Genomic DNA, 144,179 nt, shown 5'->3' with positions numbered 1-144,179 from the left:
GTCTTCCATGCTAGGAGTGAAATCCGGATTGCCAAGAATCGGAGTAAGAGGAGATTTTAGAGGTAGGAGTCTTTCCCTAGTGCGTTTGGACTGACAGATTAAGAGCGTAGGGCCAATGGTGGGGTGACGCTTCAAAGACATAGTTACGGAGGGTTCCAACCAAGGTAAAACCTGGAGGGGTATTTGTGTGAAGGACTGCTCCAGATGGATCCAGGGCTTGGTGCTTTGATTGCAGCACCAATCTAAAACTCTTGCCAAATGTGCCGCATTGTAATAGTTCCGGAAATCAGGCAGTCCCAGTCCCCCAGACCTCTTGGGTCTAAACAGAGTATTGCGGCTGATTCTTGCCGGTTTGTCTGCCCACACAAATCTATGTTGTATGGTATTTAAAGAGCGAAAAAAGGCCGTTGGTAAATGGACTGGGACAGCCTGGAATAAGTATAGGAGCCGTGGAAGAATGTTCATTTTAAAAATGGCACATCTACCAAACCACGAAAAAAGACCCTTGGACCATCTGGAGCAGTCCCTCTGAACATTTTGAAGGACTGTTGTGAAATTCAGAGTATATAGTTTGGATAAATCTGCTGGAAGACGGATTCCGAGGTATTTTATACTTTGTTCAGCCCAGTTGAAACTAAAGGAAGCTTGCAACGTTTCTTTAAGAGAAGCATGCAGGGACACATTCAGGGCCTCAGACTTTGACCAGTTAATTTTAAAGTTGGAAAGCAGAGAGAACTGTCGTATTTCCCACATAAGGTTGGGCAGTGAGATCTGTGGGTTTGAGATGAAAAAGAGAAGATCATCTGCGTAGGCAGCTATTTTGTGAGTTGACCCTCTAACCGTGATGCCCGATATGTTTGGATTAGAGCGAATCTTACGGAGGAAAGGCTCTATAGACAGGACGAATAATAGAGGGGAGAGGGGGCAACCCTGTCTCGTGCCATTTTGAATGTGGAAACTGTCAGACAGTATGCCATTCACCCGTATCGAAGCCGATGGGGAGGAGTACAGGGACAACACGCAAGCAAGCATGCGACTTCGCAGGCCAAAGTAACGAAGGACTTCAGACATAAATGACCAATTGACTCTGTCGAATGCCTTCTCCGCGTCTGTGGATAGAAGCATTAGAGAGAGCTTATCCAAGCGGGCCTTGTGCATCACATTTATCGCCCTAGTAGTGTTGTCCCTGGCTTCTCTCCCCAGTATGAAACCGGCCTGATCCGGATGAACGGCATGTTTCAGTAAAGGGGCCAGTCTCATCGCCAATATCTTAGAGAAGATCTTAAGGTCTTGGTTCAGCAATGAAATTGGACGGTAGTTAGAGCATTGAGTCGAGTCTTTACCGGGCTTAGCTATGACGGTAATCGTAGCTTGGAGAGCTTCGTTTGGGAGTGGGGAGCCAGAGGCTATAGAATTAAAGGCACTTGTCCAGTGGGGTTCAAGCAATTTAGCAAACGTCTTGTAATATGGCAGTGAGAAACCGTCGGGGCCAGGGGCTTTACCGGTCTGTGCCGCCTGTAGGGCAGTTTGGAATTCAAGCCCTGTTATGGGGGCCTCAAGGGCCTCTGCCTCATCATCCGACATGGTCGGGAGTCCGGATTCAATTATGTAGGATCGCATTTTTTCTTTGAGTTCCTCCCTGGCACGGTGAGATGTTGGTTGAGGTAAATTGTAAAGAGACTGGTAAAAGTCCCTAAAAATGGCTGCTATGTCTCGACTGAGATGGAGGGTTGTTCCTGTCGGGGAAGTGATTTTAGGGACATAGGTGTGGGATCGTTGTTCCCTCAAGGCTCTGGCCAGTGTTCTACCACACTTGTTACTGTATTCATAAAAGTGTCTGCTACACTTAGCTAAGGTGCTTTTAGCCTTGTCAATAAGAAGGGACCGCAGAGATTCTCTAGCCGAAAGTAAGGCAGACCGGTTATCAGATGTGGGGGATCTCTTATGAGAGAGTTCTAGAGACTTAATGCGATTCAGTAAGTCGGTAACGGCTTGAGCCCTTTCCCTCTTACGTCGGCAGCCGTGAGTAATCAAGATGCTGCGTACGTTAAATTTGTGTCCTTCCCACGCTATAGAGGGATTAATGTCATCAGCTGTGGTCCTTTCGAAATGAGAGGCTATCGAATTTTTAATGTCATCTATCACTAGGGGATCCTCCAGAAGGGAGGCGTTCAGCTTCCACTGCCATTGAAAGTCAGCAGGGTTCGGGAGGGATATCGAGATAGAGATCAGTGCATGGTCCGAGAAGGTGATGTTATCTATGGTGGCTTCGCGCAACAGTCCCAAATCTCCGTGTCGTAGAAATAAATAGTCCAGTCTGGAATAATTATCGTGTGGTATGGAGTAGAACGTGTAGTCCTTGTCCGAGGGGTGCATTAGTCTCCATGTGTCTATCAACTGGTGGTCATGTAGTAAGCTTTTTATTCTGCGCAAACTAGCTCGCGTGAGGGCAGAGGATCCCACTGATGTGTCTACTGCAGGGTCAAGAGCTACATTAAGGTCTCCCCCAGTTACAACTGTGCCCTCTGCAAACTCATCCACCATTTCGAGGAATGAATTCATAGCCTGGGCTTGCCCTGTGTTCGGGAGATACATAGAGGCAAAAGTGTATACACTGTCTCCTATCTTGCCCTTCACCATAATTACGCGGCCATCACCATCGCTGCGGGAATCTATGAGCTCCCACTGAATCGTGTTTGATATAAGAATAGACGTGCCCCTGGATCTTACGTCATCCGAGTAGCTATGGTAGGTATGTGGAAACCATCTATTCTTGAAATTGTAAGGCCTCGTTTCAGTAAGGTGTGTCTCTTGAACGAAGGCCACTTGAATCTGTCTACGTTTAAGCAGGTTGTACATGATAGAGCGCTTTTCCGGGCTATGTAGCCCTTTTACATTGAGGGAGCCTATGGTTAAAACATCTCGAGATCTGCCCGGGAGAGGCATCTCTGCCAATCGCGGATGGGGTAGGTGGGGGGGAACAGAAAGAGGCAAGGGGACCTGCGTTAGGGGGGGAGGGTGGGGAGGGATAAGAGGTCAATAGAGCGGGGCACGAGGGGTGAAAAATAAGAAAATAAAAATACAAATAGAGAGTACAAATAGTAATAGATGGGAGGTACGTATGCAAGGGGGGTGAGCCCCTATATCCCAAGTGAGTACACGAGGGAACACCAAAAGTTGGTGTGTGTGGGAAGCGTAGAAAAACGTGAGCGGAGCTTACGAACTAACAGGCAGTGAATACCAACAACAAACAGATAATGTAGCCCGGCAGCATCATCCCCATCATGTCCCCGGGAGCGCCAACCACGTGAGGCCGCAACCGGGAGGAGGAGGGGGAGGCTTTGACTTAAAACACTTTCTCCATGTAGGAGGGAACCTTGATGGTAAATGGATACATATTACAGGCGTTTTCAATAAGAGGTAAGGCCGGGTTTAGAAACAACAAGTCAAATTGACCAGAATTATACATACGTATGTAATGGGCAGGGCTAGGACCTGTGCTGGCGTCACACCAAGAAACCACTAGGGGGAAACAATCACACCAGTCAACTGACCAGCAAGAAGACTGATGGAGAGGCCCACAGGATCGGTGCAACCCCAGTCCAGGCTCCCCCTTTGGCCCATACTGGAAAGAAAACAAGTTGGTTACAGTTTTGCAATTATAAAACATTAATAAGGAAATCGTAACGAGTAACCTGTGTCCATGGTCCTAACGCTGGGGAGGAAGAACAAATCAGAGCAGGACCGATCAGGAGCAGAACCATCTTTGTCCAATAGTTCCGTAGGCAAACTAAGCTGTTTCAAAACAGGCGAGATGTAGAAAGTAGGGTCGCCTCCTCATGCTTCCAGCGGTAGAGGCACAGAAAGATCCGGACCCGCCGGTGTATCGTTTTCCATCCATTCCGCGGTGGGAGGTGCGGGGGCAATGGCAGGAGGAGGAATTCTTCTTCTCAAGGAGTCCCTCCTTCTCCTAGCAGTTGAGGGGCCCATACGCATGTTGTCGAGACTGAGCCAATTAGGGACTTCCATAGGAGGCATGTTCAGGAACAGAAATAATTCAGGGAGATCTTCTGGCCTCCTCAAGAAGAAGTTTTGGTCGTCGTGTCTCACAATTAGATGAAAGGGGTGGCCCCAACGATAAGTAGCCCCTCGCTCTTTAATGCCATGCAGCAGCGGTTGTAGTAAACGTCTCATGTTCAGAGTGCGAGTGGAGACATCTGGGTAAATGTGTATCTCAGATCCCTCTATCTGGACAGTATCTTCAGACCATGCCGCTCGTATAATCTTTTCTTTATCGGAGAAATAATGCAAGCGACAGAGCACATCTCTGGGCATTGGAGAGGCCGCGGGCGACATCCTTGTCACTCTATGGATGCGGTCTATAAGTAACTCTGTATCTGAGGGGCGGTGAAGTAATTTGTTGAAAATGAACATTGCCCTTTCAGATAAGTTATCATTAGGCAGATTTTCAGGGAGACCTTTAATACGGACGTTATTTCTCCTGCCTCTATTTTCCTGATCGTCTAAGAGGAGGGCCAGATGTTGCATGTGCTGTCTTGAGTTACTGGCTTCCCGCTCCAGTGCAGAGACCCTCTCATTTAGGGAGACAGTAGCATTTTCAGTGTTCACAGTACGGGCTGTAAGTGTCTCAATATCTTCTCTAATGCCTCCTAGTGCCTGCTGGTGAGCGGCTTCCACCCTTTGGATCACAGAATCTAAGTCCTGCCTTGTGGGGAGAGCCTGTATCAGTTCCCTAAGGAGCTGGAACTCAGAATGAATTGTGCTCCCTTGTGCATCTGTGGGGGGAGGGGTGGGAGAAGCCTGGGCACTCTGGGGGCTTCCATACCTGCTCACCCAACCTGGGCTTGGTGACTGGGCTGGCTCTGGATTTGAAGAGGAGCTCGAGCCTTCACATGTGGTAGGCATCCTCCTGTCCTCTGCCCTGCTTCTGACAGGGGCGGGCGCCATGTTGGAAGCTGGCAGCGGGTCCGGGTCTACCTGCCAGCTATGCTGGCTGCATTCGGCTGCGTCCCACGGCTCCTTGGGGTGAGTGGAGCTGCCCGACACTTGTGTGTCTTCGGGGCAGGTGCCCCCTTCGCCTCCGTTAGGGGGATTCAGCGCAGCACGTGCGTGCGCCATGTTGGAGCCGACAGGCGGGACTGTCGTCTCCCGCGGCTGATGCCGAAACCTGTCCAGGCTCCGCTCTGGTGCCGGGTGACGGGGTTTTGAGCTCCCGGACCGGACCGTGCTCCTTCCCCTCCTTCCCGACATGTCAGCGATGCTGCCGGGCTCGCAAAGGCGCCTGCTGTTGCGGAGCTCCTAAAACGAGCGTCTTCACTCCGCCATGCTTAAGCCACGCCCCCATATGATATTCCTTGACCCTCCAAATATAAATATGTACAATGCCCCCTAAATTGTACAGTGCACACATTCCATACTTTATAAAAACATGTACATTATCTCTCCCAAAGAGAGATACTTAGATAATACTCAAACAAAATATTTCTTAACAGAATAGTCAAGTTTTCCCCGGGCTGCCAGTGAACCTCCTTCTTTTGACTGACAGCTCAGAGTCTCTTCATATGTTGGCCGAAGTAGACAGGAAGCCCTCTCCACTGCTTAAAGGAAATCTACCATTTGCTTTTATGCATTAAGAATGCTGTAGCTACACAGATATGCAGAAACATATTTTGTTTAATCCCTAAACGGAGCGGTTTTGCTGAAAAAACAATTATAGAATTATGATAATGAGGCTCTGTTACTCCTCTGGCCACCCCGGCGCTTCTGCTCTTACCCTAATTATACACTGCTCTAGCCTTGTGCTGTCCAGCATAAGCCAAGAATACATCATCATTGTGTTGTCCCTGACATGCAGAAGTACCGTATAAACTTGAGTATAAGCCAACCCTAGTATAAGCCGAGGCCCCTAATTTTAACACAAAAAACTGGGATAACCTATTGACTCAAGTATAAGCCTAGGGTGGGAAATGTATTGGTCACAGCCCCCCCCCCCCCAGTATATAACCAACCAGCCAACCAGCCCCCAGTGGTATAGAGCCAGCCCCCAGTAGTATATAGCCAGGCCATGCAGTATATAGCCTGCCAGCCCCTGTAGTATATAACCTGCCAGCCCCTGCAGTATATGGCCTGTCAGCCACCTCTAGTATATAGCCTGTCAGCCCCTGTAGTATATAATCTGCCAGCCCCTGTAGTTTATAGCCAGCCAGTCCCTGTAGTATATAGCCTGCCAGTCCCTATAGTATATAGCCTGCCAGCCCCCTGTAGTATATAGCCTGCCCGCCCCCTGTAGTATATAGCCTGCCCGTCCCCTGTATTATATAGCCTGACAGCTCCTCTAGTATACACTCTGCCAGCCCCTCTAGCATGTACGGCACCTGACTACTAAGGGCAGCGATCATGTGATTGATGTTCAAAATTTTTAGAGAACTCTTTAGGTAAACCTGTTGGCTAAACTACTTAATAAAGCACAATGTAACCTATGAAAATCTTATGAAGTCAAAATGTCTGTTACCATAACAGACAGTACAGTACTGAAGACTCTAATGTCAATTCTCTTTTTTAATTGCAGAAAACATGCTTATAGAGTATTACCCAGCATAGTTACTAGGAAAGGATAAATGTTATATGCAACACAGTTCCCAATCTGTAAGAAATGTATAGAATAGGTACAATTTGTACTCATGTAATTGTGTATTTGACTTGTATAAAAATTTTCTGTTTTATGCCTGAAAACTCCATCACTTCCACTAGGTGGCATCATAATCTGACATCCACTGCCCTTTTTAAGGGTCCATCACTACTATACACACACATACACTATTTAAGCATTACATGCATCATATATATTCTACATCAATTTAATGCTCCAATTACACACACACAGCAGAGTGAGTAAAAAAATACAATAATTTTTTTTTTCACATCTTTTAAAGGATGCTTCAGACCCAGGTATTCTCTCTGCGTTAAAAGAAACTTTGGGTAAATTTAGGTATAGGGGGGGCCCGATTCAAGGTTTGCATCAGGGCCCATTTATGTATTGTTACGCCACTGATCATATGTATAAATGTGTGTATATGTTGTGTGTGTGTAATGGGAGCATTTAACTGATGTAGAATATATAGGGCAGCACAGTGGCTCAGTGGTTAGCACTACAGCCTTGCAGCGCTGGGGTCCTGGGTTCAAGTCTCATCTAGGTCAACATCTGCAACAAGTTTGTATGTTCTCTCGGTGTTTGTGTGGGTTTCCTCCGGTTTCCACCCAAAGTCCAAAACATACTGGTAGGTTGATTAGATTGTGAGCCCCAGGGACTGATTTGGCAAACTCTGTGCAGCGCTGCGAAATCTGTGTGCGCTATATAAATAAAGGAATCATTATACAATGCATAAATAGTGTACGTGTGTCTATATGTCTGTGTTTCACATATGTATATTCTGAAGTATAATGTGTGGAATGGGGACAGCAGTGAGGTTCTAGGTATAGGAAGCCTTAATCCTTTCTTTGCACCACTGGAGTCTTGTTACATCATTGCCTAGAAGCAAGTACATAGTTATCTGTAGAAATCAGGATGCAAACAACTCGACTAGTGACAGCTCAAACAGAATCACCTAAGCAGGGAGTAGAAACATTTAATTAAAATCCTAAGCAGAAAGGAGCTGACCTGTGATTTTTATACAACGGCTGAACCCACTTTCTGCACTCCATCTAAATGTCCCAGCCTGTAGTGATGGACCCTTAAAAATGCAGTGGATGTCAGATTATGATGCCACCTAGTGGCAGTAATGGCGTTTTCAGGCATAAAACAGAACTATTTTAATACAAGTCAAATACACAATTACATGAGTACAAATTGTCTGAGCCTCCTATTCTATACATTTCTTACAGATTCAGAACTGATATAACAATATATAACAACAAGCATATAGCAATTATCCTTTGCTAGTAACCACGCCTGGTAATACTCTATAAGCTTTGCTGCTATTGACATTAGAGTCTGCAGAGTCTGTACTGACAGTTATGGTAACAGACATTTTAGTTTAGTTTATAGTTTATCCAACAGGATTACCTAAAGACTTCTCCCAAAATTTTGAACATCATTCATATGATCGCTGCCCTTAGTAGTCAGGTGCCGTACAAGTTATTGGATATATAGGGGCACATTTACTAAGGGTCCGTCGGACGCATTTCCGTCGGGTTTTGCAATTTTTCTCCGTTTTGCCCTGAATTGTCCTGTTTTTTTTGGTGCAAGCGATCCGATTGTGGTGCTCGGCGCCGGCTTGTATGCAACACAAATCGTGGGACGTGGACGTCGGACAACCTGACTGATTCGGATAGACAGCGGAATTTAAAAAGCAAATTGTGTCCCAAGATCAGCATTCACATGCATCAGGAAGAAGATGGTGAACTCCGGCAGACCTCAGCGGGGGAAGCGACACATGCAGGAAATTGGACGCACGATCTTAATGAATCACGGCAGACCCGAATCCTCGTCGGACATTCCGGATTGGCGGCGTCAACGGGACTGGTAAGTAAATGTGCCCCATAGTGTTTCATAAATGTACATCCTCTTAGACAGCAATCACCTATGGCTGATATATATATTTTTTTCTCAATATTGTGTTATTATCTCAAGAACTTTTCCTAGCCCATCGTGGGCATGGCAACTGACCTGTTATTCCCATTATTTTTCAGCCCCCTAGCCCTTATTAGCCCCATTTTACAGTCATTTTTGGGTGCTAAAATCCAGGTCCCCATTGATATCAATGGGTTTTGTGTTTGGGTCACAGTTCTGCCCGAAGTCCGGGGTCTGAACTCGAATTTCGACCAACCCGCTCCTCTCCCTACTCCCTAACATTAAAACCTTGGAAAGCCACTTTATGGGACCAGCCATATTTCAAATCAGCTTCTAAAGCTGCAAGGCTTCATTCGCACTTCATCTCTCGGAATGTCCTGATAAACACCAACACCAAAAATAATTAGGAATCTTGTTAAAAATCACAGTAGGCTGGGATACATCTGGATGGATTCAGAGGCATGTATATGAAACCAAAAACATTTTCAAAGCCAAATAGCAGACTCAATAAGAGGAATTATGGTGGAATGAAAATCTACTTGTTCCCTAAATTGGAATTCTTTCCTTTAACACATTTTTCCAGACCACTTAACCATGTGAAATTAGATTCAACAGCTGAATTCTTAGATTGCCAAGTAGCAATGTAAAAGGCAAGGCAAATGTCAATGAGCGATGAAAGCCTGTTACCCAGTGTTTGAAGTTTTAAATGGATTAGGCCCATATTTATAAAGTTGGCCTTTAGATCTTTTTGTTACCCAACGAAAACAAAGGATGTTGCACAATTCTCAAGTTCTCATTTTGGCCTTTCAATTAATTACTATCAACTTGTTTGGCTCCAAGAGCCACCTAAAGAAAGTTTCACAGCCCGCTCTGATCTTCCACTTAAGCATGTCCATGTTTACAGATATTACATGTCGTTGAGCAACAAAGATCATCAAATACTTGTATGGAATACATATTTATCCTTAAAAACTGCCATGTCAGCCATAGGAGCAAGTCATTGGGGCGAGAATCCCCTTACCTGCCAAATATTACTGAAGCCTCCATTGGAAAAAATGGAGAGACTTAAGGTTTTGAGACCAGGTTTGGATAGCCTAAACCTGTCAAACATGGTGGAGAGAGGTGGACTGCCCTTTCAGATTTATTAAGAATTCAGACCCTAGAAGTAAATCTGGCATGCACTGGGCTGGACAAGGGACAATTAAGACGTTAAGGCATTTAAAATATCAATCTTAATATCCCCGCCACAGTGTTTTATTTTCTGTACTATGCAAAACCGATTCATCTTATTTTTTCCCAATACAAATGGTTTCAGGAAATGCAGATATTAATGACATACTGATGGAATACTAATCTAATACTAATGCATCCGTTTTTAAAGCTTTCCCATAGACTAAAGTGGACTTATTGTGGAGAAAACAGCATCAAAACCAGGACCTACAGTTATCAACTACAGATGTGGAAAACACAAAGGTGATTATTATTTTTATTATTATTGGCACCATATTACGGACCCCAAAACATGCATTGTGAGAACCCTTGTCTGAAACAAACCGTACACTTTACAGGAGTTGTCTCAAGTTTTATTTTAATCCCATATCTCATATATCTCTAACTCTTATTGAGGAGAATCCATTTATTTGTGAAATCAAGCACTGGGACACCAATGATCAGACTGTTATCCCCTAAGCTGTCTAAGCTTTAGATACAATAAGTAAATCTATTTAAGTGTGCTCCTATATACAGTTTTGCATTGAGTACTCAAAGGAAATTTACCATTTGTTATTATGCATTGTGAACCAAACATACCTTGAGAATGCTATAAAATTCAGGACCTTGGGAAAAGCTGGGTGCTGCTGGCTGTTATACATAAACACATGATCTTCTTGAACTGTCCAGACAGGCATAATCAACCTGAGTAGGATGACTCCTACACAGCAGCTGGGGGATGGTGCAGCGATTGATTTCTTCTTCCTGCCAGGGACAACACAGTGATGACGTAGTCTTGGCTTATGCTGGGCAGGACAATACTGGAACAGTGCATAATTAGGGTGAGGAGAAGTGCTGAGCCAGCCACAGGAGTGACAGAGCCGCATTGGTATAATTATATAGTAAATTTTTACCAAAACCAGTTCAGGGATTAAACAAGATATGTTTCTGCATCAGTGTAGCTACAGCATGCTCATAATGCATAAAAACAAATGGCAGATTTTCTTTAAACTTGTGTCCACCACTAAGTGTTACTTTATTTCATTTTCAGTTTACATGCAGCTAAACATCTCTATAAGAAAGTTGTCTGCCAAATAGCGTCCAATAAATGTATGGCTTTGTATTGGATATTTTACCCATTTTCGAATTGCCTCTGGGATATCTTTACCCATTTTTCGCATTGCATAGGAGAGGAACTAAATACCTAGTAATACTTCACATTTAGGTAGCCAGTTCTACAAAAAGTATTACCTGACGTGTGCCAGGGACAGTATGAATAGTCATCTATTATTTTGTTTATATTTAGCATCACTTTTCTTTCTTTAAAATTTGTTTTACACCATCCCAAATGAGTAAATTGTTGGCACAAACACAATGGGGCACATTTACTTACCCTGTCTCAGGAGTTCACGGAAAGTGCACTGTCTGACGATAATGCCCTCTGCCACGATTCACTAAGATCGTGCGCACGATATCCTGCATGTGTCGCTTCCCTGCTCAGGTGCACCGGAGTTCACCTTCTTCTTCCCGGTGCATGTGAGTGCATGTTCTTGTAACACAATTTGAAAGTTAATTCCCGTGCTCAGTCGGAATCAGTCGGACGGCACCCCCTGCTCGCATGCGCCACAATTCTGAGTTAAATACCTGCCACAGCGGAGCAAATCCCCAAAAACGTCAGAAAACTGCGGCCACGGACCCTTAGTAAATAAGCCTCAATATTACTGAAAATACAGGGCACTTAGGGCAATCAAACACAACAGAAGAAGCCAAGTTATGTTACTGGGTAGTGGAGAATATTCAAGTAGCGAAAAATTGCTGGTTATTCTAGGAATGGAAAAAAACCCATAATTGATAAAATAATGACAAATTTTCTACAGAAAAACCGCTTGAATTACCAGTTAACAATGTGTAATGCTTGAAAGACCCATTGTAGTATTAACAGCCCTGGTCCACACTTGTAACAAGGCTCCTTCCATCTCACTTAAGTACATGAATTTCTGGATCAAAGCATTGGTGTTCACAGAAGTAGAAACATTTACTAAGGGCCCGATTCGCGTTTTCCCGACATGTTACCCGAATATTTCCGATTTGCGCCGACTTTCCCTGTATAGCCCCGGGATTTTGGCGCACGTGAGCGAAAACCCGATGGATTCGGAAAAACCGCCGCATTTAAAACAAAAAAAGTGTTGCTTGGGACGCGCTTACCTTCACTTGGTCCGGTCCGGTGAATTCCAGTGCGGAACAATGCTTTTCAGCGCAGCAGCGCCACCTGGTGGACGGCGGAGGAACTACCTTAGTGAATCCCGGCTGGACCCGAATCCACCGCAGAGAACGCGCTGCTGGATCGCGAAAGGACCGGGTAAGTAAATCTGCCCCATTGTGTACACATTAATTTGTGTGCTATAATGTCTACATAATAGTCTGCTAATATAAACCATTGCTAGTAAAGCTCCAATTCTGTAGCATCCTGCTGGAATGTTGGACCACAAAGTTCGGGAATGTTGATAAGTAGCCATAGTTACAACATAAACATGTGGTATTCCAGAGAATAATAATGCTGTAATGCTCAAACCATAGTATAGTAACATGTTGTATAAACACTTCCTATACCTGAGCTTAGATTAGTAGCCCAGAATAGATGCACCTGTGGGACAACGGTTAGAAGCAGATACTGAATAAGGGCCCTTTCCTAGACATATATCCATCTTGGGTAAATAATGTAGCACTGTCATCTTGCTCACATCCAACCTGGCCATGGTGTGAACAGAACTATAACTTGGGCTGTCAGCTTCATACTAGTTGCCTTTGACCAACAAAGGTGTTGCACTCTGAGGGCAAAATCACAAGGTGAGAGCCATCACTGGATCATGTATAGCTGTTCATTCAGATTTTTAATACTTTAAGGGGTTGGCCACTTTACCTCATGTATTTTGTAATGTGTTTAAGTGTTGGGGGACATGATATTAGGTAATTTACCAATATACATCTATTAATAGTTCTTCTCTGCTTTTTTGATATGTTAAGTGAATCCTCCTGTCTTTTACCTCATCAGCTAGACATTCCTGACCATAAAATGGCTGCAGATGGAGGGTCATGTGATCTCTAACTGTCCATGAACAATCACCAGTTACATGGTCACATGACCCTCCAGCCATTTAATGGACAGGAATGTCTGGTTGATGAGGTAAAAGACAGGAGGATTCACTTCACATATCAAAAAAGCAGAGAAGAACATTTAATATATGTATATTGGTAAATTACCTAATATCCTGCCCCCCACACTTACACACACATAAAAAACATGAGGTAAAGTGACCATCCCCTTTAACTATATTATTTGCACCTTCTGTATCTATTCTCCTCCACTCCTTATCACTGGTGGGCCATCATATATAATCACTCATTAGTTATACCTAAGCTTGCCACATTAATAAAAACCAGGAAGCTTTAAGTAGTCAGCTCTGCTTACATGTTGCTTAGTGACTACCCAGTCTGAGCATAGTAAACCGGAATTAAAGGTTCAAAGGACTGTAACATGCGGTCCAGCATCATGAGGAGTATGGATAACTGTAGATATATTCACTTCTGTATTCTGACACTTGTGTATAGATTTTGTCAGTTCCCATCTCATCGGGTTGTAAAGTATTTGCCCCTACTAGGACCAATTAATATTGTAATTCCACTCATGTGATGGAGTCTGGATTTAAAGGGATTGTCCACTTTCAGCAAATAATTCATATTGTATTGTAAGAAAAGTCTTCTGATATACTTTCTTTATCAATTTTCTAGATCTCTGCTTGCTGTCCTTCTACACAAAGCTTTTAAGCTTAATTCCAGTGAACAAAAACTGTCCATGGTCATGTGATGTTACATAGATGCACAAGCCGTTATATCACAGAGCTGTGTAATATAACAGCTTGTGCACCTGTGTGACATCACATGACCACAGTCAGGTTTCTGTCCACTGGAATTAAGCATAGAAGCTTTCTATAGAAAGACTGCAAGCAGAGATCTAAAACACACGAGGAATTGATAAAGAAAGTATCAAATATTGGAAATTTGTATAACTTTTAATTTGCTGAAAGTGGACAATCCCTCTAAGTTTCTGTATTGAAGAGATCAAGCCAACACATACAGAGATGCACATGCTCATTTTGGCAAATTGGGATGCGATAAACACATTGGGGGTCATTTACTAAGGGCCCGAATCGCGTTTTTCTGTGAGGTTACCCGAATTTTACCGTTTTGCACCGATTTTCACTGAATTGCACTGGGTTTTTGGCGCACGCAATCGGAGTGTGGCGCATTGATGCCAGCATGCACGCAACGGAAATTGCTTACCTGCACCCAGGGTAGGACGGTGAACTCCAGTGAATTCCGACGGACTTCAGCGCAGCAGCGACACCTAGTGGACATCGGGCGCACTACCTTAGTGAATAGCCGGAAGACCCGAATCCTCCACAGAGAACACGCCAATGGATCACGAATGGACCGGGTAAGTAAATCTGCCCCATTATCATGCCTTGTATGCCACATGTTAAAGATTAGTTTTGCACATTAGGGTTATTTAAAACAATTGCAACTTTTTGTTAATTTGTGCATTAAGCAAGGTCACCTCAGTATACCTCAGCCTGATAGACTCACTATGGCCATAAAATGTGTATAGGTTGCAGTTGAAATATATGTCTATTCCTGGTTAAATTTTAGGACCTCCTTGGGGACCTCCCAATATGCTAGTACTTCATGAAATTTCTGGCACATCTAAAGTCAGCAAGAGAACTGATTAATTTTGGAACATGAGAGCGACATTCATAATATATCATCCCTTTTTTCCCCCTAACCTCTAATACTATTACTATCTAATCCTAATTTTTATTTAGAATTGACAATTTATATAAGAGAATTTCTTGATATTAGTTCTAAGAAAAAGCCAAGAAAATGGTTACCTACAAAAGTTTATAAAAATAGCACAGAGCTCCGCTGCATCTGTACAAGGTCCCAGTCCAAGGTCAGCAGATGAAAACACACCACCACCCACCAGGCTAGGACACACTTTTTATATAAACATTTCCAGATGGCCATAAAAGTCCCAGAATAGTCAATGTATGATTTCCTCTGATTTACTTAAGGTTCAGAGCGTTTTTGGTGGTCCCTTAATGCTTTTGACACATCTCATAGGGAAAAAAATACATTTCCTAACATATACAATTCTGTGGAAGTTTCTATTTTTAACAAGACATTAATTATTAATGGAAGAAATACTCTGGATTAAATAAGTGTCCGGAGTCTATGCTCAGAGTGTAGGAAGGATGATTATCACCATGAAGTGTTAGGAGACGGCTGTTATCTCCATGGATGCAGAACATACAATATTAGTTTTTCCTGTTTCGGGAAAAAAAAGTCTATTTCATATGGAGACATAATTTTCCATTGTCTAATAGCCTTTAGATCTTTCTTTCCACAGTACAATGAAGGAAAATTAAGGCACGATTTTAGTACTAAAAAGGCAATAAACTTTTTGTGCAATCTAGCTAAAGTGAATTACACTACAATATACTTCTAGATTAACGCTGTCATTCTGGTTCAAAAAACAAAACAAAAAAAACCATGTTGTAAATTTTTAAATACCACCATACTGTAAAATAATATTACCTTCATACTGTAAGGGTATGTCCACACATACTAGGTGCCCCCTTTCCTGTTGAATGTATAGCACCCCTACTTTCATACATCATTAACATTTGTAAGCCCATTCCTCAATATTATACTTTGACCTGCATAACACCAATACTAAAGTTTTCGACACACTGACATTACACACCCCTCGCCCAGTGACAACATCCAAGCTCCCCCTCACTAACAACATACTCCCTTCCCCACAGACAACATCCAGACACCCCCTCTCCCAATAGCTCTCAGACTGTCCCCCACTGACAAAACATGGTCAGGTTTCTGTCCACTGGAATTCAGCATAGAAGCTTTCTATAGCAGGACAGCAAGCAGAGATCTAAAAACATGAGGAATTGATACAGAAAGTATATTGGAAATTTGTATAACTTTTAATTTGCTGAAAGTTTCTGTATTGAAGAGATGAAGCCAACACATATTGAGATGCACATGCTCATTTTGGCAAATTGGGATGCGATAGACACATAATCATGCCTTGTATGCCTGTTTCTGGTGTACAAGACATGTTAAAGATTAGTTTTGCACATTAGGATTATTTAAAACAATTGCAACTTTTTGTTAATTTGTGCATTAAGCAAGGTCATCTCCCAAAATGCTACTACTTCATGAACACACATTCTTCCTCCCCCCATTGACAATGCATACACTCCCTCCTCCCCTTTTGCAACACACACAACCCTACGACCCCACTGACAACACCCCCCCCCCACTGACAACACACACACTCCCTGACAACACATACTTCCCCCTCCCCCCACTGCAACAGACACAACCCCCCTACCCCCCTGACAACACAAACACACCCTGGTCATTGGTTAGGGCCAGCTTTGTATTTAGGGTATTATTAGGGTCCAGTGCCCCCCCCCTTCATGCCCTCCTGGGGTGAAGATGGCCGATTGGGTAAAATAATCACAGATGCTAGCTCTTATAGCTTCTACGCCCTGATAAATACCCCCCAATGTGTGCATTCCACTGTTCACCTACATAATTCCCATAAATATATTCTAAAAACTAGTAAACTATCTCCAGTAATTGATATGCACTGCAGTATTCAGACCTCCATTTTTTTCATGTGATGTCCATGTGCCCTATGGACAGTTCACAGATAAATTTTGTTGTATATTTTCAGGTCATTTTCCTCATATAAACCAAAATAGAAGAATTCACTTTTCAATAGTGTCTTATTTGGAGACAGAACCTTACAGATGAAATTGGGTCTAATAGGCTTCCGTTGTGGTATCGGAAATAAAGACCCCTAACACAGATGTGAACTAAGCCTATTCTCCAGAGATAATCTTTATGATACCAATAAATCATTGCTATATATAAGTAGGCATTCTGTGGCACATTTACATAGTACCCTGATTTACATCACCGACATAGACCTCTGCACGATAAATTGTATCTGGCACAGGGACAACTCTCATTAATATTGTCACTGGTTGTGTAAGCGGAAATACTGTACTATTTCTCATTTTCGTTTGCAGTGTTTCCAGATTTACAATGTGATTTTAAAACATAGTTCCCATTAGGGTTGGAATCTAATAAATTCAAGTGCTCAGCCAGAAGACGAAAAATGAAATTTCTTATAAATCTTTGTTGCTGTTGGGGACTGGGTTACAAACCTGCAGCTGAATAAATGTAAGGTTTTTATATTTTTCATAAAATTGTAAAATTTCTGTAGCAATGTAATGTACAAATATATATTACTACACAGGGACACCTGGCAGGACCCAAACGGCTGCAAATGAGGGAGGAATATATTACAGTTCCTTATGACCAAGTCTCTCATATCTGAAAATAATATGGATTTAGTAAATAGGACATGGAATTTATAATGTCTACAAAATACTTAAAAGGTTCTAATGTTATGAGAAACAAAATTCAAAACTATGTGGATAAATTCTAATTAAGTTTTAAATATCTCCTATGATGCTTATATGGAGCAGGTTTAGGTTGCTTTCATGTGGCTGTTTTACATTAATTATATACAGATTGTTTTTGACTGGCAGGACCTGGACTCATAGCGTCACTGTCATCTTTAATGGTGTGCATCATATGCTAAATGGAGAATTATAGTTCTGTACTGTAATCATGCTTAAAGGGGTTCTCCAATGACTAACATTGGGCCCCATTCTCTTAATAACGCTAAATATAGCAAATAGCTAATTTACACTAATTAGCTATATTTAGGGAGTTATAAAAAAAGCATTTTGGGTAACTTACCCTTGCTTGATCTTGCTTGGCATCTTGCTTGATCCCCTCAGAAACTTCAATGCACATACGCAGTGAATCTCTTTTTCGGGCGGGCGGCTGGTCACCTGTATTACTTCGACAATAGCAGAGCACTTATGCACAGTGTGCCAGAAGATCATGGGACGGCACAATGAATGATGGGACTTGAAGTCCTGAAGAGCGTGTAGCAACCATCTTCTCCCATACACCGTAATGAATGTATATATAAGGCACTGGGGGGCTAAAAATATGAAGAAATGGGGAGGATTAGCCACAAATATGTGGAGTATATCAAATAAAACATTAAAGGGAACCTGTCACCAGGAGACCCATTTTTAGCACTCCCCCAGTCCCCACAGAGCAAAGTACATACGCTGCCAAAGTGTTTTTGTATTAAAAATTGGTTATATTAAACCGAGGGGAGGCGGTGGATGTTGTGTATCTGGACTTTTCCAAGGCATTTGAGACATTGCCACATAAAAGAATGATACATAAAATTAGACTGCTGGGACTAGGGAAAAATATGTGTATTTGGGTAAGCAAACGGCTTAGTGATAGAAAACTGATGGTCCTCATTAATGGGAAGTTCTCAGATTGGGTTAAAGTTACCAATGGGGTGCCACAGGTCTCAGTAGTGGGGCCATTTCTTTTTAATATTTATATTAATTACCTTATAGATTGTTAACAATGTAGAGTTTCAATATTTGCAGATGATACTAAGCTCTGTAAAGTATTAATACAGAGAAGGATAGTATAACATTACTGAGGGATTTGTGGAAACTGGAGGTTTAATAATGGCAGATGACATTTAAGGTAGATAAATGTAAAATTATGCCTTACAAGGAAAATGAAGTAAATGAAAATGATAATGATGTGTTAAATGATAATTTCTTAGTAAAACTGATAATAAATCACGTCTCTTCCTAGTCATCTCTTTTTGGGATTAAAATATATCTAACTGAGACCCTCCATACATGTTGTACATAGAAACTTCTTTCAGTATTTTGCTTAGCCTGTGTGAGGTTGATTTTGGTAGTGTTTTGCCAAATGGGCAAATCAGAAGTAGAGCCTGGAAAATCATCAATCTTCATTCGTTGGAAACCCCTCTTTAACTGAAATAAATAACCGTATCTTTATTTTTTAACATGTTTGAAAACATTTGTTATAATTGCTCCTGTACAACCCTAAATTGGAGAGTGACATGAATTAAGTACAGGGCATGAGAACTGAAAGAGAAGAGAACACTTAATCTTCACCAGCTTCACAACAGATGTTAAAGAGGTCAACATTTGGCATCTCCAAACTATAATGTTAAACCCAGAGACTTATGGCTTATACGTACAAACTGCAAACTTAGCTGCAGGCATATAGCAATTAGCCAGCAGAATCCACCCTGCAATATCCATATACAGTAAAATACTGCTCTATCTTATTTCCTTGTAAAGGGATTTTATAAAGCAAACACTGCTGTTTCCCACAGCAAAAGAGCACATTATTTCCAGGTACCTGAGGGCACATGGGCGTTCTTATTACTAATGGACTTTGGGTGCAGTCATGTTTGATTTCATGCTGGAGATGTGTAATATGCTTCACTCATGTCTCACTAGAAACATGCCCAAACATTACAGTAAAAAAGCTTCATCTCCCTTGGCTTTCCCAATGGCAGTCATATTATCTGTGGTTAAAATGGTTGCTCTAGAACAAGAAAAGGCCATTTAAATTGTGTCTAGATATCATTTTATAAAAGATACAGTACTTATGTTTTTAAAGCTACATCAATGACATAATTTAAGCCTTAAAGGGGTTGGCCACTAAAACAAACCTTTATCAGGGTAAGTACTAGACCCCGTATCCGCGCCCTTCGTCTCAGCGCTTAGTGCTGCTAATTATAACTTTCTTTTCTAGGTGATTACGGCTTGTCAAGACTAGCGACGGACAGCGCTGGGATCAAGACAGCGCTGGTGAGTATTTCTAACTTTTTTTTTTTTTTTTAAGTGGTTGATTTCCTTTAAGTAGGAAGGTGGGCCCCTATTCAGCCTCTGTGGGTGCATAGTACTGCGTGACACTGTTACTAGTTTTGGGGAATGAATCGTGGGGACACTTTTAGAGTGGAAAACCTTTACATCAATAATTCTCAATAATTACTGTGACAGTGCTTAGTGTCATTATAATGTGCTTAATAAATAATCACTTTACATGCACAGACGATGCCACTATCCAGTATAAAGTTAATACAAGAATACAGTTTCAATCAATAATTTATTTAGCTAAAAGTAAAAGGAAAACTACAATCAAAATCAAGTATGATAAACTAGGGGCACTTACTCATAGATCCAGGCACTGTGATTGTGGTAATCTTCTTATATCTGTTATCCATGGCCTCCTTCCTTCTAAAATCAACCTTTAACAGGATACTAATGAGTCCCTACGTGCTGTAGCTTATCAGGCTGTTACACTGTCTCCCCCCTCCCCTTCTGCTCCGTCTGCTACTTGCAAAATGTAACTGCAAATCTGCAGCAAGAAGGAGCTTTGGTAACACCCCCAGGAGCCCTTAAAGTTCTTTAAAGTGGTCTTCCATGCTTGATTTTGAGGGTAGGTGGTGGATTTTAAGAGGGGTAATTTGTCGCTCCTGGGCTGTAAAGGGGCTCCAAATAACATGTGTCATTTATAATATTATTTTCTACATGTGTGATAGCGAAGAGCATGACTTTAGCACTTGCCGCCCAACAGCGACTGCTACCCTTGCCTCCATTTATATCCACATCTCTACCTAAAAAATAGAAAATGGCAGCACTCCAATTAGTGAAAATAAAGTGGTGTTTATTTCACCTCTTGCAACGTTTCAGCTGTATCCCAGCCTTTTTCAAGCAATGTGTGTCAGAAAACATGGAAGTACTTATAGTCACAATTTGATGACATCATATGTGAAGTACATAAATAACAATGATAAATATATACAAATCCAATACAAGATCGCATGTGATTACATCAATATATACATCGTGAATTGCAAACTGTGCTGTGGCAATCATAAATATGCATGATCGTGCTACCAAACATTAATGCATTAGTATACATAAAGAAATTAATAAATCACCTGTGGATACCTCCTCTTGATCAGGTTAGTGTAGATAGACGCTATGCACGTCTCTGTCTCGCTACTGCGCATGTCTGCGAAAGGCAATGGAGGGCAGATATTCTAGTGTGCATGTCGTGCATGCGCAAAGGTAACTTGTAATCCCCCGGCGCCATCTTGGTTAAGGGTAAGTGGCCACATATATAGAAGACGCTAATTACCGTATTTTTCGGACTATAAGGCGCACTAAAAATCCTTTGATTTTCTCAGAAATCAAAGGTGCGCCTCAGTCAAACGTCCACATTTTTTCTTGTATATACCTTATAGTCCAGTGCGCCTTATATATGAACCACACTTACAGACAACAGCTGCCTTGAACTGTGCACAGGTCTGCCACCTGCTGCCATCTGCCACCTGCTGGTCATTCATCGTTATAATCAGGTGCGCCTTATACTCCGGTGCGCCTTATATATGAACCTAGACGTTTTAGCAGGCATTTATTGATGGTGCGCCTTATACTCCAGTGCGCCTTATAGTCCAAAAAATACTGTACATATTACTGCTTACAAAAATAATGATCTGTTTGCGAAAAAGCATCATCGCTAAGCCACCATAGTCCTAACTGTGGTCTAACAGCTAATATAAAGAAAATAAAAAATATAAAGAAAATAAAAAATGCATCCATTTGTATCCACATCTCTACCTATCCATTTGACAGGAACAAAATCAGACTAGAACATATGCATCAGTATAAAAAAAAAATTCCATCATTTAGAGGTACTCTAGTACTCGCCACAAAAGACATTCATATGCCACAGTCAAGGACAGCGAAATGAATATACATCCATACCGTGCACACTGATACATACATAGACACAATAAAAAGATTTATTAACCCCTTAAGGACGCAGGGTTTTTCGGCTCATTTCTCGCTCTCCAACTTCAAAAATCCATAACTTTTTCATTTTTACGTGTACAGACCTGTGTGAGGGCTTATTTTGTGCGTAACAAATTTTACTTTCCCGTAATGTTATTTATTTTAACATGCCGTGAACTGCGAAGCTGAAAAAAAATTCCAAATGTGGAAAAATTGAAAATAAACCGCACGTGCGTCACGTTCTTGTGGGCTCAGTTTTTACGACTTTCACTCTTCGCTCCAAATAACACGCCTACTTAATTCTTTGGTTCGGTGCGATCGTGGTGATACCAAATTTATATAGGTTTTATTGTGTTTTAATACATTTTCAAAAATTAAACGAATGTGTACAAAAAAGAAAAACATTTTTTTGCCATCTTCTGACGCTAATAACTTTTTCATACTTTGGCGCACGGAGATGTGTGAGGGGTCATTTTTTGCGAAATGAGCCGATGTTTTCATTGCTACCATTTTGAGGTCTGTGCGACATTTTGATCATTTTTTATTTCATTTTTTATGTTATGTAAAAAGGTGTAAAAGTCGCATTTCGGACATTTGGGCGCCATTTCCCGCCTCGGAGGTCACCGCCGCCCGTAACCGTTTTTATATTTTGATAGATCGGGCATTTTGGGACGCGGCGATACCTAATATGTTTGTGATTTTTACTGTTTATTATGTTTTATATCCGTTCTAGGGAAAGGGGGGTGATTTGAACTTATAATATTTTATTAATTTTTTTATTTTTTAAACTTTTTTTTTTTTTTTCACTATTTTTTAGACCATCTAGGGTACATTAACCCTAGATAGTTAGATCGCTCCTACCATATACTGCAGCACATTCATTCATTACACTGGCTCATTGTAACGAATCTGCAGATGCCAGATAGTCTCGGGTCAAACGACGACCCGAGGCTACCATGGCAACTGATCTCCGCCCCCCGATGACGTTCAGGGGCGCGGTGATCGTAATAAAGATGGCGCCGGCGGCGCCGGCGGCGTTGAATGGGTTAATAGCCGCGATCGGTGCAAGCACCGACCGCGGTTATTAGCGGTGGGGGTTTGCTGCAATATGCAACAACCCCCACCTCTGTATGAAGAGGACTCAGCCCGTGAGCCCTCTTCATACATCCCTTATACCTCTGCGCCGTAGAGCTACGGCGCAGAGCGTTAAGGGGTTAAGCTCTGACTTCCAGTATGATGATTATGGTGCAGGGAGCCATTCTATTTGACACTTGCCAGCTTCCTACCCTCAGTATCAGAACATTGTAATAATAATTATGTAGGGCAGTGGTGGCAAACCTATGGCATGGGTGCCAGAGGTGGCACTCAGAGCCCTTTCTGTGGGCACCCAGACCTTCACCCCAACACAGAGTTTGCCAGATAGGCTTCCTCCTGTGGTCCAAGACAGCCAAGGACGTGCCCTATTTAAAGCGACATCCTTGGCTGCCAGGACTACAGGAGTTGCCAGAAGATGTGGATAGAGATGGATTGTCATTGGAGCTCCTGCTCTGGGTCTCCTGATTCTTCCTCTTCAGGGGATCCTGGAGACAAGCTACAATCCAAATTTCTCCATCATCTTTCTATTGTATTGGTGAACTCAGGATGCCAATACGATTAAAACCTGTGATACAGCAGAGATCAATAAGTTACTGCTTAAATTGTCATGTTGGCACTTTGCAACATATAATTAGGTTTTGGTTGTAGCTTGGGCACTCTGTCTCCAAAAGCTTCGCCATCACTGATGTAGGGTATCAGTGACATTACAGTGAGTGACAATTTCTTTAACTGATGCAGTCAACCCACCTTGAGTCCTGTGATTTCTAAATAAGGAATGTTTGTGAAAACAAGCCAGTTAACAACTCATTTTCCGGGCAGGACAGCTTCCCATCTCATATAACGCCATGAGTAACTATGTGCAGCTTGCTGGAGAATTTCATGGATTAAGTCTTCATCAAAAACCGTTTGTGAATAGTAGAATTGAGATGACAAGTCTGGCTGGCTGCCTACAGGCGTTCAGTGATGACACTATGGGGCAGATTTATCAAGCTGTCTAAAAGTCAGAATATTTCTAGTTTTCTAGTTTAATATTTCATTTTACCAGTGCTCATAAATATTTTAAAGGGGAGCTGTGATTGGATGACATGGGCAAATAGAAATATTCTGACTATCAGACAGCTTGATAAATCTGCCCCTATGTCTTCTTCTTTTATAGGAATCTCTCTGCTACATAGGCAAGTGAGGTGTTCACTTCTCTCTTATAGCATTAAAAATCCTCTTACATTCATGCAAAAAGGACATGTCTGCTAATTGATTTATATTTAGGTCACCTCTACAAAATGTGCATGTAAATACACATCATACTTCTATGATGGCCTTTGTGCCATTGTTATTTTGCATTTATAGCAATGCATCTAAATGTAAGGAAAACGTTAAAAATAAAAAAAGAAATATACCAATCCATTAGATTACAGCATTCACATTTCATAAGGTAAAGGTTAGGTTATAGGGAAGGTTTTTTAAACTTAGTAGTCCGAGTAGTTGTCCGAGTATACAATATGCGTATATTCTGCAGCATTAGCAGTCCTGAGTACCCCACACAATTTGGGTATACACATAGGGTTAACATCCAAATCTTTACATAGCCTAAATTATGAGCCATTTTAGGTAAGATCATTAGCAAGCTGGGGAGCTGGGAAAACTTCCCACTAAATCTAATTGGTCAAGCAAGTCTGATAAAGATGATACAGCTTTTGTACCCATTACAAACACAGGCCCTTACTGTAAAAGGGAAGAGACATCACAAAACTAAACATGGTATTTGTGAAAAGAGCCAGAATTTCCATTTTGCGACTCGCACATAAAGGGTTAATTCACTGTAATCAATTAACAAAAATACAGCATTTCACAGATATAATTCCCACCTGTCTCTATCAGTCCTGGTGTTTACAATTTTGATTGTCTCTGGATCCGACCATAAATCTTCTGACTATTGTCGGATTCTTCTCATGAATAGCTTCTTGTGTCTGCACACTGCAGTGCTCTCTGCCTCCTGACCCCAGAAAAGCAAAAGGATGTGTCCTTAAGGGGTTAAAGAGGACCTTTCCTTACCTCTACCAACTCTTTTCATACTGTAATAGGTGCCAGTCCACTGATTCTGGTGCGGGTGGAATTTTGCACCCGCCATTCTAGAGTGTACACTACTGTTAATTTTACCACCAACAGGGTAATTAGACTCTCTGCTGTCAGGGTCAGGTGGGTAGGACTGCACCTTATTGCTGACCAACACAAAATTTCAACACTTCCAAAGACTTGTGGTTGGACATTGACTTTTTAACCTTTTAACGTCCCATGTTCATCCTAATTAGGAGACATATCACGCCTCAGGATGAACATGTAGGTCCCGATGTTGCAGATCACACGGGTACACTAGCATGTACACATAGCCTGGCTTCTCCTGCATCTTCCCTGAATGAAGAAATTTCACTATAAGCACCTATATGCCGCAGTCAAAGGTGATGTTGGTTTCTAGGGTGTTAATCAGGGGGAACAAGTGCAACACCCCTGCCGCTGCATAGAATATGTAGGTGTTGCAAAAATGTCCCTCTCCTTGTCAGGAGCTGTCTATTGAGCCTGCACTGCTCATCCATGGGCTCTGACATGATAAACTTAGTAACTGCAAATTTAAACCTCTGCCTGGAAGGTTAAGAGTTAATTGTACTATGCAATTGTATGCCCTGTAATTACTGTGAAGGAAGGAGTGTGCTGGTTGGACAAGTGCCTGCCACCTCATAAGGGGGAGCTGATAAAAAACCCCTGTGGGTGGGAGCACATGGTCTGCTTAGAGGCTGTCACTCTGAGGAGTCAGTCCAAGGTGCAGTGTTCCAGACCAGGAAGCAGAGGTGTCACAGGCAAGCTGCCTGACACCCTAGGCCACTGATGGCGAACCTTTTAGCGGCCGAGTGCCCAAAAAGACACCCAAACCCCCACTTATTTATCGTGAGGTGCCAACCAAAAATTTAAGCAGTACCTTACTGCTCTCTGTTCTTCAACAATCATATTGGCCTCCTGAGGACAGCAACACAGTAGAAAGGTAGAAAATTTGCATCATTTTAGCTTCTTTCCAGTGTCCCTTTGTAAACCTGTAGGGGCCAGCAGGAGGTCCTCCAAAGATAATTCGGCCCTGTCTATTCATTCTCCCTCTTCCTACAGTCCCAAGTATCAAGATATCACTGACAGCAGCATCTTTTAAGTTGCTTGAAACTGTAGGAAGATTCTTTGAGTCTTGTCTGGTGTGCTGGTGGATGGCCACCAGTGCCATAGGTTCGCCACCACTGCCCTAGGCAGTCCTAGGAGACAAAAGCCCAGAGCAGAAGTCCACCATCTGGACTCCATCTGGCTCCATCTCTACTAGCACAGCCTGAAGCTACTAACCAGGTTGTGAGCGTGCCTTTCTGTGGCCCTGCACTCCAACCAGCTATTTCCTTCCAGCTGAAGTTCTGCTGCTGTTTAAGGCCATTGTCTGCTGTTGAAGTCCCAATAAAGAACTGTTAGTTGATTTTCACAGTGTGCCTCCGTGAGATCCATGGATCAAGCTGTTCACCATCATGAGCTCCCTATCAATACACTGGGATTGCCTATTCCATCAGCCTCTCCCTTTATTTTGTTGCACACACCACCTGCTGGAGACCTGCCAGGCTCTGGACAAGGCCCCCGTTCCCGTATACCAAGCACCCTGATTATAGCCTGACCAAGGCCGCAATATCAGCCACTCTTCAAGTGTGGGAAAAATGTGGCCGACACATGGAGCAAGATTGTTGAAGCAATTTATTTTTTGAGCCATTTCTTGTATTCTTATATCTCATATTTCCTGAGTGTTTGCTTTTGCAGATCATTTGAAGCTAAACACACACAAGACCATCAAGAAGCAACCAGATAAGGCCAAAACCCTGCCCAAAGACCATAAGATTTTGTGGGTAGAGCAGAATTGACGCATAACATCATGGGTTAATTGTTACAGGTTGCATAGGATTTTGGTCATCTGCAGTCTTGGACAGCAGCCAATACCTCCACCTGGTGCAAGTTTTTGAAACAGACGTGAAACATAAAAGGAGATGATTTACCCATTCCCATTTTTGACCTCATAAATTACATTTATAAATCTAAAATTGGAAACTTACGACATGCATTTGGGCTACTGAAATATAACAGTTGCTATCAGGAATGGCATAGTCAGCGGCTTCTCCATCTGTCTCTCACCTGCAGGAATTAGGAATATGGGTCTTATAAGGGGCAGTCATGTGCATGTCATACACAAATGTATAGTTATGAAGTGATTTATATTTGTGCGGCTGCTTATGTTGATGTTACCAGCTGAAACCCAACCAAGTAAATTCATTTACCAAACAAAATTAAGAAGTAGCTGTTTATCTTCCCAGAAGAAACAGAGAACAGCTGGATGCAACTTAACAAATTAACTATTGGGAAAATAAGAAAGCTAAAACATGAGGCTTTCACCGCAATTATTTATTTGTGAACAAGCAAAACTGCAATACACAGCCGTACAGAATATACAGGACAAATCCCTTCTTCCCACAAGGGGGCACCTGGGGTCCCTAAAAGAATAGGATAGGATATAAAATGTACAATGTATGTAATGTTTGCTGCTGGGCAGTTAAAATCTTAGAGCTGCTCTTCAAAAACATGGATTGGAAACGAAAATCACAGTTATGTACATATTATTTTGCAGTTTTTTAATGTTTGCTTTTTGTTTTCCTATTTAAATGGATGGGAACTTTGCTGCACAACATTATTATTAGGCCTTTTTCACATAGACATATGCTCACCTGGCCGTAGCTGTAGCCCTTACCCCTCCCCTCTCCATAGCGCGGCACAGCACCCAGCTGCGAACTGGGGGGGGGGGGGGCGTATATCCGGCAGCAAATTATACATCCCTAAAACAAGAGTGTGAAAGGGGCAATAAAGGGTCACCAAACATTACACCTCAAATTCTTAGATTGCTACACTCAGGGTATGAAATATTCTTTCTAACAATTCCTGAAGCTTCACTTTAGACACCCACATTTTGTGTTCTGAAGCATATAGAACAATGGTGCAGCTGTCACTTTCATCCTGCACATAAACCTATAAGTGGGATGTATGCTAGAAATTTTTCCTGCAGCTAGCACACTTCATTAACCCATTGGGGCACATTTACTAAGAATGGTTCAAACTGCACTAAGTGTGGCTAGCCTGTGTATAATGCAAGGGACGTCAGACTCATGATTTCTTGATGATTTCCGCAGTTTTTCATGGATCTTGCGCTCTATGAACTGGCCTGGCAGAGCGCACCACTTTTTTTCTGGTCTCTCTTTAACATGGGGCGTGGGACTTGTTGTTGCATGTTAAATCTGGTGCACGGCCTGACTGAGTACCGGAACGCCCCCTAATTTGCGTTGCATGATGCCTGGTGCAGCTGCGCCACAAAACGGTCACGTGCAAAGCATTTGTGGTGCAGACACTTCTTAAATACCTGTGCAAGCAGTTTGCACTGGAAAGAACATGCAAAGTCCACCAGAAAACTGGCGCAAAGCTCTTAGTAAATGTGCCCCATTAATTTCTATGGGCCTATGAACACAGCTATAGTTTCCGCAGCCCTGTGCTTGACACAACTGCTGGAGCCACAAATTATAGAGCAGGTTCTATTCCGACTTTGTGGCTTGGGTGGTTTCTTTTTCTGCCATCAGTGTAAGAGGAGCTAACACACTGATGAAACACAGGCTACACACAAATGACACAAAATAGGAGCTTCTGATATGACGCTTTTCAAGTTAAAAGTGACTCTTCTCAATTCATCTGAATATGACTGGTGATTCTCTTACAGGTATAGGGTATGTTATAACATAAAAGGGACAATAATAATTCTTTATTTATATAGCGCACACAGATTACGCAGCACTGCACAGAACTTTGCCAAATCTGTCCCTGTCCCTATGGGGCTCACAATCTAATCAACCTACCAGTATGTTTTGGAGTGTGGAAGGAAAATAGAGGACCCCCACGCAAACACAGAGAGAACATACAGATGCTTTACAGATGTTGACCTGGGTGGGACTTGAACCCATGACTCCAGATGACGCAGAAGTGATACCCACTCAGCCATCGTGCTGCCCCAATGCTAGAAAGGGCATTTCCTATCTTACTTGAAGGGGCTATTAGTTGTGTAAAAGCTGGCAACATAGTACTCTTAAGGCCAATGTTTTATATGTTGGTCTTAGGTCTCCTGCACATGAACAAACATGCCCAAGTTCCATTTTAGTTGTCTATAATAGCTGTTATCTATGTTTATCTATTATATAGTTATCTATAATAGCTGTTATCTATATTTATCTTATATATAGTTATCCATATTTAGCTGCTTCCTGTAAAAAATGCAGAAAAAGCAGCAGATACAAAAAGTTTGAAGTACATGACCTCCCTTCCCCATACAGAGGGGTTGCTTCCTTCAACCCACGCACATTGCTGCTCTGTCCTCACTGCCCAGCAACTGCATCTCTACTTCGGGCACAGTCTGCAGTAAGGAGGAGGAAGAGGACAGAGCTGAGAGGGCAATCACCTAATGCAACGCTAGCACACGGAGAGGGGAAGTGGGGGCGGCCTTGGGGATCGGTAACCTGCACCCCGTGTTTTGTATCGTTTAAAAGCTGATCGGATGCGCTTCACTCGATCTGGCCAAGGCCTGCCTACGCACTAACACGATGTGTCACCACACACTCAGCCTGTTTTTCTTGTGAAACTTTGCACTTCGTGCTAGATGAAAAACTTGGGTGATATGTTTTGCGTTTGCAACATCCCCCACTGGGACCTAGCCTTTTCTTGGGGCTGTGGGATGAACTGCCAGTAGTAATTCGCAAAGTCCAGAAACCGCTGTATAGTGCGTAGTCCTACAGGGCGGGGCCACTGAAGAACCGCAGACAGCTTGGCAGGATCCATTCGGAGGCCTCTGTTGGAGATGATATAGCCGAGAAATGGAATACTTCGCTGATGGAATTGACACTTCGCTGATGGAATTGACACTCAAGTTTGGCGTAAAAGCGATTGGCTCCTAACCAAGTAAGTACTTGCCGCACATGGACTTGGTGGGTCTCAAGATCCGGAGAGAATACTAGGATATCGTCCAAATAGACCACAACAAAAAACATAAAGCAAGTCTCTAAAGATATCGTTAATGAATTCCTGGAAGACGGCTGGTGCATTACAGAGTCCAAACGGCATCACCAGGTACTCAAAGTGTCCATCACGGGTATTAAAAGTAGTCTTCCATTCATCTCCCTGGTGGATACGAATGAGGTTGTAAGCCCCTCGAAGATCCAATTTGGAGAAGATCTTGGCTCTACGAAGACGGTCAAACAGCTCAGTGATCAATGGCAACGGATAGCGGTTCTTAACTTTGACCTTGTTAAGACCGTGGTAGTCTATGCATGGACGGAGTGACCCGTCCTTCTTGGTCACAAAGAAAAAAACGGCTTCAGCTATTGTCACGCACTAGGTTGCAGAAAGAGTCACTGGGGCTAAAGTCTGTGGACTCCCTGGACCAATGCAGGGGATAATGATGCTGGCTGGCAGGATCTCGGAAGGATGGCTGGCAGGACCTCAGAAGGATGGCCACAGGATTACAGGACCGCCACAGGAACACCACAGGAACACAGGAACGCAGCAGGAACACGGGAACACCACAGGAACAAAGGAACACGGAGGCGTCTGAAAAAGCTCAGGGAGGCTTTCTCTTCAGTAGAATGACCTGAAGATCCGGCAGAGGATACTGGGAGTCGCCAGGCTATATAGCAGAGCCGGGATGCCAGCACCAATAAGGAGGGCATTGGCCCTTTAAATTCCTGAAGAGTCGGGCTCGCGCGCCCTAGCATTGGAAGCGCGCGGCCTGGGCAACCAGCAGGAGCTCTGCCTCGGAGGAAGCCGGCGTGGGACCAGGACGAGATCGTAATGGAGTCCGGAGCCAGGTGAGATGAGTATGGACCTGGGGGAGCGGGTACAGTGGCAGCAGGCACGGGTGCACCCGTGATCCATACCGAGGATCGCGGGTATAACCGTGACACGTATGAATCGCCTCTGCAGGTTTTCTTGGATATATTCAGATATTCATATGGCTGCGGTTTCTGGTACAGAGAGTGGGTACACACGACCCCGTGGAGGAGATGTACCCAGCAACAGATCCAGAAGACAGTCGTAGGGACTTCTCGGCTTGCTTCTTCGAGGAGACGTCAGAAAAGTCCTTATAGCAAGCGGGGAGGCCCTCCAGGACCTTGGGAGCCACAGAAGAAAAGAGGACTGGCACTGGAAGAGGCATCTCCATGTAGCAAGACTAGCAATCAGGTCCCCACCGAAGGATCTCTCCCGTCTTCCAGTCAAGGACAGGTGCGTGGAGCTGCAACCATGGTAGACCCAACAGGATGGAAGACATGGACCATGGTAGCACATAAAAAGACAGTCTTTCCTTGTACAGCACATCGACTTGCAAGGACAGCGGCTTGGTGCAGTACTGGACCGGGTCAGAAAGGATTTGGCCACTGACCGAGGAGATGATCAAAGGGGGTCACGGACCGTGATGATCATCAAAGGGATATGATGCCGGGAAACCAGAGTCCAAGAAAGCAGAAACCTGGATCTGGGTGCCGGTGCCAATGCTGAGAAGCACCGGTGTCATCAAGCGTGGAGAAGCTTTGCTTTCACCTAGGGATTCCTCTCCCAAGAACCCTAGGTGCTGGTGTTTCCTGGATGTTGGGGACGGATAGGACAAGACCCCAGGAAGTGCTCAGGACTGGCACAATAGAAGCAGAGGTTTCCCTGACGTCTTCTGATACGCTCCTGGGAAGAGAGTCTGGCCCTGTCCACCTCCCTAGGCTCTGCTGCAGATGATGCAACTGGAGGCTGGAACGGTCTTTGGAAAGCAGGGGCCAGGCGAGGAAGACGTTGTGGAGTGGACTTGGGGTTGTTCCAGGCGTAACTCTTCGGCACGCTCCCTAAATCGTCATAGCACTGCGCCTCTTCTCTACATCTCCTATACCTATATACATCTCCTATACACATCTCCTAAATCTGCAGAAGCCAGTGCGCGCGCTGGAACTGTATTAGTATTCTCCATTTTCAGTGCTCTCGGAAGATGCTCATCTCTCCCCATATACAGAGCCCTCACTCAGGGTTGGACTGGGGTGCCTGAGGCATAGAAATATTCTGGTATAAGGGAATTTCTAAGCACTAGCGGCGGCAGTAAAGTATAAGATAATCTAACCCCTTTCTCCCTCCCTCTCTGCTAGTGCTCTCTTGGTTTGTGTACAGGGGCTGCAGGGGTGACGTCATCTCAGGGCATTAATGCTAGGAATAGTATAAGAGTTAGCCCTGGTTTTCCGGGCTTTCTGCCAGTGGCTGGGCTGTGGTTAGGGATGTAAGTGTTCGCACCTTACACCAACCTTCCAATAAGGAAATGCTGAAAACCTTTACAAGAACATTAACCCTACTCTGGCACCACACCAGTCACCCCTGTCTCTCTGACCCTATAGATATGACAGTACATATGTGTTATGGTTACAACCGTGATCCTCGGTACAGATCGCGGGAGCATCAGTGCCCTCATCTGTGGTCCCCGCTCCCCCGGGTCCGTATTCACCTCTCCCGGCTCCTGATGGCTCTGCCGTGGTCCCATCCAGGCCGTGGGCCTGTTTCCTGGCTAGGCCGCGCGCTCCAGCTGCTAGGGCGCACGTGCGCTGACTCTCCTGGAACTTAAAGGGCCAGCATCCTTCTCATTGGCGCTGGCTACTTCCAGGCTCCTATATAGTCCGGCGGCTCCCAGCATCCCCTGCCAGATCTTCAAGTCATTCTACTGAAGTGAAAACCTCCTGAGCGTTTCCAGATGCCTCCGTGTTTCCTGTGCGTTTCCAGACGCCTCCGTGTTTCCCTTGTTCCTGTGGTATTCCTGTGGCGTTCTTGTGTTCCTGTGGCGGTCCTGCCTTCCCTGTGTCCCTACCTTCGCTGTCACCGCGGGCCCAGTCGCACCCGTGGAACGACCTGGTGGCTTCCCACCGCAGCAATACCATCCCGCTTTGCGTCGGGCTCTGGCGAAGACCATGGACCACTTAGATTCCAGTCACCCACACCCCGAGTGTGACAATAAGCTGAGAGCCATCTCACACTAATAGGTAAGTCAGTCAATCATCGTAAAATCTGGTTGCAGAATTTTCTGGCAGATGACTTTCCATATACAGAGCCCAGGGTTGTCTCCCCTCACTCTCTATATATACAGAGCCCAGGGTTGTGTCTCCTCACTCTCTATATACAGAGCCCGGGGTTGTGTCTCCTAACTCTCCATACACAGAGCCCAGGGTTGTGTCTCCTCACTCTCTTTATACAGAGCCCGAGGTTGTGTCTCCTAACTCTCCATACACAGAGCCCAGGGTTCTGTCTCCTCACTGTCTATATACAGAGCCCTGAGATGTGTCACCTCACTCTCTATATACAGAGCCCAGGGTTGTGTCTCCTCACTCTCTGTATACAGAGCCCAGGGTTGTGTCTCCTCACTCTCTATATACAGAGCCCAGGGTTGTGTCTCCTCACTCTCTATATACAGAGGCCAGGGTTGTGTCTCCTCACTCTCTATATACAGAGCCCGAGGTTGTGTCTCCTCACTCTCTATATACAGAGCCCAGGGTTGTGTCTCCTCACTCTCTGTATACAGAGCCCAGGGTTGTGTCTCTTCACTCTCTGTATACAGAGCCCAGGGTTGTGTCTCCTCACTCTCTGTATACAGAGGCCAGGGTTGTGTCTCCTCACTCTCTATATACAGAGCCCGGGGTTGTGTCTCCTCACTCTCTATATACAGAGGCCAGGGTTGTGTCTCCTCACTCTCTATATACAGAGCCCAGGGTTGTGTCTCCTCACTCTCTGTATACAGAGCACAGGGTTGTGTCTCCTCACTCTCTGTATACAGAGCCCAGGGTTGTGTCTCCTCACTCTCTATATACAGAGCCCGGGGTTGTGTCTCCTCACTCTCTATATACAGAGCCCGGGGTTGTGTCTCCTCACTCTCTATATACAGAGCCCGGGGTTGTGTCTCCTCAATCTCTATATACAGAGCCCGGGGTTGTGTCTCCTCACTCTCTGTATACAGAGCCCAGGGTTGTGTCTCCTCACTCTCTATATACAGAGCCCCGGGTTGTGTCTCCTCACTCTCTATATACAGAGCCCAGGGTTGTGTCTCATCACTCTCTATATACAGAGCCCAGGGTTGTGTCTCCTCACTCTCTGTATACAGAGCCCAGGGTTGTGTCTCCTCACTCTCTATATACAGAGCCCCGGGTTGTGTCTCCTCACTCTCTATATACAGAGCCCAGGGTTGTGTCTCATCACTCTCTATATACAGAGCCCAGGGTTGTGTCTCTTCACTCTCTGTATACAGAGCCCAGGGTTGTGTCTCCTCACTCTCTGTATACAGAGTCCAGGGTTGTGTCTCCTCACTCTCTATATACAGAGCCCGGGGTTGTGTCTCCTCACTCTCTATATACAGAGCCCTGAGATGTGTCCCCTCACTCTCTATATACAGAGCCCGGGGTTGTGTCTCCTCACTCTCTATATACAGAGGCCAGGGTTGTGTCTCCTCACTCTCTATATACAGAGCCCAGGGTTGTGTCTCCTCACTCTCTGTATACAGAGGCCAGGGTTGTGTCTCCTCACTCTCTATATACAGAGCCCCGGGTTGTCTCCCCTCACTCTCTATATACAGAGGCCAGGGTTGTGTCTCCTCACTCTCTATATACAGAGCCCGGGGTTGTGTCTCCTCACTCTCTATATACAGAGCCCAGGGTTGTGTCTCCTCACTCTCTATATACAGAGCCCAGGGTTGTGTCCCCTCACTCTCTATATACAGAGCCCAGGGTTGTGTCTCCTCACTCTCTACATACAGAGGCAAGGGTTGTGTTTCCTCACTCTCCATATACAGAGCCCAGGGTTGTGTCTCCTCACTCTCTATATACAGAGCCCTGAGATGTGTCCCCTCACTCTCTATATACAGAGGCCAGGGTTGTGTCTCCTCACTCTCTATATACAGAGCCCCGGGTTGTGTCCCCTCACTCTCTATATACAGAGGCCAGGGTTGTGTCTCCTCACTCTCTATATACAGAGCCCAGGGTTGTGTCTCCTCACTCTCTGTATACAGAGGCCAGGGTTGTGTCTCCTCACTCTCTATATACAGAGCCCCGGGTTGTCTCCCCTCACTCTCTATATACAGAGGCCAGGGTTGTGTCTCCTCACTCTCTATATACAGAGCCCGGGGTTGTGTCTCCTCACTCTCTATATACAGAGCCCAGGGTTGTGTCTCCTCACTCTCTATATACAGAGCCCAGGGTTGTGTCCCCTCACTCTCTATATACAGAGCCCGAGGTTGTGTCTCCTCACTCTCTACATACAGAGGCAAGGGTTGTGTTTCCTCACTCTCCATATACAGAGCCCAGGGTTGTGTCTCCTCACTCTCTATATACAGAGCCCTGAGATGTGTCCCCTCACTCTCTATATACAGAGGCCAGGGTTGTGTCTCCTCACTCTCTATATACAGAGCTCCGGGTTGTGTCCCCTCACTCTCTATATACAGAGCCCAGGGTTGTGTCTCCTCACTCTCTATATACAGAGCCCCGGGTTGTGTCTTCTCCCTCTCTATAACTTGTGGCCGGTGACAGGGGATGGAGCCGGTCTGAGCCTCCTCCTCCCTCAGAGCTGAGCTGCTGTCACCTAGTAACGTCCCAGGTCAGCATGCGGCACCGGTTCCCGCCCACGTGAGCGGGTCTGGGGCAGGAGGCTGTGAGCGGCTCAGTGCTGAGTGTGAGAGGTGCCCGGGAGCAGCTGCTATGGCACACACCGTCACTCTCAATGGCCCCTCGCCCTGGGGGTTCAGGCTGGTGGGGGGCAAGGACTTCAGCACCCCGCTCACCATCTCCCGGGTAAGTGCAGTCTTACATCTCATAGACAGGAGTGACGCGGGGCAGTGCCCGGAGCTCACACGTACAGGCTGCGGGTGCCCAGCTGGCAGGACCCGGGCGCCTGGTCCGTGCAGAGCCGTGCCAGGCAGGTCTGCCCCTACATGCCAGCGCTATAGTGCGGAGCGCTGCTCTCTGTATACGATCCTATGGAGATATAGCAAGAGCCGCTACCCGGTACAGGGGGGCACATACTTCATGTATATAATGTGCAGACACACAGGGGCAAATACCTACTGTACAAGGGGGGGGGGGGAATATACTTACTGTATATACACTGCAGACACACAGGGGGCATATACTTACTGTACAGTGGGGCAAATACTTAATGCATATACCCTGCAGGTACACAGGGGGCATATACTTACAGTACAGGGGGAAATACTTATTGTATATACACTGCAGGCACAGGGGGCTTATACTTACTGTACAGGGGGAAATATTTATTGTATATACACTGCAGGCACACAGGGGGCATATACTTACTGTACAGTGGGGCAAATACTTAATGCATATACCCTGCAGGCACACAGGGGGCATATACTTACTGTACAGTGGAGAAAATACTTATTGTATATACACTGCAGGCACACAGGGGGCATATACTTACTGTACACGGGGAAATACATACTCTATATACACTGCAGGCACACAGGGGGCATATACTTACTGTACACGGGGAAATACATACTCTATATACACTGCAGGCACACAGGGGGCATATACTTACTGTATATTCTTTGCAAACACGCGTGGAAAACTTATTGAATATGTTGTGCAAATAGGGGGGGGGGGTAAATACATATTATATATGCAGAGTAATAATAGGTAGCAAAGGCTTATTATTTATGTTGTACAAATATTTCTCTCTCGAATACAGGGGGTTACTGTGTAAATATATGAGGGCACTAGATAAATAAAGATGATTATTATCAAATACCAGGGGCAAATATTTATTGTATAATCCATGCAAACACTGGGGGCAAATACTTATTATATATGCTGGGGAAATACAACTAGCAAATACATGAGTGTGTATTCTGTTTGAAGTGGTTTAAGGCAGGGAATGTACTGACTGTACATGTATAGAATATATATATATATATATATATATATATATATATATATATATATTAGTAGATTACAGTTTGGCAGGAGCAGGAATGTACCGTTCACATTGTATTTCTGTGCACTTGCATGTGTGGGATTCTGTAAAGTAGAGAAATAATGTAGAGGTTGTAATGTAGTGTAATACATTATGTTGAGAGAATAAGAGATTATCCGAAAGGAATATTGGTCTGGATCTGAAATATTTTATTGATAAGAATTAGTGTGTTTATCAAATTCCGCTTTCTTATTTTATATTAAAGTTTCTGTCCTTATCCTTCTTCCCCCATCTCAGCTCTCCTTGTACAGTGCACTGTATGTCAGTCTTCACTACAGTTTTGACATTGTATTCATCCCTTGCTATCTATCATTATACTCCCTACCCTGCTTCTCCTTTCTATTATTACACTTACTGCACTTCTATTGTTTGCAGTTTGGTCCGTGCTTATTTTTTTTTTTTTGGGAAATTTTCCAACATAATATAGTAGCATTAAATTGAATATGATTTTGCCATGCCGAAAGTGTAATTTTCGGAACGCAAATTGTTGTGCGATAAATTAAAAAGCAATGTTTTTGTCATTTTTCTGCCATGGCTTAGTGTCCTTTTTTTTACATGTGCATGTAATGGGCATGTGAAAATCTGTAGGAAATTTGCATGGAATTTTGAAGCAAAGTTTGTATTGATGAGAATTTCATTAATTATTTATCCAGAAATGATGTATGATCACAGTTATGTAAGATCTGTGCACATTGCCCATGGATATCACAGATATTGGTGTCACACTGGCTGCATATACAATGGATGTAGGGGGAAGGACATGTTTATGCGGCATGTACTGCCTGTATAAGCCGTATTGCATGTATTTGGGATAGGTTATAGGGGCCATTACTGATGCATGGCCATTTGGAATATTTTCTTCCTGGATTTGATGGATCTACTTCCATTGTAAAGTAACGTGTTCCCTCCAGTTTTTTGTAGAATTAGCTGCCACGGCACATCTTGCTGGCCTGACATGGCACATTTTCAGTTACTGTGATAACGTGTAAATGACCTACAATATGTGACAGGAACTATGACTAGGCTCCTGTCACGTCTTGGTGCACTTCTTCCAGATCCCACCCAAAGAAGGAGTGTTGGTTACGAGAGATGGAATATTACAATAGCCACATTATGCCTTTGTTGACTTTACTAATCTTCTTGGTCACAGGTGCAAATCTCTTCCAGCAAATATAAAGTTTCAGTTTTGCATACAGTAAGTTTTCTCTACAGAGTTTGTAAATGCTATAGTAGAACTGGTGTCTATCTATACAGTGCTGTAGACCCTTCATATCTGGATCATGCAGGGTATTCACATGGAGAGAGCAGATGTAGACTCCTCAATTCTTCCATATGCTACCAATTACTCCACTTCCAGACTAGACGGGTGTTCTGAAAGGATTCCCTCCTCCAAATACACTTGTGTTATCATAGAAATCCTAGACCAGGAGGACAAACACAGAAGGGAAAGACTGGCAGTTCTAGGGTTAATAACCATGCTTTATACGGAGAACAAAAGATTTATCGAAAACCAGAACCACTCCCTGCTATATGAAAAGGATTGGGGGATCAGATCCTGAAAAATGCTGGAGACAAAAAAGTTGCACAGCTAGCAATGTTTTGAACTTATTTGGACATTTTTCTGACTTTTTGAATTTCACAACAAATGTAATTGTGTGGAGTTGAGACTTGTGTGCTCGCCCAGGATACAGCCGCGTGCTGGAGAGGAGCGCTGCTCACCCCTCCCCTCTCTGTAGTAAGGCATGGTGCCCAGCCGTACATACGGGAAAAGGTAGAACATGCGCTATCTTTTTCCCCGGGATGGTACAGTAAAACACGTGTGGGGCTTGTGTGGGGCACAGTGAATAATTCTGTTTATCATCCGTTACCTAATTCAGATATATATCTGTTATGTTGTATCCTCAGAAAAAGAGAAATATCTATTAAAAATCATTTGTCTGTAAAAATGATGAAACATGGAAGTAAATGAGTGACCAATGTGCATAGCCTGAGGGAGTTGTGGGGCCTGGTCTGTATATGAAGCCATGTGATGGAGGAGCGAGGAGAGCACATGAACACGGGATGGAGGAATATGACATACAGCGCGTGCACACTTACCCCTCTCAGTAGCCACTTCCTAAGCTCAGTATGTCAAGAATTGTACCCTATATACAGCTACAGTAAAAGCACTAATTCTACATAAATTATAGTAGCTGTATATACAGTAGAAATGGATGTAAATATTGTATATAGTATATGTATACAATATAGAACTGTGATCAAAGTGCTACTTAAAAGGGTATTCCATTGGGACCCCTACAAATCAGAAGAACCAAATGAATAGAGCAGCTGGTCGCACATGCACCCGTTTTTTTAGTCTTTGAGGTCTTTGAGATGAATAGAGCAGTGGACTGTCTACTGGAGAAAAGAACTGTGGGATGTTATAGTTAGGCAGGCTCCTTGTGCCAGTTTGTAGGCCTTATGCACACAACAATATTTTTTTAGCCTTGCGCTGGCTGCACAATCAGCGACCAACTTATGGCCCCATAGCCTTCTGTTGTGCACGGTCATGGTGCATGCACTGTGCCGAGTGGTCGCTCATTTCCTATGTTGACCCGGACGAAATGGCCTGCAAACTGTCTTGTCTGTCTTGCCTGCGTGTCAGATGCCCCTTCAATAAAGCTGTCAGTAGTCTTCTACTTCTGTGCTTTTTGCTATTTTTTTTAATAAAGTTGCATAACTTGAGCCTTTTAGGGCGTTGTTCTAGTTAACAGAATGATACATCGGTCATCTAGTGTTCTTATGTTTGCTTGGTGTGAATTGTCCTGTGGAAAAACATAATATGACATTTTTTAAAACTTTTAGATGCCAAAAAACTCCCAGAATTTCAATGATAAACCTCCCTCAATGTGTGAATGAGTCCATTGACTGGCATGGCTCCATTGTGTGCTGTAGAAATATCCTGTGAATTCCACCAGAAAAATAATAGTTTTTATCCTCCATGGAATTCTGTTTTCTTAAATTGGGAAATCTGCAACAGACAAGTCCCATGTGGAGCCATCCTAAAGCACTTTACTCCCCGCCAGCATGGTGGAGAACCTCCACATCATTTACTTCACAAAATGTGAAATAACTACAATGTCTGACAGGAATGATGGAAGTTATGAAGTAGTTCTGCCGCTGGATATTCCAACTAACTTGGGTGTAAAATTAATCCTAATTATTATTTTGAGGACCAAATTTGTCTGACAGAGTAAAGATATAACTATGGTGAATATAACGGGACTACTTTATATGGCTCATAGTGAGTTTTACTACAAGGAAACATATGCGGTCTGTGGCCGTGCTCTCAGCAGGTGATGCACTCTTCATGATGAATATTTCCACATATGAGTCTCCAGATCCTATGGGTAAGAGCTGAACTTATTCTTATATGTTTTTCTTCCTGAATAAAATTACTTCTCAGCCAAAATATAGTTTTAAAATGGCACTTTGGGGACCTCATTATAGCTTTTCTATTACAGCAGTATGAAAGTCTTTTTTGTGTTACTCTGTGTGTTGCCTGTGCTAGTACCTGCTTTCTTCATCATATATTGAAGGGGCTCTCCTAGATATGGAGAAAAAAGAGCAATAGATGAGGCACTTTCTATTGTACACTTAAAGTATACATCTCATCCAACTCTGCAACGGTTGTCACGTGGAACAGACCTTGAAGAGTAGACGTTAGCGCCATACATAGTGGTCAGAGAACACACAATACCTCTAACTGTAAGTGGAGGGAAGAATGAATGAAAGCCAAATGAATCAGACTAGATCTATAGGAGTTATGTTGTTTACACAAGTGAAGGGATTTCCTCATTCCAGATGCTCAGATAAAACCATAATCTTAGTATGGTTCCCCAGTGACAGGAGATTATGGCCAAAACAAGTCTATCAGGGAGAACCCAGGTTTTACATAACAATGAGGCTGGAATGTTAATCGCTTCTTTCCCTCCTTGTAAGGCTTGAGAGACTTTCACTTACCAAATAAAATGAAGTAATGGTCAGAATGGAAGAGAAAGGCATGATTAACTGTGTTTGCCACATCCTCTGAGATACACGTAGCAGTGCAGATCACTGTTGTATACAGCACACTTGTTAACTAGTCCTACTACCTAACCAAGAGGTCTTCAAGTGTTACTTCATGCAATGACTCTGCAACAAAGAGGTTTACAAACTCAAATACCAAGTGGGAACCCCTGAACAGTGTTCAACATTTGTGAACTTACACTTAGGCTGTACCTTACATGATCCAAATAGAAGGGCAGGTAACTTATGTAATATACACTCACCGGCCACTTTATTAGGTACACCTGTCCAACTGCTCGTTAACACTTAATTTCTAATCAGCCAATCACATGGCAGCAACTCAGTGCATTTAGGCATGTAGACATGGTCAAGACAGTCTCCTGCAGTTCAAACCGAGCATCAGTATGGGGAAGAAAGGTGATTTGAGTGCCTTTGAACGTGGCATGGTTGTTGGTGCCAGAAGGGCTGGTCTGAGTATTTCAGAAACTGCTGATCTACTGGGATTTTCACGCACAACCATCTCTAGGGTTTACAGAGAATGGTCTGAAAAAGAAAAAACATCCAGTGAGCGGCAGTTCTGTGGGCGGAAATGCCTTGTTGATGCCAGAGGTCAGAGGAGAATGGGCAGACTGGTTCGAGCTGATAGAAAGGCAACAGTGACTCAAATTGCAACCCGTTGCAACCAAGGTAGGCAGAAGAGCATCTCTGAATGCACAGTACGTCGAACTTTGAGGCAGATGGGCTACAGCAGCAGAAGACCACACCGGGTGCCGCTACTTTCAGCTAAGAACAGGAAACTGAGGCTACAATTTGCACAAGCTCATCGAAATTGGACAGAAGATTGGAAAAACGTTGCCTGGTCTGATGAGTCTCGATTTCTGCTGTGACATTCGGATCGTAGGGTCAGAATTTGGCATCAACAACATGAAAGCATGGATCCATCCTGCCTGGTATCAATGGTTCAGGCTGGTGGTGGTGGTGTCATGGGGTGGGGAATATTTTCTTGGCACTCTTTGGGCCCCTTGGTACCAATTGAGCATCGTTGCAACGCCACGGCCTACCTGAGTATTGTTGCTGACCATGTCCATCCCTTTATGACCACAATGTACCCAACATCTGATGGCTACTTTCAGCAGGATAATGCGCCATGTCATAAAGCTGGAATCATCTCAGACTGGTTTCTTGAACATGACAATGAGTTCACTGTACTCAAATGGCCTCCACAGTCACCAGATCTCAATCCAATAGAGCATCTTAGGGATGTGGTGGAACGGGAGATTCGCATCATCAACCCATTACTAGCATGGTGTACCTAATAAAGTGGCGGTGAGTGTATGGCTTTTTTGTATGCTCAAAGCTCCGCCAGGAGAACCCATTGTATATTCCATCAAAAATCCTGCATGCTATTTGTCTGATAACAGAAGCCCAACCAACTCGGTTATAGCCAAAGGGGACTTGAACACTCCAGTGGTGTTCGCTCTTTGAGCGGGTTGATATCAGTTTACCATTTGTACTGGAAATCTTTGATGAGGATCATCTAAATTCCATGGTATACTGGTTTGGAAACACTGATTTGGGTTTATCAAATGTAAAGACAGTTGAAGCAACAACAAACTGTGCAAGTGTGTTAATACCCTAAGTGTAGCACAGTACCCTGCCATGGTATGATACTGAAATAGAGCATCATTGCAATTGAACATTTGGCTATGACTCCATCGGTAGAAAGGAAAGAACCTGATTCTTCCAGAATGCTAATATAATGGACTACACCTTCTTCATACCATGATTCACATAGTAAATAGATGTCACATACTTGTAGGTCAGCCATCCAGCACAACAATATAATAAAACTTAAGCCAAGACTGTTTATAGTAGAATCGCTAGCTACAAACCCTGTTATTACTGGGGATTAGGATATTTGTACAGGCTTTTTTGGCTGGCTGCATGTAACATAAGGGTCACACAGCTCACCAGGGCTGGGACAAAAGAAACCCATCAAAGAACCTATAGATAATTAGATGTTATGGCATCTGCCCTCAGTGGAGATCACCTAACATGATCACATGAGGGTTATGTGATCTGGTTATTAACAATGCAGAAACAAGAGAAAACTCCCATACAGGTCTGCACTACAACATAAATTCCAATATGTAATGCCATTCACAAGGGGAAGAAAGAAATGCTGCGCCGGCCACATTCTGGATACAGAGAGCATATATATATTATACCTAATCATCTCCCACAAAACTCTCCTTAGCTCATACAATCTACTTACCTACTCCTACTTTATAATATGCAACCTACGGATAGGACACAATGTAATATCCTTCTGCTCTGTAACATGCTTCCTGCAGATAGAACACTCGTATATACAATCAGTTTATGTCATTTTGCTCTATAACGTGCTGTTCCCAGATAAGACGCTCCGTACAATCTTCTCAACTCCTCCTTCTCTATAAAATGTTGTCTGCGCATAGGATACTATGTACCATCCTCTCTGCTCATCCTGCTCCATAACATGCTGCCTGCAGATAGGACACTATGTACCATCTTCTCAGGACCCCCTGCTCCATAACATGCTGCCTGCAGATAGGACACTATGTACCATCTGCTCAGGACCCCCTGCTCCATAACATGATGCCTACAGATAGGACACTATGTACCATCCTCTCTGCTCATCCTGCTCCATAACATGCTGCCTGCAGATAGGACACTATGTACCATCTTCTCAGGACCCCCTGCTCCATAACATGCTGCCTGCAGATAGGACACTATGTACCATCTGCTCAGGACCCCCTGCTCCATAACATGATGCCTACAGATAGGACACTATGTACCATCCTCTCTGCTCATCCTGCTCCATAACATGATGCCTACAGATAGGACACTATGTACCATCCTCTCTGCTCATCCTGCTCCATAACATGATGCCTACAGATAGGACACTATGTACCATCTGCTCAGGACCCCCTGCTCCATAACATGCTGCCTGCAGATAGGACACTATGTACTATCTGCTCAGGACCCCCTGCTCCATAACATGATGCCTACAGATAGGACACTATGTACCATCCTCTCTGCTCATCCTGCTCCATAACATGCTGCCTGCAGATAGGACACTATGTACCATCTTCTCAGGACCCCCTGCTCCATAACATGCTGCCTGCAGATAGGACACTATGTACCATCTGCTCAGGACCCCCTGCTCCATAACATGATGCCTACAGATAGGACACTATGTACCATCCTCTCTGCTCATCCTGCTCCATAACATGATGCCTGCAGATAGGACACTATGTACCATCTGCTCAGGACCCCCTGCTCCATAACATGATGCCTACAGATAGGACACTATGTACCATCTGCTCAGGACCCCCTGCTCCATAACATGCTGCCTGCAGATAGCACTCTGTGTACAGTGCAGTATAAGTACTATGGAAACTGTTTTTAGATTAGTTACAGTATAAGTTCTATTTTGGTTCTACTGTAAATGAAGCAATGCATTGTGATCAGTACGTCAGCTTTCTATTTCTGTAATTGTGCATCATGCCCGGTCTGTCCTGGACTGATGCTCAGTCATTTCTGCTGACAGACAGAACCTTGTGGAAAGCTGTTTAGTTACTTGAAGCAGGACTCTTGGTTCTGTGACAGAGCTGAATTTCTCTCACACACTCTTTTTCCATTTATGTCATTGATGGTTGTTGGAGGTTTCTGGCACCGCTTAGAAAACATCCATCATCTTTAAGTTTCTCCATTAAAGTAACAAAATAATTTGAGCTGTTGAGGCTCAAGTAAAGTAGCTGAAATCTGGAAGTTCTCTGTGACATACCAAACATCCGCAGTAGAACTGCTACCGTCCTCATCTCTTGTCCTGTAGTGAGGATTGTACAGACTATCCTAAATTTTAGTGAATATTTTGAGAATGTGGAAAGTTCTTTTTCTAATATTCACAATTTAAGTAGTGCATGTGCTTCTGTCCTGGACAAACTGGCAAATATAGCTTTAGGATCATATGAAGAACGAAGACAGGGGGCCTCAGAAGAAGCTTCCCTGACATACAATGAATACATCCTCAGTACATGTTTTTTTATTCATGTTATACTAAAGACTAAAAAAAAAACTAAAGAAAAGTGGCAGTGGGTTCGTATTCATCTAACCCTAAGACTTTTCAAATCCATTAAAGCTTAGCATGCTACCCATGGTTGGATTGCTAGGTAACCAACTAAGGAATCCCCAAATGTTAATCTCCTAGTGATGCTAATATGATAAGGATCATTTGTAACCGATTACTTTGCAGTTTTATTCAGTTTCTCTGTTGCTTTTGCTCCTATCATTTCTTCAGAACCTCGGCTCTGTGGGCAGGTGCTACTGGACCTTGGGTCACATGGTGCGGAGCACACACTTCCCAATTCCTCTGTGCTATGCTGCTGCACAAGATGTTCCTGTCTCCTGTTGTTATGTGATGACTCTGTGCTTAAATTATCATGGTACATGTACACAATGATATGTGGTACAGTGTACATGATCATCATGGGACACATGGCACACTCAGCTCTGCTATGCCCCTCTTCGGAACAAGAGGCATCTTGTTTGTAGAGGTGCTCTCCTCTTCACGCTGCTGGACAGGAAGTGCTTATGGCTCTGCTGCTTTCTGCCTCCTCCCTCCTGCTCCTGCAGTACAGGAGAGGCATGTTCATGTGAGAGGAATGTGACCATACAGTAAAACTTTCCCCACCACAGTCAGGACTGATTTTATGGTCAGATCCATGGGCAAACAAAGAGCTAACCAGCAGGACTGATGGAAACAGGTTAGAATTATATCAGTGAAATGCTGCATTTTATTAATAACATTGCTCCAGATATATGAAAACTGGTCCTATCTGCACCAATCTTGCCTCATTATATTGCACTTACCGGTATTTAAAAGTGGTGCATGCTCTAAGTTGACCCGGTCAGTTTTCGGGATGTGCACACAGTTACACCTATTTTTTTATTTCCCCTTTAGGTGCAGAGTTTTCAAAAGCGATGGACAAATTGCAACTGCGAAACAATTGTGGTGCAAACACATAATAAATACATGTGCAAGCAACATAGACACTTCTTTTCATGCAAACTTACACAAACCGGCGCAGACACAATAATATATCTGGGCCATTGAATTACACAATGTTATTTTGCCATCCTTAGTATATTTAAGAATTTTGTCTTTGTGGGAATACCCCTTTATAACAAAACTCATGACTAGCAATTCATAAATTGAGGATACGTTTCCCTGTTTTTACTAAAAACTAAATGTACTGCTGATTCAGCATTTTTTGGAACCCCAACCTTTAACACACATCTTCTTTCTGACTTGCAGAGCAGGTAGCCTCACATCCTCACAGGTTTATTCTTGTGACTACCTGTTGAGGACAGCCTAATGTTTATAGATCACCATCCCACTTTTTTAACAACTGGTCTGTGAGAAGTAACGGTATCCCACCAAAGTGTTTGTCCCCTGGATAAATACTCCCCTGGTTTTGATGTATCTCATGAGTCTTACAGTACATCATTTGGCAGCACAACACTGTACAGTAGATAATACACTGTTGTGTTTAATTAGGAAGTTGTCTTATCAAAAGTATATGTACACCAACCGGGAAATACAAAGAACATACAAAGTGGGCCTGTCCCACATCACTTAGCTGAACACCAAGCAGGTTTCAATTTAAAAAAACAAATTTTAATGATGAGATACCAGGAAGTTAAACATTGAAAGTGCACATGTCCCTTGTAAGAAAAATGGCTGCAGCAATTGTCTCTGTACTGTGTCTAGGTCTGTGGTTCTTAACCTTGTTTGAGGTACCGAACCCAGCAGTTTCATATGCACAAACCCTTCTTTAGTGATAAATCAAATATGTATGTGTCTTGACCTCCATGGTGGAGGCTCCGCCGAACCCCTGTGACCGACACACTGAACCCCTAGGGTTTGATAGAACCCGGGTTAAGAACCACTGGTCTAGGTGATGAGTAAAGATTGTTAAGCCGTACTACTTATGGGGAGTTCTACCCCCTAAGTCTATGATCGATTGAGGATAGAGCTGATGAACAGGAAATTAACCGTCTGCTCTCTGCAGGAGGCTGTAATGGAGATCTAGACCCATTACACATGAGCGGCATCTGGTGGTTGGAACGTCAGTCCAGAAAGCTGAGCAACCAAAACAGACCGCAGCCTGTTATCTCAGTTCCAGTTGTAAGCGTTGGTGCTGGACTTTCCAACCAGCAGACGCCGCAAGTGTGATGTAAGTTGGACGCATCACACTCACTTGGGTGCAAGGTGCCTAAGGTGTGTACCCACTTTATCACAAATTGGTTGGATTTGGGGATTTTCCATCAGCTGCATTCACAAGATTCAATTTGAATGTACTTCATTGTGTTTTGGATGCATTTTCATTCTGTTTTGGGATGTGTTTGCACTGTATATCATACTGCATCTAAAATTCAATGAAAACATATCTACAACTTGGGTTACAATGTGTGGGTCTTTAGACCAGTGTAGAGTAGACAGTTCTCTGCTGCTCCAGATTAATCTCTGTGTCTGATGCTGGATGATTAATCTGGTGCAGTATAAGACTGGTGACTGCTGAAAGACACACCATAAAGCTTTCAAGAATAATCGCCACCTATTAGTTGGTTTAGTTTGCTGCAATAAAATATTGAATTTTCTGGCGCACAGGTTATTTTCTGTCTGGTCACGCCCTTCAGTTACCGAGGACATGTTCCTTTTTTGGACAAGTCTGAAAACTGCCTAAAAAATTGTCTAAAACCGTCAATAAATCTGGCACACAGCATTTCAGGTGCAATTCAGGTGATTTTCAACCTTTTTTGAGCCGCGGCACACTTTTTATACTTAGAAAATCCTGGGGCACACCACCAACCAAAATAGCACAAAATGACACTAAAACAGTCATATTATACATATAGTTAATAATATAGATTCTAAATTTATTTTACTCACTCAGTGTGAAACCTGGGCCTGTTTTGATAAACACAACAGGGATATCCTGGCAGGAATGGTGGAAAGACACACACGAAGCTCTTCCTCAACAGTTCTCAGTTTCTCCCTGGTTTTAGCATATGGTGCTGATTATTATGTGGCTCATATACTGCAAAATAAAGGGGCACAATGAGAAGTACTATGGCCATGAGGCTCATATACTCAGCATTTGAGCTGGTACTTGTAGTACTCCAGTCTCATGACTATAGTATTTCTCATTTTACATTTCTCTGGGAAACAAAACACAGGGGGTACCATAGTTTGGGGAACTTTCCCCCGCGGCCCACCCGACCATGTGTCGCGGCACACTGGTTGAAAATCACTGGTATAAATAATACTGATTAGAGATGAGCGGACCCAATGGTCCCGCCTGGTAAATCAAAGCCATGGCTAGTTGCTAGGCGTGTCAATTTGCCAGATTGGCTGTTCAGGGTCCGGGTCAGGCAGTCGAACCCTAATGCCGAACCTGACTATCGGCTTCGCTCATCTCTACTACTGATAAGTAAGATAACTATAGAAGGTTAGTTTAAGGGCTATACAGCGGTTGGTCATAAGTGTCAATTGAATTACATATTTCACTTTTTATTAATTGTTTGTTATTGACAAACGCTACATTTGTTTCTCATATTTTTAAATCCCCCTCCTCAAAGCCTCTCTGCAAACAGTAGTCTGCATGACTATGCAACGAATGGACATAACAGAAGGGTATGACAGTGGAATCCATTCATTACATGTGTTTAGTCTCAAAAGAGCAATCATCTGAGAAATGTTACTGCTGAAAGACACACCATAAAGCTTTCAAGAATAATGTTTACAAGGGTTATATGAGGCAAGACAAAGAAAGCCAAACACTTGGACCTCATCCTCCTGCTGTCTGGATTGGCTTATTTTATGCTAATGCAGAATCCAGCATATTTGTAAAAGTCAGGGACGTCGTGTCTGCTTCCCCCATTATTCCCAATCATACGCTGCACATTACACTGGCTGAAATCTCCTTTCTCTCCATTCATATCAAATATGTGACAATTTGTATATCTGCTTAAATGTATAAACTTGCTAAAGCGTGAGAAGTGACGGCTATCCTGTCTGGTCCGATCTGACGGAAGAGTTACTAAAGCACAAATTGCCAAAAAATTATTGGTGCCAGTGCAAACTAGTGAAATGGTCCTGTGAATTGGTCAAGTTATATTTTATACTGGTGTCATTTTAGAATATAACTTTCTGTGAGGGAAGGAAAAAAAAAATTTTGATTTTTTTTTCTTCATTACTACATTATAGACTATGCCCCGTTTAGCATAAATAACATATTATATCTTTTTCTATGGGTCAGTACAATTACAGTGATGCCAAACTCACGTAACTTTCTCAGGTTTGCTTAGTACTCGTTTTGTACATCATGTTCTCAGAGTAATAACTATTTAATTTTTTCCATCAGTGTTTTTTGGGCAAAAGTCATACTTTTTTCATACTATTATGAGACACATATGATTTTTTTTTGATCAGTTTTTATAATTTTTTTTTGTTTTCTGTGATAGCATTTTTGGGGTAATTTGCCGCTGTCCACTATGCAGGATAAATAATGAGTTGTTTTCATAGAACAGGTTACCTATATGGTTGTGCTAGACATAGTTTTATTTTCTGTCTTTTAAAAGAATCTTTTTATATTTCAAACATTATAATCTTTTTCTATTAAGGGGCAAGATTATGCAATCATCTAATCCCTGATACAATAAACTGTAATACTCAGGCAAAACGTGAAGGGACTCCTTGCATCATATAGATTTATGGTGCATGGCACTCCGTCTCAATCTCAGGTGCACTTTGCTCAGTCTGAGAAATCTTGCCAGGACATGATCCGCTGGCAAGATTTCAGGACATCTGTGACTTTAACTTACAATAGTTACCTTATATACTCGAGTATAAGCCTAGTTTTTCAGCACAAAAAATGTGCTGAAAACCCCAAACTCGGCTTATACGCGAGTCAAAAAAATAAATAAATAAAAACTCGCCTTTCTGGCGGCACCTGTAGATCTTCTGTGTGATCCATCTGGTATTGTTGTGCTGCACGACGGGGAAGGGGAGGGGCTATATACACTGGGGCAGGGGCTGGCAGGCTATATACACTGGGGCAGGGGCTGGCAGGCTATATACACTGGGGCAGGGGCTGGCTGGCTATATACACTGGGGCAGGGGCTGGCTGGCTACATACTGGAGAGGCTGTGACCAATGCATTTCCCACCCTCGGCTTATACTCAAGTCAATAGGTTTTCCCATTTTTTTGTGGTAAAATTAGGGGCCTCGGCTTATACTCGGGTCGGCTTATACTCGAGTATATACGGTACATATTTTTCTTTTTATAAAATTTGACAATAACAAATGTGAAAGAATATGCTTTTTTTGTAATTTTTCTGATTGAAGTTTTTTAATAAGTAGTAACTTTTACTAAACTATAAATATGATCAGCATTATTCCATCACCCTTTCCCAGGTTCAGCTACAGATGCAGAGGGTGCATGTACTTCTATCATTCTGAAAATTGAGTCTTAACTGCAGCCTTTTCTACATTCTGCCTTCAGCTTACAGGCTGGAGGGGGGCACAATTCAACACCTATTGCACAAACCCTTGAACACAATTCTGGTGTCATATTAAACAGGAGCATCTCCTCTTTAATATGAAATGAGGATTGTGTATGGCTGCCTAACACTAAACTTACAGTCGGCAATAGAAAGCTGTACTACTTTTAATACAAATTTATGGGTGGATCTATACACAAACCATATATTAACTCCTTAACGACAGGTGACGTATTACTACGGGCTGAGATTATGGGCTTAGCCCTCTACATAGCGGGTGAGTGTTTATTATACTTGTACTCTTTGGATAAAAAAAAAAATGAATATTTACTGATTATATTTAATATAGATATTTAGTTGGAATTTAAAAAAAAGCACAATTTTTTTGTCAAATAACAATTGGTTTAAACAATATAATTCATTCTGACAATACATTGCCTTTAATTGAGAAATTTAAAGTGACCTTACTCAACTTTGGCTAAGAGCCATTACTGTCAATGAAAACATGTTGCTCATTACTCTCTACTTCAGTTAATTCATTGTAAAAATGATGGAATACGTCCCGGCTGTAGTAAGTGATCTTTAGGCCAAGCTAGGAAGTGCCAGAAAGCACAGCTATAATGCTGGATGTCAGAGGATCTGTTTTGTGTTATCCGGAGTTATTTCAGAGCAGGTGTAGGGCGATTGCAACTGGAACGAAGAGTTATGGCTCCTCTACGAAAAGAAGATGATCCTGTATCTGGGTTCTTTCTGGATTGGAGAACGACAATTGTTCTCATCATTGTTACGGCAACCCTGGATAAACACTTGGTCAGCTGTACAAATGAGACAGAAAGAGACTGTTTAGGGATTATTACAGACTCTATCCAAATGCACATAAAAATTATCACAAAATTTCTTGTTTGGAAATGATGGATCCAATAAGGACTGGGGAGGGAGCAGGGGCGTCACTAGGTGAGGTAGGGCCCCATAGCAGTCTTCTGAATGGGGCCCCTACCGCCTCAGAAAATATGCACATCCTTCATTCTTTAGTGTGCTAGGTTTAATGCTGGGGCCCCCTGACACTGCCGGCCCTATAGCAGCTACTATGGCTGTTATCGTTGTAGTTATGCCTCTGGGATGGGGCTATTAAGTCATATAACTACTGAAATTGGTTGTGATTGTTAATGAGGGAGTCTGAAGTACTAGTTCAGTACAGATGGAAACCAAGTTTTAGCACGAATGTTAACAATCCATACCATTGGATCATCAACAATGACCCCGAACCATCGAGAAACCAAGAATGGGCTAAAGACAACCAAATCAAAAGGAAAGATGACTGGGACACAATTAATTTCCTGTAGATGATCAGATATAGAAACCAGAATGATGAATTACAATCTCACAAGGAATTCAGAAATATTAAGCTGTAAACTTCAACATTGAACGTCTGGAAACTTTCTAAAGATAAAATACCATTCATGACCAAAAAGAAAGTAAAGAGCTGTTGCTGTTCCAGAATGCTTCAGCGGACCAGTGGGGTGCAAGAAGATGATGATCTCTGCTAAGAGTAGGTCATCAGTATTAATGTCAGTCTTGTAGGTTTCCGCTGCACCAAATACTGCAGTAAACATGTCATTTTAAGATTACGATCACAAGTAATAAAAAAGTGACATAATGGGTAAGTTTTACTGCTCCTGTCATACACAGGCAGCATTGGTTATTTGAGGCTTTGCAGAACATATCTAGAATCAGCATGTTGAATAACAATATATTCACATCTGTCACGGTGTGACAAAGGGAGTCTTATAAATGTCTCCAGCAGGAGAAGCTTAAATGGGTTTATGAAGGAAGCGCCATATCTCGAGTTCATGTCAAACCTTCATAATTTAATTAAGTAGATGAGTGAAAAGTGGGTTTCTAGTCCTTTACTCTATCCTCATATTAATGACTTTTCCTCAAGGTCATCAGTATGTGATCTCAATGCAACCCAGACCCTGGGTCAGTCAGTCTGGGACCAAGAGCCTTTTCGATCTTATACCCTCAGGGGGTCATGGGATCATGGAACTGAGGGTGCAGATGGATGAGTGATGTCATTCCAAATTAACTTTGTTTAAATGCTCATTCAGACGGGCGTTTTTTGATGTCTGTGTGCTATCGGTAGTATTGTGGACAGCATACATATCCATTGATTTCCATGGGTCAGTTCACAAGTCCGATTCTTTCACTAGCATGCACTATTTAGTTCTCACATGCAGACCAGGGACCTCCTTAGAAGTCAAAGGGTAAGCAAAGAAAAAAGGAAGACATTCATATGCAGTCCATTTTTCTCAAATGTTGTCAGGCAAGCAACTAGGCAGGTCAGGAAGCAGTATAGAAACTCATCCTTTTTATGTAGAATTACCGGTACATACAGACATGAAAAACGGATGCACATACAATACTGACTGCACATGCTTACATTTTTTGTGGACACACAATGGGTAAGTGCAAATAGTGCTAGGATCAACATTTCCAAAACTCATGAGAATAGTTTGAGGATAGCCAGGAATAATACAAATGAGGGGAGGCATTTTTATGTCAGATGATTTTCTCCATGTCTCACAAGTGTTTAAAGGGAAAACCTAGATGCACCATTATTTAATAATGGGGAGGGGAGCTCAAATTTTTTAATGAGCTCACATAGGCCACTCAGAAAAAGTTGGAGGGCCAGATGTGGCCCGCGGGCCATACAATACCCAGGTCTGGGATAGAGCAATATATATTGCGTGAAATCTTTTCATGCATCCATTTCCGATTTGCCAGTCATTTGTCATTTTAGAGAAATTCTGTTTTTACCTTTGCACCCAGGTCGTGTCTGTGCCTGATATTGCAGCCTCTTTCTCTGCCGGAAGTCAAGTCTTTGGGGCTTATTTATTAAGGGTCCGCGGCTGCACTTTCATCACGGCTGTGTCAGGTATTTAAAGGGGTTGTCTAAGACTCATTAAAAAAACAAAAGGTGGCCAGGAGGGGGCTACTTAAAAAAATAAAGATGTACTTACCTTCAGACGCCGTCCGGGTGTCCTGCACTGGTGTTGCTCAGGTCCACGTGCCATGTAAACAAACATGGCCAAGGGAGCAGTGCTGGATTGAGCTTCCGGTCGGCCGTGGCCAGACACACCCATTGGCGGCATTGTATATGGGGGACGGATACACATACACCATGAAGAAAATGGTGAATTCTGTCGGACCTGAATGGGGAAGCGACACATTCACGATATTGGGTGCACAATCTCAGTGAATCGCGGCAGAGTGCATTATTGTCGGACCATGCACTTTCTGTGAACTCCGGACGGGTAAGTAAATGTGCCTCATTGTTTGAGGCCTCTTTGACACTTGTGTTGCAGATCACATTAGATTCTGATCAGAGAGCAATCAGGCTTCAGTCAGTGAAAAAATCAGTTTTCAGTCAGTTTGTTCAGTGTCTCAGTTTTTCACGCAATTTTTTTGGTGTTTTCAATGCATTTTGAATGCGTGAAGAGGACTCAGGATTGAGGTCTATCTTCTCTATGGCAATTGATCAGTAAAAAAAAAACACATTGGACTTGCATGTTTCTCAGAGTGCAATGCGTTTTTGATGCATAGACTTGTATGGTACGTTTTGCATGCATGTGACTTGCAAAAGTAGGCCCCTTTCACATTTGCGTCTTTCATGAGCGTGTTCTGCACATGCTTTTGACTTGCAGAACTTGCATAGCACTATGACCCATTGTAATCAATGTTTTTTTCATGCACACACGCGTTTTTTTGTAACGCGTGTTTAAATCTTAGCATGCTCTACTTTTGCAAATCACTTGCTTGAAAAACACACTTACAAGTCTACCGAGATGCATCAAAACCGCATTGCACTCGGAGACACATGCAAGTCCAATGCAAGTGCGTTTTTCACTGACCAATTGCCAAAGAAAAGATAGAGCTCAGTCCTGCGTCCTTTGCACACGCGTTATCTCCGCATGAAAAATGCATTGCACATGCATTGGAAACACCAAAAAAAGCCACGTGAAAAACTGAGACACTGAACAAACTCTGACTGAAACCTGATTGAACTCTGATGAAAAATGTCAGTTTTTCACTAACCAAACTCTGATCGCATCCTGATCAGAATCTGACGTGATCTGCAATGCAAGTGTGAAAGAGGCTGTAGAGCATGCTAAGATTTAACGTACGTTTAAAAAAATGTGCATGTGTGGTGAAAAAAAATGCAACTCTGAAAAAAAACATTGATTACAATGGGTCAGAGTGCAATGCAAGTTCTGCGCATCAAAAGCACGCACAAAACACGCGCGTGAAAAACGCAAGTGTGAAAGAGGCCTAAAGGTACAATGCTGGGAGGCGAGAAGGTAGATAATAGGAGCATGTCAGCTTCTGTGTCTATAGCAGGGGTCCCCAAACTACGGCCCGCGGACCGTTTCCATTCGGCCCCCGTCATCATTGGCGCACTTGGAACGGCAGCAATGGCCCCCCGGATCTATCTGTTGGGGGCCCCCGGGCTGGCGCACCAAAAGTGCCAATGATTAGGCCAGGAAGCTCCTGCCCGTCACTGTATAGTGCTCGATGCGGCCCGGAAACAAATGAGGCTGGAAGACAACCCCGGCGCACATCGCTCCATGAACTAGGATGCGCGGCCGTGTGATGATGTCATATTATAGAGCAGTAAAAACATTGTGCCGGCCTGGGGCCCAACATATAAAACAATTCATTATGGGAGAAGATGCAATAATTCATTGTGGGGGGGATATGAAATAATTCATTGTGGGAGGCAGCATATTTATAATCAATGGTGGGGGGAAGCATATTTAGAGCTACAAACATTAGTCTGGACAGTAAACGGCCCCTATGTAAAAAGTTTGGGGACCCCTGGTCTATAGCATGCTAGCAGATAGACTCATGTAAACAATGAAAAGGCTTTTGGGAGCACTGTTCCCCCTCAAACTGCTCATAGATAGGTCATCAAAAGTGTGAATACAGTAACACCTTTTATTAACAACAAGAAACTTGTTGCCATGAACAGAATCCAAAAAACTCATTTTATAATATGTTGTTACACACACACACACACACACACACACACTACGTTGAGTAGATTGTCCCAAGATTGCAAATAGTATTTGTACAGGTGGATCTTATCCGTGACTTATCATGAAAGATGGAAAAAAACACTTCAGGAATGACTGATATATAGGACTAAATATAGATAATATTTCATCTCCGGTTTTATCCTTAAAAGGTAGCAAAGAGTCTGTATTTAGTGTAGAATACAGTGGAGAACTTGCAGTAGATATAACAGCAGGATTAGAGTGAAAGTAAAGAATTGTGGCCTGGAGTCTGCAGCTCCTTGTATCAGATTTATGGCCCTGTGGTGTATATTAGATCTACTGTCTGGTGGAATCTTAAAGTTCAAGATGTGGTCTAGTTTAGACAGATTAGGTCTCCATTCCGTTTCCTGCTGTAGAGGTTCAGGCTGTGTAATTAAAGGAAATTTACCATCACACATACTGTTACTTTGTGCAGGAACACTTCATCCTACCACTATGGGGCATAACTAGGAGAGGCAAGGCCAATAGCAGGCTTCTGAATGGGCCACCCCTTCCCACTCCCCTACTCTTTAAGGCATCAGGTAGGATGATGGGCCCCCCTGACTCTGCAGGTCCCATAACAGCTGCTATGGCTGATACCGCTGTAGTTACGCTCCTGCCCTCAGGATTACTTCAGGCTCATTGGTATAATTTTAAAAGTTGATTTTAGAAGAAAGGATGCCATGGATAACAAATATAAGAAGATTACCTTGAGTAATTGCGCCTGTTTTTTCATGCTTCATTTTGATGTTAGATTTCCACATTGCACTGTGAACCAATACTTGTTCTGCCAACACTTCACTTCTGACGCCACAAGATCTTAGATCATAGATCAGTTCTGTGCAGGTTTGATGGCGATGTCTAGGTAAATAGATTGCTGCGATTTGCCTCTCCATTACCTTATAGACGCCTTATTTTCTATGAGGTGACGGAGAGGTGAACAGAAACAATACATGTGTTGCTGTACTGGGCATTGGTTTCTGTAGCACATTCCCATTGTGTGGCAGTCATTAGAGAGGTGGACACTGTACAGAGAGACATGTCCAGCAGTAGAAATCATATGTGCAACATCATTGTAGTTAATAATGACTTTCATCAAGATTGCATTATTAACATACTGGAGCACTTGGCATTTCTGTGACCTCACATCTTATCTTTCCTTTTCAGATGTTGTTCTTTCCCAAGATAGGTCCAAGCCCTTTTATCATCTTAGATCATCGCTTCCATTTATATACTTCTGCTGGGTGGGAGGAGGGTGGTAACACACAGCCAGCTGAACTTTGTGTAATCTGCGTGACATGTATAATTGATCATTGTTGGGAAGAGCAGATTTCCCTTAAGATGACAGGTTACTTCTCTTTTCCTATTAAGGAGGAATTTTGCAAGTGAATATGGTGAATATACTACATTATAGTTATGTAATGAAAACTTTCCTCATCCACCCACTAAGATATTCTGAACACATGCAAAGCGAGTAATACATTGACCATAGGCTACATTTGAGGTAAACTTGGTTCACATTGAGTAACTGGCTTTATGTATTTAATGTGTATTATGTTTATGGTCATTGACTTGTTATCATATTTTGGATCAATCGGTAGAGTAAGTTAATACAAGAAACATTGTAATGTGTCTTACCAGAACAAATTGCTTAGTTGTCTACTTACGGTACTTTGATGCTTTCATCATCCTCCCTTCTTTCCTCTTATTCTGCTTTTCACATTGAAATTTCTGCTAAATTCCATCTTGCTAGAAAGACGGACAGAAGCTCTTCGAGTTGTCAGATAACATTGAAGCTCTATTCAAAGAGAATGGGGAGCAGTGAGCTGCATGAGCAAATTCTCTTCCCAGCAGCTTGGAGACAACATAAACATCCAGACTGGATGGAAAATGAAGATCACAAGTTATATAATTATCAGAGATAGTGTTACACCTCTTATACAAACAGGATTAGGGTCTGCTAAGTCTATTAAGACCCAATTAGGGCCGTCTTGTAGGTATATGGAGACTTAAAGCCACGGTTGCTCCACTAGGAGATACTCGAAAAACATGCAAATACGTTTTCTAGGATGGGAAAATGAAAACCACACCTCCTTTAGCTACCTTGTAAAGCATCCCATCCTGGAAAACTTAGGAGATACTGGAAAAACAAGCAAATAAGTTTTCCAGGATGGGATGCTTTACAAAGTAGCTAAAAGAGGTGTGGTTTTCATTTTCCCATCCTAGAAAGCGTATTTGCATGTTTTTCCAGTATCTCCTAGTGGAGCAACCATGGCTATAAGTCTCCACATGCTTATAAGGCGGCCTTGATTGGCAAACTCTCCGTAAAGAGAACTTTTACTTCCCGACTTGTTTGGAATATCAAATGGTGCCACTAAAAGTACAATTTGTGCTGCAGAATACAAACCCATATGCCTCTGTAATTGGAAGAATAAAAACTTTTTGTGATTGCTTGGACTATCCTGACTAATAAGTTATTTGTTCATATAAAGTGTAGGTATTACTTATGATGTTATTATATTGGTGAGGGACAGATATGCAGAACCACAGTATAAAGAGCCTGAAGCTGTGATATGGAGTTTCTATGCCAGCACAGCTACCACAGTAAACAGGTTTTATAGCTTGAAACTTGATTTTATAGTAGCAAACTTCCCATGATGTTCGATAAATGACATAGAGGGCGCCTAGGGTTGTAGCTATCTAAACAGCAAGTTAAGTTCCAGCGAAGAAGAATGCATTATCTCAAGACATATAAACTTGTGCTAACATTCATCACCAGATGCTTCTGCCAAACACACCACGAGGAAATGATACACCTCGCCCTATCTCTCCAAGTATAAACACTGCGTCCTGGACATCAAAGAACCATTACTCAACAAGAAGGATAAGTCTAAAAAAATAAACATAATCATTAAGAATCTGGGATCATCACCTATGTAGTGCCTCCTATAATGGGGTCACAGCAACATAACATCACGTAACACAGGGATTAGGGAATTCCCTATAGTAATCTCATATATTTTCATATCTATCTCAAGATTGAGATTTGAACAATAAATAATCTATACTGACTAGTATCTCTATTGAATGGAAACTTCCACAACAAAATATGCAACATAACCAAAAAATATACTGACTTTTAGGCTACATTCACATGTCGGCACCAAGGAGAGGAGGAGCGGATGAGCCCCGCTCACCCCTGCCCCTCTCCACAGCAATGTATGGCGCCATATTCCGGAGAAAGATAGGACATATCCTAGCTATGAGACGGTACGGTGACGCACGTGTGCTGTACCGTATTGCTCCCGAACGGCTCCATGCGGCCATTGCCATCTATAGGGGATGTGTATATGTCCCCCGTACAGTCGTGTGAATACAGCCTTAAAGGGATTTTACACCCCCAAATTATTGATGGTTCATTAATAGGTTGGAGAATGAAAACCTCTTTTAAGGGAATTTTCCAGCTCTATTACAGGCAACATAAAGAAGTAAGTCTTGTAGCCTTCCATTGTAAGGATATTTACCCTGTTTCCCCTAAAATAAGACATCCCCTGAAAATAAGATTTAGAACAATTTTGTTCGGGCTTAGAAATATAAGGCCTCCCCTGAAAATAAGACCTAGCGGCAGTCATTGCAGCAGCTCGCCCCAAACCATACATTAGTATTACGAAATCTTTTAGATGCTGCAGAAGGTTGTGCCATGGGGAAGAATTCATGGGATAAATCACTGAGTGTTGTGCTGCAAATGTGATCCAGCAGCCACCAGGATAAGAAGAGGGCATTTATGGAAAGTGCTTTTACTAAACATGAGAGATTGGGGCCAATGATTCTAATAGAAATGGATTCACAAGAAATACAGCATGAAATCCAGAGTTTGGGGAGATAAGGATGTTCAAGAAGTTGATTTTTTTGTTCTATGAGAAATGTAAATTGTTGTTCATGTAAAAATAAGACATCCCCTGAAAATAAGACCTAGTGCCTCTTTAGGAGCAAAAATTAATATAAGCCACGGTCTTATTTTCGGTGAAACAGGGTACAGTGTATTCTCAATGTATACTTACAATAGGGGGCTATACAGTGGCAAATGTTGTTCTCCCCTCCACCCTGAAAGCGTGAGGAGGAGTGTACACTGGCAGTAGCCAGTGTTTAACAGGTGCCATTCGTTAGGGTGTTTTTCCCCAGTGATGTTATAGACCAGTGGTGGCGAACCTATGGCACGGGTGCCAGAGGTGGCACTCGGAGCCATTTCTGTGGGCACTCAGACCATCACTTCAGGATAGATTTCACCATGTAGAACCAAATCCTGCAGTCCCAGGCAACTTAAGAGATACTGTTTTAAAGCGACATTTCATTCACTGTTTGTAACTGTGGGAAAAGTGAGAGGCTGTTGACAGAACTGCAAAATCTTTGGAGGTCCTCCTGCTGGACCCACCATTCTCCTTCTACAGAGAGATCCCAGAGAGAAGCTACAATGAGAGTCTGCATTTGCCCTTCTTTCAACTGTATTGGTGGCCTCAGGGGGTTGATACGATTGAAAATTGAGGAAGAACAGGTAGCAATAAGTTACTGCTTAAAATGCCATGTTGGCACTTCACGGTAAATAAGTGGATTTTAGTTGTAGCTTGGGCACTTGGTCTGTAAAAGGTTTGCCATCACTGGTATAGGAGATATCAATTGGCATGTTATTTTTACATGTAGTTTATTTGCCTAATGCAGTGGTGGCGAACCTATGGCACTGGTGCCAGAGGCGGCACTCAGAGCCCTCTCTGTGGGCACCCAGGCCATCACCCCAGCATGAAGTTCACCAGACAGGTCTCAAAGAATCTTCCTACAATGATAGGCAAATTTGCCCTCCTACTTTCAACTGCATTGGTGTCTTTAGGAGGCTGAACGATTTAAAGTTGTCAAAGAACAAGGAGAAAAAAATTGCTGTGTTGGCACTTTGCAAAAAATAAGTGGCTTTTGGTTGAAGTTTGGGCACTCGGGCTCTAAAAGGTTCGCCATCACTGTTATAGACAGTTACATCACTGGAGAAAACAAGGTTTGATCGCCAGAGGCGACAGGGCTTTTTTCTTTAAGATCTGTAAACCTGTGGAATAGCCTGCCTCAGGTGCTGGTCACAGTAGGAACAGCAGAGAGCTTTAAGAAGGTTCTAGATGTCTTTTTACATCTAAATAACATTATCTCATAATATACAATTGTTTCTCTTAAAGGAAACCTACCATGGTAAATGCCACTTGCCTGCCTCTGCCCTAATCTGAAATGTAATGATCCTGGAATCACTTGTTAAAAACCTCATTATAGTAATATGTAAATTAACTGCGGAGGCTACTGGGGCATGCACTGGGAGCTAAGACTACTCCATGCCCCAGTAGCCTCTGCAGTTAGTTTAGATATTACTAAAAAAAAGTTTTTAGCAAGTTAGGTTAGGTTCCAGGATTATTAAATTACAGATTTGGGCAGAGGCAGGCAGGAGGAACCTTCCCTTCCTTTATTGAACTTTTTTAACCATATAAACTATATATATTCAGAGACACATTCAAGACTACAATGCTGAATGAATGAGACAATAGAAAAATCTCTTTGGTGGAGAGATAATTTCATGCAATCCAGTTAAATATTTCCACCTGTCTATAAGCACCTGGCTACATCCACATAATCTGTCATACCAATTCAGATGTGGATACATTAACCTTTGGTTGAGAACTTAACTTCCTCTTCACTCCAATATATTAGAGTAATGTGAAATAGCTGATATGTGTGTCAAATGCATGACATTATAGTGAAATTGTAAATATAGGATTCTGTCATATATGTAAAGAAGGTCATTTTACATTCCATGTTTTTTTTCTTCCATCCCTCCAACTTTCCCTGCGTTCAGCAGGAAATCAGTAATCCAGAATGTTACCATATAAATCCCCTCTTCCAGTATAATGCACACGAGGGCCACATCTGGCACATGAAGAGATCACATTTTACAAGCTCATCTATTATTTGTCTATAACTATGCTACACGTGTTTCCATTATCTATATATTCATATAGGATTATAACACCATGCACCTATTGTTCCTCTTCCTGTACAGATTAATCCCGGAAGCAAGGCTGCTCTGGCCAACCTGTGCCCAGGGGATGTTATTCTGGAAATCAATGGGGAGAAAACAGAAAACATGACTCATCTACAGGCGCAAAACAAGATTAAGGCCTGTTCAAGCCATCTGACACTGTTCCTAAACAGGTCTGTGCATCTTTTACATTACTTAATCTCTTCCTTTCCTAAGAGCGCCATTAGTTATTGTTTCACCAGTTGTTGCTGATAATTTCCTAATGCAAAGAAAATGTACACAGATATTTTCTGTGGGGATAAGAAAGAACCCCATAACGCATGTAATAAGTAAAATTGTAAAGTGCAAATGCACTACGAGATAACCTTAGCAAATGGACTAAGGCAGTGGAAAGCCAGAATAAAGACCTGGCAGCCATGGGAGTTAAATACTGTTTCCACTCCATTAATAAATTAATGGAAATATTGCCAATCTTGCACCACGAATGAATGTATATGTTGTTGCTATACGTATTGTTTAATATATGGGATTTATGTTGTGTAAGTTTCAATGATAATGAAATCCGATACTGTATTGTAAATATGAAAAAAAAAGTAAAATTATTATGGATCATGGTATTATTAAGTGTTTCCTCACAGGTTGGAATAGGGCAATTTTTTTTTTTACCTCTAGATTTGATAAATGCTGTACTGCTAAAGATTGGAATCCATGCACAGGGTTTCACATTGAATACCGTATATACTCGTGTATAAGCCAAGTTTTTTTAGCACAAAAAAATGTGCTGAAAAGCCTCACCTGGGCTTATACACGAGTCAATAAAAAAAAATAAACTTACATACTCACCCTCCTGCGGCCCTAAGCTCCTCCTGTCTCCCAATGCTTGGCGCAGCTCTTCAGTCTTCTCTCTTCTGTATTAGCCGGCAGAGATGCATCCATGCAATCTGCTGGCCAGCGCACACTATGATGCGGTGATACTGATGACGTCATAGTGTGCATCGGCCAGCAGATCGCATGGACGTGTCTCTGCCAGCTAATACAGCAGAGAGAAGACTGAAGAGGAGCTGCCAGGATCCATGGCAAGGATCGAGAGCTGCGACAAGTTTTTTTTTTTTATGTGCTTGGCAAACTGCCGGATGGCGGGGTGTAAACTGTATGGGGCTGGCTTGCTGGCTGTATACTACATGGGTGCTGGCTTGCTGGCTATATACTACATGGGGGGATGGCTGTATACTACTGGGGGCTGACTGGCTATATACTGGGAGATTGTGACCAATGCATTTCCCACCCTTTGCTTATACTCGAGTCAATAAGTTTTCCCAGTTTTTGGAGGTAAAATTAGGGGTCTCGGCTTATACTCGGGTCGGCTTATACTCGAGTATATACGGTATTCAATGTGTATTGAGGGCACATGATATTAAAGTCAGTTCAATGGGGGTACTGATCAGCTGTGCCATAGTTCTTGTGGCTGCAATAAACAGCTGATCAGTCAGGTGGGTGGCGGACCCCTAACCTAGGTTGTCTATATCTGTAAAACAGAAGATACCCTGAGGCTTGTGAGTCACTCTTATGTCATTATTTAGCAGGGTTTAGCTTTCTAAAAAGAATCTCCCTGTCAAAACTAGGACTGGTCCTCACAGTTGAGTTGATTTATGCCATATCATTGTATATATTCATCTTTTGCTGTGCCAAATAATTTAGGGACTTTCTGAATTTCCTCCAAATCTTGAAAAACCCCATGTATTGTCAACCACACAAAATGTGATGGGAAATTCCATAATCTAAACAGAATACAGGGTATAAAACAGAAAGTCTTTGTAGAGTCTTCTAAGCACTAGAAAATTATAAAGGGGACTTCTCACAACTACTCACAATTACTTGCAGTCCCCAGATGTTATATAATGCATATTCTCTGCTATTCTTACTTAATAGTTATTCATAAATTGGCAAATGGGTGTTACCACTCTGGTTTTCACATGGGAGTCTACCTAATTTGTCTGATTAAGTGTTTGGACAGCCAGAGATTTATTTACTTATTTATTCAGTATGTAAAAATTGGATGTTGTGAGAGAGGTCAATAGAGGACGACTAGATTGATAGAAGGTCTTTCTTTGGTCCTTCTCTTGTTAAGTTTGGAGGTAGAGGTAATCTGATTTACATGAACAAATATACATATGATAAAGGAAAAAACTGGCACATGATTCTTTCCAAGAACGCTAGAAAGAACCTTGAGGCGTACATTGTAGACTTAGTATTGAGTGCACCTCCTCAAGAGGTGGTAATGGCAAAAACTAAGGCAACTTCCTCGTAGCTGCGCGCCCTCGTCCGACGATCCTGCCGTCTGCGTCTGCGCGGTCACTGCTCCAAAGCCGGGGCTGCACAGGCGCGGGCCTGCTGTTCTGCGCATGGGCAGACGGCAGGATCGTCGGACGAGGGCGCGCAGCTACGAGGAGCTGCACGCAGAAGATGGTGAGTAGGAGGGGTAAAGAGGCTACCGGGGCATGGAGTAGCCGCGCCATGTAACCTCAGATGCGGCTACTCCACGCCCCAGTAGCCGCATAACAAAATTTGCATACAAGGCTAATAAAAGTTACTAAAAAAGTGTGGGGACGTGAAGATTAGCCCTTAAAAGGTCCCATTGATCTACCTACCACCCGATCTACCTTTATAGGTAGATTTGTGGTGGTAGGTTCCCTTTAAATATATGGCTGGATGGGCTTAAAAATAATAAAGGACTCGCCTCCCTCCACACTACTCATCTGTGGCGCTGCCTCTCGCTGCTGGGTCTCTGTTTGTATACAGAGACAGGTTGGTACATAAAATGAGACTGATGGGACTAGGGGAAAATCTGTGTATTTGGGTAAGTAATTGGCTAAGTGATAGAAAACAGAGGGTCGTCATTAATGGCACATTCTCAGATTCGGTTGACTTACCAGTGGAGTGCCACATGGGTCAGTATTGGGGCCACTTCTTTTTAATATTTTTATTAATGACCTTGTAGTGGGTTTACACAGTCAAGTTTTAAAATTTGCAGATGATACTAAGCTGTGTAAAGTAATAAATACTGAGGCCGATAGTTTAGCATTACAGAGGGATTTTTGGAAGCTTGAGGAGAGAAATGGTTGATGGAGTTTAATGTAGATAAATGTAAAGTTATGCACTTTGGCCATGAAAACAAAAAGTATAATTATGTTCTAAACAGTCAATTACCTGGTAAAACTGGAGCTGAAAAGGACTTGGGCGTATTGGTGGATGGTAAACTTAATTTTAGTGACCAGAGCCAGGAGGCTGCTGCTAAAGCAAATAAAATCATGGGATGTATCAAGAGAGGAATAGATTCTCATGATAAAGACATAGTTTTGCCCTTATATAACTCCCTGGTCAGACCACACATGGAATATTGTGTACAGTTTTGGGCACCAGTGGACATAGGAGAACTGTAACGGGTGCAGAGGAGAGCGACCAGGATTATTAGGGGAATGGGGGGACTAGAATACAATGACAGATTACAAAATTTGGGATTATTCAGTTACCTGAACCTAAAGTACAAGGATCTCTCCAAAGATCTTTTTATACCTAGGCCTGTGACCAGGACAAGGGGGCATACTCTATGCCTAGAGGAGAGGCGATTTTACCATCAACATAGACAAAGGTTCTTTACTGTAAGAGCAGTGAGACTGTGGAACTCTCTGCCGCAGGAGGTTGTTACTCTAGGACTCTATGTACATGTTCAAGAGAGGCCTGGATGACTTTCTGGAGAGAAAAAATATCACGGGTTATGGGGATAAAACATTTATTTCATTCTTAAAGGTTGGACTTGATGGACTTGTGTCTTTTTCTGGCCTTAAATACTATGCTTTTTTCATTTTATAATCTAAATAACAAGTAATATTAAAATATTAATGCATACATGTGACTCCATTAGTTTCAAGCATAGTATGGTAACAAGTTGTACAGGTTGCCAATTACTGAACATGCATGCTTAGCAGTAGGAGAAAACAAAAAGATGGCAAATAACGTTGGAAAAACAAAGATTAGATTTCATTGTTACCAATGTTTGCCCATATTTTACCAACTTTTTCAATGTGACCAAAATGAATAAATAAAAGTAAATAACCCAAAAAAGCGCTATACCATTCCAGAGTTAAAGTATTAAGCCAACTTTTGTTGTTTTTACGTGTACACTATATAGAGCATTTTATATAGCACATCTGGTAATTTTAAGTGATGGTACGTGCCTCTAGTAAGATATTTTACAAGGCTTTGTAGAAGCAATTTCTCTAAGAATCACAAGAGTTTCATTTTCTCATCATCTTCACGTTTGATTTTACATGACATTTTTACAATTTCACATTGGAGTAGACAGCAGGAATGTAATGTTCCTGAATTACTGACACATGTTCTGAAAGAAAACTAGCAGACGTATGTACTTACATACAGATGGAGCGTTCTGCATGGACATTGTAGAATCAAACCTCTCCTAAAGGCCATCCTCTTTTTTGTGAAATTTTCAGTTCTGACATATGTGGTTCATTTGCCTTCATATCTTCTTAGTGAACACCAATACTTTAGAAAACCACTTCTCAATGTAATTTTGAGTTTTTTCAAAGATCTTTGTAACATCTGTGCCTGTTTTAACTTTGGAGATCCTCTGTCCGTAAAGTATGGCTGAGAATGCGCTGATTAGTGTACATTGTTGCATTCTGTTCTTGCTAGCCTGAACACTGGTTTACTCTTTTCCTAGCAGCCTGTGGACTCTACTCTGGTTTGCTAACAGTTAATCTGCTGTGCTGGACAAAATCTTTCCCCACTCTTTCTTCCCTGTTTGGATGTTAGAGAACTGATCCAGTCATCTCTTGTACTGGACCTCTGTTTAGACTTATTCTGAGCTAGCTGGAGTTTATGTTGATGTCTATATATTGGATTATTTGTCCCTTTACCTGTTTGTACCTAGTTTGTACTGCATTTGTTCTCTTTGTTCTGATCCCTATCTTGCCGACTTCTCTATGGTGTTTGTACTGTCCTGTCATTGTCTTTTAGCTTGCACTTTGATGCAGGGAGCTAATGTTGACCAGTTGTCACCTACCAATTAGGGGCGGCTGGGAAATTAAGTAATCACAGCTGGGAAGGGGTTTTAATCTTAGGGCTCACTGTCCTTCCTATCCCTCCAAGCCATTCCCTAACCCTGAATAACAATACTTCATTGTGTTGTTTACAAATAACAAAAGCATTCCTATTTCTAACTGTTTGATGGCACAAATTAAATTATGTGGTGAGATTTATGAAATGGACAATACAACTGGTACAATGGATAGAAAAAATGAGAAATCCATGGATGCAGTGACTCTTTCACACAATTGTTTATATTTGATGTCAGGGCTTGTAATGTAACAGGGATGTGCATGTGATAATGTTGCGGCCATCCCCTGAAAAACCCTTAAACCATAACGTGTCTTTATGTATTTATGAAAAAGGCAACAACATCTATTTCCATGAGGACTGTCACTCTGTGCAGCTATTGAAGTTTTCCCAGACCTGGATTTACTGAGCGGGCAGCTGTCCAATTTGAGCCTTAATAAAGTCCACTCCCATGCTCTGCAATGCCCTGTTACACTGAATCCATCATATTCTCAGCATGAGCAGATTCCATAAGAGTTTTCCGAAACCTGCTCTGGAAACGAATTGCACTGTTGTGAATGTCATGGTTAACAAATGCATGGGTTAATAACTTTGTATGGGTATGAGCAAGCAATGTTTTATACTGTTATAATTCAGTATAAGCACTATTTTTATCTGCTGAAACCAGACAACCCCTTTAAGGCTCATCTTACAATGAGATACAGAAAATCATTTCAACAGTTCACCTTCTCTGACCTGATGCCTGGCCCTGTAATTATTAATGAAAGAGGACTGTTCATTAAGTGGCTGTCACCTTATTGTCCCCTCCCGTGTCATGTGTCCCCCCTTGATGTATAGCACATCAAACACTTGTGCCTTATACACTGTACACTCCCAGCTTATTATATCCCTTGATGAAAGCAGGTGACGGACTGTAATATATACATAATGAGGGAGGTTCCGTATAAGCCATATTCTAAAGTGAACTTTTTTTCTCGATATCCTAGATCAGATTTTCCTGGCTGATTTCCTAGACACTTTGTGGTATTTCAATGAATGCAGCCAAGGTCCTACAGTAAAAAGTTAACAAGCATGTTGTTTATCCCCAGTTTCTGTGCTCTGCTACGTAGCACATGTTTCCTGTGAGTGTAAGCTTACATATTGTGCTATAAGACTGCTAAAGCAGGTGATTATGATAATTATTATCATTTTCCATAATAGTATAGCATACTTGCAATAAAACCTTATTCTAAATCAATTACATCTTAGGCTGACTGCACATGAATCTGATCCGTGTGCTGGTCCGATCCCACAGACCGAACACAGTGCAGTGGACGGGAGTCCTTGTATCATAGAGAAATATGATGCAAGGACTCCCTGTCTGCCAGCTAGCATTGTAACAGTATTTACAGTTCTGATGCTGCAGTTCAGCCATCCCATAAGGACTTGTTGCACCATATTTCTGTATGATGCAAGGACTCCTGTCAATCGCAGTCTTTTAGCTCCATGGGATTGCATCAGCTCACAAATCCATTTCCATGGGCTTAACATTTTTGTGTGCAGCCAGCTTTACATTGATTCCTTCACTTCCTTTTCCCTTTGTGGGTTTTCCCATAAAGCAAGTTGAGCCCCATACACAGGATAGGGCCTAACTTGCTGATCGGTGGGGGTCTCAGTGATTGGAACACCACAGATCACAAGAATGTTGGTCCGATGTACCGTGTCCCACCCCAAGACCCAAGACGTTCATCTCTATTGAGTTGACGAAGATTGCTGAGCATGAGTCCCAGAACCGAGTTCCATGAATGGAGTAACCTGCGCAAGCGCGATCCGTCATCTGGGGATGCGATGGGTATACATGGGACCACTCTTCTTGTGATCGACACCTTTGGCCCTATCCACAGACCTAACCTTCTTCATGGAAACCCTATAAATTCTTAGAACAAAGGGGCAGCATGATTCACGGCAGTAAGAGAGGTCATTCATAGGTGATAGGTGAGTTACAACAGTCTCTTCCCTGCTCATACGCTCCTGGCTTTGGCTAAAAATAACCGTAGCAAAATCTGCATCAAAAAATTGGTGCCATTTAAAAAGGTTTAGTTGATAGGTGTAGCAAAAAACTGCTAAAAATATAAGACACACCCACTTTTGTAGACACAGATAATGAGGAAGCCATTCATTTATTAGGAACTTATCCATAAGAAACCTAAAAAATTGCAAATGTTATTATGATAATAATAATAATGCTTTAGGTGTTGGGGAATAAAAGGTTTCTATCCTTTAGTACATAGAAGAGGGGTGATGCCTATCGTGCTGGAGTAGACCTTCCATGCCAATAATGACAGGAAAATTTGCTGAGATAGGAAATTATTGGAATATTCCTTTACTTGAAGTATTTTCAATAACTTAATTTCATCCGGATGCAGAAACCAGAGGTTCAGTAATCTTCTTGGTGCATGTGGATTGGCTTTTTCTAAAGAATTTCTTGGCACTAGAATTTCTGTATTTGCTTCATGGAGAACATATAATTCAATTAAAATACCTAAGTATATTAACCCAAATAGACGTAGGGTGGTTTTTAAAGAAATTTTCTCTTGTCCTCAAAACTATAAATGACCTAATTATGGAATAGGTCACTAATAGGTGATTGTTGGGGGTACAATATCGGGTAACCAGGTAACAAGGACACGTTATGGATGCCTGTACAAAGCCTAAGGATCATGTGTGCGAATTTCCTCTCATTGTTATATAAACAACTATTTGGCTTACAGCTTTTGTTTAAACGGTACATTGCCTGAAAACATGCAGACTCCATATAAACTGCAGATGTCGACTCACACAAAAAAAGAGGAGAACATTGTACAGCTAGAATCTGGTGCAGTCTCCCTTCTGCTTCATCCCCACCATTATCCAGGCTATTCATGGTACCACAGACACATGATGGTCCGCTCTCGGATATACCTATTTTTTTTATGCATTTTCACTGTAAATTGCATTTTCACTGTTGGACACTTTATCTTTTTTGTAATATGTGTGTAAGTGAGGGGGGACAGGATATTAGGTAATTTACCAATATACATCTATTACAAGTTCTGCTCTGATTTCTTGATATATAAAGAGAAGTCTCCTGTCTTTTACCTCATCATCTAGACATCCCTGTCCCTAAAATAGCCACAATGGAGGGTCATGTGATCTCTATCTGTCCATGAACAATCTCCCTGCCAGGACCTTGATGAGGTAAAAGACAGGAGGCTTCACTTTACATAACAATAAAGAGGTGAGAACTATTAATAGATGTATATTGGTAAATTACCTAATATCCTGCCTATATCATGTGATATCAGTTAATATCAGACCGTATGAGCAAAACTGTCAAAAAAACTACTTGTAGAATCTGTAGATACATGCAGTTTGCCTTACCGATGTGCAGAGTGCTCCAGATTATTGAAGACTGGCACACAATCTTCAATAATCTAGCGTACCCTGCATGCGCTGATAGCGCCTAAACTAAGGGCACTTAGTTTTTTTCTGGTGCACTCAGTTTAATGGACATGCACCTCTGTGTCAATCTGTGAATCGTGTGAAGCAGACGGAGGGCATTTCATACATTTTGCCCATTAATCTATGGTCTGGTCTAGGTTCTGCATTATCATTTATTGTATGGCCTGGGGTCTGCATTATCATTTATTGTATGGCCTGGGGTCTGCATGATATGGCCTGGGGTCTGCATTATCATTAATTTTATGGCCTGGGATGTACATTATCTTCCATTGTTCTTTTTTGAGGTGGTTTTTGGGCTACATTGCAGTATTTTCTTGATGCTTCTGGGGTGGCTCGCCATTTCGTCTGGTGGGGCTCCCCCCTCGTATACGAAGAAGTCTTCTCATCAGGCCTAAGAGTGCAGGTGGAGTGGGGCTGTCGGATTTCACCTCCTACCATAGAGCAGCCATAGGCACTTGTTTGTTGAATATTTTTCACTACAAGATGAATAAGCTCTGGGTCAGCTCAGAACTGGACCTATCCTCCCCTCATGTCAAGGGCTTTTTCTGGCTGCCCAAGTCCATCGCGCTCCAGTCTCTTCCGATATCTTGTACACTGAAGGGGATTGTACAGGCGTGGGGAAAATTTGCATTTAAATTACAAATGGATTCTGTCGCTGGCCCTTTAAATCCATTACAAGGTGATTCACAGTTTACTCCAGGTATCCAAGCCTGCTCTATACTTGGTTTGGGTAACATGCTTCCTAGAGTCAGAGATGTGGTGGATGAAGACGGAATCTGCCCCCTGACTTAAGTATCTCCAACTGCAACTATTTTTTCCTTCTCTAGCACAAATATCCACACTTACATGTACTCTTATCAAAGACCCACCTACCCATACCATCTCATTGCTGTATGGCCTATTATCTGCAAAGGAGACAGAGGATTCAAAACCATATTATGCCAGACAGCCCTAGGTAAGGAACTTACAACAGATCAATGGTCTACAGCAGTGATGGCAAACCTTTAAGACACCGAGTGCCCAAACTACAACCAAAACCCACATATTTTTCGCAATGCCAATGCAACAATTCAAGCAGTAACTTATTACTCCCTGCTATTTCACAGGATTAAATTTTATAGGCATCTGAGGACACCAATACAGTAGAAAGAAGGAGAAGAAGTTTGGATTATCATTGTAGCTTCCTTCTAGGGTCCTGGGCTGCCTGGGACTGCAAGAGGCCTTGAGTCATGTCTGGCGAACCCTGCCCTGGGGTGATGGCGAGGGTGCCCATAGAGAGGGCTCTGAGTGCCACCTCTGGCACCCGTGCCATAGGTTCGCCACCACTGGTCTGCAGTGTTTACCCTGACTCATGTCTTATCCTCATCTTGCCGACTGCAAGAACTTAATTTCCAGACTCTTTCAAACTGAGACAAATTAACCCTCAGATTTCGGATCAGTTCTGGAGCTGCGAGGGCGACATGGGTACATTGTTATATATCTGGTGGAGTTGCCCTCTCATTGCTCCCCTGTGGCAGAATATTAGTCAGCTGCATAATGCTTTAACTAACTCCTATGTGATTTTTACAGTGGATCAGGCCCCGCTTTCTGCTCTCACTGGACCCATCTCAAGAATTAAAAGGGGTCTGTTGAGACATTTTCCTGTTGCCACTCTCCAGGATATCCATCGTGGCTGGAGATCTTCAGTTCCTCCTTCTGGAGCTGAGTGGGTTAGCACTCTGAATCTTATTTTCAGAATGGAGGAACTGAAGGCCATAGATGATGGCAGAGTCCTGTTGTTCTATACCAAATGGACCACCTGGATGGCTTTCAGGGAATCCCACTCTTTTGCAGCTTGGGTTTCGTTTGGGACTTTGCCCTGAATTAAATTTTCTTGACATATACTGCACGGTATATAATTTATCAACTTGCAAAAACATCTTATGATATATACTTTATGAGTTTGGACGCAGAAAGATTGACTTTTACCTAAATCATCCAATCACTACTTGCTTTTGTGTATTTTATTTTTTGTTACTTTTTATGATATTATATGTTTTTAACATGCTTTTAAGATTGTTGGTTATTTTAAATAAATTCAGGTAAATTATTGGTTTTTAGTACCTGAGAGACTGAAAGTAGAATAGATCCACTTGTGCCGATATATGTTGTATTAGTTAATTGTTTCTATGTTTTTATGTGTTATCTATACCGAGGACATTCTGTACATTCTATCCGACCTGAGAATTGCCTTGTGCATCTGGTTTATTCTAACCTGTATGGCTTTTCATCTAACTTGTCATCTACCATAGATGAGCAGGTCAAATGACCTAATTGTTATACTGTTGTTTTAAGGTTGTAATAGATGTTTATAATGCACTTCATATGTCTCAGTAAATGTTTGTTTACTCTAAAATCTTTTTGGGGACCCAGCTCTATATAGGTGGGATGTCAGGTGTTCACACACAAACAAGATGAGGTGCCGCACCTTGTATCTTATGGCTACTGTAAACCAACTATGGAAAGTGGGAAAAACCTGTTCAGAACTTGACAACTAAACATTGCTTTTAGCTGTGAAACTGTATCCAGTCAATCTGTAATAGAGAAGTCTAGATGTACTAATCCAGAAAAATAAACTTCAGCTACTCCACACTTTATATAAGGAGCCTGAAGACTATAACTCCAGGTGTCTGCAGACATAAACTACTTAGAAGCTAAGAAACTATGCTCCAAAGGAATCACGACAGACATAATAAAACAAGTACAAGAATACCAGCGCCAAAAAGGCATTAATAAGCAGAGTGATCCCCCACGAGAGGCATATCAAGCCTGAAGCCGGGATGGAGTAACTGTAAGAGACATATTAGGTGGCGTCTTCCACAAATTCCAGAGATCACTCCAGATTGCTCCTCACTGCTCTATGTGATGCCTGGTGTACAAGTTACACACACGGCAAGGTAACCACACACCATAAGGGAGCCATTTATCCACAAGATCCTGACCTTTGTCACATACAATCATCCTCTGCCCACAATACATACTCGCTTTACGTGGATGGGAATATTCTGCAATTTTCTCACTAACATGATTACGCAGGATGTGAGAATTGAAGCTGGAGAATACGGAGACTTACTCATTGTATATATTGTAAGCATCAGGGAGGAATTATCATGGTTTATGTTTAGAGATTGATGGGATTAGAAAATAATCTTTTGTCTGTGTCATTTTTAGAAGGGATGCGGAGATTATTACAGTCACTGATTCCATACAATTAATTGCCGTTCAATCCTTTGCCTTTCCCCAGTATAATTATTCTTATTTCTTCCCCCACCCATCAGTCTTCATGAGCTTTTCTTTACGCCCTCCTGTGTCATGTACTACTTATTATTGTACTTTGAAAGCTGTCACATCCTGCTAGGTACATTAGTAAGCAGAATTTTTAGGCAGGTGTGGATGGAATGCTACAAAGTAACAATGATTTCAATAATAATAATGATAGTACATTGTTTTTTTTTTATTAAAAAAATGCCTGGTGGATGAACAAATGTAACAAATCAATTTTATTGTGTGCATTGCTTTTAGCATCAATCCATCTAGATACAGATGCAGCTCAGCAGGAAGGTTTTTCCAAACATCTCGGAGAGAACACTGATCGGTGGATGTAGACTTGCTGAAATCCTTTTGTGTAATAATGCATTCCCAGATCAGGGGCCACATCATCTTTACACTGTTTGTTAAGGGTCGCAGCTCTTCTTTTTTCATACCTTGGCATATACCGTAAGTATATTTCTGAAAAAAGTATAAAAAAAAATTCAGGATAAGAAGGAAGAATTATGTTTTGATCAAGAAAAGTGATACCACCTCTTTTATCCTTTTAGTTAAGTTTTACAACATACATTTGGGAGTTTTTTTTGTCCCTGACCCCAGAATATCTGACATATTCCATGAGCTATATATTCCTATTTTTCACAATATGGCAGAATCATATTTATAGCTTGATGTGTGAACCCATGGCATAGCAGTGCCTTAGGACGGAACTTTAGTTTAATTTTCCTTTACTTGAAGTCTTTTATAGTAATTTTTATTAAAGGGTTGTTACGGTATAACATGGTGGGCAGAGTGAGGGCAAGTTAAAATAACAGCTTGTATTTGCCTTGCTGTGTTCCTCCGGTCTCTTGTGGATAGAGCGGTTACTGTCACTTGTGGTATTAGGTATGGAAAAATGACTGGGGGGACACGTTGTGCGAATGGGGAGCTGTTGCGAGGTCAGTATCTTACTTGCCCCTGTAGGCCAATATGGAAAACCCCTTAAAATTGTATAACAGCAGTAAATAGAATACTTGCGAACTCCAGTTTCTGTTTTGGACTGTTGTTTTTCTCAGTATAATCCTGAAGTTCACATTGAAGTTCTTCGTATGAATATTATACAATATTAGCGCCGAGGAAATCTGTGTCCTTACTCCCAGCTTCCTGTATAATAACTACATCGCTTAGCAACAAACAAAACAGTAATTGACAAATAGACTGAAAGCTCTGTGTCTGGGAAGCCGTGCGTAGGACAAGAGTCCAGCCAACACATGTTTACACTGTAATTCATTATGTGACGTTAAAGTCATAAAGGACAGAACTGTATTAAACTTTTTATGCATAAATTATAATTTGTTGTTTGTCTCCAAAATTCATTAAGCACTAACAGTAAAGATTAAAGGGATTGTCCCAAAAATTCTGATGACTGAAGTTTCAATCGCTGCGTTCCCCAGAAATGATTGGTGTGGGGCTAGGTGTCAGGCCTCCTCTGAAAACTGGGAACCAGAGAACTATGTAAAAGTCAGTAACACTCCTTCTCTGTTTGTTTGTACAGTACTTACAGTACATGACTGATTTTCTTGTATTTGTTAGGGTGCATTCACATATGTCAGCTGTCCCTGGCCAGCACTTTCATGTCAGAGGGGGACACTAGGGTGCACTGGATCACCACACAACATGTAGTGTACCTTGATCCTTCTGCATAGGTGCGGCATTGTATTATGTTACTGTTTTAGTAAGAAATAATCTTTTATAATGAAGGCATTCCAGAGCGACTAAGTGTTTGCAATGTAAAGTTTTTCAACAATAAATAGCCACCTTGTACGGCCATTTGTATGCCTCAGATTTATGTGTAAATATTTAAGTAAAAGCACTTGAGAAAAGCGTGTGAGGTACTTTAGGTAGTTAATGAGATCATCAATCAATGGAGGGAAAGCAAGCCAGAAAAATAAACTAGTTAGGAAGAATACGCGTGTCTGAGGACATGGAGTTCAGGTTTCATGGAAATGTAAGCCGTGGCTTCAAAATAATTGTCTTTAGTGCAGAATATAATCTAAGGTCTTCCAAATATCAAATACACAGGATTATTGGATAACACTTATTGTTCTTGGCACTTGCTGGGTACGTTTTATTACTATATCACAATGGTGAGAGATGGGTATGTTACATAAACCCGTACTTTGTCTTATTGATGAAGTATGGATCTAATATCATGGTCATGTAATATCATGTTGATATGTATGTGTCCATTGAAATGAATGTGACAGTGTGTCATCCACAGGAAAAAAAAAAGGTAGCACACAAACTAAAACAATGTTCATGTGCACATAGCCTTAGTTGTTTTTCATTTCTTCCAGCTCCTTTTGGGATGGCCTTTCCGATCCACTGTATACACCTCCAGCCGGGGCAGATGTTGTGGTGGTCACATAGGGGAGAACACTGAAGACTCTGATAAATGTCCCCATTCTCCCGATGCCACTGACTGGCTGCAATGGATTGCGGCTGATTACACTTTCCATCTTCTGTATGACCGGAGAACCTCTTTTACTTCTATACTATTGTTATTAGGTTTTGCTGCTTAGATTCAACCTTCAGATGAGCGATAAATGTCAGCAGACCTATGATGTAATAAAAGTTCAGTCGTGAGCTGAGAGATGATCTCGACCCTTCTGTCATGAGTGTGGCTTTATGTCTTCACATCTCATGAATAAGCCTATTCATACAGAGACGTAAGATAGGTATTGATGGCGGAGGAACGCTCTGTTGTAGCTTGTTAACTGAGTGGTCAAGCAAAGAAAAATTCTAATTAAATGGAAAATGACTCACTTGTGGTCAGTGATGCAATGGATGTGGAATTGGCAGTGTGTAGGAGTTTTCCTACTTGAAGGAGTATGGGCCCATGATTAATACTCCTGCCCTACAGGTGTGAACTTGTACGACATCTTATCTTCTTGTCAAACACAAGAGATTTAGCCTTTATTCCTTATCATCTCCCGAACTCAAATAAGACTTACTAATATTCTAATATTAGCTATTGCTATATCATTGCAGATAAGGTTAAAAAAATATGTTGGTCCATCAAGTCCAACCTATAAATATCTCGGTGTTTATAATATCAAGCATTAGATCAATGTTATAAACAAATATACGCTCAAGATAAAAAGGCAAAATGCATTGCTAGTATGTGGGGGGATTATACAGTAAATACTGCGGTATTGTACCCCACTGCACCCCAGATATACTAAGAGGCTCCAGGCTCTGCCACCAGGAAGAAATCTCAGATTTCAGATGTAGTCTGTAGGAAACTATGGTCAATACAGCGGACTGGGGCGTGAACCGACAAAAATATCAGAAATGGTCCTTAAGGTGTAAGGCTGCATTCACACAGCTGTGCGCTCGACCCACAGAAAGATCAATCTGCTTAAATATAGGACTTATTTTATATTTTGCTGCGTGGCCGCCCGACTTCATCACAATGTGGTGAGACACCGTGTGCTTACCAAGTCGTGACCAGGAGACATAGAAGTCTAGGGGGTCTGTGATCTGAATCAGGTGACCAGATAACAGGCTGATGTGTGAATAAGCCCTCAGAGAGTAAAAACATATATAAACCCAATATGATAAAAGACATTTCGAATATATGTCTATTTTTTTTGGCTACAGTATAATCTTAGAGAATAGTTGATTTGCTGTCTTGGCTTTCACCTACGCTAAACTGTCCTTCATTAGCAAATTGGTGGCCAGAGATTTGCCTGGTTTGTGGTAAGACCTGTATATTATTTAGCCTTTTAATAGTTCTAAGCCTTTGCTTTTTGCCTTTATAATCAGGAGAATAATGGGATGTTGAGGAACACATGATTATTATTGCTGCCCCTAAGGTCAGATTTTATAGACATTCTCATCTATGGTATGCTTAGATACACTTTCCCTGTATTTATATAACCCTGTTAACTAAGTATGGATGGTGACATAAAACAATAGAATTTTTTGGAGTAAGATGGTTTACTCTTATAGTCCAGTAAGAATTAAAGTTTTATATTGTGACATGACATAAGTAATAGATGTTTATGTAGCATATATTATATGTGCTAGAGCAAGCTTCTGCCGCCTTCTAACCTTAGTACATTCCGTGCCTGCTCTTTAATTAAAGGGGTTGTCCGCAAATAGTAATATGGCCATTATAGTGATTGTCTCAAGCAGAAAAGCACCATCCCCTTGAGTAATAAAACCCAGACCCACCCATAAGCCGCTTTCAACAAATAAGCCAGCACAATGTACCACATATGTGCCGTGTAAATGGAGGGGTATAGACGTGCCCCTATGGACTGAAGCACAGCAGAATTGGCAGCCTGGTCTTTAGGACACAAGAGCAGGAAATAGATGGCATTAGTGAAGCCACACCCCCTTTCTGACTATGCCCCTCCCATTGTTATGTAATACAAGGGTTATATGCCATATAATTCTAGGGCAGTTTGCCCCACGCAAGTCAAAATCATTTCAGGTGCAGTATAAGTTTAATAAATCAAAGTAAGGAAAAATTTCACCCAGCTTTTATGTGAAACACATTTTATTTCATCTGTAAAACTGTTCAAAACCATGAACAGACTCTGTATGAAATATGCAGAGGAGCTGATAAGAGTGCAAACGCTTTGTAACGTGTCATATGTCTGCCCATTACACTTGTACTTCCACAATATGGTCCTCTAGGCTAGAATAACAGCTAGAAGTGAGTCTGTGTTTTATCAGGCTCAGTGCTCCCTTACATGCCCCAGGCTGGGAGCCCTACCCTCGTCTATTTTAAGTTTTTCAAAAAGAAGGAGAAAAAAAGTGGATTCTTAGAGAAAAAAAAACACTGCACACATCTGAAATCAATTTTGTCGTCTCAATGTTATGCTAAAAAGAGCAGGCGAGCCCGGCGGAGCCGTGACATGTGCTTCCTGAAGGTGACTGTGTGTATACCGAATGCATGGAGAGGAGATATAGCTACAGATTCAGCAACATCTAGCTTGACACAGCAAGATCTCTTCAGAGAACACAACTAAATAACAGAGTCAAGTAAAAGTTCTGTACCACAATGTTTTTATTGCGTTGTGTCATATCAGTGATGAATGAACTGAAGACCGGTCAGTTTTGGATTCAATACTATCAGGGCCGGCGCCAGCACTGGGCATAAGTGGGCAAGTGCCAGGGCCCAGAGCTGCTGGGGGGCCCACATAAGGCTGTACATAAGGAATCCATGGGGGTGAAAGGGCCTTTATAAAATACCCATGAGGGGGGCTTTTTGGTATGATAAACTAGGGAATTGTTTAGGAAACTGGAGTCTGTTTTAGTTTTTGAATTTTTAATGCTGCCATGTGAGTTCACTGCATAGGGGCCCACTGAGGCTGTCGCCCAGGGGCCTACTGTAAGCTGGAGCCGACCATGGATACTATGTTTTCATACTATTTTACTTTGATACAGATTTGAATAACCATAAATTCTGCGGACAGCACCATATCTGGATTTTTGTGGTGTTGATTACCAGCACTTCTCAGCACAGGTGATATCCAGCAGTACTGTAAGATCTCTGCATTGAGCTGCTCCATAGCCCTTCCCTGGGCTCTGAGTGACTGCTGTAGTATTCAACCAGAATCCTGATACAGATTTTACACAGATGGGTAAACATTTTTTGTCATCCATACATTTTTGATCTGTACAGCAAAAATGGATGGCATACAGATGACAAGTGTACTGTTTTTGTAATCATACAAATCATAGAACTGGAATACACACTGATGTTACATGGAAAGCAAAGACTGACCTCAGATCCGTTGTTTGTGGCCAGGAAACCGCAAATGTTCATGTGCAGAGTAGTGCACACACACATCCCGCCGTTCTAAACATCTACTAATTTTACCCAGCAAAATCATGTGTGTCTCCTTTTTACTACTTTAAATCTTTCATTCACATTTAGAGAACTTTCATTCATTCTTGACTGGCTTGCTTTGTGCTTTTGTACAAGTACAGTATAATACTAATGACATATTGCGGCTCAGAACATTTTGTGTATTTTCCAGACTTTGAAACCCCCAGTTTTGGTAACCGAGGGAATCATGAAAAGGAGGAAGCGTTAGTAGCCACCAGACACGCTTGTAAATAGAATAGATTTTCCGAAAAATGCAACAGCACAAGCCAGTTCTGTCTCAATGGAAAGTTCCATTTCATGTGGAAACGGCAGAGAAACCACCCATAATAACCTAATAAGACCGTCATTTATAGAAGAAAGGGAAATCATTGTCAGCGTGGCGTGGAGTAAGGGGCTCATTTACAATCCACTTTGTAATGAATAGCGTCAGTCAGTGGTGCGGCCCTGTAACTAGTGCTCCACTAACCACATGAATGCTCAATGGTGAAATATTAGGGCACTGTATCCAGAGATTCAGTCAGAACTGGTATTGCAAGTTCTGAATCCTAAAGAAGAGTATAGAGCATGAGTAGGGTTGCAGATTCATCACCAAGATGTTTTAATTCTATATACAAATGTTACTGTTTATAAAATGTATGAAGATCCACCCATATGCTAGGATTACCCTTGTCATGCATCCTGGACGTCTGAAGATCTTCTTGGTGTCAGAGTCTGGGGCATTAACTTTCAGTAAAGACTTCACTAGCAAATGATTAGTCTGTAAAAGTAATATGTGGTTATACACTATTCAGATTCTGAAGTCACACCCTGCTCACTGTATAACAACTATCACAAAATAACAGCTAAAAATAATGAATAATAGTAATTCATTTCAGTAGTCTTAAAGGGCATAGTTCCGGTCTGTTAAACATTAATATTTATGGTAAAATTGTTGTATGATTTTGGTGTCACAACTGGATGAAGAGAAGTTGTAGCTGTATACAACTACATTACTCATAGAAAATCTGCTCTCATCACACATTGAAAATTTTCCTCCGCTGTCCAACTCATTTCAACAAAGGATGCAAAAATGACAGCAGAGGGTCAGAGGGAATTACATGCAGTAATAGAAAGGAGCATAAGGTGCTTCTGCATCTACTATTACAGCAGAGGGTCCAGTGCCTTTGTATATAGTATTACAGTGTTAGGTTGGCTCCATTGCATCTACTATTACAGCAGAAGGTCCAGTGCCTTTGTATATAGTATTACAGCGGTAGGTTGGCTCCATTGCATCTACTATTACAGCAGAAGGTCCAGTGCCTTTGCATATAGTATTAATTGGTTCTTGAGGAGAGAAAGAGAATAGAGAAGAGCGGGGGCGCTCAATGTGTAGAGTTCCTCAATGTAAAGGATAAAACTCATGTGCAATCATGCACTCACCTGGTTATGTTGTGCTGATGGCACAACGCATATAATCGTGTATGGGGTGGAACTGGATGCTGCCTTCAGGGATATAACTTCGGTAGGGAGACCGATGAGTATCGTAGTGGTGAATGATCTCTATTTCTGGAGACCTGCTTGGTTATCCCTTTGATCTTAGAAAAAGACCTGGCGCACTTGGTTCCGAAGATCGGTTTATTTGAACAATAAAACCATGACATTAAAATCAAAGACGCGTTTCGGATCCGGAACGGATCCTTCCTCAGTTGTATTACATAGCTAGTTTCAAAGTGAGCGTTAAATACAAGTTTTTTTGGCGCGTTACCGGTACCGGGGTGGGACGCGCTGTGCAGGTAGACAAGTGGATAGCAGATGTAATCTATTCACGATTATAAAATACAAATATATAATTTCTAATACAGTGAATAATAAATAAGCAAAGACATGATAAAAGGTATAGTTAAAAAGATAAAACCTGAATTAGATGGATATCTACATCAAATGGAAGAAATGTAATACGACACCACGGTGTATTCTCGTTATTATCCCGGTGGAGGATGGAATGGACTACTAAAATGGGCGCCGGGTGCAATGAAAGACTACATCTACGGAAGCCTGGAGGTGTCAAAAAAGGACAAGGACAAGGGCAAGGATAGAGATATGAGTAGCGTATGTGACAGAGAGTTGTAGTTTATACAAGTGGAAGCCGATATTAGGTGATGTATTATATTAGAATGGTTTCAGTGATTTCATTTAGACCCAATGGTTTTAAAGTTTTTAGTTTAAACATCCAATAGATTTCTTTACGTTTGAGAGTTTCAAATCTATTGGATGTTTCTTGGCTGACATGATCTATGGGACAAATGCTATATTTTATATTGTCTTTGTGTTTAGCTTCCATGTGTCTGGATAAGCTGTGTTTGTAGTTTCCGTGTTGAATATTAAATCTGTGTTGGTTTAGTCGGCAGTGGAGGGGTTGTGTGGTTCTCCCTACATATTGTGATCCACATTGGCATTCTATAACGTAAATGACAAAGCGGGACTGACAGGACATGCTGGTTTTAATGGGAAATAATTCTTCAGAGTGATTGGATCTAAATGAGTCTGTACCGTGTTTAATTATTTTACAGCACTGGCAGTTTTTACTATAACATTTAGTGACTTTTTGACTCTTGTTGGGTATTCCACTGTTATCTCGTTTTCTTAATTGTTTCGGTACACTCGGGGCCAGTTTTTGTTTTAATGTTCTGGCTCTCCTATATGTGAAATTTGGATTTTCAGATATGTTATTAACTAGATATGGATCATTTCGTAGTATATGCCAGTGCTTTTTAAATACTGCTTCTATTTCTTTATGATTATTGGTGTATGTGGTAATGAATCTGATATTGGAATCAGTATCTTTTCCGTTTTTATTTACATTGATATTCTTTTTTCTTCTATTTTCTTGGGATTGTAGGCATTCGGTTTGAGAGAGTTTGCTTGCTTTGTTCCTAGCGTCTTCTACTAATTTTCTGGGGTAACCTTTTTCAGAAAATCTTGTCGTGATAATTTTAGCCTGTTCTTGGAAGGTTATGTCATTTGTGCAGTTTTTTCTAATTCTCAAGAATTGGCTATAGGGTATATTGTGTAGCCATTTTTTGTGATGGTTGCTTTTAAAATTGAGATAACTGTTGGTATCCACCGTTTTGAAAAATGTTTCAGTTATGATCGTGTTTTCTTTATGCTTGATAATTAAGTCTAAAAACTCAATTTTCTCTTTCTGGACATTAAGAGTTAGTTTTATACCCCATTTGTTTTCGTTTATTTTCTCGCAAAATTCCTCCAGTGCTCTTTTTTCCCCTTCCCAGATCATAAACAGGTCGTCTATGAACCTGAAATAGGTAATAAGTCTGCCTTGGTGTAGTTCTCTTGGGGTAATATAAAGATCTTCAAAGATCCCCATAAAAATGTTGGCGTACGATGGGGCTACTCTGGTACCCATTGCCGTGCCCCGAATTTGATGGTAGGTGGTGTTACCATATTCAAAAAAGTTATTCTGTAGTATGAACTTCAGACATTGTACTAAAAATGTTCTTTGTTCCTCTTTGATGTGTGTATCTTTTTCCAGGATCAATTCCACACATGTGAGTCCAATGTGGTGGTCTATATTACTGTATAAGGCAGTGACGTCCATTGTGGCAAACCAATAGTCATTATTCCATTTCAGTGGTTGTAATTTCTGTATGAGCTCACCTGAATCTTTTATGTAGCTCGGTAAATCTATAACATAAGGCTGGAGGAATAGATCGATATAGTGGGATAGATTGCTAGTTAGACTCTGGACGTTGGAAACTATCGGGCGACCCGGAGGTATATTGGGGTTTTTATGTATTTTGGGCAAATGATAAAAGTATGGTTTATTCGGTTGAGTAATGGTGATGAATTTCTTTTCTTTTTTATTTTGGTATCCATTTAAGTATGCAGTTTTGATTAAATTGTTGAATTCTTTATTGATAGTTGGAAAAGGATCTATAGTGATTGTTTCATAATAATTGGTGTCTGACAGGATGTTGAGCGCTTCTTTATGATAGTCCTCCCAGTCTTGAATTACTAGTCCGCCGCCCTTATCTGCTGCTCTTATGATGATATTAGTGTTTTCCTCTAGATTTTTAAGGGCTATTTTTTCTAATGTTGTAAGGTTAGTGGATCTTTTCCCTTTCTTAGTACTGTGCTTTTTGGGATCGGTATGAATGTTATTAAGATCCTTGGCAACCAGGTCATGGAAGGTTTTTATATGGTGACCTTGGTGTTCTAATGGGTAAAAATTTGACGGTGGGTGGACTTCTTTATGAGTATAGTTGTCCCAAAGTTGGCTGGGCTCTGGGTTCTGGGCATTGGTTGTATTTTTAGGTTTTAGACCAAAGTGTCTTTTAATGGTAAGTTTCCTGGTGAATTGATGTAAATCCAGAAATAAATCAAAGTTGTTTGATGTGTTATCCGGGCAAAAGGATAGCCCTTTTTCTAAGAGGCTTGTTTCATGGCTATTAAGTATATGAGAAGAGAGGTTAAAAATTTTTTTTTATTTGTTGTCTCTCTACTGTGGGGTTCGGTTTGTGGGTTTCTTTTTCTTTATATTCGGTGATCGTTGATCCATTTCTTTTTCTATTTCTTTTTTTGCCTCCTCTTTTTCCTCTATATCTTTTTTTCTTTTCTTTACTTGTTTGTGGGTTATGGGGAAAAACATGGTGATTGGTTTCATTGGGGTTTTTTTGATGGCATGATCGGGTGGGAGATGATCTAAAAAATCCATCTGTGGGGCCCTGGATTTAGTGTCATGTCTTATAGACTGTAGGAATGGGACTAGGCATTTCTGTGTATTACGCGTATTGTCAACGATGATGGAGGTCTCATTCTTGTCAGGTGAGGGATCTTCGTGTACTGTAATGTTAGACAGATCAATGGGGAGGGTTTGTTCTATTTCTGATGTTGTGGTTTCCGCTTTTTTAAGAGGCGTTAGGACTTTTAAGCTGAATTTTTCATTCCTTTCTCGAATGATTTTGAGTCTCTCCATGAATTCCCGATGTTTAGTGTTGGGTGATGCTTTTTTGTTTAGTTCTTCTAGTATTGGTGGGGGTGTAATGATGGACGTGACTGTTGGAGTATCTGAATGGGTGGGTTCTTCTGAGTGAATTTTAATGCATGATGGTGGTGATATTGCAGTGGTGTTGGTGCATTTCAATGTATTCGTTTTGGACGTTGTTATTTCCTTGAGAATGGAGTTTTGATGTGCACATGAACGTGTAGTATGTGTTGGACTCTTGGTGTTATTATTGTACTTGTTCTGTAAAAGGTCTTGGCGGTTCTTGTTTTGTTGTATATGTCCGTTACTGTTGTAAAAAGCTCTTCCTACTGAATGCTTCTTGTATTTAGTATTGTAGTTTTTAGTAGTGGTATTTGAACCTGTGTTTTTGTCTATGCCATGTTTCGTGGTATAACTGTTTTTATTTTTATTGTTACTTTTATTAGTGTATTGTCTATAGTTCTGGGATTTTTTGTCCAATCTGTCGCGTTCTAGTTTGTGTGCTTTTTTATTTATGGTGAGTTCTTCAGATTTGTTTAGCCTTAAGAATATATTTTGGCAAATATGTTCAAAGTCCGTATGGGATTTGAAATCATTCAGTTGTTCTAATAGTTTGTGAATTTTTCTTTTACTTTCATGATACATGGATAATCTCTTATTTCTTATCATTTCTATACATTTGTCTGATAGTGTATCAAGCATGTTGTTCCAATCTGTAGTGTATTTCTCATCATCGGGGAAAGTGGACGGAATATTTATTCTTAGACCCCTGGGTGCTATGTGTTCCTTAGTGTAAATTTCTAAAAACATAATATCAATTTCTTGGAACATTTCATTATTCACTTCACCTTCTAATTCATAAAATAATTTGTGCATAATTTCATAGTTGACAGTCGACTCATCTCTGATGTAGTCTTTATCTATAGAACAAGTACTTGACGTAAGTTTTTCTACTTGCTGTTTCCTGAGGAGTTGACGGTTCCATAGGTGATCCATGACTCTTGTGTTCGATGAGTCTCTAATGGCAAAGTCCGAGACGAACAGAAGAGATGAATGTGGGAGGATATCCCGGCACGTTGATCAAGCCTCCCGGTTCTCCACTTAGATGACGATCCCACAGCGGTTGGATGGGGATGTGGTCAAATAGCCAAAAAACATGAGGAGAGAAAGAGAATAGAGAAGAGCGGGGGCGCTCAATGTGTAGAGTTCCTCAATGTAAAGGATAAAACTCATGTGCAATCATGCACTCACCTGGTTATGTTGTGCTGATGGCACAACGCATATAATCGTGTATGGGGTGGAACTGGATGCTGCCTTCAGGGATATAACTTCGGTAGGGAGACCGATGAGTATCGTAGTGGTGAATGATCTCTATTTCTGGAGACCTGCTTGGTTATCCCTTTGATCTTAGAAAAAGACCTGGCGCACTTGGTTCCGAAGATCGGTTTATTTGAACAATGAAACCATGACATTAAAATCAAAGACGCGTTTCGGATCCGGAACGGATCCTTCCTCAGTTGTATTACATAGCTAGTTTCAAAGTGAGCGTTAAATACAAGTTTTTTTGGCGCGTTACCGGTACCGGGGTGGGACGCGCTGTGCAGGTAGACAAGTGGATAGCAGATGTAATCTATTCACGATTATAAAATACAAATATATAATTTCTAATACAGTGAATAATAAATAAGCAAAGACATGATAAAAGGTATAGTTAAAAAGATAAAACCTGAATTAGATGGATATCTACATCAAATGGAAGAAATGTAATACGACACCACGGTGTATTCTCGTTATTATCCCGGTGGAGGATGGAATGGACTACTAAAATGGGCGCCGGGTGCAATGAAAGACTACATCTACGGAAGCCTGGAGGTGTCAAAAAAGGACAAGGACAAGGGTTTATTTGTTCAAATGTTTTTAGAAATTTACACTAAGGAACACATAGCACCCAGGGGTCTAAGAATAAATATTCCGTCCACTTTCCCCGATGATGAGAAATACACTACAGATTGGAACAACATGCTTGATACACTATCAGACAAATGTATAGAAATGATAAGAAATAAGAGATTATCCATGTATCATGAAAGTAAAAGAAAAATTCACAAACTATTAGAACAACTGAATGATTTCAAATCCCATACGGACTTTGAACATATTTGCCAAAATATATTCTTAAGGCTAAACAAATCTGAAGAACTCACCATAAATAAAAAAGCACACAAACTAGAACGCGACAGATTGGACAAAAAATCCCAGAACTATAGACAATACACTAATAAAAGTAACAATAAAAATAAAAACAGTTATACCACGAAACATGGCATAGACAAAAACACAGGTTCAAATACCACTACTAAAAACTACAATACTAAATACAAGAAGCATTCAGTAGGAAGAGCTTTTTACAACAGTAACGGACATATACAACAAAACAAGAACCGCCAAGACCTTTTACAGAACAAGTACAATAATAACACCAAGAGTCCAACACATACTACACGTTCATGTGCACATCAAAACTCCATTCTCAAGGAAATAACAACGTCCAAAACGAATACATTGAAATGCACCAACACCACTGCAATATCACCACCATCATGCATTAAAATTCACTCAGAAGAACCCACCCATTCAGATACTCCAACAGTCACGTCCATCATTACACCCCCACCAATACTAGAAGAACTAAACAAAAAAGCATCACCCAACACTAAACATCGGGAATTCATGGAGAGACTCAAAATCATTCGAGAAAGGAATGAAAAATTCAGCTTAAAAGTCCTAACGCCTCTTAAAAAAGCGGAAACCACAACATCAGAAATAGAACAAACCCTCCCCATTGATCTGTCTAACATTACAGTACACGAAGATCCCTCACCTGACAAGAATGAGACCTCCATCATCGTTGACAATACGCGTAATACACAGAAATGCCTAGTCCCATTCCTACAGTCTATAAGACATGACACTAAATCCAGGGCCCCACAGATGGATTTTTTAGATCATCTCCCACCCGATCATGCCATCAAAAAAACCCCAATGAAACCAATCACCATGTTTTTCCCCATAACCCACAAACAAGTAAAGAAAAGAAAAAAAGATATAGAGGAAAAAGAGGAGGCAAAAAAAGAAATAGAAAAAGAAATGGATCAACGATCACCGAATATAAAGAAAAAGAAACCCACAAACCGAACCCCACAGTAGAGAGACAACAAATAAAAAAAAATTTTTAACCTCTCTTCTCATATACTTAATAGCCATGAAACAAGCCTCTTAGAAAAAGGGCTATCCTTTTGCCCGGATAACACATCAAACAACTTTGATTTATTTCTGGATTTACATCAATTCACCAGGAAACTTACCATTAAAAGACACTTTGGTCTAAAACCTAAAAATACAACCAATGCCCAGAACCCAGAGCCCAGCCAACTTTGGGACAACTATACTCATAAAGAAGTCCACCCACCGTCAAATTTTTACCCATTAGAACACCAAGGTCACCATATAAAAACCTTCCATGACCTGGTTGCCAAGGATCTTAATAACATTCATACCGATCCCAAAAAGCACAGTACTAAGAAAGGGAAAAGATCCACTAACCTTACAACATTAGAAAAAATAGCCCTTAAAAATCTAGAGGAAAACACTAATATCATCATAAGAGCAGCAGATAAGGGCGGCGGACTAGTAATTCAAGACTGGGAGGACTATCATAAAGAAGCGCTCAACATCCTGTCAGACACCAATTATTATGAAACAATCACTATAGATCCTTTTCCAACTATCAATAAAGAATTCAACAATTTAATCAAAACTGCATACTTAAATGGATACCAAAATAAAAAAGAAAAGAAATTCATCACCATTACTCAACCGAATAAACCATACTTTTATCATTTGCCCAAAATACATAAAAACCCCAATATACCTCCGGGTCGCCCGATAGTTTCCAACGTCCAGAGTCTAACTAGCAATCTATCCCACTATATCGATCTATTCCTCCAGCCTTATGTTATAGATTTACCGAGCTACATAAAAGATTCAGGTGAGCTCATACAGAAATTACAACCACTGAAATGGAATAATGACTATTGGTTTGCCACAATGGACGTCACTGCCTTATACAGTAATATAGACCACCACATTGGACTCACATGTGTGGAATTGATCCTGGAAAAAGATACACACATCAAAGAGGAACAAAGAACATTTTTAGTACAATGTCTGAAGTTCATACTACAGAATAACTTTTTTGAATATGGTAACACCACCTACCATCAAATTCGGGGCACGGCAATGGGTACCAGAGTAGCCCCATCGTACGCCAACATTTTTATGGGGATCTTTGAAGATCTTTATATTACCCCAAGAGAACTACACCAAGGCAGACTTATTACCTATTTCAGGTTCATAGACGACCTGTTTATGATCTGGGAAGGGGAAAAAAGAGCACTGGAGGAATTTTGCGAGAAAATAAACGAAAACAAATGGGGTATAAAACTAACTCTTAATGTCCAGAAAGAGAAAATTGAGTTTTTAGACTTAATTATCAAGCATAAAGAAAACACGATCATAACTGAAACATTTTTCAAAACGGTGGATACCAACAGTTATCTCAATTTTAAAAGCAACCATCACAAAAAATGGCTACACAATATACCCTATAGCCAATTCTTGAGAATTAGAAAAAACTGCACAAATGACATAACCTTCCAAGAACAGGCTAAAATTATCACGACAAGATTTTCTGAAAAAGGTTACCCCAGAAAATTAGTAGAAGACGCTAGGAACAAAGCAAGCAAACTCTCTCAAACCGAATGCCTACAATCCCAAGAAAATAGAAGAAAAAAGAATATCAATGTAAATAAAAACGGAAAAGATACTGATTCCAATATCAGATTCATTACCACATACACCAATAATCATAAAGAAATAGAAGCAGTATTTAAAAAGCACTGGCATATACTACGAAATGATCCATATCTAGTTAATAACATATCTGAAAATCCAAATTTCACATATAGGAGAGCCAGAACATTAAAACAAAAACTGGCCCCGAGTGTACCGAAACAATTAAGAAAACGAGATAACAGTGGAATACCCAACAAGAGTCAAAAAGTCACTAAATGTTATAGTAAAAACTGCCAGTGCTGTAAAATAATTAAACACGGTACAGACTCATTTAGATCCAATCACTCTGAAGAATTATTTCCCATTAAAACCAGCATGTCCTGTCAGTCCCGCTTTGTCATTTACGTTATAGAATGCCAATGTGGATCACAATATGTAGGGAGAACCACACAACCCCTCCACTGCCGACTAAACCAACACAGATTTAATATTCAACACGGAAACTACAAACACAGCTTATCCAGACACATGGAAGCTAAACACAAAGACAATATAAAATATAGCATTTGTCCCATAGATCATGTCAGCCAAGAAACATCCAATAGATTTGAAACTCTCAAACGTAAAGAAATCTATTGGATGTTTAAACTAAAAACTTTAAAACCATTGGGTCTAAATGAAATCACTGAAACCATTCTAATATAATACATCACCTAATATCGGCTTCCACTTGTATAAACTACAACTCTCTGTCACATACGCTACTCATATCTCTATCCTTGCCCTTGTCCTTGTCCTTTTTTGACACCTCCAGGCTTCCGTAGATGTAGTCTTTCATTGCACCCGGCGCCCATTTTAGTAGTCCATTCCATCCTCCACCGGGATAATAACGAGAATACACCGTGGTGTCGTATTACATTTCTTCCATTTGATGTAGATATCCATCTAATTCAGGTTTTATTTTTTTAACTATACCTTTTATCATGTCTTTGCTTATTTATTATTCACTGTATTAGAAATTATATATTTGTATTTTATAATCGTGAATAGATTACATCTGCTATCCACTTGTCTACCTGCACAGCGCGTCCCACCCCGGTACCGGTAACGCGCCAAAAAAACTTGTATTTAACGCTCACTTTGAAACTAGCTATGTAATACAACTGAGGAAGGATCCGTTCCGGATCCGAAACGCGTCTTTGATTTTAATGTCATGGTTTTATTGTTCAAATAAACCGATCTTCGGAACCAAGTGCGCCAGGTCTTTTTCTAAGATCAAAGGGATAACCAAGCAGGTCTCCAGAAATAGAGATCATTCACCACTACGATTAATTGGTTCTTGTATTAAAGCAGTGGGTCAGGCTCCATTTTATGTAGTATTTAAGCAATGGGTCATCTCTATTTCATCTGGCAATTTCGCAGTGGTTCTTCTCCATTGCATCTTCTACTACAGGAGTAGAAAGTGGTCTTTATTCCTGGAGAGCCAGTTGGCTTTTTCGCGTTTCCAATAGAAGATCCAGCGCAATACCTTCCAAAGTTGGTTTATTATCAAAATACGTACATAAAAACAATTGTAAAAGGATGAGACGCGTTTCAGTCCCGGACCGGATCCTTCATCATTTGATCCGTTTCGGGTCCAAAACGCGTCTTGTCCTTTTCACAACAATTTTTTTTATGTACGTATTTTGATAATAAACCAACTTTGGAAGGTATTGTGCTGGGTCTTCTATTGGATCCACGGGAAAGTCAACTGGCTCTCCAGGAATAGAGACCACTTTCTTCTCGTATCCCGATCGGTACTACCACTGAGACCACCTCCCGGAGGCAGCATCCCGTTCCACTCTATATATGCTTACATGTATTGTGCCATCAGCACAACACTAGAAGGTGAGTCTGCATTTAGCATCTCCACTGAATCACCTCCTTGAGATAACCCACACATAGAGTGCCCCCGGCTCTCTGTCTTTTATATTCTTCTACTACAGGAGAGAAGAGGCTCCATTGCTTCTTGTAGGACCGAACTAGATTGGCTCCATTGCATCTTGCATTATAGGAGATGATTGGCTCCATTGCTTCCTGTATTATAGGAGATGATTGGCTCCATTGCTTCCTGTATTATAGGAGATGGTTGGCTCCATTGCTTCCTGTATTATAGGAGATGATTGGCTCCATTGCTTCCTGTATTATAGGAGATGATTGGCTCCATTGCATCTTGTATTACAGCAGTGGTTCGCCTTCATTCCATCTTGTATTATAGGAGAGGATTGGCTCCATTGCATCTTGTATTACAGCAGTGGGTCGGCTCCATTGAATCTTGTATTAAAAAAGTGAGTTGGCTTTATTGCATCTAACATTAAAGCAATGCTTCTTCTCTTTGCTTCTTGTATTACAGCAGTGGGTCGGTGCCATTGTATGAAGTAATACAGTAGTGGGTCAGCTCCATCGCCTCTTATATTACAGTAGAGAGTCAGGCTGCATTGCCTCTAATACTACAGCAGACATTTAGACCTTGTACTGTAACACGCACCCACCTGAATGTCAGACATTTGCACGTTCCTGTGGACTTGAAGGATAGGTGTAAGAAGTAGCACCTTCTCCTATGCCCTGGATTAAATCACAGAAGCGTGCTAAATCATTGGCACATTTCAGAAATATGGCATAAACTTACTAAGGTTGTAATTACTTAAAAGCTTAGGAATTCACTTAATATCAGATGAAAGCGCTATGTGGTAACCTCTCAACAAGATATTTCACAGGCACTTTACATGTAACGTGCTGATGATGTGAGAGTGACGTTAAGTAATCTCCAGCAATGAAATATTTTATTACCTGTATGGCAGAAAGAAGTCCATTTCTGGATATATTATTTATATGTAGGGCTGTATTGGATGCCAGGGTCCACTATAACAAACTCTAGGCATAACTGATACATAAAGGGGCTCTTACACTACTTACTTGGGGTATGTTCACACATGTCAGGCGCCATAGGTTTCTTTATCCTTAAATCAGAACAACCGATGGTTGTTTGAGATTGATTTTGATATTACATGGCCTAGAGCTAACACCCCTGCAGCATAAGGACCTGCTGCTGGTTCAGGTCAAGCCAGGTCAAAGATATTTCCTTTAAAAATATTGGGATCTGTATGTTTTTTCCTATCATATAGACTATACAGAATTGTTGAATGTAAAAAATGTTACCCCAGATGTGTATGTTGATATTTGTTATACTACCGCCCTGTTCCTAAGTAGAGTATATAACATTGGGAATCGCTGTTAGTTTTCTCCATTAATCTCCCATTTACAAGTAGAAAGGTAAATGCATGGTGTACAGTGCAGACATGTCATCTCTCAGATGCAGATAAGACTATCAATAGGTCTGGTAATGAGTAAGGTGACGTGCATGGTTTCCTGGAAATCTCCCATCATGTGTATCAGGCCATTCTTTACATGTCAGTGTCTGTGATTGATCAGTGACTGGAGTTTCACCTTTGGTTACAGGTGTGAAGGAAGGGCCTGGTCACCTACAGAAGAGATCAGACAGCAGCCTCGCAAGTATAGCCTGGAAGCAGAGTTACAGGTAAGCTTCCTATGTCAGTAAAAGTTTAAAGGGATTGTCTGTTATAAATAAAAAATGCAAATTATTATACCTACCTAAGTGTTTACCCAGTGATCCTTTGATGCCCATCATTCACTTCTTTTGGTTTCTGATCTATGTGCATGTGACCCCTCTCAGGGACCCCCCCAGCCAGTCAGTGGCTGTGGCAGTCATATGTCCTATTAATCGCATCATGTCTTCCATCAGAGAGGTGCCATGCCAATTTTACAGAACGTGATCACTGTGGTCACTGATTGCCTTCCACTGGCACATGCCTTATGCGAGTGAACCGGGACTGGGAGGACCAATAAAAAGGTCATCTGAACATATAATCCAATAATCATTTTACGTTTCACCTTGAAGCCTTTTTCTAGGTCAAGATGTAATCTACATGTGATGAAAAACAAAATGGAAAAAGTAGAATGCTGTAATGAGGCCAATCAGATTTTATGGTGTTTGCCATGCTACACTTCTTTCTTGGAAATTTAGACAATGGAAAACTGGTTATACTATTGCATAAGAATCCGTGGAATATTGGTATTACAGTTTCATGAGGATCTGAGGAATACTGGTGATACCATTTCATGAGAATCTGAATGATACTGGTGATACCATTTCATGAGGGTCTAATGAATACTGGTGATACCATTTCATGAGAATCTGAATGATACTGGTGATACCATTTCATGAGGATCTGAGGAATACTGGTGATACCATTTCATGAGAATCTGAATGATACTGGTGATACCATTTCATGAGGGTCTAATGAATACTGGTGATACCATTTCATGAGAATCTGAATGATACTGGTGATAACATTTCATGAGAATCTGAATGATACTGGTGATACCATTTCATGAGAGTCTAATGAATACTGGTGATACCATTTAATCGGGGTCTGATGAATTCTGGTGGTTCCATTTCACGAGGTTCTGATGAATACTGGTGATACCAACTCACGAGGGTCTAATGAATACTGGTGGTACCATTTCATGAGGGTCTAATGAATACTGGTGGTACCATTTCATGAGGGTTTAATGAATACTGGTGGTACCATTTCATGAGGGTCTAATGAATACTGGTGGTACCATTTCATGAGGGTCTAATGAATACTGGTGGTACCATTTCATGAGGGTTTAATGAATACTGGTGGTACCATTTCATGAGGGTCTAATGAATACTGGTGGTACCATTTCATGAGGGTCTAATGAATACTGGTGGTACCATTTCATGAGGGTTTAATGAATACTGGTGGTACCATTTCATGAGGGTTTAATGAATACTGGTGGTACCATTTCATGAATTCTGGGGTAACAATTTTTAAAAAGAATCTAGGAAACACTAGAGGTGTAATTTGATGAGAATCTGAGGAACGCCAGTGGTACCATTTCATGATAAATTATAGAATACTAAAGCTACTATTTCATGAGAATCTGAAGAATACCAGTGGCACCATTTCATGAGGATCTGAGGAGCATTTCAAGAGAATACGAGGAAACATTGATGGTACAATTTTTGAAGTAAACATGTTATTTCGATTCTTGTAAGATGTACAGAACTTATGACTTGCCTAACTATGATAAATTTCTTACACTGATAATCATACATTTTGTTAATCTAAAAAAAATGTATGATTTTTTTCCTATAGAAGCTGAATGTAAAGTAGTTATATGGATCTAAGATCCTGTTACATTTTTTCCCCTGACATCTGATGTGGGCCTGTGTTATAACATCGCTCTCCATCTGCTGCTCTCCTCAGGATACCATACTCAGAGTGGAAACATATTGTACACAAGCTTTTCCTCCGACAGGGAAAATTATGGACTCTTCGCATTTGATTGATGGAAAAGTTCACAGTCCTTCCTCAGTAGCTAAGTCCCTGACAATAAGCAGAAGTCTTACTCCAGTATCATGAGTATCAAGGTTTTTTTCGATTCCAATAACCTTCAAAGGTGATTATTATTAAATCAGGTTAAATACTATACAGGCAGTCTTCGACATAAGGACACCTGACTTACAGACGTCCCCTACTTACAGACGGACTGTCCACAGTGACCTCTGGTGAAGCTGTCTGCTGTAAGGTGTCTGTAATTAAGCTTCATTGATAATCCTTGTTCCCATAAAAGCCGAAAAATTTTAAAATCCAATTGCAACCGGGACAAAAAAAAAATTTGTCTGGAGCTACAATTATAATATATACCCTTTCCAACTTACATATAAATTCAACTTAAAGGAAACCTACCATCATGGATCTACCTAATAAGGTAGTTCCAATGGCAGTTTCCTTTACTAGGAACAAGTCCTTTTACTTTTTATTTCAAAATCTTGTGTGGCCGATATATCTTGATAAAATGTATCTTATATATATGCAAATTACCGAAGAGTCTACTGTGGCATCGAGCAGCCACACACCAGTAGCCTCTTAGTAGCCCTCCTACCCTATCTTCACTCGTCCACAAAGCCGATGGGTCTGTGAGGCCTCGGCTCCAAAGCCGGGGCTACTGTGCATTCGCTGACCCATCAGCTTCTCAGACAAGTGTACGCAGCAACCGTGAGCTGCACGCTGAAGAATAGGGTAGGAGGGCAACAAAGAGACTACTCCACACCCCTGTAGACTCTTCATGTAATTTGCATATATACAAGATAAACTTTTTATCAAGATATCGGCCACTCAAGATTTAGAAATAAAAAGTATAGGACTTGTTCTTAGTAAGGGAACCTGCCATGTGATGGTAGGTTTCCTTACGAACAAACCTAAAGAACCGATCCTGTATGTAACCCAGGAACTGCCTTTAAAGGTATCAAGAAGATTGTAAAAATGCAAAACCTAACAACTTATAACTGATAACAACTGTGGTTTCTAGAAGTCGGATCAAACATATGTGTACTGCTCTCGTGCATCAGAGGTCATGTTGTTGCATCTTTGAACTCCATCTGGCGTTTCTCTGCCACAGGCTATCTTTTGTGTGAGAATAGATTTTTTTAACACTTTGCCCACTACGGTTAGTAAAGCAGTTAGTAGTCACAAAAGAAGGATATGAAATCTACAACTACTACTAACCAAATCGGTAAAATGGATGAATGAATGGATGAAGCAGGACACAAAAGTCACTTGTAGTTTGGATATACAGGTAGATCCTTGACTGAGATCTTACAGCATATGTGAAAACCATCTCATTGTCATGTAAAGATCCTTCTACTTTGAAGAGTTGAAGGGAACCAATTGCAGGATAGATGGATACAAGAAAATAGATCATAAAGCCACTGGGATGTCTCAGTGTCAGAGCTCAAGTAGAGGGCAGGACCTTCTGGAGGAGCACCAGTGATCTGGTTAAAATTAAGGTATAGTTGCTCTGATGAAGAAGTATAACTCTAATATACTATATAATATAAAATGTGTAGCACACAGACTAGTGGCTTCTTCAGTGGCTTGTTCATTGGCGGTAGGACAAAATTCACAAATTTTCACTCATTGGGGCAGATTTATCAAGCAGTCTGAAAGTCAGAATATTTCCAGTTGCCCATGGCAACCAATCACAGCTCAGCTTTCATTTCACCAGTGCTCATGAATATTTTAAAGGGGAGCTGTGACTGGTTGCCATGGGCAATTGGAAATATTCTGACTTTCAGACTGCTTGATACATCTGCCCCATTGTCTTTCCTCCTCAAGCACATCACATGTCAAGTTATAATCCTCAGATCCAGACACTATTCAGATGGTCATGTCTTCTGCCATATAAAGCTTGCTACACAACAAACTAAGGCAATATGACCCAGACTAACAGGTGGAGACTTACAGCACCCTGATCCATAGTTTATGTCTGGGACAACGTGAACAAAATCGGATTGTTTTGTAGCATCTGTTCATATGGAGGTATAACTGGTGGATTACAGCTGCTAGGTTTTAGTTTGGAGTCTTTGGCCCTTTCCCAGTGTCTTTTATGTACTATGACATTTGATGTAGATATGTCTAGCCGAGTACAAGTTTTATTTTGGTATTTTTTAATTTTGTTCTGGTTGTATTTTTGGCTTTATTTTTCAATTTACTGATACAGTGCTTTTAAGCAGTTTTTGCTGAGTGACAGCGAAAATAAATGTGTAGCCAGATTGCTTGCTTGGAAATGTACAACCTCTTTAACGGGGTTCTCCAGAATTAGTAACAATTCAGATATAACGTAGACCACGTGTAAATCAATATACTTCTTTATACATATATACATATAGGAGACATAAGGCAAAAGTACTTCACCAATCTTCGGCGACATATGCCGTAGTCCATGAATAAAAGTCCACACTTTAGACATCCATGGCTTTCACTGAGACGCCAAACGCCCGGTGTGTCCTGTGACGTTTTGGAGGAGGTTCCTCCTTCCTCAGACATGCGTACTACCGGATAAGGTTGGCTTTGGAATTCAACTCTACATGCAACTTTCTATAGTACAGGCGGTCCCCTACTTAAGGACACCCGACTTACAGACAACCCATAGTTACACACAGACCCCTCTGACCTCTGGTGAAGCTTTCTGAATGCTTTACTATAGTCCCAGACTGTAATAATCAGCTGTAGAGTTTCTGTAATGAAGATTTATTGATAATACTTGTTCCATTACAGCAAAAAATGTTTAAACTCCAATTTTCACTAGGGCCAATTTTTTTTTTGTCTGGCTCTACAATTATAAAATATACAGTTTCGACTTACATACAAATTCAACTTAAGAACAAACCTCCAGACCCTATCTTGTACGTAAACCCGGGGACTGCCTGTAACCATACTCTAATTGTTATGCCTTAATAATATCAAAAATACAACAGCCGATAATAATATACAAAATTGTGCAAAATATATAAAAATACATTAAAATTGCATTGCTCATTTAACCCCCGAGGAAAAACAGTATCTAGTTTAGTAATCCAATAAACCTCAAGTTGGAGTAATTTCTTTTTTGATCCATTTGCTTGTGTTACATTTTCTAATATTTACCACCGTAGGTCAATGACATTATGTTGAGCCTCGCGGAAGTGTCTCGCTACTCCCGTCTCCTATTTAACTCTTTCGCTGCCTATTTTTATTTCTTCTTCAGTTTTTGTAAGGTATTCCCTAATTATCGACACATGTTCATTCAATCAAATTTTTATTTTATAGTAAAATAAAGAGACTGCAATCTTCCAGTGTGTGCTGTGGCCTGTTCTCTACCTAAAACACACACTGCTGTACATAGTATAGTGGTTGTGCTTGGTATTGCAATGCAGTCAGATCTATGGACCAAGTGGTATAAAAACAGTGAACCTAAATGGTTTACTCACAATTATTTTATATCATATATTATCATTAAATAACTTCTATGGCTAAATCTAGTACATTTATTGATTACTACCTTTATAGACTTAGGTATTTCAACTCCGGAGAAAAGGAATTTGTAATTGTATGGCCTGCAGGATACAGTCATCCATAACTAGTGTGTTTACCTCTCCCTGCTGACAGAGTAGCCCACATTCTGTTATTCGGCTATTATAGTTCGGGTGCCCTAAATAACATTATCACAAGGGGAACTTTCCCTTTAAGCCGCCATTGTTATAGCATCTGTGAAACATATGAAAGTTCAGTGTATTTGTGTTTTACACGTCTCAATAAATGTGTCTGTTTTTACAATGTTCTGTATCTTCTCAGTTTATTTTTAGTCAACTTTCCATAGAAATGTCAGGAAGAAAGGTCCAATTCCCGACTGGTTAAGGGGGCAGATGAGCTTTTGCCTTGCAGAAATATTACGTATTACATTTCGTATGTTTTGACTTGTGGCGGACCAAATGTCACTCCTGGGGATTTCTACTTCGAAATTAAAATTTTCGAGACTTTATTTCAATAAAAGTGAAAAAAAAAAGTGTTTTATTGCGCTGGAAGCTGCTTCCACAATGGATGACTTCATGAGCTGGCATCACATGTGGTTACCGGCCTCTTGAGACCCACACAATCTCTGTTGCAAGGCTGAGCTACTGGTACAGCAATTTAAGCCAACCACAGACTTATGAGATATTTCTTTAGCGTTTTCAGGTCACATATCACTTGTCTGGACATTTTATTGTTCTCATTGAGGTCAGTTTACTGTTTGTGCTCCAGATACACAAGCCAGGACATGCTCACTGAGTAAATTATTACTAAGGCCTTCTAAATGTTGTATGTCACCGAGGATATTAGCAACTTGTAAGTTACTCATGGTCTATTCAGACTGTGCAGATGGGGGTGCCTTCATAAAATGCATATAAAACTGCACAATAGGTTGTGATTCAGAATTTTTTTAGGGCAGCACGGTGGCTTAGTGGTTAGCATTACAGCCTTGCAGCACTGGGGACCTGGGTTTCAGTCCCAGGGTCAACATCTGCAAAGAGTTTGTATATTCTCTCCATGTTTGTGTGGGTTTACCCCGGGTCCTCCGGTTTCTTCCCACACTCCAAAACATACTGGTAGGTTGCTTAGATTGTGAGCCCCATGGGGACAGGGACTGATTTGGCAAACTCTGTGCAGCACTGCATAATCTGTGTGCACTATATAAATAAAGGAATTATTATTATTTATTATTTTTTTTCTACGACAACTAGTTGCTTTCCTTGGCTAACAATAGTGAGATTAAGAGGAGGATATAAATGCCACTGGGTTTAACCATCTACAATATGGCTATTAAAATGCATCTCTTTTACAAATAAAACGTGATTGAAAAGTGCTTTACCTGTAAAAATCATGTGGCCAATAACTTCCCTGTGTTGATAAAATGTCTAATAATGTGTAGAATAGTTGGTGGGGCATAATCTCAGGATTCTGGCTGTGTGGCAAAAGTATCAGATAGGTATTTGATAGCTGTTGAATACTAAGGGTTAGAGAAGTTGGCACTTCAAAAATTGGATGAGAATTGACCAAATCTGCAAATTTTGCTTAATTTCTGTCAATGTGAGATTTTGGGGGAGATAAGTATAGGACAAGCTGGATTTCAAGCTGCCAAATTGCCTTTTGTTCTCAAAAGATAAGTAGCTGCCAAAGAAGGGTCTATTATCTTTTGCTACAGTAATGTCATCTCTGGGGCATGATGTTACAAGTGCAGCCAATTGTTTTTATAGGAATTAGTGTAATACATAACTTTCCATGTGTCAGTGTTACACAACTTTTGGGTTACCTTAGCAGTAAGACTCTATGTCAGTGATGGCGAACCTTTTGGAGACAGAGTGCCCAAACTACAAGCTAAATCCACTTATTTACCATGAAGTGCCAACATGGCTTTTTAAGAAGTAACTTATTGCTACCTTTTCTTCCACATCTTTCAATCGTATCAACCCCTGAGGCCACCAATACAGTTGAAAGAAGGAGGGCAAATTAAGACTCTCATTATAGCTTCTCTCCGGGGTCTCTTTGTACAGGAAGAATTGTGGGTCCTCCAGGATGAGCTCCAAAGAGGCAATGGTCTGAGTGCTCACAGAAATGGCTCTGAGTGCCACTTCTGGCACCCGTGCCATAGGTTCGCCACCACTGCTCTATGTGATTGGCCCATTGATAATGGAGTTATATAGCCTAAGCAGAATATGTCCAGAATATGTTCTGAGTGTAGCACAGTACATATCAATGCCTGTACATTGCAGAACAGCCAAGAGGAATATCTTTCTGCCCTGCTTGTCAGGAAAATAGGAGAACTTCTACAGTAGAGGTAGTTTCCTTTAATTGTTTTAAAACTAGTTTTTTAAGAATGAACTTTGCAGTTCTAACTGATGCAACCCTTATGCTGCATATACATCATGTACGCATATAGGCAGTTTCTATAAAGGTTCTGAAACTGGACATTGAAAGCAGCAGATGGGAAGCTTCCTCCATTCCCCAAGAAGCTGATTCTGGTACTATATGTAGAAAGTGATTCCAGTCTTGTAAGGGCTGTAATTTTCACACAACCCAGGGCCCATGGTAGACTTATTCCGCCGCCTATACTGCAGATATTTTACAGTCTTTGCAGATATATAATTTCAGAGTGCCTCAAGCATCATTTTCCTTGAGTTTGCAGCCAATGTGACACTGTTCATTAGAATGAAAGTGATGCTTGAAGACCTTCTAGTTTTACATTACATATATATACATTAAAATGAGGCATGAAAATTTGATATGTTATCCAGTTACCTGGAATGGTTATTACGTTCATTGCCAACTGCACTACGATCCTTTGCGTAATTGGGTATAGGAAATACCTATATTAGCGAACAAGCTGACTTATGCAATTCTATAAATACACAATAAATCAAAGGTGGTTTTATATCTACTGTAGACCATTGCTGAGCTGTTTGATGCATATTATTCATGACTATCTGAATGAGGCCACATGCACCAGACCATGTGTTGAAATGAGCACAGACGGGAAAGTCGGAGGCCCATTTTGCATGGGTGGAGATGGGAGGGGTGGGCGCTGTTCACCCTTCCAATCTCCATACGAGCTGACACGGCCGCCATTGATTAGTATTATGTTCAGTCACGGTTCGGTGGGGCCGTCGTCTCTCACCACATCATGAACGAGCCAACTGGCCGTGCCCCGTATTAGCAGGTCCCATTTCTTCCCATGTTGCGACAAAGCCACCCTGCTAGGTCATGTTACAGTGGGACACAACAGCCTCACTGCCCTGTGACTGTACACTATACAAATCAATAACAGTTGTGAGTTAGCCACAATTTCTGCAGCTTGTTCACGCCCGCCATTTACGGCAGTGTGCATGAGGCCTGAGAACAACATTGCTGCCTTCTTCCATATACAGTGATACATACGGTGGATATTGACACAACCTTTGGAAGTTTGACACTGTATTTGGGTAAATGCAGCCATGTTTTTGTATTCATGGGCAACATTTTCAAGAATGGATTTACACTGGCATAGTACATGAATAATATCATATATAGTCCCTTTGCAGGTTTAATGACCCAAAACAGAAGCTACATGGGGATGTATGGACTGTATGAGACTGCACTTGTCTTAAAGTCTTAATACTGACAAATCATGAATCCTAAGGATTACTTCAGAAGCAGATTTTCTGTACAAATAGCTCTGATGCTTGACATAAAACAGAGCGGCATAGAGTGAGATTTATAACACCACGTACAAGGTAGATGCAGACTCTCTGGAACAATTAACCAGGACATGGAACGCTGTGTATTCTCTAACTGTAGATCCTGCCTCCAGAGCCAACACATCAACACACAAGTATAATAAACTAGTTGGGATTGCTTATTAGAAAGCTTATGCTTTTTTTTTATCTTGGAATGTGTCTCTTGTTTATCTGAGTTCTAGATTTATAGTTAAAATGAACTGCAGAAAGACTACAACTAATCACAGTTGGGCTGCATTCGTAAAGGGGGTTTTTCAACAATTTTTACTGGAAAGTTGAAGTTAGTTTATATGTGCTATTGTTTTACTGTAGTTTGGTTTTGTTCTGATTTCCAACATTACGGCACCATCCTACCCAGCACAACACCATTAGGTCAATACTATAAATAAGGTTCTTTCAGAATCCTCTGAATGGACTCAGGCTGCTGGGTTCAGAGCTTGTGAGCCACAATGACACTGGTAGCTGAATGACAACTGCTTTGCAGCTGAAGGTATCTGATCCCTAGAAAGTTGGATGTTTTCATTCTGGAGCTTTGTGTAAGACTCAACTGTATGTTGAATGATGCAGGTGCTAGCCAGTCAGCTGCTGGGGCTGGAGAACTTCTTAGGGCTCAGTTTATTCAGGGCTGGTACTAGTGTATGTTTCTGTTTTTCTGGACCTGAAACCCTGAACTTGTATCTGAGTCAGTATCGAGCCTGAGCCATACCCTGAACCCTAGTCTGAACTGGAACCTGTATCTGAGCAAGTATCCAGCCTGAGGTGGTGCCCTGAACCCCAGTCTAAACTGGAACTTGTATCTGTGCCGATACCCTGAAACCCCTTTTCCTGTCTTATCCGGAACCCTGACCTGGAATCCTTCATCCTGCCTGATCCGGAACCCTGGACCTGTAACTGAATCTTGTATCCTACCTTAACCGCAACCAAATCCGGAACCCTGAAACTTGTATCCTGCCTGAACCTGATCCAGAAAGCCAAAACTTGTAACCAGCCTGATCCTGAAGCCCAACCTGATCTGGAACCCCAAACGTGTACCCTGTTTCAGAGCCTATACCCTGTTCCTGAGCTTGTACCCCAATCCCGCGCCTTTTCCCTGATACTTATATGTTTGAATATTTAGCGGAACCCATGACAGGTTCACGCTAATTGGCCATAGCGGATGAATAGAGGCCTGCACTGTAATAGTCATGTTCATCTATACTTGTTTCCTGATCCCTTAAAGAGAACCTGCCATGCAAGTTAACCCACCCAAAATAAAGGCTTCATTAACCCGTTAAGGACGCAGGGTTTTTTCGCTTATTTATAGCTCACCACCTTCAAAAATCCATAACTTTTTAATTTTTCCGTGTACAGAGCTGTGAGAGGACTTATTTTGTGCGTAACAAATTTTACTTTTTCGTTATGTTATTTATTATTCCATGCTGTGTACTGGGAAAAAAATTCCAAATGTGAAAAATTGAAAAAAAAAAACGCATGTACATCACGTTCTTGTGGGCTCAGTTTTCATTGCTATCATTTTGAGGTCTGTGCAACATTTTGATCAATTTTATTACATTTTATATGTCATGTAAAATTATGTAAAAGTCGCGTTTCAGACATTTGGGCAACATTTTCTGTTATGGAGGTCATCTTCGGCAATAACTGTTATTATATTTTGATATATCGGCCATTGTGGGTTGTGGTGATAACTAATGTGTTTGTGATTTTTACTGTTTATTATGTTTTACCAGTTCTAGGGAAAGGGGGGTTATTTAAATTTTATATATTCTATTACATTTTTTTTTTCCACTATTTCCTAGACCATCTATGGTACTTTAACCCTAGATAGTCTTATCGTTCCTACCACATACTGCAATACTACTGTATTGCAGTATATGGCGTTTTTGCATATTGTTCATTAGAATGAGCCACTGGCTCCGTGTAATGTATCTTCTGAAACCATGCATCATAACGAAGACCTGGGGATGTCATGACAACCGATCGCTGCCCCCCCTCCCCCGATGACGTTCGGGGGAGCGATGATCACAAGAAAGATGGTGGCGCCCATGGCATACAAGAGGTCAACACCCGCCATCGATGCAATCATTGACCACGGGTGTTAGCGATGGGTCTTTGCTGCAATATGCAATAAAGCCCATCTCTGTATGAAGAGGGCTCAGCCCGTGAGCCCTCTTCATACATCCTTCATAGCTCTGCGACTGATATATCCGTCGCAGAGCGTGAAGGGGTTAAAACCTTTGATTAAAAAGCATTGCCCTTATCTCTAAATGGTTCCTTTCCAATGCTTCAATGTTAAAAAATAAATCAGGTGCCCTGCCTCCTGGTTCCTGATTGACAGGTCTCACTATTAGGAAATGGTGCTATGTGGAACATTAAGAGAGAGCTCTGTTACATCATTGGTCACTTCATATCATGCTACCAGAGTGATGTCATGTTACAATTTGCAACTCAGATATTTCCTCGGTTCCCTGCTACTCTTTGCGTTCTGCTACTTCTCAACAAGTTGGAAAGACATTTTGTAAAGCCATTCTGTCCTTTTGTGGTGCCAGACAATGTTTCTTTGTTATCTTAACACAGAATTTCAGTAAAAATTGTTGATTTAAGTTAGTAATTTCGCAGGTATGTGCATAATCTATACTAGTTAAAATGCTGCACTAAAATAATTTTTACTTTTTTCTCTTGAGCATTGGAAAGTCACATAAAAATGACAATATTATGGCCTGATTTTACAAAACAATAGTGTTTGGTCTCAGTTTCCAGTCATTATTGCTATGTGTGGATGTGCTCCTAAAATTTCTATTCTGAACTGCATTCTTCTTTAAAAATAATTTGGAAATACAAGTAGTCTCCGTCATATAAGAATGTGACCGCACAGAGAATTTTCCAAGCTGTAAGCAATGTCGCTTGTGGCAAGGTAATATTGGTTCTAGGCATACGGCCATCCTTAGGCTTTGTGGCTATAAGACCATCATGTACTAACCTACGTTTTCACATCCATGAAATATTCAGTGAGGCCCATGGGACTATTACTCCTTTATCAATACTTATTCTGTAAATGAAAGAACAAGGATTTAGGCAATCAAAATAAATTGCTCTAATTTTACCTTTCTGCTTGCAGATTTCTGGCTACTGTTTTCCCATAGCCTCTCAGACAGTGGGAGTATCACAGATATTTATTTGGCATGAGATGACGTGGATGATATAAACATACAGCATTTCAGGGAAACAACTTTCCTAGTATAGTAGGCAGTCGTTGTTTCTGGTAATAGCTGATATTTATTGTTAAGTGCAGACGGCTAAAGAAAATAATCTGTGCTTTCCCTGCAGGAACCCAAAGAACAGGAAAGTAACAAGTCCCCAGGTCACTAGGCTCTAGTGCGAGCAGCCAAATAATTACGGCCTTCTCCTGGGAACCATCTAGTGAAATTACCATCACTGATAAATCGCTATTTCCAGAAATCTGCATTGGACTATAGAGGGCCATTTACTATTGTAATGGATCACTGTAAAATTCTTTAGCTGATGTACAAATGTTACAGTTTGTGAAACACAAACATAAGAGAGCCATAAAGAATCACTATAAATGACCTGGGTTGACATTCTTGCATATATGATAGAGTTCTGTTCTCTGGAAAAGGCAGTTTCTCAAGTAAAACATGTTTGATCTAAATACAGGCAATATTAGGAAACATAGATTTATCTACAGTCATGGGAAATAGGGAGCACACCGTATTCATTCCTATGCTTATACTTATCATGGCCTAGAAGAGAATTAATAGTAACAAATATCCTTTGGGGCAGCAAAACAAAAAACAGATTTTAACTTTTAAGTAGGAAACCAATGTTTGGAAACTCAGGGAAAACCTTGGTTTACTTTGGTTCTTATATATATTAATAACAATAATAAATGTTAAATAACATTACAGAGTAATAGAAACAATAGGCTTGCAAGAGGAAAGGGGGACACATGAGGTGACAGTACTTGTATAAGGGATCAAAATAAATAAAATAACCTACAAGGCTCCATGCGCACGTCCGTGCGCTCAACAAATCCATAGCCCGAAGCACACGGCCGGCTGGCACACGAAGGGAGAGGGGTGAGCACTCCACTCCCCCCTCCTCTCCATAGTGGCTGCACACTTCAGACGTAGTTCACCACTCCATGCCCGTGCATAATATACCTCTACAGTGGCCGTGAGCAATCTGCCATTTTTCGGCTAGCTTGCGGATGCCATATATGGACGTGTGCTTGGAGCTTAAAATTGATAAAAAAGGCAGTTGCTTTAACCAGTCTTCAGCCCCTGTCTTATAAACAGTGTCTAGGGTGAATAAGACTGTAGCCTATATATTGGTATGTTGAAAAACCATCAAAAGAGAAAAAAAAAACAACTTCCCCAGCTCGTCAACCGGTCTTTACCAACTGGGTTCTGACTAATCGACTTCCAATGCTCGCGATTATTGCTGTCTGGATTGCAGCCGTGAAAACTTGTATGAGGATAGAAAAATGTATTCCAGCAGCGGAAAATAAAAATAATTACTTCCTTTATTGGTTTAATATGACAAAGGGTACTGAAACCCCAGGCGGCTGAAGCATTCTGGGCAAAAAAGGGATTGCAGTATAATATAGATGGAAGTATTACACAGGGTTGGTTCATTAGAAGAGAGTGGAAGTTTCAGTACATGCAGTAAGGGAGTGTAATAGACCTACCTGAAGAGATGGATTTTAAGGGCACATTTGAAGTTTTGGTGGTCAGGTATTAGTCTAATTTTACCTAACTGGTATGCAGCCTTTGCTAAAATAAAAAAATATTTCTTTGTTATGCAATTAATTGTAGGGGCTACTGGGGCATAGGGTAGCTTCAGATACACCTACTTGCTTGTCTTATTTTGTTCGGATGAGTCTAGGCGTCTTATTCGGATACATCTATCAAGATCTGCTCCTGCTTCACTACCGGTGAAGCTCCGAGCATGCGCAGCATCTCCTACTTGCTGCCAACAGCAGGGGAGCGCTGCGCATGTGGGCTTGTACAGAGCTAGCATGCTAGACGGGCCAAACAAAAAAAGACGTGCCCGTAAGTGGATCTGAAGGGCCTACTGGGGATATGGAGTAGCCTTTACCACGAGCTCTCTGAGATTACTCCACGTCCCCAGTAGCCCTGCAATTAATAAGCATTAAGAAGAAATAAAGTTTATTTTTGCAAAGGCTGCATACCAGAGTTAGGTAAAAACTGTTTGGGAATCTACATTGGAAACTATTTGAGAAGAACATTCCCGGCAGTAGATTTCCTTTAAAGGGAACCTGTCATCAGGAGCCTTTTTTCTGGATCCGCCATGTCCCCATAGAGAATATTGTGCACATTGCCAAAGTGTTTTTATAATAAAACTGGCCTTTTCTGATAAAAAGAAAAGTTAGATGAAAGTTTACATTTCTCTCTGCAGAGCTCAGTCGTGTCCCATGGGAGTGGCCAGTGAGAAGCCCCTCCACTACACCCTTGGGAAACTGCTCTGTCAAGCATCTATTTCAAATCGGAGGGATATGGGTGTTTTTTAAATTTTAAATATGCATGACAGAGTAGTTTCCTGAGGGAACGCTTCTCACTAGCCACTCCCATGCACCATGCCTGGAATGTATGGAGCCTGGACCCTTAGGAGGGATCCTCATACGATTATAGCCACCCCTTGAGTTACTTTTGGTGTCTTTTAGATGGGAAAAAAATTTCCTACTGAAACCTGATGCCTCCTAGAGCTTGGTGGTTACAGCCCACAGCCAGTTGTCACCCATCACTGGGGGGATATCTTCTCTAGCCCCAGTGAATTATTGGTGAGTTATGACGATGCCCTAGGATCTTTGGGGTCTTTGTGAAGAAATCCGGAACTCATTCATGATTGAGCTTATGGCTGAGCTCATTCTTGAGTAAGGTAATAAATAATGGCTGTGGCCAAAATTTGTATCCTCCTAACTTTGGGTCTGTGGTTATTTGTTATGTAATTGTTATAATTAGGTTTATGACTTCTAATCCCATGAGCTACTGTATCTGCAATTGTTTGTTACAACATTTATCTGTGTCCCTAATGACTGCAGAATTTGGAAGGATGTTCATAAGATTAGCAGGATCACACCAAGAATTGTGATACCTTTACTTAGCAATATCACTGTGTAATGTCCTCAATGCAAATGTATATAAAAAACTGCACTTTTGTAAAAGTACCCATTACATTATCTAAAACTATAAAACTAGTGAAATGATATACTTCCATACTTATAAACTTCCTCCAACCACCGACTGAGATCTCTTGAATGTGACTATAAAAGGAGACCATCAGCAATGCTAAGCCTTTGTTTTCCTCTCTGTCTCAGGTTTAGTAGTTAAGGCATCTCTTAATTTCCTTGGCTCAGTAGCTGAAAGATCTTATACTTCAGCAGACATTTCCTTTTAGGTACTTTGAGAGACTGAAGACTATTTGGGTCTTCACTGTACATGATACTCTGAATTGTGACCCAAATAGAGGAAACCAAGACACGTTATTATACACCAGATGAGATACAAATTCTTTATCACTTTGTGCCATTGTTCAAGCTGCATAAAAAGGAGAAATTTTGCACCAGACAATCACGGCGGGCGCCAAGAAAAATATTTTACTGTATGTCAGATATATCGCATATGTAATATGTACATACCTCTAGATAAGTCCTGTATTCACAGGTAAAGTATACACTACAGATAAGTCCTGTATTCCCAGGTATAGTGTACACTACAGATAAGTCCTGTATTCCCAGGTATAGTGTACACTACAGATAAGTCCTGAATTCCCAGGTATAGTGTACACTACAGATAAGTCCTGAATTCCCAGGTATAGTGTACACTACAGATAAGTCCTGTATTCCCAGGTATAGTGTACACTACAGATAAGTCCTGTATTCCCAGGTATAGTGTACACTACAGATAAGTCCTGTATTCCCAGGTATAGTGTACACTACAGATAAGTCCTGAATTCCCAGGTATAGTGTACACTACAGATAAGTCCTGTATTCCCAGGTATAGTGTACACTACAGATAAGTCCTGTATTCCCAGGTATAGTGTACACTACAGATAAGTCCTGTATTCCCAGGTATAGTGTACACTACAGATAAGTCCTGTATTCCCAGGTATAGTGTACACTACAGATAAGTCCTGAATTCTCAGGTATAGTATACACTACAGATAAGTCCTGTATTCCCAGGTATAGTGTACACTACAGATAAGTCCTGTATTCCCAGGTATAGTGTAAACTACAGATAAGTCCTGTATTCCCAGGTATAGTGTACACTACAGATAAGTCCTGTATTCCCAGGTATAGTGTACACTACAGATAAGTCCTGTATTCCCAGGTATAGTGTACACTACAGATAAGTCCTGTATTCCCAGGTATAGTGTACACTACAGATAAGTCCTGTATTCCCAGGTATAGTGTACACTACAGATAAGTCCTGTATTCCCAGGTATAGTGTACACTACAGATAAGTCCTGTATTCCCAGGTATAGTGTACACTACAGATAAGTCCTGTATTCCCAGGTATAGTGTACACTACAGATAAGTCCTGTATTCCCAGGTATAGTGTACACTACAGATAAGTCCTGAATTCCCAGGTATAGTGTACACTACAGATAAGTCCTGAATTCCCAGGTATAGTGTACACTACAGATAAGTCCTGAATTCCCAGGTATAGTGTACACTACAGATAAGTCCTGAATTCCCAGGTATAGTGTACACTACAGATAAGTCCTGAATTCCCAGGTATAGTGTACACTACAGATAAGTCCTGAATTCCCAGGTATAGTGTACACTACAGATAAGTCCTGTATTCCCAGGTATAGTGTACACTACAGATAAGTCCTGTATTCCCAGGTATAGTGTACACTACAGATAAGTCCTGAATTCTCAGGTATAGTATACACCAGTGATTTTCAACCTTTTTTGAGCCGCGGCACACTTTTTATACTCCGAAAATCCTGGGGCACACCACCAACCAAAATAGCACAAAATTACACTAAAACAGTCATAAAAGGCCTCCCTTTACTAATAAAATGCCCCTAGCGGCCTCACTTTACTAATTAACGTGGCTTGGGCCACGTGACATGGGCCGCGCGGTGCAGGAGCTACAGAAGATGGGCGGATCGCCGACGCGGGGCTTGGAGGTAAGTATGGGCGCAGAAATACGGGGTAGCTCTACACAGGGGCAGCTCTAGACAGGGGCAGCGTAGTTCGGGGAACTTTCCCCGCATCACACTCAACCTTGTGTCGCGGCACACAGGTTGAAAATCACTGGTATACACTACACATGAGAATGAGATAATAATGCATCTAGTTCTTTCAGATGCTATAGCCGCTGGACGTGTTTGTCTTGCCATAAAGGGATGAATTGTTGAGCCACGTGCTGGCAGGTACAATGTGGTTTCATAAGAACAAAGCATGGCATGCGGCTGGGTAAGTCATCTGGCGGAACAAAGAAGCAGTTTAGTAAATTAATTGGGAACTAGTTGTAATGTACAAGTGATGAAATATGGATTGTTCGTACCGGCTAAGGTAAGCGTATTATGTATGAAAGGCTCCGGCCAAAACCTCTGCCATTTGTGAACTACTGACACATTAACCCTTCCCACGTAACAGTAAAATGATTTTGTTGCTCCTATATGCTGTCATTTTGCATTAATCAGAGTAATAAAGTACAGGTGGTCCCCTACTTAAGAACACTCGACTTACATACGACCCCTAGTTACAAACGGACCTCTGGATATTGGTAATTTATTGCACTTTAGTCCTAGGCTACAATAATCAGCTATAACAGTTATCACAGGTGCCTGTAATGAAGCTTTAGTGTTAATCCTGATTCTTATGACAACCCAACATTTTTAAAATCCAATTGTCGCAGAGACCAAAAAAGTTCTGCCTGGGATTACAATGATAAAATATACAGTTCCGACTTACATACAAATTCAACTTAAGAACAAACCTATAGACCCTATCTTGTATGTAACCCGTGGACTGCCTGTAAATACAACTGGCAAACTGCTTTGATTTATAGTTTATAGAAGAGAAATATGTTTGTGTTTCCGCCATATATAGGCGGTGCCCTACTTAAGAACACCCGACTTACAGACGACCCCTAGATACAAACGGCCTTCCGGATGTTGGTAATTTGACTGTACTTTGGCCTTAGGGTACAATGATCAGCTGTAACAGTTACCAAAGGTGTATTTAATTAAGCTTTAGTGACAATCCAACATTTTGAAAAACCAATTGTCACAAAGACCAAAAAAATTCTGGCTGGGGTTACAGATATAAAATATACAGTTCCGACTTACATACAAATTAAACTTAAGAACAAACCTACAGAACCTTGTACCTTGTACGTAACCCAGGGACTGCCTGTATGTGTATACGTTCTTGAAACACCAAGCATGTTAGAATCCTAACCCCGGCATTGCAAGGTAAATACTATTAGAGTATTTGACATTTATTTATCCTCCAGTCCCCCTTATTTATAATTCTTCATGACTTTAAACACATGAGTGTTTAAAGTCATGATACTTCTGACGTGTCTCTGTCACCACCAGAACAGTTTGTAGCACCCAGGGCTAAAGATGGTACCTTACGGCATTAAACGGGTCACTTGCACCTGAATAAATGTGACACAGGATTCACGTTGTGTTAAGAACGGAATGTATGATCTTAATTATATGTTGTATGGGCTCAGCTATGCTGTTTTCACTACTACTGCATAGTTCATTATGGTCTTACCATGATTTAAAGATGAGATTCTGCTGACATGAGTGATCTGCTACAGGCGCATGGAGCCAGCTCACCAAGATGTCTGCATTTTTAGTATGTATTTGTCTTCTGCACATAAATCTACAAAGGAATTTATGAATTTCAACAAGTAAGAAACAGACACTTCAAAAAGTGTTTACTGACGCTATAATAATCCATTGAAGCAGCTATGAGAAGGGTAAAGGGCAGGTCATCAAAAGAAACAGCAAGACAATGCAGCATTCTGTTCAATTACTTTATTGTGCTTAGGATTGCTCACATCTATGACGTATGTTGTGGTAATATAACATAGATGAAAACTGGTAAAAAGGTTTCCTGGCAGAATTACACTTTTTAGCAAAGGAGCAGTATAAGTTAAATAAAATAATCCGTACTCACTGCCCCGATCACGTGGCTTATCTGATGTACTGCTTATCTGATGGTCTCTTTTGCCTGGAAATAAACTCACCGGCCACTTTATTAGGTACACCTGTCCAACTGCTCGTTAACACTTAATTTCTAATCAGCCAATCACATGGAGGCAACTCAGTGCATTTAGGCATGTAGACATGGTCAAGACAATCTCCTGCAGTTCAAACCGAGCATCAGTATGGGGAAGAAAGGTGATTTGAGTGCCTTTGAACGTGGCATGGTTGTTGGTGCCAGAAGGGCTGGTCTGAGTATTTCAGAAACTGCTGATCTACTGGGATTTTCACACACAACCATCTCTAGGGTTTACAGAGAATGGTCCGAAAAAGAAAAAACATCCAGTGAGCGGCAGTTCTGTGGGCAGAAATGCCTTGTTGATGCCAGAGGTCAGAGGAGAATGGGCAGACTGGTTCGAGCTGATAGAAAGGCAACAGTGACTCAAATCGCCACCCGTTACAACCAAGGTAGGCAGAAGAGCATCTCTGAACGCACAGTAGGTCGAACTTTGAGGCAGATGGGCTACAGCAGCAGAAGACCACACCGGGTGCCACTCCTTTCAGCTAAGAACAGGAAACTGAGGCTACAATTTGCACAAGCTCTTCGAAATTGGACAGTAGAAGATTGGAAAAACGTTGCCTGGTCTGATGAGTCTCGATTTCTGCTGCGACATTCAAATGGTAGGGTCAGAATTTAGCGTCAACAACATGAAAGCATGGATCCATCCTGCCTTGTATCAACGGTTCAGGCTGGTGGTGGTGGTGTCATGGTGTGGAGAATATTTTCTTGGCACTCTTTACCCCTTGGTACCAGTTGAGCATCGTTGCAACGCCACAGCCTACCTGAGTATTGTTGCTGACCATGTCCATCCTGGATGTGCAGCCGGCAAATCTGCGGCAACTGTGTGATGCCATCATGTCAATATGGACCAAAATCTCTGAGGAATGCTTCCAGCACCTTGTTGAATCTATGCCACGAAGAATTGAGGCAGTTCTAAAGGCAAAAGGGGGTCCAACCCGTTACTAGCATGGTGTACCTAATAAAGTGGCCGGTGAGTGTATAGCCTCAGCTAATCATTGATCAGCAGATCCAGAGATTTCCTGTGCTGCTGCATGGTAGTGCCCCGCCTCTTCCTGATCGCTCACCAATGTTTAAAGGCTACTGTGTCTACAGGGAGATACAATTTGTGGGCAATATAGTAAATTCATACAATAACTCTTCAATAATTTTTCACAGTTTAACTTTTGTTGTGGCCAGTCTGGTTAAACATGTCACATATAGTGATGAAAAATACAAGGACCCTCACTGCAATGGAAATTATGTTATTTCAAAGGAGTCTTTTAGTGTTTTTCACAAAGCATTATTAGGTTGTGACCTACTTTGTGGTTTCATTTTTATTGTTATATGGCCTAGTTCACTTAGTACATGGAGACCCCTGTGGTATCCCCTTCAAGTTTATTGAAGTTTTCTGAAATTTATTGTTTCTGAAAGATAATGATGAATAAAACCACCTGACTGATGCTTTACGGTCAATTTACATGAGTTTACATCTGTTTTATTATTTTGAGACAAAATCGGGAGAACAGGGGAAAGTCTCTCAATTATACCTTATCTCGGTGTAGTGAGATTGGAAAGACTTCCACCTGTGTGTTTTGGACCACTTCTGGTTTTGGCTCAAAATAACTGAAGTAAATAACTGAAGACCTAACAAAGATGTAAACTGGCATTTACTCCTTCTCTGCTGTCAGCTTATAGGGATCCATTACCTACCAACTACAGAATATGAAATGAAGTTGTCAGACATTCGCTAGCAACCTCTCAGAGACTAAAGCAAAAGACTCTGTGAGTTATGATCTGGTCTACAGGTCACAACTGGTTGAGTTTGGGCCCATATTTACCAAGAAGCCGAAGCCTCTTAGTGGATATGGGCGCAGGACCGCCAATAAGGGAAATTTTAAGACCGGTGTTTTAAACGCCAGTCTTAATGAATTCCTCCCTTTTTGTCAGATTTCTTAGGTCTCAATCACCTAGTTGATCTGCACTGAATGTCACTTTTCAAACTTCTCTTAGGCCCAGTTCACACCTGGGTTTGGACCTATGTTTAAATCTTCCATCACTAAAACAATAATAAAGGAAGTCTAGTAGATAATATATGATAGATGATAAAATGTCCATTGATTTTAGCTGACTTTTGATGGCCTTGGCAGTGTCTGTTTGCCCCACGTCCCTCAGGCTTCTATTATTTCAGGTGGAAATAAGCAGTGCTGCAGCTCCTGTCCAATTTTCCTCTTGAATAACAGAAGCAGTAATGGAAGTGTTACAGACAGACAAAAACGGAAGCCACAATAGCTGAGGTGTGAACTGGGCCTTAGAAGTAGGGCTTTTTACCTTGAAGAAAATCCCTAAACAATACAAATGATACCCCTAAGATTGTACATCCATTAAATGTTCATTTAGAAATGGTCCCCATGATGTTCTTACGTCCATTGGGGTTTGGTTTTTAGATTGTGGATCTTTTTAGGCACCCATTAAGATGGCTCTTCTTTGGGGTATTTTCACAAATTTATTGTAGACAATTAGGAGAGTTACTGATTTAAGTGGGGTTGCACAAATGTTTTTGCCAAACAACTAAATTTGAGTGGAACTACTTTTTAAGCCTCCAACAATCTGACAGGCATGAATTCACCCTTAAACTCTAGCAACACCATACTACACATACGCTCATGACCGCCAGCTTTAACTTTAAGATAGTAATAAATAATTGACTTTTTCATTCCAGTTATTGTGGGAGTCCCCAGCAGTGCAACCATCTGACATCTCTGTGTAATGTCTCACTTTTAGAAAACCTCCACCATAGACTTTGAGGCCTTCGTAATGACTTTGCTTTACTGCTAATCTCAGGCTCCTCATATCTAAGTATGTTCTGTAACTCAAGCCTGCCTCGTGGAGCTATCACAAAGGCTTGTGTGCCTTCACATGTAATTTATTACCCATGAAAATATATGAGACATGATTGAATCCAGAAAATATATTAAGCATGGCTGTAATCCCATAGCGTGCTTGTGGGGAGTACAATTTCACTCTTTCTTCTGGGGAAACGTTCATCCAAACTATGTTTCAAAGTTAATCAGAAAGTGATGCCTCGATTGCTTACCCACAGCGATTATATGACTCGAGCAAATGTATAGACATTACATGATAATGAAGAGGGCGGTTACAAAGAAGAGAGAAGGGTGAATCTGTGTAGTTATTTAACGTATTGTACTTTCCATGGTTTTTGTGGTTTTGCAGTTTTTTAAATAAATGGCCTAATGGCACTTTAAAAGTCTCACCATTTCAGGACCCTGCTACTTGGGTGCCTGCTAAGAAAACACTAAAAACTGTACATCTATCACATGCTAGCAGCAGCACATCATTGGGTTTTACACTCACATTCCAACCTGACCACTGAGGCTAGTGGTTCTGTGTAGCAGTCACTTGAATGATGTATGTGCCGCCATTGTGGCATGATCGGGAATAAAACGTACAGTAGTCCTGTTACACGTTGAGGTTACACATTGTTCCTGGGAAAAAAATCATTTACAGTAAGGTGAGAATGTAATTTGTCCATAAAGGGTTAAAAACAATACTTTGATTATTTTCACAATGCAAATTAAAAAAGACCTAGAGCTGCGCTTAGTGATCAGAAATGAGAACACAATGGAGGATTCAGCTTAGCTCTTTGTGCATTCCCTTTTTGGCAATATGTGAGATTGTGACATGTGGATTCAATTGTCCTAAAACATAAGAGTGATAAATGGGACTGACTGGGTGAATTATAATTATTCATATAATGTTTATTATTATTTATAGAATGAATAAGTTATGAACATATCCTTCACAGGGAACAGGGAGCAGCTTGTCATACTGCATTTATAAATGAAAAGTAACTGGTGAACCTGTCAGGGGCTTTTGGGACAATAAACCTTTTATAGGTTGTATGAAGCAGTGGTTTAGAGGCTCAAATAACACTATACTGATTTTTTTTTTTTGGCTGCATCAAAGCAATAAATGATAACCTTTATACATATCTAACTCCTGCTGCTCCCGGCCAGAGTCAGATTTGGGGTCCTTGGATCTAAAAGATAAAATTATCCTGGGGGCCCACCTCTATCAACCTCTAGGGAGTAAACCCTTATAGCCTCAAGTTTGTGGCCTCAACAGAGTTTTCTTTAAGTCCCCATTCCAAAAGGACCTTTAGATGGATGGCAAGGAAGGTCCCCTATTTCATCCTTGTGTTTCAGGGCTCCAAACCTGGAAATTTCAATACCATCTATCCACTGTTTTTTAAGTTTAATATTTGGCACTTACTAGGTTTGGAAGCCTAAACTTAAGTAATTTAAGGGCAAGCTCATGGTTTGGCGGCCTGAAACCTTAGATGTGTTTCCTTTAAAGCATCCTTTTATACAATTGAGCTATGAGTTCTAAGTGAAAAATGTTAACTGATTGGCTGGTGTTTACAACATTGAGACTTTTTGGATAAAACTTTTTGTATTCTGAATCCCGTGTTATAATATACCTCAATTATCCTTCCTAGAAATTAATGGGATGGTTGATACACTTACATTTGTAAGAGCAATGGTAAGTGTAGGTACACAGCCTATAGATAAAGGGAATGTAAGAGAAACAGTAAATTAATTACACTATGCTGTGTTTTAAGAAAAGATAAGATCAAGAATTGTCAGCTGTCATGACAGCTGACCTGTCATCTGCAATTTAAGAAAACAACCACAATAGTGGAGGAAGATGCTGGAATTTAAACAGAACGGGCTGGCAGCCAGCACCAATTATCGAGATGGCTCTTTAAATCTCCGGAAGCCGTGCGCCCAAGGAGGCGGAGCTAGTGCTGGATCGAGGCAGGGTGAGTGATCCAGGAGAACAGAGAGGGGCACGGGTACGCCTGTGAGCTGGGACATGGGCCGCAGGAGCACCCATAACAAGTATGTACATCTGTTTGGGGGGGGCATTCCTCTTCAAGGACTTGTACTATGAAGTGTATCTGATTTGAAAGCAGTCCACCAAATATTCAGACTGTTGAAAAAAGAGATATAATGTGTGAGAAAGAAATAACCAATATTAAATTATTCATTTTAAAAGAATTTCTTTTCATTGGAGCATTTTTGCAATTCCTGAGTCTGCCTCTGGTTTGGATAGATTTAGGGGTAGTGATGTAAAGAGAGAGGTGGTTTAACCCTTTCATGGCCAGGTCACTTTTGGCATTTTGGTTATTGCCACATCCACCAGACAAAACTTTTTTTTTTTAATTTTTCTATTTATGTTGATGCTGAATAATCTCTTTCCTGGAGGGAAATATTTAAAATTTTGACATAGTTTCTTTATACTATAAATTTGTAACAACTTACCTCATAAAGTTCTTCTACTTTTCACATTTCCATTTCTTCTTTCCATAACTTTTTTTTTTTAAGTTTCTGACATCAGTGTTTTGGCTTTTTGTTTAGTGTGGGAAGACCTGCAGTATATATTGGTGCTATATCAGGATACATATGACTTTTTTATAGTATATTGTATATAAATAAAATCTGTGTGGGATGGATGAGAAACTGAAATTGAGTAGTGTTTTTTTACAGTATTCACCATGTAGGGTAACTACCATGCCTTAATATAGCTTAGGTGTCAAGTGTTAACCTTTTCACAATGAGCTGATGTTTTTATTTATTCCAAAAAAATAAAAATCTTTTGGTCATTGTTTATGTTATGGTTTACACGGTATGACATAATTATGTGTATATTTTGACAAACTGGGTATTTTAGTGTGCTGGGATACCTAACATGTTTATGATTTTATATGTTTGTTTATTGATTTGTCCATTTTGTTAAAATTTTTAGACCCCCCCCCCCCCAAGGCTACTCTAGGGCATCTGACGCCCGTCGTTAAAAAGTTGAACCACATAAATGGCACAGTCTCTATTGACCGCAGCAGCTAGGGGGTCAAAGGTCCAGGATCTGAATTTTTCATGGTGATGCTTATGATGGGTACCAGAGTATGTATCATATAAAGTATACACAAGTGTAAAGCCTTTTAGTTAGGTCATGAATAATATGTATTGAAGTTATCAAGGGGTTAAAAACTTCATAAACTGCTATAAATAGAAGTGAATCAGAATTTCCGGATTTTAGGGATGTTACTGCTGTATAGAGTCAGCCCAGGTGAAGTTTTAGGCAGCATGGCAAGAAATAAGGAACATTAAAAGACAGAATTAACAAGATGGAAGACCTCAGTTATTGGAAAATATTACTCACTTTGTTCATGAGCGGGGAGTGAATGGAAAGACTGCTGCAATGGCTTTGGATAGAGAACCTGTCTTTTCATGCTACCCACTCACTGTTTAGTCTAAACTGGACCCAAGGGGATAAGGGAAATTCTCTGGGCTGTAAAATCATGTTCCTATTCACGGCATTACATGCTAAGTCTCTGTCAGCTGTGCACATCTGTATCCTGAGTCAAGTGACACATGGAGAATGACACATGCAATGTTCCCTCTAGGAAAAAGTAGCGTAAAAGTGACAGCTAGATTAGACCACGAACCAGGTGTGATGTAGACAAGTGGCCTATATGATGATATATGGTATATGTGCTCCAGGATATGGAGGGTTAAGAGGCAGGATTTGGTATAAAAGAAAATTATGTTTTTTATGACCAAATGTTGTATTATGTACCATTAGTAGTCCATTCTTTATTATGCACATAGGTACATAGACGTAAAACTGGGCACACTTATCTTCAGTCCACTCTTTATTTAGGATCAGAAAGGTAAAACCAGGCACACCTATCTTAGGCTTATGACGCTGATTTTACCTCTCTGTATCTGTGCTCTAAATAAAGAATGTCCGAACATAAATTTGCCCGGTTTAAAGGAGTTGTCCACTTTCTGCAAAGTGTAATGAAAAGTTATACAATTTTCAAAATGTGATGTCACACAGGTGCACGGCTCATTATACTACACAGCTCTGATTATTCTCTGTGATACTAACAGATCGCGCACCTGTGTAGCGACCTGGTGGTACCACGCCGCAGCAAGCCACTTTGCTTTCTGGTGCCAGTTAGATTCCGGTCCCAGGTTTCGGCTTACATCATCGTCCGCGGTGGTCCAGTGGGTCCACTACCCCTGAAGCCTGACAATGGTTTTACCTTTCTGTACCTATGCACTAAATAAAGAATGAACTACTAATGGGCCAAACATAAGTGTGCCTGGATCTACTTCTCTGTACCTATCCGGTAAATAAAAAGGAAATTTCTTCTTTGTGCATCCTATATTCTGTGTATAGGTCACATCATTGATTTCAAATTCACTGTAAGCCATTTGGAAAATACATTGCCAAACAAGACATTGTGGAGTGAACATAAAACGGTTGTCTAAGATCAAATAAAATTCCTGGCTATTAATTCCCCTTCTGATCTGAGGTCGGGGACATGCAGGTTCCCCTGGTTGCAGCAGTAAGTGGCACAGTAGTCACATGTTGCAGCAAAATGGGAAGCACCAAAGGAGCAGAAAGTGTGCACTGGCCATGGATGGAGCTGCCAAGAGTTTCTGTTCCCCAGCACAAGAAAGCGTTGACTTGCAGCTGAACATCACCACAGATTGAGCCCAGTCACCATGTTTGAGACACCAAACCCGAGCTATTTCTATGATTTTCTCTAAACCTGACATCAGGTTCCTTTATAAGTAAGGAAGAGATACATTCTGAGCATTTTGCTTGTTTATTTGCAGAAATGAAAATATGCTAGAGGAATGGTTATATGTCCTGGGAAGCCTTCATACTTCTTATAAGATTGATCTTCACATTTTCATGCTCCAGGAAACTTGTACTATGGTAATCTCTAGTCCGGCTGATGTTGAGCCAGGGAATTTACAAAGAGATGCTGTGTCTGCCCACATATTCAGCCCTCACACAGCTGAGGACCAATATGAGAATGTCCTCCGTGTCTCACACAAGGGAGGAATAGAGAGCAGGGTCCCATGGTGTTACAGACGGTGAATATTTACTCATTACTAGCACATACTGCCTACAGTGCTGTTTACCTTACAGCCATTTATCATCCTGATTTGCTAAATGCTGACAGATCTGATGGCCTGAAGTAGACTGAATTTTATTACTGTCTCCTATGAAATGTAGATTGTGTTGCTTATCCAGGTTTTTTTTCTCTTTTGACAAGTGTTGATATGTAGTGTTAGGAGCATTGATGGACATCGCATAAAGCAGATCATAGGCAAATATTAGCAGCAGCTGTGGTGGGTAAAGGTTGAAGTTACATGAATTACACATAATATAAAGCCTCCTAGCTGGTTTACCGTCATGGTAAGAAAAGAAAACAAAAAAATTATTATTTACTGAGCTTTATTTTGTGCCCACAAAATAGTTGGCAGCCTTCCTGCCTTGTGTGAGCAGTCATGGAAATACACAGCTTTGCCGGTTTCTTCTTTTGTCATACCTTTTGTGATCCCACTGTTTGCCCTTTTCTTTCCAGCTTTATAGCATTTTTCTTGACTACTACTTGTCTAACCTCTTCCTGTCTTTGCCCTAGAATTGAGTCTATTGCATGCTGCCCACATTCACGATGCCTCGTGTTCTGTCGCGAAAACCCTTACCAGCAAATCTAATGAAGTTACAAAAAGTAATTTCAATAAGCCCCCTACAACCTGTACATACAGGATCGATATAGAAGCACAATAAGGATATTGTAGCAGGACATTTTCTATCTCTGAGATCTTCATTACAATGCATTGTAATTCCCATGTTTGACTATGGAGATTACATGGATTTTTATATGATTTAATGCATCCACATGTAACAGGCAAGTTCAGTAACAAGGATTGGTGTCCATTTGTGTCCACAGAGTGAATATGTACTAACAAAGATGAGAGACTTGGCCACCAACTACAATAACAAGAATGAAATTAATAATTATAACAATAATAATATTGTGACTCAAATAGTTTTTGAGTTCCTGCTCTTTGCTGAAGAGGTTGCCTGTTGTTACGGTATGTTCACTGATGTCATACAGCATCCCTAAAACTAAGACCACATAAAATCTCTGCTTCTAAGACTATTACATGGACGGCCCTCCACAAACACTACGTGAAAAACATGGTAAAAAAAAAAAGCATAAGCATCCTGGAAGATTTATTTCTCAGTAACAACCATATCAATAATATCTCATATGAGATTTAGACCTCTGCTATAATGCCTCCCTTATCCCAAGTCTTTTCAGCAATCATTCTCACATGGAAATATTTCCTCTTTTATTAGAATTTTCTATGTACTTCACAGGCTTATGCTCAAGTGGTCAATCAAGTCTCTATAGAGCAGATACTTTTCATGTGCAGCTTTGGCTCTGATGGAATATTTCATTATTTAAAGAAACTATTGTAGCAGTTTTCTTTGATAAACACTTATTCCCAATCCTCAGGATAGGAAAAAAGTTTGGGGGTCTCATGAATCGGTCCTGTAAGTTCCCATGTGTACTCCAAAAAGATTGAACAGCAGTCTTAATATCCCCCCTTAGAAGTGCTGAGAAGCCAAGATCTACTAAGAGGCTCTTGCCTCTTAGTAGATCCGAAAGCAATCTCCACCAGGTCCGGCCTGTTTGGACTAGGTCTGACCTGGAAGAGATTTCAGCCGAGACTATAGGAAATATCGCTGGTCAGGGTAAAAGTGGTGTCTAGGGTAAAAAAAAAAGCAAAAAACAGGTAGATATGGGGCTTGTTACGGACAAGGCACAGTATATCTCTCCTTGTGTGTCTGTGTGGCAACATCCAGGGACCATTGTACATGTACAAGAGTTTGTGTACATCTTTAGCCTTGATACTGTAAATTGTCTATCTGGCCATATTACACTAATTTCCCAAATCATCTTGAGATCCTTTTACTAATTAAAGAATTACTAAACTTTTTAACAAAATTTTATAAATAAATAGTATAGATGATAAAAGTAAACTTTATAATATGCTGTAGTGAACCTAAACTCTCTGTTGCCTGAGATGTGCTATAGAATGCCGCCCCTTTTCCCATACAGTAGTAATATATCAGGTAATTTTTTAAGTAAGTTAGTTCTCCATGTAGTGTCTTAAGAGACCTTATTTTTTAGTGTCAGATCACTGCGCCCCTGATGCTGCCCCCTATCTTGCTGCAGGTGGTGCTGTCTAAGGCAAGAGTTTCAACTTGTCTCATGGCTGGTGCACCCCTGGTAATATACTTTATTTAAGCAGTTTGTGTAGATAGAGGAACATGATAATGTACCTAATCTACTTTACTCTTTTCAGAAAGTCCCTGGTTGGTCTAATCTCCTCAGAGAGTTGAATCAATAAGTCAAGCATTTTCAACATTTGAAAAAAGTTAATTTAATATTTAGCCTCCTGTCTTTATGCCTTAGCTGTTTATGGGACTTCAGGTTCAGGAATATTAAAAGCTTTAAAATTATGTTTAGAATGCTAATTCTGTTACTAAAACTGGGGACATTTTTTCATAGCTCCCAACAGTCCCGGATTCAGCGCTGTCCTGCCTCCCCAGGCCGTAGTAGCAATGTCCTGCCTCCTGGTCTCTGCCCTGATACACTAGAGGTGCAGAGTTGAGACCAGGAGGCAGGACCACTCCTGCTGCCTTCTCTCTGTTTAAAGAAAAAAAACTATACTTGCCTTACCATCGGTTCCCTGCAGTCCTGCTCCCTCCTCTTCCTGGGGCACAGAGATGATGATGAAGGGCTGGGCCAGCCGAGGGGGGGAGCTACCACCCTGCAGTCCTGCTCCCTCCTCTTCCTGGGGCACAGAGATGATGATGAAGGGCTGGGCCAGCCGAGGGGGGGAGCTACCACCAGCTGACCCCACCCCCTCCCCATCTTGGAGTCCCAGGAGAAGGTTTTTTTTTGTTTAATATCCGGGATAGGGGCCACAATATTCAGATGATGGAGTCCATTGGTAACGCGTTTCGGGAAAACCCTTCATCAGACCATAAAGAAACTAGATGGACGGGTAGGAGCTGATAGCTATAACCAAAACTGGAGGAGAAAATATAGATCTAGGCCGAATGCAGAACTATTTCATATTTTATTTCAGCAGTAAAATAAAAAGTCCATTGGTAACGCGTTTCGGGAAAACCCTTCGTCAGACCATAAAGAAAGTAGATGGACGGGCAGGAGCTGATAGCTTATAAGCGCACCTGTGCATAGCTCCAACCATTTTCTTCCCTCCTATATCTTCAAACAGTTAGGAACCCACCACCCTAGAGTAAATTTACTACCTGAACATATTAGGAGCAAAAACTAATGGGGAAAGTTGGTGCTAGAGAGAAAAGACTCTTAGCTGAATCTGAATCAGTGGAGCAAACCTCCAGTGTTTTAAAGAGTTAATAGAGATGGTGAAAGGTCCTCCTAAAGTATGACACAAGCAAGTAAAGAGATGGAGTAGAAGAAGTAGGGGTAAATATGGGGCAATGTGATTACAGGATAGAACCTGTTACTGTACATATGCACTATTACAATGCACTGTAGTCTTTAGAATTGGGGTTTGTGTACATCCTCCTCAGTTTTCCCTTTCTGTTAGTCAAAATTATATAGTGCCTCAATAATTTCTGTGATTGAGCCTCCTTGTTTTTCAGTAAATAATCTCACATTTTATTTATCACACAACTAAAGCAATTGAAATTACTGGAAAAAAAATACCGTAATTAGATATTTTTATGTGTCTAAGTTTGCAACTTTCCCTGCCACAATCCTTAGTAAATTCCCTCCATCGGGAATGTTATTCAGGATCTTGTCACACTGTTGCCTCTTTCTTAACTGTATGAATGTCAGAATGACATGGAAATCCCTGTTTAGTCTAGTCTCTAAGTAGTCTTAGAGTGTAGTAGTTTGGTATGTACGTATAGTAGGGTCAAAAGTTGAAATCTGAAACCAACACCCTTAACGTTAGGAAGTCCAGAAGGGTAGAACTAGAACTATTTATAGTGGGGGAAATAACCCGATTTTGCAAGTTTTCCTAGCTACAAAGAATGGAGAGGTCTGTAATTATCTATCATAGGTAGACTTCAACTGAGAGAAACCACATTGTATTGTAAATAAGTGCTGTATTATTGCATTAAATAAGTATTTGATCCTCTACCAACCAACAAGAATTCTGGTTCTCTCAGACCTGTTCGAAGCTCCTCCTACTCTGTACTTATTACCTGTATTAATTGCACCTGTTTAAAGTTTCTACCTGTATAAAATACACCTATCCACAAACTCATCAATCACACTCCAATCTCTCCACCATGGGCAAGACCAAAGAGCTGTCTAAGGACACCAATGACAAAATTGTAGACCTGCACAATGCTGGGATAGGCTACAGGAGAATAGGCAAGCAGCTTGGTGAGAAGACAACAATTGTTGGCACAATTAGTAGAAAATGGTTTTCTGTAAACCGGGAGGGGCAACTACACCATGTATTGCAAGATTCTGGACAAATACCTCCTTCTCTTAGTAAGAGCATTGAAGATTGGTCCAGGTTGGGTCTTCCAGTATGAAAATGACTCAAAGCACAGGCAGGGCAACTAAGGAGTGGCTCCATATGAATTATTTCAAGGTCTTAGAGTGGTCTAGCCAGAATCAGAAATCTTGCGTTTTACATCCCTCCAGATGTAAAATGCAATGTTGCCCAGCAACTACCTCGAAACCTGAGAGATCTGGAGAAGATCTGTATGGACGACTTGGCCAAAATCCCAGCTGCAATGTGTGAAAACTTGGTCAAGAATTACAGGAAACATCTGACCTCTGTAATTTATTTCTGTACCAAATATTACATTCTTTTTTTCTATTATATCAAATACTTGTACTTATGCTAATTAATTATTTAAAAATTCTACAATGTGGTTTTCTGTATTTTTTTTAGATTATGTGGCACATTTATCAAAAACAGTGCAAACAGCATTATGTGCAGTTTACCTGTTTAGTATTAAGGATGCGCCAGATTTGTGATTTGTGACGCACATTCATCAAGAACCCCACGCTCGTGGCACTGCCCCAACGGAGTGCACCAACTTTTTTTGGTCTACCTTTAACATAGGGTGTGCGACACCCTTCAGACTCTACATATCAAATGTGGCACACGCTCCAGTTTGACAGAAAACTGGCACAAAGGCTTTAGTAAACATGGCTTTCTGTCTCTCACAGTGGAAGTGAACCTACAATAACAATTACAGACCTCTTCATTCTTTGTAGGTGGGAAAACTTGCAATATCTGCCTTGGATCAAATACTTTCCCCTACTATATGTAGGTCTATTAGGTCTAAAGGTCTATTATTTCACTTTCAGTTTATCATTTTTACAAACATTTTATTCCTTTTTTGTTTTAATGTAGTGTCAGAAAGCCCTTAATTTGATATCCGTATATACTCAAGTATAAGCGAGTGATTGGGGGCACTCTGCTGTATGTTAAATGTATGGGGCACTCTACTGGATGTTAAATGTATGGGGGCATGCTGCTGGATGTTAAATCTTTGGGGACACTCTGCTGTAAGTAATATCTATGGGGCACTCTGCTGTAAGTAATATCTTTTGAGGGCACTCTGCTGTAAGTAATATCTATGGGGCACTCTGCTGTAAGTAAGATCTTTGGGGGCATTCTTCTGTACTAACATCCATGGGGGCACTCTGCTGTAGGTAACATCCATGGGGGCACTCTGCTGTAGGTAACATCTATGGGGGCACTCTGCTGTAAGTAACATTTTTGGGGGCACTCTGCTGTGAGTACATCTTTTGGGGGCACTCTGCTGTGAGTACATCTTTTGGGGGCACTCTGCTGTGAGTAACATCTATGGGGCACTATGCTGTATGTAACAACTATGGGGGCACTCTGCTGTAAGATCTTTGGGGCAATCTGCTGTAAGTAACATCAATGGGGGCACTCTGCTGTACATTTTATTAATTGGAGGGGCTACTGTGAACATTTTATTGATGAGGGGAGACTACTGGACATTTTATTGATCAGTAGCGGCTGCATTTACCACCATAGGCTTATACTTAATATGTTTTCGAGTATTTACAGTAATTGTCCGATGAAGATCTCTATCTTGCTGACATTTTAGATAACATTGCAACATGATTGTTCACAGACTTGGAACATGAAACAGAGGCAAATCCACAATTTTTCTGTCTGTTGTTCTGTCTCTTTCTGGTCATGTTAGATGAAACATAACCATTCTGCAGGAATCTAATAACCATTTATCAGGTTCACAATTCCAGAGAATCTACAGTATGTACAATGTGTATATTTATTGCACAAAGGGAAACTGAGCTCCTTCTGGTGATGACTGCAGTCACAGGAAGGACATGCCATTAATCCTGGACAGGATCTCTAGCATGGAGCATGGAGCATTGTACAGTATTAGGCATTTCACATTTATAAATTTAGATGTTCTTTATGCTGGAAATAAGGTTTCTCATCCAATATGTAATTGGGACTTTATTACCTGGCACAAATATTCATCATCTGCTACATTCCAAAAATCTGCTAGTTGTCTAGAGTCTGTAGGCGCGGCACAATGCCAGGTACTGGAACTTGTTGATGGGGGAGCATTGGTTCACACAAGATATGCCAAGCAGAACAGTGGTACTGATCAGTCACTAACAAGGCTGAACCACAAGAGAATCCTGACCCACAAGCCACACCATGTGCACAGGCGGTGTTCTTAAGGGGGTACCTTATATCATACATAGTACTGCGTGATTGACATTTATCGACATTGATCCTACTAGCAGATGAACAAATAGGAACACAATGGTGGAAAAAACACAAATCCTGAGAAGCAGTATCCCATTTCTTAGGTCAAGCTGTATGACCACAATTGTTACATAATTTCTTGGAGCAGAGTTGTGTGTATTATTCATGTAGCCTGTTTAGATCATTACAATACAAGACTCTTAATACCTAAGGACATGCCAGTTGTATGATCAAAGTTATTTTGTGGCCTCAGAAATTCTACCCCACCGATAGAGGAACAAACACTCCCTCCAAAGCTCTGACGCACTTTTAGCCTTCATGGTGACCGGGTTCCAGAGCCATAGAAATGAGCCAATTCTACACGTTGATGGCTTCTTTTCATGATTGTTTTCTTCCTTTTCAAAGTTTCCTACTTGTACAATGTTTCATTCTTTGTTGGCAAGTGATGGATATGTTTTCCATATGACACTTGACATTTGTTCTTCTCCTTAGAAGAAGAAGTAATAAGAGGCATCTGGGTTGAATGTCACCCCAAGTTCTTTCTTCCTTGAGAATGAGCAGCCCTTTCATGAATATGTTGTTCTAATGTATTTCAAGCTTTGTATATGTGTGAAGAAACCATTGTCCTAGGCCTAAAATTTCCTATAACTGCCCTACACATGCAATCTGGCAGCAGCTACCACAATGGCTTCTGCAAGTAGATTAGAATATGATTAAAATGTCTAAGCGTTTTCCCAGCCAAGAAGAAAGGGAGAGAGTGAAAAGTCAATATTCAGAACATTTTGAAGCTGTAAGAGCTGGAAAAAGTTCACATTTCATAAGTGTTGAAAAGAGAATGAAGTAAAGTTGGATACTTTTTCAGGATATAAATAGAACATGGAAGTGCGTTTTTTACATCTTCTAGATGCTGATGATCCGGCTCTGTTGACTTTTCTGATTGATTCATTATGTTCTAACCAGGGGTTGCAGGACTCATCTTCTGGGATACAGATTCCACATGCTCATTAGTTCTGAGCTGGAAGAAGATATATTATTTTATTTTTATTGGATGGTGAAGAGTTCAGTGTCTTAAAATTCAGTAACGCTTTGGAGTTGGTGCGTTGTAGTTGATGATTTCTAACACATTTTAAAAAAAACCTATTCATAGAATGATAAAGTATACCATAGTTGTGTGGCATATATGTGCACATAACTATTATTTCTGGTACTTTAAAGTTGCAGCCTTGTCCTTTCCAGCTTTTACTTTAGTGTATTCCTAAGTACAGACCAGGAAATAGTGGAAAATAACTAAAATCTCAAAAGGCTGTTTGGGACTATTCAATGACAAAATTTTACCGTTCTCAAAGAGAAAGGATCATCTCAGAAGTGTTTTCGAAAAAAGGTTTAAAATGTATGAGAATATATATGCTCTTTAAAAAATATCAAATAAAGAAAAGGTATAAAGAACAAAGTTCTGTATTTCCGCCCTTCATCTTCACATGGTTTTATTTTGTCTTATGAAACAATTAGGGTACAATTACATCACATTTCTCTGGGTATACACGCTGAACATATCCATAGACATATGCTGAACAGCAGCAGCAGCAGCCAATCACTGGCTACTTTCGGTGTTCACTGCAAGGGGTGGAGCAGGAGGACCTATCCCACTCTATGAGGGAGATTTATCATCAAGTTTCTGAGGAGAATCTGTTCTAGTTGCCCATGGCAACCAATCCGAGCTCAGCTTTAATTTTATGAACAGCTGTGGGAAAATGAAAGCTGAGCTCCGATTGGTTGCTATGAACAAGCTAGAACAGTTCTGCTCTAAGAGACTTATGATAAATCTCCCCCTATGTGTATACAGTGAGTGGAATAGTAAGTGGGACAGTTATAAACACAAGAAATCCTCCTTATGTATTCTTGCAATAGAGGCCAAACAGCAGGGCTGCGGAGTCAAAGTCAGTGACAATTTTGGTGGAGTTGTGATAAAATGGCCGACTCTCCAAACTAATAATACTGGAGACCCCGGAGCAAACAAAAAAAAAATCCTCTCCTTTCCTGGCTCTTCTTCTACTCCCAACACCACACTGCAGCTTCTTTCTCCTCCATGTGCCGCTCTGCTCTGTGTCCCGTGCTGGTTGTATACGGCGGCATCAGGACCCAGAGCAGAAGTGCGCCAGGAGAAGGAGAGGACCCGGGAGCAGTACATTACAGATGACAAGTCCTGGGTCCTGACCTTGACTCATACAACCAGTGTCAGGAGTCAGTACACAGAGGAACGTCAGAAGAGGACCCAGGAGCAGTGAGTACTTCTCAGATGCACTCACCGCTTCCCTGCCTTCTGTACCAGTGAAAGCTTACATTTGTTATGTTACATCAGTTCAGCGCTTGTTGTCATCAGGGTGTGGACCACAATTCATGGCCTGAAAGGCTGCATGTGGCCTGTTGACACGGCTTGTGCACCCCTGATCCCCCTTTTAGTTGAGATGAATATGTGCAGAACTTTATGTACATGGGCAGGAGTGGAGCTCCACTGCTATAGATCAGAGGATTAAGGCACTGGGAAGAAATGCCCACATCTCCAGCACTGCTAGAGGGACCAGGGACGAGTCGTGGAGTCGAAGTTCAGGAAATTTCGACTCCACAGCCCTGCTAAAAATGTGATGTGAATGTAGCCATATTCTGGAAAATAATTTGCAGATAATAAAAAAATTATTCCTATATATACTGTTTACCATTTTTATTTCTAGTATCTAGATTATCATATATTTCTAAAAAATAAATTAATATTTCTGTGTTTTGTACTTCTTTATTTAGGATATTTTCCCATCAGAAAGTGCTAACAACAGGCGATCAACACCAGTTTCCCCACGAGGCAGTCCAAGTGATGTCCGACCAATGCTCAACACTCAATACAATAATCCATCCAGACTCTACACAAACAACAACAACAACACTATAGAATCACATCTGTCTTCTCATATGGGAAGGATCAACATCTCTTCTCCACCAAGGTGCGTTCACTTCTGGGTTTTCGCTTACTTGAATCTTTTAATATGATGTATGATCTCTATCTTTATCATTATGTCTGTATACATGATCCAGAGTTCTTTAAATATAGTTGTCCCTGTTAAGTTGTATATAGATTAATAGAAAATATGTAAGGAATGATTTTTCAAGGATTATAATATTCTAACTTGCTGTTAAATTTGTATTATAGTATAGTATATAATAGTGATGAGCAGACCTCACAAAGTCATAGCTCGGCCAAACTCAGGCTCTGTTCAGCTCCAGGTTCCAAAACCCAGACCCGAAGCCCCACAAGTAATTCCCCCGCAATCGGTGGTGCTAACTCCTTAAATATTGGTGGTGACATTTAAATCAATGTAGTGTGTGGTGTGTGACAATCATCCCCAAAATGTTGGTGCAACATTGATTTAAAGGGAACCTGTTATCACATTTTTCAAATACAGCTAGTGTCAGGTTCCCATAGAGCCCTAGTAACTAACCGACACCCTTCTTTAAGCTATTTTTTTTGCCTGCACATCTCCATAAAATCAGAGTTATAAATTAGCCTGGCATCCGGAGAGAAGTTGCGGGGGGTGATTATTGTCTAATGTCTGTTGACCAGGGTGACATCATCACAGGTCCTTTAGCCTTCTAACATTAGTAAACTGTACACCATGCACATATCTGACCACATAAAATAACTTTTTATCCTCTCCATGCAGGGTGCAGTGATTTCATGTGCTCAGATATGTGCATCGTGTACAGTTTGGTAATGTAAGGAGGCTAAAGGACCTGTGTTGATGTAACCCTGGTCACATGACATTACTGCTGCATGCTGAGAAAGAATGGGGATGAGCTGCTGGCTTCAGCCCAAGGAGGCAATGCTCAACTCAACTTGCTCTAGATACCTCTGGATACCAGGTAAAATTATAAAGTTGAATATATCAGAGGGAAAACATTTTTAGCAAAAAAAAAAGTGTCAGTTAGTTACTATGGCTCTAATGATACCTGCCACTAGCTGTATTTGTGAAAAAATTGGTGACAGGTTCCCTCTAAATGCTGCTGCCAGGATCAGTGCCAGCACCGATGAGGGTTGTGCCCAGCCTGAATCTGGTTGGGTCCGGGGGCAGCTGAACTGTCAAAGTTTGTGGTCCACATCTGCTCAACACTGGTTATAAACAGTGTCTTTCTGCCACTTAAAGGTGTTTTCCCATCTAAACTAAAATAGTCAACTATAAAATACTCTATTTAGTAAAACAACTTTTCTTTGACTTTTTATCTGCTCCTTTTTTCTCCTGTACTGAGCAATGTTTCTGAAATACTTCTCAAGTCCTGTACACAGAACGTAAGGACTGGAGGCTAATGATTAACTCTCTCTTTCTATACTTGGAGCATATTTCATACTCAGTTATTTGATGAGATTAGACTATCCATGGACTGAGTGTAAAGAGTTGTCATTAGAAACATTATCAGGCTCTGATGTCACTGGATACAGGACAGAAAGCTGATGTACACAGTAAGATGGGAAAGAAGGGCACAGGAAGATATTTATTTAATAAAGTATACAGAGTTCAATATAATTAACTGAACTATTCAATTCTGTTTAAAGTAAATCTACCATCAGGATAAACCAGGGACACTTACTCATAGATCCAGGCACTGTGACTGTGGGAATCTTCTTATATTTGTTAGCTATGGCCTTCTTTTTTCTAACCAGAGCCCCTTTCCGCAGTTGCTTCACAGACTGTCACACTGCCAGACTCAGAGAAAGTTTCAGCACATAGTGAAAGGGGGAAGGACTCCCAGAGCTCTTCTGACTGATTAGCATAATGTTAAAAGTTGATTTTAGAAGGAAGGAGGCCATGTATAGCAAATATAAGAAGATTACCACAGTCACCGCGCCTGGAGCCATGAGTAAGTGTCCCTGGTTTATTATGAAGGATTTTGATGGTAGATTTTCTTTAATCGGACAACTCTTTATTAGTACATATAACACAGTAGGTAATACAGAATCATATTATGTTAACACCACAAAAGGGCCAACGGAATCAATTCCAACAATCCACATGATAAATCCACCCGGTAGATTTTCTTTAACTTGGTAAAGTTTACTTACACTCTTCTAAATTCCTTTTCATAGTATCTGAATATTGTCATAATCTTCCTTCAAGGGATACTCTAGGATGCTTTTATTCTCACCTATCTTTAGGATATGAGGTAAATATAAGATTGGCAGGTGTCTGACCCCTGGCACCGCCACTAATCAGCTGGCATAAAAGACTGCAATGATCAGATGAGCTCTGTTTTTTTTACAGTTTAAGTAACGTACATTCATTGTATAGTGGTTGTGTTTGGCATTGCACTTAAATGGGGCTGAGTTAAAAATAGGCCATGTGATCAGTACCACTGACCTGTGAAGGAGGAGTACTGATCATGGCGTGTCAGGTATCAGACATCCGGCATTCTGAAATTGGATTAAAAAATCAGTTTAATTTCCTAAAATAAATAGTTACTACCATTGTTAGCCAAATCAGTTTTAATGAGGTTAAGTTCTCTGTCATGGGTCACCAAGAGGGGACCTGCACTCCCATTCCTGTTTGAGCGTTCCCCTTCCTGCACATAAGCTGAATTCAGCACCTACCCCACGTCGGTGGTCTCCAATCTGCAGCAGTCAGGTTGTGCTGGGACCACTGCAGTAGAGTATGAAACCTCATCTGGTTTGCAGCGTTTGTACTGAAGACAAAGCTGCTCTGCGTGTAGAGGTCCGTACTATCTGTCCCACCATATACATTAATGACCTTGTACAGAATGTTTGGATTCCTTCTCCAGTGCAGCTGTGCTGAATCATGTGGATGTATACATTACTTTGAAAGGAAACCTTTGTGTATATAGCCGTACTGCCAAATATGGTTTACTAAACTGAATTTCTACAAGCACGCGGCATACATTTATCTGTAGAAATTTTCTCTGTGCTGTAAATAGTGAACAGTATGTTGTAGCCCATGAATGAGAGCAGATTTCAACAAGATGTGGCTTCTGGTAGCCAATGTCTTAAAATCTGTCAAACTTAACGTCAGATTTAATTAGAAGCTTTCAATGAAATTACAGAGAAGCATTCAGCAGAGTCAGATAGTCTCCTTGTGGAAGCCTTTTTATGGAGCATATTATTCTAACCATTCTCCTTCCACACAGAATATGTGTGCCATGGGTCCTGGGCTGTATGAATATTATAGCCCCTACAAGTCTGGAATCACTTCCTACATATGGTACTAGAATCAGCTTGGGGAATGGAGGATTCCTTTCTGCTTTCAATTTGCAGTTTCAAGATTGGAGGTCCTGCAAAAGTCATGGGTGAAGCCCGTTCCCAGTATAAAATTCAGTGGTTGGTTTGGATAGGCTAGAAGGCTTGGGCCCTGGGCTACCGTCCAGACCGTCTATATTATGATCCACTACTATTCCACACCACTGCCTTTTTTAGCCCCATTTCATTGGGTTGAGGTTAGGGAACCACCCATGTTTCACCTTCACCCCTGTCACTCTTTACCATTATGGACACAGCAGCAGGAATAATATAGTGGTTATACCCATCAGTTTGTTTAACCCCTCTGATGTCCTGGGTAATAGTCACTGCAGCATCTTAGTAGTTTAAGGGGGTATATTTTTCTTCCCTCAAATAAAGCCTGTAGGCTTCACTGAAAATAGTATTTCTAGTATTTTTAGATTATACCAGGTTCTGTTTCGCATAAAGAAACGATGCACAATCCATGGTTGGCTGTAAGTGATATCTCATACAACAGATGTCCACAGTCTAATGATGCTTCATTGTTTCCCTGTCTCGTAAATGTTGGTGAATGAATGAGACCTCAGCCCTGAGAGGCTGTTTTATCTACCTCTGCATTGGATGTGGATGTGGAATGTTTGTTCTTATCTGATGGAATATTTGAAGCAGTCTTAGGGCTGTTTCACACAGTTCGTGATCATTGGCTTGTGGGTAAGCCGGAACTCCTTGCATCATATATCAATATGATGCAGGGAATCGCGTCCCAAGCAGTGTGGTTAGTCCGTGACATAGGACTGCATAGACCTTGATCAAGGAATACTAGGTGATCAGTCATAAGGTAGGCTGCATGAACTTGCTGTGATAATGGGACCACTAACTGGCCAGGCTCCACGGGCCAACGCAGACCTTTCATCGTAGTGAAATATGATGCAAGGAGTCCCTGGTTGTCAGCAGAACTGCAGCACCAAACTGTCATGCTGCTGTTCGCTGGCAAGCAGGGACTTCTTGCATCATATTTCACTATTGTGCCAGGACTCCCGTCCCTGGCACTGTGCTCTTTCCATGGAATCAGGCCAGCGCACCTTTTCATTTCCCAAAACCCAGCACGCTGTGTGTGGCCAGCCTTAGGGTGTGGTCACACAGCTATTCAATGCAGTGACAGCAGAGTAATTGTAGTGTACAGCTCCTGCACTGTAGGTTAGCACCCTAAATTTGTATGAAATATTGTCAACACAGGATAATCAGATGAAAGATTTTATTTTTCTATGTGGTGGAATATTCAACGGAAGTATAGCTTCTAGCTTAAGTTCCAAAAAAAGTGTGTCAGTGGGAGGTAGTATCCTGTATGTTGGCAGGTAGCTGATGGAGTCATTTATTACGATTTAAAGGGAACCAGGGATCTCATTTTCACATTATAATATAATTGTGTGTTAAACCTTACCTTGCACCCTGACAGAATCCTCTGTGTAGTCCCAGAGTTTGGCTTTGGTTTGAATGCATTTCAAAAAACAACACGTGATTTGTCTGCTCACTCCCCAGCACTCAGCCCCTCCTTGTGCTCCTTCAAAGGAACAGAACTCACGGGGTGGTAAGCTGACATCAGTGGGGGAGGGAGGCGCTGTACAGGAGCACAAAGGTGGGAGCTGAGAGCTGAGTGAGTAGCACAGAAAAGTCACATGTTGTATTTTGAAATGCATCCAAACTAAAGCCCAACCCCTGTGACTACACAGAGGATTCGGTCAGGGTGTAAGGTAAGTTATAACGCACAATTATATTGTAATGCAAATGCTTAGAAAAGCAGAAAGGCATGTTTGCAATGTAGCTGTAATGGGCTTCTGTCTTTAGTGAAAATGAGGTCCCTGGTGACAAGTTCCCTTTAAGATATGTGAAGTATTTTGCTACAACATGGGAATGATTGTAGCATCTGCACTTCTGATGGATTGTTCTGCTTACTGTGTATTATATGCATTTGTATGGCTACTATTTGATTATACATTCCCCTGCAGTTGAATGTCTGGCTGGCCATAGCGTCCATGGTATAACATGTTTGCTGAATGTTTCATGAGCAGGCCATATTGTAGAAGGTGTTGTTTTGATAAAAAAGGCTTCCTTCGAGATACATCGAGATTCTTCCAGCACTGGAGGCGTGTTGCCCATTGGTACATATCATTGTCGTTCTGTTAACTGGTTGTTTGGTGATTTGTTGTTAACAGTGTCGACCCACAGAGAACTGTCCCGAGAAGCCGAAATGGAGTTCACACAGAATCAGATGTATACAAAATGCTCCAAGATTATGAAGAACCGGTATCTCAGCCCAAGCAGTCTGGATCGTTCAAGTACTTGCAGGATATGCTGGAAGCTGGAGAGAATGGTTGGTATAGCTTAGAGTATGGCCATCTATATGAACTTTTCTATTTGTGTCACCTTAGAAATCCCCCTGTAGGCTGATGTGCTGGTTCTAGGAGTGACTGGTGGTCAACAGTCCCTGCATCAAAACTATCTCAGACAATGCCCCTACCAGTCACCGAGTCATCATTTTCCCATGGCATTGTATGGGCTGAACTAAGACTCCTGGTCGGCTATGACCAATAAGATCTCTAATAATCAGTCACGCTATAAAATATCTACAGTAAACACATTTCAAGATAACAGTGTCATATTTTCAACAAGTTTTATTTATCATTATTTCATGAAGGGCAATTCATATTGGAAAACATGGCCCAAGCGTGGCTAAACTGAATTCACAGCCTCATTTATGACACTGTGAGATCCAGAACTACCATAGATTTAATGGACAGTAGATATGAGGTCCATCTGTAACACCGTCTATGTCCACATACAGTGGGTACGGAAAGTATTCAAACCCACTTACATTTTTACTCTTTGTTTCATTGTAGCCAGTTGGTAAGATCAAGAGTTCCTTTTTTTGCTCATTAGTGTACTCTGCCCCCAACTTGAGATATTGTTCATAAATTGTTTATAAATTAGCAAAAATATCTACATTTCAGTTTTTTTCTGTCAAAATTTGGTTCAGAGTGTACATTAATTAGCTTTTTTGATCTTACCAATTGGCTGCAATGAAACAAAGAGTGAAAAAGGGGTTTTAATACTTTCTGTACCCAGTGTAAGGTTTAGTCTGGCCTGGAAATCTGACCAATATGTCATTGGTCTCTGTACCCTGATTGCATAATCGGGTGCGACGACCCCCATGCAGAAATTTAGATGCCACTGGCGACTCCACTGGCACCGATTGCGGGTGTAAGGCCCCTTTCAGGCCCCTTGCACACTTGCGTTTTTAACGCGCGTTTTCTGCGCGTGCTTTTGACACGCAGAACTTGCATTGCACTCTGACCCATTGTAACCAATGGGTCTTTTCAGACTTGCATTTTTTTTCACGCACACACACGCATTTTTTTTAACGCGCGTTAAATCTCGACATGCTCTACTTTTGCAAGTCACGCGTGTGAAAAACGCACCATACAAATCTATGGAGATGCATCAAAAACGCATTGCACTCTGAGACACTTGCAAGTGCAATGCAAGTGCAATGCGTTTTTCACGCATCAATTGCCATAGAAAAGATAGAGCTCAGTCCTGAGTCCATTTCACGCGCATTTTCTGCGCGTGAAAAAAGCATTGAAATGGCATTGAAAACGCGCGTGAAAAACTGAGACACTGAACAAACTCTGACTGAAAACTGATTGCACTCTGATGCAAAAAGCACGTTTTTCACTGACCAAACCCTGATCGCACCCTGATCAAACTCTGACGTGATCTGCAACGCAAGTGTGGAAGGGGCCTCACACTTGCATTTTTCACGCACGTTTTCTGCACGTGCTTTTGACGTGCAAAACTTGCATTGCACTCTGACCCATTGTAATCAATGGGTCTTTTCAGACTTGCAATTTTTTTTCACACACACACATGTGCGTTTTTTTTACGCGCGTTTAAATCTCGACATGCTCTACTTTTGCAAGTCACGCGCGTGGAAAACGCACCATACAAGTCTATGGAGACGCATCAAAAACACATTGCACTCTGAGACACATACAAGTGCAATGCGTTTTTAACGCATCAATTGCCATAGAAAAGATAGAGCTCAGTCCTGAGTCCATTTCACGCACATTTTCTGCGTGTGAAAAACGCATTGAAATTGCATTGAAAACGCGCATGAAAAACTGAGACACTGAACAAACTCTGACTGAAAACTGATTGCACTCTGATGCAAAATGTCAGTTTTTTACTGACCAAACACTGATCAAACCCTGATCTGCAACGCAAGTGTGGAAGTGGCCTTACTGATGGAGATTTGGGTTTGGTACCCGGACAGAAACAGATTTTTTAATTAAAATTGGTCAAATGTTCTGCTCCTCACAAGTTAGGACAATTTGGGAAACTAAACCAACTACAGATCCTTATTGACCGGTGGTTTATATTTACCCTGGTCCAGAGTTCTCAATGCTTGCACTGTCATTTAATAAAGCTGTGTTGTACAACCCGACTCCACTGTGCATGTGCCAGAGCCCCAGCGATGAGTCCTGTGATCCTTATCAGACTCATCTCTTGGTAAGTATAAAGAGATGGGTTTTTTTACATACCAGCCACAGACAGAGATGTGACAGCGTAATTTGGGATACTAAATCTCAGGTCCATAAGAACCTGTAGTTATTTTACTTCCATATCCTGAAGCTGCTCCAACAATGAAAAGGTAGCCTGCAGCTGGAAGATTGTGCATATACTAGCTGGACTGTACAATATGTTATATACAGTAAATACATCTCCATTACAGGAATAGGCCATTTAATTTGTAATGTGAACAAATGCAGAACAAAACCTCATCTTCTCATCAGGAAATGTAAAGCAGTTCCATGTTTTTAACCATTTGTAAACCAGGCTGAGCTCTGCCATCAACTTTGCTGAATTGTGCAGATTCTGCTATTGAGTCGATAAATCAGGAATAGACACATAGTTTATTGTTTCTATTATGTACAATGATAATATGATCTCTGCCAACAGCAACACTTCCTTTAACTATCTGCCAGTAAGCGGTAAGGAACCCTACTGCTGGCCTGACAAGAGCGGCATGAAGAGACGCTTTCTGTTATCTTAGGATGAACATTGCAACCACATAGGCCAAGTTCTCTTAAAACAATAGACAAGAATGCAGGGGAGATTTCTATGGTTTCCTCCTGCCGTTCCATTGTAAATGCCCAATTGCACTCTACAAGTCCAGCATAGCAGCAAATGGACTGGCTGGTTCATGTCCAGCCATTATCTCATTGTATTATAGACTTTTAGACAAAGCACAGGACATGGTCAAAAGTGAGGGAATTTATCTCATGGGAAACTATTGGATTGAGGCCTTTATGAAATTAGCTGAAATTTATTTTGGAGGAACATAGTACAGTACATAGGGTGTGTACCGTATAGGTTAAGCCTGTTTTTACAATGTCACAAAGAGGGAGATTTATTATACGCCCTGCGGCTACGCCCCCCTGTGTCCCACCGGATACATTAAGAGGTTATGGCAGGTGGGACCTGGTGTGGTTTTGCACAAAAACAAGCAAACAAAAGATTTCTGATTTTTCAAAAGAACCCAGGCCTGGGGCAGAAATGTGCCCGCTCCTCCACTGTCAGAGTTTGTTCAGTGTCTCAATTTTTCACGCGCGTTTTCAATGCAATTTCAATGCGTTTTTCACGTGCAGATAACGCGTGAAATGGACTCAGGGCTGAGCTCTATCTTTTCTATGGCAATTGATGCGTGAAAAACGCATTGCACTTGCATGTGTCTCAGAGTGCAATGCATTTTGATGCGTCTCCATAGACTTTTATGGTGCGTTTTTCACGCGCGTGACTTGCAAAAGTAGAGCATGTTGAGATTTAAATGCGCGTTAAAAAAAACGTGTGTGTGTGCGTGAAAAAAAATGCAAGTCTGAAAAGACCCATTGATTACAATGGGTCAGAGTGCAATGCAAGTTCTGCGCGTCAAAAGCACGCACAGAAAACCGCAAGTGTGAAAAACGCAAGTGTGAAAGGGGCCTAAAACACTGTTTCTATGGCTAGCACACATATCTCACACACAGCCGCGGTTTCCATAGCCCCATTGCCTGAGTATAGCAGGTCCTGTTCTTGCCCATGTTTGCAGCTGGCGCTGTCTTTCCTACGGTCCCTCACCTACCAATGGCACTTGTGCTGCCAACAACTAACTTCATGTTAATGCATATGTTCATGTACATAAGGGCCTAAATGATACACAAAATGTATGAAATTCTGAAATGAACGGGCCCTCACAGGTACAAGATTATACTTACCCCAAGTATACTTACATGCTGGTGTGTGCCCACTGAAACTGGATCCAATCTTTATTTAGCTGCTAATAGTTTATTTTTCAAGAAAAAAAGGACCTTTAAAAATATGCAAATGAGCCTCAGAGACCTCTGTGTACATCACAGAAGCCCCTTCTGGCTCCGCCATCTGCTAATTATTCATGCCTTCCTCCCTCCTGCCAGAGAGCCAGTGACATCAGCAGGAGCCATATGTGACATACACGGGAGCCCCTGGGGCTTATTTGCATATTTTTATAGGTCCTTTTCTCGAAAAATAAGCCGCTAAATGAAGAATGGATTGTGTTTCAGGGGACACATGCTAGTTTGTAAGTATACTTGGGTTTAAATCACTGGATCCATCCGGTTGATTTCCTGTAAATGCCTGGATCATTTGTAAGGTTTCAGAAACTTCTAACCTTTGTAGAAGCAAAGAGCGTTGCCTTTGTCTGAAGAGAGCTCCAGGCATACACGTCTGCTACTAAGCAGTCGCCCAGCTTCCCTGCCAGTAAGTGCATATAAACAGAGCTATTATTGAAGCAAAGTGGATTTCATGTCGTATAAAGATAATATGTTCCTTTGGCAGTGGCCAGGTGAGCCGTGTGGATTCATTCTTTCCTCTTGGCACACAGACACCCTCATATTGTCTTTTATTGGAGTAGGAGCCATGAATCAGGCCTGTCATAGAGCTCATTGTACCTTGCAGATAACAATGAGCAAACAAGCCAAACTTCCTCTGGCCAGGCCTGCAGGAGCAATGTAACCTCAGATGTGTTATTATACAAGGCAGTGACCTCCAGTATCTTCACATCTGTACAAATACATGAAAACTGGTGCAGAAGACAGCGACAAAATATTCCCAGAAGTGAGTCCCACATATTAATAGTCATCTGCAAAGTCTAGTTGTGTCACAAGAAAAGACACTGGTAACATTTAGAAAAGTGTGGAGTTTTCTTATTATAAACATAATGTAAGGGAATGAAGCCATAACTTACTTGCTTAGGCACAATGCAGCACTATACATTTTAGGGTTCAGGGCTCAGGGACAAAATTCCCCTCTCTGGTGGCAAAATCTTCCGGCACACGAGTTACTGAGTAATCTACAGTTTTTCCCACTTTTTCAGCTGACTTGCATCACTTTGGTTGTCTAAATCGTCTATGGTTGAACTGTGGAAAATTGTTCCAACTCAGAAATACTGTACTTTCTAAAGTACCGGTCCATTAAAATAATGGCCGACTGTTTAAAGGTTGCACATGTCATGTGGCACGTCGCTGATCCCATCAGTACGGATATACCCGGGACAATCCAGCAACCTCAGGAATTCTCCTGGATCTATGGCTTTGTATTCATGCATCTCAATAAACGTTAGACAAGGAGAGCTGATCTAAGACCGCAATGGCCAGATTTCTGTCAGGAGCCCAGTGTAAGGTTTCAAGAAGCAGTTTTAGATTCGTCTGACTTGTTGTTGTGCCGCCATGTTACAGTCAGTCTCAGTCTGTTCTTTTAGAGGATTAGGCAGAATTCTGTACACAGATCTGATATACTTTTTTATACTTGGCAGGTGAAAAGCTAGAAAGACCGTCCAGCTCCAGGAATGTCAAGTCTCCTGTGTCTAAGCTGAGCAGTCCACTGACTGGCTTACAGATGCTTCCAGAGTGCACCAGATGTGGGAATGGAATTGTGTAAGTAACAAAAATTACCAGAAATACAGAATTCTTACCATACTGATTCCTGGCAGCTTTGTGTTCTTCTTTTAACATATTTTGGGCCTTTTATATCAGCCTCAGGCCTGTTGATAAGGAACCCAGTGTGTTGGTCCAACCGTGCATATATGGGAACATTTCCTAAAAAAAACCCTGAAATATCTGGATCAGCATTCGGTCCATTACCGTATATATTCAAGTGTAAGCCGATATGAGTTTAAGCCGAGGTACCTAATCTTAACAAAAAAACTGGGAAAACCTATTGACTCGGGTATAAGCCTAGTATATAGCCTGCCAGCTCATGTCCCCAGTATATAGCCAGAAGCCGCTGCCCCCGGAAAATATAAACTGCAGCCACTGCACCCCAGTATATAGCCTGCAGCCCCTGCCCCCCAGTATATAGCCTGCAGCCCAGCCCCCTAGTTTATAGCCTGCAGACCCAGTCCCCCCAGATTATAATATGCAGACCCCTATTCCCAGTATATAGCCAGCCTCCCCCTGTTCCCAGTATATAGCCGGCAGCCCCCTGTCCCCAGTATATAGCCGGCAGCCCCCTGTCCCCAGTATATAGCCAGCAGCCCCCTGACCCTAGTATATAGCCAGCAGCCCCCTCTACCCAGTATATAGCCTGGCAGCCCTCTGTCCCCAGTATATAACCAGCAGACCCTGCCCCCAGTATGTAGCCTGCAGCCCCCGCCCCCCAGTATATAGCCTGCAGCCCATGCCCCCTAGTTTATAGCCTGCAGCCCCACAGAATATACTCAGCAGCCCCTGTCCCCAGTATATAGCCAGCAACCCCCTGTCCCCAGTATATAGCCAGCAGCCCCCTGTCCTCAGTATATAGCCTGGCAGCCCCCTGTCCTCAGTATATAGCCTGGCAGCCCCCTAACCCCAGTATATGGCCTGGCAGCCCGCTGTCCCTAGTATACAGCCTTACAGCCCCTGTCTCCAGTATATAGCCTGGCAGCCCCCTGTCCCCAGTATATAGCCTGGCAGCCCCCTGTCCCCAGTATATAGCCTGGCAGCCCCCTGTCCCCAGTATACAGCCTGGCAGCCCCCTGTCCCTAGTATACAGCCTGACAGCCCCCTGTCTCCATTATATAGCATGACAGCCCCCTGATCCCCGGTATACAGCCTGAGGCCCTCCTAGAGGAATGCCCGGCCTATAAAAAAAAAAAAATTGTGTCCTCTTCTTGCAATGGGGGCGTCGGAAGGTGAGTACACATTTTTTATATAGGCTCAAGTATAAGCCAAGTTTTTTTTTCAGCGTATTTTTGTGCAGACAAGTTAAACTTATACTTGGGTATATATGGTATTTATAGGTGTAATTTATGGTATTACATGCACATAAGATATATGATAGATAAGATGACAATAGTAAAATTGATGACTTCTTAAACATAGCATATGACTTTCTGAAATAGTACATTTTTAAAAAGTTTGCATAAATGAATTATGAGGGCTGATTCACACTTCCATGACAGAACTTGCAGTGTCCTGTTTCACAGACCAACCACAGTGTACTTCATACATCATATACAAGGAGTCCAGAGCATAGTCTCTGTGTCCACTCAATTTAACTTTATCATTCTTCTCCTTCCCTCCCCATCTGTTTTTTACTCTGAAATTTCTACTTACGTAGATCTTACTTGCTAAACAGAAGCTCATTTTCCATGCAGAGGGGAGGGGGAGGACATCACAGCAGCTACGTCTCCACCCAGCAGCTGCAACAGGAAAACATATTAGTACTTTCCAGCATTGTCTCAATAATTTGACAATAATACATGAATGTTTATATTGTGAGTCATTGTATTTACTCTGTCATTGTACAGCGGCACTATAGTCAAGGCACGAGACAAGCTCTATCATCCAGAATGCTTCATGTGTGATGACTGCGGCCTCAACCTGAAGCAAAGAGGTTATTTCTTTATTGAGGAGCAGCTGTACTGCGAAACCCACGCCAAGGAGAGAGTCAAGCCTCCGGAGGGATATGATGTTGTGGCTGTTTATCCCAATGCCAAAGTTGAACTTGTCTAACCATTGAAGAAAGCTTGTTGGAGAGGTCTACAGTCTTACACAGCAATACTCCCAGAGTCCTTCCCACCAGAAATAATGCTCTTACATTCCCCTGACAAGACATCTCCATCCTAACATTGTATCCAAGAAAACAATGCAGAAACACAATGAAAACGCTTCAGAGCATACACTTCCTGAATGAATGGCACTGATCATACTATCTATAGGGACCTGTCGGAAGGTTTTGTAACACTTTTGCATTAACTATCCATATGTTTTGCGTTGCTGTTGTGTGTAATCCGCAGTCTACAGTTTGTCTACTTTTGGCACCAAGAGAATTTTCTGTAAATACTAAATAAAATTCCTCCTCTGCTCTAATAAAATATATTGTTTTTAGTATTTCCAAGCTGTGTCTTTATTTCTTGGACAGATATATGGCATTAAAGAGGTTGCCTGAGGTTGCCGCTGCAATGCGGTCACTACTCTCGTCATGTGCATGTATGGCTTCTGCTTTGCCTTATACAGTTTCCTACCACAGGCAATATTTGAAAAAAAAACCTTGATAAACCCTTTTTAAATAGTTTATTTTAGTTACTGTCTATGTGGGTCTCCAAAATACCTTATTGTTTCTTTCTTGTTGGTATTACTGCTCCCTTAACATTCATGTTTAGTACCCAGGCGTTTTGACTGTAAGTTGACTATGATGTATTGGAGTACGGTGTGACAAGCCCCAGGATGTGTATTTATACTATTGTGGGCCCATGTTAGGTTCTTTGCTTTTCTTCTGGCATCAAAACACTGTAGGATTTATAGTTGGA

At 41.4% G+C, this 144,179-nt stretch overlaps 1 protein-coding gene across 1 annotated transcript; it reads left to right on the top strand.

The window, feature by feature from the left end:
• The first annotated feature begins 35,468 nt into the window (after positions 1-35,468).
• On the top strand, positions 35,469-143,760 carry PDLIM4 (PDZ and LIM domain 4). The gene is made up of 7 exons (XM_072145987.1): positions 35,469-35,711; positions 61,747-61,898; positions 92,865-92,943; positions 129,847-130,043; positions 135,532-135,689; positions 141,204-141,324; positions 143,178-143,760. The coding sequence occupies exons 1-7, from the start codon at positions 35,619-35,621 to the stop codon at positions 143,380-143,382; spliced, it is 1,005 nt and encodes a 334-aa protein (XP_072002088.1). The 5' UTR covers positions 35,469-35,618; the 3' UTR covers positions 143,383-143,760.
• The last annotated feature ends 419 nt before the right edge of the window (positions 143,761-144,179 follow it).

This window comes from Engystomops pustulosus, chromosome 4 (assembly GCF_040894005.1).
Source record: "Engystomops pustulosus chromosome 4, aEngPut4.maternal, whole genome shotgun sequence".
NCBI classification, from domain to species: domain Eukaryota; kingdom Metazoa; phylum Chordata; class Amphibia; order Anura; family Leptodactylidae; genus Engystomops; species Engystomops pustulosus.
Note: the sequence above shows the minus strand (reverse complement) of the source record. Positions and strands in the feature narration are given on the sequence as shown.

Bases quoted from the DNA above. Each gene is read 5' to 3' on its own strand.
- PDLIM4 (XM_072145987.1), top strand. From the start codon at position 35,619: ATGGCACACACCGTCACTCTCAATGGCCCCTCGCCCTGGGGGTTCAGG. The intron at 35,712-61,746 runs GTAAGTGCAGTC...CTTCCTGTACAG, and splicing joins CCCCGCTCACCATCTCCCGG to ATTAATCCCGGAAGCAAGGC. The intron at 135,690-141,203 runs GTTGGTATAGCT...TATACTTGGCAG, and splicing joins GCTGGAAGCTGGAGAGAATG to GTGAAAAGCTAGAAAGACCG.